The 111,515-nt window shown below is 44.5% G+C and overlaps 11 protein-coding genes and 1 long non-coding RNA gene across 12 annotated transcripts; all 12 read left to right on the top strand.

Annotated features, from left to right (window-relative positions):
* Nucleotides 1–1,432: 1,432 nt before the first annotated feature.
* Nucleotides 1,433–10,214, top strand: LOC114507796 (olfactory receptor 2A14-like). Its single transcript, XM_028525805.2, has 2 exons — nt 1,433–1,644; nt 8,797–10,214. The coding sequence occupies exon 2, from the start codon at nt 8,848–8,850 to the stop codon at nt 9,778–9,780; it is 933 nt and encodes a 310-aa protein (XP_028381606.1). The 5' UTR covers nt 1,433–1,644; nt 8,797–8,847; the 3' UTR covers nt 9,781–10,214.
* Nucleotides 10,215–16,132: 5,918 nt separating this feature from the next.
* LOC118497212 lies at nt 16,133–44,464 on the top strand. The gene is made up of 3 exons (XR_004899744.1): nt 16,133–16,245; nt 30,225–30,232; nt 44,311–44,464. It is a non-coding gene; the product is annotated as an uncharacterized LOC118497212 (long non-coding RNA).
* LOC114507838 (olfactory receptor 2A2-like) lies at nt 20,114–21,242 on the top strand. Its single transcript, XM_028525857.2, has one exon. It carries the CDS (start codon nt 20,222–20,224, stop codon nt 21,149–21,151), a length of 930 nt encoding a protein of 309 aa, XP_028381658.1. The 5' UTR covers nt 20,114–20,221; the 3' UTR covers nt 21,152–21,242.
* Nucleotides 32,526–33,458, top strand: LOC114507795 (olfactory receptor 2A25-like). The gene has a single exon (XM_028525804.1). The coding sequence runs from the start codon at nt 32,526–32,528 to the stop codon at nt 33,456–33,458; it is 933 nt and encodes a 310-aa protein (XP_028381605.1).
* Nucleotides 44,465–48,602: 4,138 nt separating the features above from the next.
* Nucleotides 48,603–49,532, top strand: LOC114507401 (olfactory receptor 2A2-like). Its single transcript, XM_028525236.1, has one exon. The coding sequence runs from the start codon at nt 48,603–48,605 to the stop codon at nt 49,530–49,532; it is 930 nt and encodes a 309-aa protein (XP_028381037.1).
* Nucleotides 49,533–60,797: 11,265 nt separating this feature from the next.
* Nucleotides 60,798–61,881, top strand: LOC114508000 (olfactory receptor 13-like). The gene has a single exon (XM_028526001.2). The coding sequence runs from the start codon at nt 60,875–60,877 to the stop codon at nt 61,805–61,807; it is 933 nt and encodes a 310-aa protein (XP_028381802.1). The 5' UTR covers nt 60,798–60,874; the 3' UTR covers nt 61,808–61,881.
* A 1,293-nt stretch (nt 61,882–63,174) lies between these two features.
* On the top strand, nt 63,175–63,676 carry LOC114507402 (olfactory receptor 2A5-like; the record flags this gene model as incomplete). The annotated part of the gene is given in 2 exon segments (XM_028525237.1): nt 63,175–63,354; nt 63,356–63,676. Coding segments are annotated over 2 exon segments (501 nt in total), but the record flags the coding sequence as incomplete, so codon positions are not given.
* A 10,535-nt stretch (nt 63,677–74,211) lies between these two features.
* LOC114507839 (olfactory receptor 2A2-like) lies at nt 74,212–75,396 on the top strand. Its single transcript, XM_028525858.2, is given in 2 exon segments — nt 74,212–74,417; nt 74,419–75,396. Coding segments are annotated over 2 exon segments (930 nt in total). The 5' UTR covers nt 74,212–74,249; the 3' UTR covers nt 75,181–75,396.
* Nucleotides 75,397–85,895: 10,499 nt separating this feature from the next.
* On the top strand, nt 85,896–86,869 carry LOC114507859 (olfactory receptor 13-like). The gene has a single exon (XM_028525884.2). It carries the CDS (start codon nt 85,896–85,898, stop codon nt 86,826–86,828), a length of 933 nt encoding a protein of 310 aa, XP_028381685.1. The 3' UTR covers nt 86,829–86,869.
* A 1,316-nt stretch (nt 86,870–88,185) lies between these two features.
* On the top strand, nt 88,186–88,686 carry LOC114507404 (olfactory receptor 2A14-like; the record flags this gene model as incomplete). The annotated part of the gene is made up of 1 exon (XM_028525238.1): nt 88,186–88,686. A coding segment is annotated over one exon (501 nt), but the record flags the coding sequence as incomplete, so codon positions are not given.
* Nucleotides 88,687–96,359: 7,673 nt separating this feature from the next.
* LOC114507833 (olfactory receptor 2A2-like) lies at nt 96,360–97,460 on the top strand. Its single transcript, XM_028525851.2, has one exon. It carries the CDS (start codon nt 96,376–96,378, stop codon nt 97,303–97,305), a length of 930 nt encoding a protein of 309 aa, XP_028381652.1. The 5' UTR covers nt 96,360–96,375; the 3' UTR covers nt 97,306–97,460.
* Nucleotides 97,461–108,558: 11,098 nt separating this feature from the next.
* Nucleotides 108,559–109,657, top strand: LOC114507405 (olfactory receptor 13-like). Its single transcript, XM_028525239.2, has one exon. It carries the CDS (start codon nt 108,634–108,636, stop codon nt 109,564–109,566), a length of 933 nt encoding a protein of 310 aa, XP_028381040.1. The 5' UTR covers nt 108,559–108,633; the 3' UTR covers nt 109,567–109,657.
* The last annotated feature ends 1,858 nt before the right edge of the window (nt 109,658–111,515 follow it).

Here is a 111,515-nt window from a genome sequence, read left to right on the forward strand (position 1 = left end):
TGGAGCATTGTCCCCTACACCAAAAGGTTGTGGGTTCAATCCCCAGCCAGTGTTTGTACATGAGGCAACCGATGGATGTTTCTCTCTCTCCCCCTTCCTCTCTCTCAAAAATCAATGAACATATCCTCAGGTGAGGATCTAAAATTTTTTAAAAAGGAGTTAAAACTGGTCATTATGCATATCTGAATGACCATGTACCTAATCATTATCCTTAGCTCTCTCTGTGTATTGATGGGTGACATTTATTTTTCTACAATAATCTTGTTTTGCTTGTAAAATGTAGGAAAGGTGAACAATATAAGAATATTAAAACTAAACAAAAAGTGACTTCAGCACAACCGTGAAGGGCGTTAAAACAGGAGCATTCAGTCTGCCAGCTGAGACGGCTGAAGAGGGCCCCTCCAGCGCTCTGACGGACAAGCATTCTGTCTGAACTCAAGTGGGAGATCACAGGGTGAGACAGACTTGTAACCAGGAGTGAGAATTCCAAGAGTGGCAGCACTGGGGAGGAGGTCTTGACTGGGGTAGAGAGTGTGTCTGGGAGAACAGGGAGATAGGCGGCATGAGACTCCATTGGACACAGATTATTTTAAGGGAAAAAAACCCCAGCTTGTCTCCTCTTACATACTACAATATGTTTTCTGCTCCCGGTAGATTAAACGTATTGCTTTTATTGTGTAGGGCTCCTTCCACCAGTTTCAGAACCAAGATTCTCTAGAGAACTCAACTAAGATACTCTTAGGAAGTTCGAATGGGAAGGACTTTGCAATCCTCAAACATTATCAGTGAGAAAGAATGAGATTCACTTTTCATTTTCGCTGTGGGCTTTTACCCAGGATGAAGGAAGAAACATGTGGCTCAGAAATCTGGAGATGTTTGAAATGCAGGGCAAACTATAGAAAATTAAGGGAGAGGTATACATAAACTGCCAGGGCAAAAATACCTGTGATCCATGCGCAGTGGTTATTTGGCAGTCATGCTTTCTCTTTAGGGAGGTAACAATTTCTCTGAGATAGCATCTTAACAGGATCCCCGGGGCCCCTGCCACAAGAGATCAAGAAATCACAGACTCTCCTCCACAATTAAACAGGGGGAACCAGAATAGAGCAATTTTAAAACTGATAAAATAAGTATTGAGAAAAAGTACTTTATGACTGAATTTTTATTTTCTATGCCAGGGCTTGCATACTTTAGGGACATCCTGGCCTCACCCAATCCCCAACATGCACACATACACACTCGCCACTCCTGGATAAACACACACACATGCCCCTAGGGTGCTGAGAGAGCAAAATGCATGAACATGGGACATGCATTCCCTGGTTGGCCGCCACAGGAGGGTAGCAAAGCCTTTCAATCTCTCTGGCGAGAGTGTGAGTGGATGTAATTCCCCAGGGTCTGCCCCTGAATCACTGCGCCTGTGGGGAGGGAGGTGGGTTCCAAGGAAGACAGAAAAGGCCTTCCCTGGCAAAAGCAAGTCTATCTTAAAGTTCTCTGAGGAGAGCTGCGTCTGGGCTTCACTGCCGACGAGTCAGTCCCCTTCAGAGAGGAGACCAACCTCTTTCTTATTTTTCCCTTCCATGAGGTTTCTTTTCCTCTAAGTCCCAGGCCCTGTTTGGAGAACAGAACATGGATTACACCACTGTAAGTAATGAATGCTCATTAGCCCTGAAGAGGGGTTTGCAGGTGGGACATGGGAAAGGGGGTGATTGAAATGTCCGGCTTTAAGTATCGGTGACAAAAGGCCTTGCATGTGTGGTCCTAAGTCTATCTCCGTAACTAGGGACCTGAGGAGATCACTAGGGCTTCTCCCTCTCTGCCCATGGTGTGGCCCTGATGCCTCTGACCCTCCAGGACCCTCCTTGTCATCCTTATGTGGCTGGCAGCTCTAGACTTGGTTAGGACAGTGTCAGAAAGGTGGAATCAGCCAGCCACCCAGCAGAATGTGACCTGGCCACAGGGCTACTGAGATCTTTGGGGCCACGTGGCCCAGGTGCCACTTCCTGTAATAAAAGAACCCCGCAGTCACAGACAGGTGGTTTGCTGGCCCTGAGCCTGGTCTTCCCTCCCCACCCTGTGTCCTGCGTGTCCCTGCAGATTCACGAGAACACTGTCTCGCCAAACAGGCCCCACTTCTCCCTTGTCCAGAAGCAAGTTCATGTTCTCTTACAGGTCAAAGCCAGCATCTGCTGCCATGAAGATTCCCTCACTGGTCTTTATTTTAGTGCAAGAATATTAAGCAAGTAACCTGTTTCCTTGTGGCTATTGGATCCAGAAGTTTCTCTCCAATGCTGGTTTTTAAAATGCCTAATACATCTCTAGGCACTTATTAAGTGTCTCATGTCAGTTAATTCATTTGATTCTCTCAACTCCCTTATGAGGAATGGTCTGCTGTTCACCCTGTGTTTGCAGGTGGAGAAGCGGAGGAGCAGAGACCCAGAGAGTAGCGTGTAGCAAGGTTGGGATTTGAATCCAGGCTGTGGTGCCCAGATTCCATGTTTGTTTTTAAAACTACGGTACTTGTTAGGGTCAAAGTAACCATTGGAGATGGCAGATAATTTCTCAGTAGGAAGATCTGACCAATCTGTACCGCCCCACAGGACAGCCCAGGGCACTCACTCTAAGTGACAGGCTTGTTGTTTGCCTGGGTGCTCCGTCTCCCAAACCTGCCCCCACCCTTTCCATCCAGTAGTTTCTCTGCCTCTCCTCTCACTGTGTGTCTGCCTCCCGCTGGGATAGGTCATACAGCAGAACCGCCTTTTGAGTTTTAAATCCTTAATTTTCTTCTCCATTCTAGGAGTGAAGTTTCTTTAAAAGATTCCTACATTTCTTTAAATTCCTTTAAAAAGTTACTTTAAAAAAATTGATATACAAAAATTAATAGAAACGAAATTATAACAGTGTGCTTTTTACTTAAACTAAAAATTAGCCAAAAAGAAAAGTAAGATAAATCTGAAAGAAATTACCATGATTTCATTGGCTCTGTAATCCCAGTGACTTGGATCCCCCCTTGAATTTTGTGGTCTCTTTGATACTGTTAATAACACCTAATATTTAACATCTAACATCTACCAGTAGAATGGTCTTCCTTCTTCACATCAGCCCTTTAACTGCCAGTCTGCAGCTTTCATCACCTGTATTCCTCCCACCAGCCCTTCAGATGCCTGCTGTCACTATTTTCCAGGTGCAAACAATGAGGCTTAGACTGAGTGACTCCCACTCTTGGCGTCCACCTTGCGCTGAACACTGGGCTGACGGACGCTGTTAACCAGGCTGCTTTTGCCCTTATTCAAGGACCTTGCTCTTTGCAGCCCCCACTAAGCTTCACGCTATGGAAGAACAGAAACATAGACTCATGAAACTTTCCCCCTTATTCTGTGCACTGTCTGTCTTCCTCAACTTGTAGCTACAGTGGTCACTTGTGTCTTCATTTCAGGTACCTGCCTGTTTATTGTACCTGCTCCAGGCTTCTTCTTAGATAAAAACAAACCAAAACACAAAAACAATAAAACAAACCAACAAACAAAACCCACCTGGTTTCTTGACCAGGGAAATTTAAGACGCAAAATCATGCCAGTGTCTAAAAGGCAAGTGAATTGCTTTCACCTTATTCTGTCTTTTTCTACTTCCCTTGTGCTCACAGATGAGCTGATCCACAACTTGTGTGTCTCAGTACCGTCGTGACGGAGGTGTTCCCTCCTGACCTTCCCACAAACTGTAACACGGTGCACTTGGCTCCCATAGAACGTGTGGTTTGTCCGAGGTTCACCTGGTACAAAACGAGTCATTTCACTAAGAATTCTGTCTGCCTCCTTATTTATTCCTGCCATTTACAAATTGTTTGTCCTAAGTTATTTGTTGCATCTTTCAAAAATATCTTTCCAAAATGTATGCAAAACTCTATGATTCATATTGTTTCAATTATGAACTTTGATGAGTCAATTCTAACCATTTGGGAGGAGGAAGCTAACGACTTGCATATTTGATAGCTGAAGCCCCCTCGCGCTGTCCTAGGTCACCGGCCCCGGTGCAGTGGGAACACAGAGGAGCCCGTGGGCGCAGCCTTTGTGGTGCTCCAAGGGACCATCCCAGGCCCTGCTCTCAGCCAGCCTGCCTGTCCCTTCGAGCTCCTGTCCCCTGGAGGTCTCATGACTCATTCAAGCACCATCCTTGGAAAGAGAGTTAGTCTTTCCAGCTTCCTGGGTCCTCCTAGCTCTAAAGACTTGCAGACAGGACCTTTTCTGAAGGCATTATCTAATTTTTTACCATTACTGTTGTTCCCTACTTGCCATGATGACATGCTTATTTAAGAAGAGACTTAAAAAGGTACAACATGTCCATGCTCCTGGAAGTCTCGGGGAGTCAGAATTCTCTGAGCCCACGATTCAGCTTCATCCATGGGGACCCCGGAGCACAAGGGCCATGTTTGGTGTGTCCACAAAGGGCCATGTTCCCTCCCGTCATTAATTTTATGTTGTCCAGAAAATTAGTCTGTTTCCCATCTGACATGTCTGCTGATTGGAATTTCAATATATATCCATTCACTGTGCTCTGCCTGCATGAATTTAAAAATAAATCAATTTATGAGAAGTCAAAAGTTTATCTGTGAGCTCCGATAGAATCAATTCAGTAGTATTTGAGCAACTTTGTAAGATGATTTACTGACCATAGTTGGCCTCTGTGTCCTGGGAGCTCCAGCGAAGTGTCACCGGAAGTCAGCCTGAGAGGGCCACTTCCTTTGAAGAGAAACACCACATGCACGCAGGCACGGACACAGAAGTTCACACGAGACAGAGCGCACGTCTCTCAAAGTTCCAATTACAAGGCACTCTGAGCAGACATGTCTCCTGGCAAGCACGTGGGTCCACCACAGGCGTGTAAGTGCAGGAATTCACAGAGGCAGAGTCTGGGACGCATCACTCAAGCAGTGTCAAGGGCAAGAGGCAGCTGTCAGGAGCTTGGGATATGCACTATACACTGGTAAGCGTTTTCTAAGAAACCAGTGGAAAGATTCCTGCACTAGATGACCGCTCAGTGTCCTGTCCCTTCTGGTTCTGCATTGACAGGCACTGGTTTTCATCATTTTGTCATGCTTTTGGTTTTTGACTGAAATCCCCAGAAACTGCATTCCCAATGAGAAAATTAAAAGTGCAGTGAAACGTGCTTCTGTGAATGGCACAGCTCACCGTCTGTGGTGTGTGCAACATCGGAAGGTTGCTTTGCCTGGGCTCTCTTTTCCATCTGGGTGGGTGTGGTGGGAATTTTCCACCTGACTTTAGATCCTTTTTCACTTTTTTAAACCAATTTATTCATTTATTTTTAGAAAGAGGGGGAGGGAGGAAGAAATAGAGAAAGAAAAACATCGATCTGAGAGAAAAACATTGAGTGGCTGCCTCTCCTACGTGCCCTGACCAGGGACCAACTGGGGACCAAACCAGCAACCCAGGCCTGTGCCCTGAGCAGGAATCAAACTGCTGGCCTTTTGCTTTGTGAACAATGCCCACAAAGCAAAATTGTCCCTGGGAGCCACACTGGCCAGGGCCATCCTCCTTTACCTATTTTAGTCAACAAAAGAGTTTGATCTTTGTCTCTATCAGTACAGTTCAGGGAAAAAGTCTATAGCAAACAGTGGGACTGGGTTTTGAATGTCCCCTTTCCTGTCAAAGGCTAACCGAGTCTCATGATGCAATGACTTAGTTCTCCCACTGGAAGCTCTGGGAAAACCTGCCCCCATTCTGGCATTCCAGGGCCTGCTCGGTGAGGGACCCTGTCCGAATGAGCAGCGATAAGGTGCAGCTTCAGTTCTAGGTCCACAGTGTGGGCTTTTCCCAGATGGAAATGTCTGGGTTTTCCACTGTGAATGCATAGGATTTATTACACAGTAACAAATAAGCAAATAATTTATATGAAAGGCAAATGTCAACGTGATCCTTCTTTCTAGAGATAATCAGCATAAACAGTTTCATGTTTAATTTATAAAAATTTTCCAGACATATGTAAATAGGCACACAAGGCATTGAGTAAATATCTTCATATTATAAACTATAAACCAGATCATATTGTAAACCCATGCTTTGACTTTCTGTGGAAAAACATTTATGTCACTGAATAAGGAGTCTTATATTATCCTTCTTGTTCCAATATTGTCCTTTTCAGTGGCTGCATGGTAGCCAAATAATTTAATACATCTCCAACTTACAAACTTTTACATCCATTTCAATAAGTGTGTACACCTTGGTCACTGTGGTTCGGGCCCACTGGATTTCTTCCTGTTTCCGGACTCCCCAGGCCCTCCCTGCCTGGGGGCTGCACCTCTGCTGCTCCGTGGGCAGAGCACGGCCCACCTGGGCTGCAGGCAGGTGGGCTCCCCTGGGTCCTTCAGATTCCGCCCACGAGTCTCCTGTTTGGAGAGACCTTTCCTGACAATCCCACCTACAGAAGCCCCCCTTGAACCAAGTCACTTTCTGTCATTTCAGCCTGTTTATTTCCTTCATGGTGCTTTTTACTCTCAACAAGTGTTTTATTGAGTTGTTTACTCCTGGTGTTGTATGGGCGTCATTCACCATGACCTCTCCTTGTTCCAAGTCTGAAGAAATAAAGTCAGAGATAGACACAAGAAATCAAGTCGAAATGCAGATGAGGTCTTAATGAGGCTTACTGGGGAAACCTGGTTTGTGACTTTGACAAAACTTCTCTCCAGATGGCAACCTCCGGCTGGCTCCCACCCTCCAGCAGGACAAAAGGTGTTTTGTAGGCTTTACCCCGAGGGAGCGGAAATGTACGGGACCAAAAACCAGAGCAGAAAAGGTGCATCCCCACTTCCTTTGCGCTGTTTCACAAATCACGTAAATTCGAGGACACACAGGGGCAGGTATTCACCGAGGTGTTTCCGGCCCGGGGCAGGGACGTTTTCCCCCAAACGGGGAGGGACAGATGACAAATACACCTCTTGACTCCTTCGCTGTCCCTCACCCCTTCAGAATATGTCCACTTTACCCACTGCTGTCCCTCCAGAGCTTAAAACGGAGGTTGGAACAGATGAAACACTTGAGGAAAACTGTCAAGGAATTATCAATTTGAAATGTAAATTTAAACTGTGTAAAATTATTCGCATATCAAATTTGCCCAGGTTGTATCTGATAATACTTAGTACTGACAACCAGGTGGGAAGGGGGCAGCGCCACCAGGCGGTCAGAGGGAGAAAGTGGAGCAGCTCTGCTGCAGGGAGGCTGGGGGTAGGTACCGAATGCTCTGGGGCGTCTGCATCTTTAGCATCTGCAGTTTTCCTTTTGGGATACATCCTAAGGAAATAACCATGAGTACAGACAAAGCTTCAGTTTGAAAGAATGTTGATCTCAATGTTACTCAACATTAGAGAAGTAAAAAATTTCCATCAAGAAATTAAATAACTTGTGGTAGTAGAATAATATACTAATGCTTAATGACATCTGTAAGATATTATTTTAATACATAAAAATTGTTCACTATTTTAAGTGAAAATGGTAGTTAAAAATAGTCTGTAGAGGATAATCTCAATTTTGAAATATGAATCTAAGGATCTAAACTTTTTCTTAAAGAAAGCATTGGACTTATTTTTAAATATTCTTCTGGATGTGAAACTTTAGCCTTGACATTTGTGACGATGCCGTCCGGCCCTTTGGTGACCCTTCCTTCCTCGGCTCCCGCGCAGACCCAGGCACCTGCCAGGAGGGGCTCCTGAGGAAGAACCAACCGGCTGATGCTCCAGCTGAGCCCACCCCCTGTCGGTGCTCAGAATCCATCAGAGCAGCTGTGGGTGGTCAGCCGGGGATTCGGTGGCAGTGCGAGTTGCCAACGCTGGGAAGATATGATGACAGACAGAGGATCCTGGCATGCCAGAAAATGGGATAAGCTGTGACATCTGTCCTTATATTAAGTTATAAACAGGAAAAGAGAAACGACGCAAAAATGCAATTGTAATACAGCTGTCCTCTTAAATATATTCACTGCTCATGTTAATCTGTTTTCCCCTTTGGCTTTCATCCTTGAAACAACTGCAGAAATGTCACCAGGTCGAACTGAACTTAAGACGCGTGTCTGGGTTCACTGATGTAACCATACTACCATTCCACTGGTGTCTGCATTCCAGCATCCAGTGCAGATGAAGAAGTAGCTAAAACTCTCAAAACAAAGCTTCTGGGGATGGGAAAGAGGAAAAAGGAAGATGCTTCTAAGGAAATATTAGGCAGCTGCTGAAAGGAGGGGCTTGTAAAGTTTGAAAGACACTAGAAAATTGAGATGTTGTTTTGAAGGGGTTTCAAATCAGAAGTAAGAGGGTAGGAAAGCATGTGGGAAAGTGGGTGGATAAGTAAGCAGCCCAGAAAGAAAAGAGGAGCCTAATCACTTCCTATGATGGACCAAGAAGGCAAGCAGCCTAGGAAATGGCACTACCTCCTGTTGAGCATGTTTGGTCAGGGCCATTTCTCTTCTTCCTGCACAAATAATCCAGGCCCGTGCCCTGGAAGGAAAGCCAGATCCCTGCATTTTCCAAAATAAAATATGCCTACAGGTGTGTGGGTCCTATTAGGTAGAGTATATAATGATGTATTATCTTATATTTTATTATCTATATATAGATAGATATTCTATTATTCCATTGATACAAGGGGAATTTTTCCTGATGTATATGAATACACCAAGTTAGCTTTTTACACTATAACTAAAAACAAATTATAAAGAATCCATTCAAAGGAGGACATTGCTAAATGCCCGCAAGGTAACATTGGGTAAGTATTTTGTGTCCTGATTGCCTTACAGCTGTGACCTTCCTGTTCCGGTCCCGGACGTGTCTGTCCACACCCCAGGAGCATGGGGGGCAACCAGACATGGATCACAGAAGTCACCCTGCTGGGGTTCCAGGTCGAGGCAGCTCTGGAGTTTGTCCTCTTCGGACTCTTCTCTCTGTTCTATGCCCTCACCCTTCTGGGGAATGGCGTCATCCTGGGTCTTGTCTGCTTAGACTGTAGACTGCACAGCCCCATGTACTTCTTCCTCTCCCACCTGGCTGTCATCGACATGTCCTATGCTTCCAACAATGTCCCCAAGATGCTGGCAAACTTAGTGAGCCGGAACAGAACCATCTCCTTCGTCCCTTGCCTTATGCAGACTTATTTGTATCTGGCCTTTGCTCACGCAGAGTGCCTGATTTTGGTGGTGATGTCCTATGATCGGTACGTGGCCATCTGCCACCCCCTCCATTACTCTGTCATCATGAGCTGGAGAGTGTGCACGGTCCTGGCTGCCACGTCCTGGGTGTTCAGCTGCCTCCTGGCTCTGGTCCATTTGGTTCTCATCCTGAGGCTGCCCTTCTGTGGGCCTCATGAAGTCAACCACTTCTTCTGTGAGATCCTGTCTGTCCTCAGGCTGGCCTGTGCTGACACTGGGCTCAACCAGCTTGTCATCTTTGCTGCCTGTGTGTTTATCTTAGTGGGGCCCCTGTGCTTGGTGCTGGTCTCCTACACGCGCATCCTCTTTGCTGTCCTGAGGATCCAGTCTAGGGAGGGCCGCAGGAAGGCCTTCTCCACCTGCTCCTCCCACCTCAGCGTGGTTGGGCTCTTCTTCGGCAGCGCCATCGTCATGTACATGGCCCCCAAGTCCAGCCATCCTGAGGAGCAGCAGAAGGTCCTTTCCCTGTTTTACAGCCTTTTCAACCCCATGCTGAACCCGCTGATCTACAGCCTGAGGAATGCAGAGGTCAAGGGTGCCCTAAGGAGAGTACTGTGCAAGGAGGGACCAACTTGAGGGACATCAGACAGCAACATGGGGCTGAGGGCCTTTGCTCCCTGTGAAATATGGCGGGAAGCATTTCCTGCCTCATGCTATAATAGATGTCACATTAAAATAGACTATTAGAGGCTTAAACCAGTCACCTGAATTCATAGATACTTTTGACAATAAAATAGTTGGATATCTCCATGACCTTGGGTGGGCAAAGATTCTCAGAGATTATCCAGAAATGCAAGGCATAAATTTTGAAAACTTGATAAATTTGGAACCTTTCAAAAATTCATCATTCTGCTCATCTAAGTCACTATTAAGAAAAAAGAAATGCAAGTCACAAACCATGTGTGTTACATACACATTTTAAATGAGATGCTCAGTCAAGTGCAGCCACAAGAGGAGACACAGCAGAGGCTGAGGGAAGAACAAAGTTTATCATTTCCACAGGTCCTAGAGAGAGAGGGCAGGCAGGGCCACACGGCACAGACAGCAGGAGGCACGAGCAGGGGACCCGTGAAGGGGGTGTATCCAAACAGACTGGACTGCTTCTAATAGATGAATCTGCACTGTGGACAGAAGGGGACCGTGTGGGCAGGCAGTGCTGGAGGCTTCCACAGCTGAGGACTGCTGTGATACTCAGAGCCCGAGTTATCTCCCACTTAATAACCTCGCTTGAAATCCATCTGGCCTATCCTACCCATTGAAGTGTAAAGTGCTGTCCCATTGTGTGTGCTGTTGCTTTCTCCTGCTTTTCATAGCCTGAACTGTTGGCTGGTTAGTTTGCAGTCAAGAACTGAGGAAACAAGTAGGGACCCCTTAGGGATCAAAAGGAATCGCAAATACTGATTAACCAACCCTTCATGGATTACTTCAGTAGAGCCCACGTTTGACTTGATCTTTCTCTCCAGCAAGTTATGCCCTGGATCATTGTGGAGAGCAACAGGTTTATCAGCCCACAGTTACTGTGGAGTTTCTCTGCAGAGTATGGTCAGAGACTGGGCACAGCCACTCTGTCCCCAGGGAGAGTGGAGGCAGGCCCAGGGTCACCCTCCATGGCAAACAGCATTCTCTGAAGTTGTCACTTAATTGTCAAGTGCCGTGGAGGAAGAGCAGACTTCACTAAACTAATTTGGACAATTAATAAACTAATAAATAAGGAACCAAGTAGATAAAGTAAAAATCCCCAGAGGAGATGTGAGGAAGGTCCACATACCCAGTTTTATCTAAAACGCCTTGCTTCCAACAAAGAACTAATGAGACATGTAAAGAACAGGAGAGTATGACCCATACTTGTTGTAGGGGGTGGTGAAAAAACAGGCAACAGAAACTATAAGAGGGACCAGACACTGAATTTCATAGATAAGAGCTTCAAAGTGGCCACTCTAAAAATAGGCTTGATGAACTAAAAGATACTGTGACGAGAGGAGAAAGGACCACTAGTTGGGACCACCACGTCACATTCCCTTAGACCAAAGAATGCATTTTCCAGTGCGTGGGTGCAACAGTGGGCAGAGAGAGAGCCCAGCACATGGGCATACTGTGTTGCCCATCCTCCTCTGAGTGGTGGTTAGTTAAGAGACTTGGAATGGCAGTCTACAGGATTGTTATCTAACTGGGGGAGATAAGGCATAAAGGATTTGTTTATAAACCTTCCTGAGGGTGCGCTCACACTCAACACAAGCAGGACCCAGGGAGAGGCCCCACTACTTTAGGGAAGGGGTGTGGGGGATGGTGGTACCACTCTTCAGTTCTCCCTCACATTATCCCAACTTTCTGTTTTCCTGCCCCAGGAGCAGGGGTGATCCCTAAGCAAGACACTGTAGCTCTACCTGAAAAAATTCGTGCCAGAATTTCCGACAGCTGCTGGAGCGCCTGTGTTTTGACCCCATCCAGCAACACTGGGGTGACAGTGACACAACTGTGTTGCCTGGTGGTTGAGGTGGCCCACCAGTCCTGCCCCTGTATGACCCCACCCTCTGCAAATGGGGTTGGACTGAGAGACACATGCTCAGCTGCCAGTGACCTGTAACAGCACAGGCTGAACCTAATTTCCCTTCCAAAGGAGGGAATCTGAGTGGAAATCAGGGATAAGTGGGGAGAAGGAGGAGGTGGAGCTGAGGGAAAACAAAGGGAGGTAAGGAAATCTGACATTACATCAGAGCCCCAACAAAGGCTCAGAGCTCCTGAATGGTACTGTCCCTTAGCACAGTTATGCCAGATGCACAAAGTGGTGACGTCACATGTTTGCTCAAACAACCTCTAGTTTGGAAGCTGGCAGAGTGAAATGGAAGCATGCAGTCCTGAGTGGCCTTTACTGGGACATATTTTGGTCACGTGACAGGATGACACACTGGGTCAGTTGTTGGTGACAGGATGGAATTCCGGTTAGGTAGCAGTAACTTTTCACTCCTAGTTTTCAGGTTGCTTCTACTGCACCGGCTCTCTTTTGGGAAGAGGTTTCCAGGAACCACTGTCCACGAGGCCATCAGACTGTGTGTTGTTCAGTTCTCAGCTGGATGGTCATGGAGTAACTGTACACCTTGATGATCACGTGCTAAGTAACATCCCTGGTTCAAAGGACCAAAGGCCCCCACTGGGGTGCTGGGCATAGGTATATGTGTATTTTTGTGGGTGGAAAACTATTGAACAGAACAGGCGGAGACGATGGGTCACTGTGGGAGCAAAACATAGACTTCACATGGCAGGTATGAATTCCCTGGGAAGGGACCGCACGTGGCAGGAGGAACTTTCTAGGAGGCCTTGTGGTCTCTACCCAGACTAAGTTACATTGAGGGGGGACAACCACTTCTCTAGCATTAATGTGGGGGACCCAATTTTTTATGGGGTAATGAAACATACCTTGCAGCTGCACTCATGCCATTGGTGTACAACAGAAATAACGAGCATGCTGGATTGTCCTCCAAGAGAGAACCAAAGGGCTATGGGAGAGACAGGTGGCTCTCCTGGCATCACCAGAGAAGCTGAGTTTACTTTGATGAGGAAGAACAGTCCGTGGAAAAAGACTTGTTACCAGGAATGAGCGGATTAAGAAGATCCAATGACCCCACATAAGTCAGTCATTCGGAATACCATTGTGGACAGTCAAAAGTATTGGAAGAGCAGGTTAAAGCCTCCTCAGAATGTAGCACCAGTGGTGAATGCAACCCGGGGAAGATGTGGATTTATCTGTCTGCTCATTTCTGTGCCTGAGAGTCCTGCCCAGGTTATTACAAGGCAGAAATAACACAGTTCCAAGGGAGCAGGTACCGATCCAATTAGCACAGAAGTATGAAAATGTATGTCATGACTTTATACAGGATGCAGCTGTCACTCTGAGTTGTCCCTGGGCCGCAGTGGCTCCTCCAGGTGCGGGGCACAGCTGTGCTGCGGCCGTGTTTCTTGTACTAAATAAACCATGAACCTGTCTGTTGTGTACGTGCCCCCTAAACCTATAAGCTCAGGGGGTCTGTGCATTTTGATGTAGAAGGTCCACAGGCCATGGGGGCGGACCGTGCATCCAACTGTTCACTCAGGTAAGTTTACATAAACTGAAAATGAAAAGACACTTTGAAACACTCTAATGCTGTCCCTGAGAGTGAGGCACAGGAATGGAAATTGTGTTCGTCCGAGGTGGGACTCAGGATTGTCGGGACGCTGTGGGGTGGGAGTTCTGAGGGTGGGTGGGCTGATAACAAAGATGGTGGGAGGGGGGCTTTTCCCTAAGGACCAAGGCAGGATGTAGGGGTGGGGACCCAGCACAGCGCATAAGAACAGGACTTGGCAGGCATGTGGGATTCTGAGGAAGGCCTCCCAAGTCACCCGCCCCCTCGTCACCTAATCCAGCCCTGGTCTGGGACTGCTGGGAAGGGATTTGCTGCCCACTGATCCTAAACTGGGGAGCCTTTGGTGGTGGGCTGGACCCAGTCAGGGGAGCCCCCTAAGAGCAGAGGTCCCCCTGCCCCTGGCAGAGAGGAAGTCAGAGGGGGAAGTGAAGAGTGAAGTTTGGGGGGCTGCAGGCAGGGCCCCAGATGGGGTCACACACCTGCCAGAGCCTGGTCTCCACTTGCGAGTCCTGTGCCGAGAATGCAGCCGAGCCCACCAGGCCTCCAGCCCACGGGAACCACAAGACAGTACCACACACGGTGCTGGTGGAAGCCCGTTAGCGCGGTTGTGTTCATCTGCTGCAGCGACAGGAACCTGAAACACAGTTGATGTCCCATGGAACTCACTCGCTTCCAGCTCTGGCCCTTGCCAGACTGGTCGTCTGTCACTCCATGCTGGATGCCCTTGAACTCTGAAAAATCACTAAGGACCCGAAGACACTTTATTTGAGTGTTTATGTGTGTTGGTGTGTGTGTCAAAGAGAAATGAAAACAGAGTTTATTAAATATGTGCTTTTAATTCATTTAACACTATTTCCATTACATGTTAACATCAAGAATGTATTTTGATGGAAACTACCTTGTGTGGAACATGAAAACAGTGACAGGAGCAGCTGCGGTGTGCAGCTCCGGAAACCCTCTAAGTGCGGGGCGAGCAGAGACAGCTGGGCTGACGTCCCCTGCGCTCCCTCTGCTGCCGCATCGAACGTCACGGTGCCCCGGGGAGCCCCCTGTGCACTCCCGAGAGGGGGAGGGTGAAGAAGGCAGAGTGTCTGGGTGTCACTGTGGGAACAGGTCGGACCCCGTAGAGCCTTGGAAAGGTTCTCAGAGACTCCCTGTGGTCCCCGGGCCACACTCAGAGGACTCGTGACAGTGCACTCAGACTTGGAGCTCCACACCTGTGAAGGGAAAACTGTGATCACATTGAACTGTGTGGTGTCACTGTAAGGTATCTGGCACATTTTCTGAAACATAAGAAGGACTCAGTAATTGTTGCTCATGGATGTTATAATCCTTCCTCCTTTGTACCTATGAACCCTGAGTGCAGAGGGTGAAACCTCCTGGCCTGGGGGACCTGTTCTCTCTCAGGGTCACCCTAACAGTTTCCACAGAATCCCACCCTCTACATGATGTAGAGGAGCACAAGTTCATAATGTTCATCATTTCAAGAGTGTGGCTGCTGTCACTTGTGGTGTCTGTCTCAGGGTTACAGCCCCTGAGACCGCTGCAAGGTCACGCAGAAGCTGCACAGTGCTCACAGCTGCCCTGCCTGGTCCCCAGCGCTCTCCCACGAGGGACAGTCAGACTCAGTCCTCACTCTCCTCCAGAGAGGGAATCCAGAGAGTGTTTTCTTTTCCTGTGGGGAGAAGATAACTAGGCAGAATACCTTATGATCCTCGTGGGAATCTGAACGCTCAGTACAAACCCCTGGGGTTCTCTCAAGGACCTAGTGCAAGGCCTGAGGCCCCTCTGGTGTCTGGGTCTCCACCTGCAGAAGCTGCACAGGGGCTGCCCCTGCTCACAGGTGCATCTCTCTCCCCCGTGGGGTTTATCCCAGGTCAGAGTAGGTGCTCATGGGAAAACCCCACGCAGAAGAGACTGATTTGTGCTGGGAGGTCGAGTTCAGTGTGGGTAGTTGGGGCTGCACAGGAGAGCAGTAGGCACCCCTGAGATTGTGTGCACGAGACTGGCATTGCTGCTGCTCTGTCCTCCTGACTCCCACGGGGCACTGCAGGTCAGTGGAACCTGCACCTAGATTTCTTCCTTCCCCACCTTGGGGACTGTCTGCCTCCTGTGCTGAGGGCAGGGCCCTGAGCCCCCTCAGCGTCTCTCACACTTGCCTCTGGATGTGCTTGCGTGGAGGTGGTCAGAGCCAGCACGTGGTCTCAGCCAGGGCTTTATAGCCAGGCAGTGGCTCTGAGTAAGGCTCCAAGGACCCAGATTCCGGATGGTCCGGGTTACCTAGCCTGGACAGAGAGAGTGATGTCCGGAAAAGTTCTCTCCATGGAAGAGAGTCTCCCAGGAAGCATGACAGTAAATCATTTCCTTGCAGAAACCGGGTAAGATATAAGTTTACCATATAGTTACTTCCTTTCCTGACCATCCCAGGTGATCAGGTCGTGGTGATGACTGTCAGACTGGAAATCACAGTGTGTGATGTAGAACTCTCTCTCTCATCATCCAACAGGACAGAATGAGTGCGAGACTCCCAGCCAGAGCTGGGGAAGTGGGTACAGCTCCAGAGCTGAAGGAACTCCGAGTCCCAGGACCACCCAGGGGAAGAGCTGCGGGTGCTGCCCTTGGGGGGAACCTCTGTCTGTGTGCTCCTAGTGTTTTATTCTCGCCGTCGTAGTTTCTTCTCTGCTCCCGTACGTGTCTGCTTACGGGATCTAATGTGTCTTCCCTTTTATTTTCATGTTGCTTATTTCTTTAAAAGGAAAATGATTACAGTGGTAATGAAATAAAAATAAAATGATAAATACATCTAAAATAAAATAATCTATTTACGGAGACACAAAAAATAATAACTAAACAGTTAGTGAACAAGTGTTTCTACTGACTAGTAATAGATTGAGTTACATTCAACAAAATTGTTATTCTTCATGTTCAAACATTACTTATTGTGTCCAGCTGTGTTTAAGTAGAATTTGGCAATACTGATGTGGCTCTCTCGCTTTATATAACATAGGAGTATTCCATAGTTGTAGGAAAAATTAAAGTCACACTTAACGCACACTTACATAGAAACTTCTCAAATGTACTCATATTTTTGAAAGTGAAAACCTAGTATTGTGTCTGTTCCTTCCAGTGATTAAATTCTAACTGTGTGCTTTTTTAATAAATTAGAAACTGTGTCTTGGTCAATAGACCCTGGCAAAGAGAAGATCTTTAACATACACATTTTTTAACTAAAAATGACAATCATCTATTTAACAAACATTCCCTGAGTGCCCATTTCATGTACAAATTGTTATGAGACATAAAGATGTGTAAGACATATAAGGATAAAAAGTAAATTATTTGAGGAGAGGGAATCTCAGCCTAAATAAGTGACATTTGGTCTGAATGTCTTTATCTCTGACATGTCCTCAAGTTTCCCCACACCCTTATAGTGAGGACGTAACTGTTGTAAGTGTTGTTACTGGCCAAGCCTGTAGTCTTATTTGGTTTCTGAAGAGCCCCCACAAGCACCTGGCCTAACTCCCAAGGGTAGAAAGACCCTCTTTTCAGGCTGTCAGCCAGACCTTCAGTGCGGCCCAGAGACGATCAAGAGGGCAGCCACCTCTCTCTGTCATAACTGGCGGCACCCTGTGATGTCGTGGTTCAGGTGAGGAGGGCGTGGTGCCCTGCGACACCCGTTGGGGTAGGACAGTGAGGGCAGTGGTCAGCCCAGTGTGTCAGCACACGGGTGTGTGAACGACCCATTTGCATTTCCCACCTGAGCTCACACCACCCAAGAATGCTCAGTTACTGAGGCCCGACCGCCCCCCGAGGGATGGACAGGAATTCTCAGCAGTTTTAAAATTACGAAGTTCATCCACACTCGTAAGCCTTGCAAAATGTGTGAATTCAAATTATATCCGTGGTGTTAAGAGATGAAACTCACGATTATTTGGGAATGCACCGTCCGCTCCCCTGAAGCCCTACTGTGGGTCTGGGTGGTGCAGTGGCATCATCTGTGTGCAGTGGGGTTAAGTGATGTTCATTGTGTTAAAGTGATAGTTTAACTTGCAATTGCTGCCTAGGTAGGAGGCTTCTCCTCTGGTTCATGTACACTGAAGAGTCATGTGAAAATACAGGTGCCATGCAGCTTGAAAACAGGGGCTCCCCTCAAGCCAGAAACTGCCATTGAGAAGAAAGCACTGGACGAGACACTAATGAGAAATCCGTGTTTCTTGTTGTTAGTAACATAGATGTGAAGGTGCCTGAGAGGAAATCCACATGCCGGTGATAGGGTCATTCCTTTCATGCATACCAGGTAGAAGCGGGAGGGAGGGGTAGGACAGGAAAGCATGTCACATAAAATGTGTCAGTTCCTTCACATAAGAGGGTACATAGCCCAGGTGGCAAGTAGACTGAGAGTAAGAGGGATTTCCAGCCTGGCGACCAAATCGCTGCACACAATGTAAGTCAGGCTGTTCTGAGCTCTGTGGGGCATTTAACATCCACCTGAGATGAGAGTGAACTGAAGGAGGCTGAAGACCAGCTGGCTTTCACCTGAGCTTTAGGAGAGAACCAGCGCCCCCTGGCCGCCAGCGTGGTCAGAGCAGCCACCCAAGCAGGACAACCACACAGCAGAGGTGAATTCAGGGGTACAGGGGTCAGGACTGTGGAGTTAGACAGCCTGCCCCCTCGGTGGTTTCTGACGGAGCTGAGTCTTCCTTCCACTGGGATTTTGTTTGATCTTTAGATGGCTAGAGATAGAGCGATACATGAATACAGATACGTAAATTGTGTGACTGATTTCACTGAGCGCTGTCAAATCTCAGAGTTTACTAGAAGGATTCATATTGCAGAAGCCTAATGGGATAATAAAGAATATATTTATACTCAAGAAAATAGTGTACAGCTGTTCACAGCATGTTGCATAGAAATATTTTGACATGGGAAATGATTTCTGATGTGTTTCTAAATGAAAGAAGTAGGTAAACTGGCAACATTGGTTGATATATATATTTACATTCATGATACATATGAAAATGTACAGTAAAATGGTATAATTGTATATACACATTACTAATAATACTTATTCATTTTTTTTCAGGGTATTACCTCTTTAGTCTTAAATAGAGTTTTGTAATTTTTTTCTAAGAAAGTTTTGAGATTTGGTGTCAACAGCTCATACAAGGTAAGAACCACCCTATTCACACAATGACCGATATTCTTAAACTTTATTCTTTGAAATGTTTGATTCTGTGATTTGCTAAGTAGGAAAAAAACAACAATATAAACTTGGTAATTAACAAGGTGTTACTTACAAATGTATATTTTGCCTAAAAATGAACTACAAAATAATATCAAGACCATTTTCTTACAATGCTAATGTTAATTTAGTGAATAATTTGACTCCATAAGAGGGAAGTCAGTTCAGCTGTTTTCAGTTTTCACAAACATGAGAATGTGTTATCCCAGGAACAATTTGTATTCCTTGCCAAATTTATGCTTGCTGTTTTAAAACAGGACATCAGAAATGTGACAAAAGTCATGATAAAAGTGTAAATTATTGAAATTAACATACTGGTTTATGAATACAATTTTTCCCTAAAGTAATCAGACCCTTTTGGACATTGTCTGTGTCCCTGGCTGAAGTGGGGAATGTATAAGAACAGTGTGAAACAGCCATCAGAAGTAAGGAAGCGCTAAAAAATTATGGAGATGTGTTAAAAAACAAAAGGGCAAAATGGTGGGTTTATATCTAGAATAATTGAGAAGGAATAAATAAAAGAAGAAATAATTATACTCCCTTGCTTACAAAATTCATGAGTCCATACTGACAGAGAGATGTTAGATGCAGACCTATAAAGATATATAGATGATTGATAGATAGATAGGTAGGTAGATGATAGAGCCTTTCCTTATGAGGAAATTGACAACCAATAAAGGGAACAGCAGTGATGGAGTGAGAACACCACGTTTTCCAATAATCACTACTCATCAGGCAAGATCATCAACAGGCTCTGAAATTAGTGGCTGAGAAGCTCTATGAGGAACAGAATATTATACAGTAACATTAATGGATGCTCCAGAAACTTCATTAGGGAAGAAGATAATGATTTTATAATGGAGGCACCATGTTCACCGGGTGATCCGACTGAGTGTCACCAGTGATGGAACAGTGAACCTCATGCACCTACACATGAAGCCAATGGAGGACACTTAATTTCCCTGCAGAAAGTGAATAATCTGAATAAAAAATGAGGAGCTGCATGCAGTCCCATTTGGAGAAGATTGTAGTGAAGAGCTTCTCTATACTCTTCCAAAGTTCAGTGGTCATGATGGCAAAGACAGACAGGGTAGCTATTTCAGATGAAAGGAGACTAAAGATGAATGACATTAAATATCACATGTCATTTTGGATTGGGTCCCAGGTGAGGGGAGTAGAGAGAGAATGTTACAGATGAAAGAATCACGTCAATATTAAGTTGCCTGATTTTGATAACTGTGGTTAGGTTACTGAATATCTTTGCTTTGGGTGGAAAGAAAAGAGGAATTTAGGGGTGAGTGGGTATCATGTTTATTTATACTTTAATCTCAAGTGCCTCAGAAAAAAGTAATATGTAATAATATAGAGAAAAAGAATTATATGGCAAATATGAAATAAATACTCAAATTCGTTAAATCTGCACATATGGGTATACTGGAGTTCTTTGCATAATTCTTGACTGTTTTCTATAAGTTTACATTTATTTCATAGTAAAGTTAAAAACAGGTAACCAGTTTGGGGGAGTCTGGGAAGCTTTCCAACAGTGACAAGGATACAACCTTTCTCTGAGCTCATGTTGAGATTAACTCCACCTTTTGCTGATTATCCAGCCCTGCCCTTTATCACACTTCAGTTCTTGACCAGCTGCCTTTAAGGAATGGGGGGAAACCGCTCATGGGTCACAGAGTTCGTGCTGCTGGGATTCCAGCTCAGCGCACAGACGGAACTGCTCCTCTTCTGGGTCTTCTCCCTGCTCTACACCTGCAGTCTGCTGGCAAACGGCATGGTCTTTGCGCTCATCTGTCTGGACCACAGATTACACACCCCCATGTACTTCTTCCTCTCCCACCTGGCCGTCATTGACATGTCCTACGCTTCCAACAATGTCCCCAAGATGCTGGCAAACTTAGTGACCCAGAATAGAACCATCTCCTTTGGCCCATGCATCATGCAGACATGTTTGTATCTGGCATTTGCTCACACAGAGTGCCTGATTTTGGTGGCGATGTCCTATGATCGGTATGTGGCCATCTGCCACCCCCTCCAGTACACGTTCATCATGAGCTGGAGTGTGTGCAACCTCCTGGCCACCACTTCCTGGTCGTTCGGGTTTGTCCTGGCTCTAATGCATGTGATTCTCCTTCTAAGGCTTCCGTTCTGTGGTCCCCAGGGAGTAAACCACCTGTTCTGTGAGATCCTGTCTGTCCTCAAGCTGGCCTGTGCTGACACCTGGCTCAACAAAGTGGTCATCTTCACTGCTGCTGTCTTTGTCTTAGTTGGGCCCCTGTGCTTAATGCTGGTCTCCTACACACACATCTTCTGGGCCATCCTGAGGATCCAGTCTGGGGAGGGCCGCAGGAAGGCCTTCTCCACCTGCTCCTCCCACCTCTGTGTGGTTGGACTCTTCTTTGGCATAGGCATGCTGCTTTATATGGTCCCTGACTCCAGTCAACGAGAGGAGAAGGAGAAAATCCTGGCCTTGTTTTACTGTCTCTTTAACCCGATGCTGAACCCCCTCATCTACAGCCTGAGGAATGCCCAGGTGAAGGACGCCTTGTGTAGGGCGCTGCAGGTGAGGGCCAGGTGAAGGGAAAACTCAGGGAGTTTTCCCAGTTAGAAGTTCCATATACAAATAGTAATTGTTCAAATTCTAGCTCTGAAAATAGGGTAAACTTCCATGGAAGAGCATAGCTTAAAGTTGAAATTAGACAACTAAATTATTAGAATTTTTAGTCTTTCTTTAAAAAATGTGAATTCTCATTTAAGCCACAAATATTATACAGAGAAGAAATTAAATGTGAGATAATTATATCAGCACTATGCTCTGACTTAGATATTTGACTTCTTATCAGTTTGTGGTAGTGGGAAACAGCTCGGTAAAAGTAACGCCCTATGAGAGAACTTCTGAAGTGGACTGAAATTTTTTTTTTAATTTTATTTAGATAGTTGTTGCAGTACAATTTTCTATCTTTTACTCCTATCCCAACCCACCCACCCAATCCTCCCCTCATCCCTCCCATTTCCACCCGCCCCTAGTTTTTATCCATGTGTCCTTATACTGGTTCCTGTAAACCCTTCCCCTTTTCCCCTGAAATTCCCTCTCCTGTCCCCTCTGAACTCTGTCAGTCTGTTCTTTATTTCAGTGTCTTTGGTTATATTTTGCTTTTTTCTTTGTTTTGTTGTTTAGGTTCCTGTTAAAGGTGACATCATATGGTATTTGTCTTTCACTGTCTGGCTCATTTCGCTTAGCATAATGCTTTCCAGCTCCATCCACGCTGTTGCAAAGGGTAGGAGCTCCTTCTTTCTTTCTGCTGCATAGAATTCCATTGTGTAAATGTGCCCTAGTTTTTTGATCCATTCATTTACTGATGGGTATCTAGGTTGCTTCCAGCACCTAGCTATTGTAAATTGTGCTGCTATGAACATCAGGGTGCAAAGGTTCTTTTGTATTGGTGTTTTAGTGTTCTTAGGATATAGTTCTTAGTCTCAGCAGTGGAATTGCTGGGTCAAAAGGCAGATCCATTTTTAGTTTTCTGAGGAAGTTCCATACTGCTTTCCATAGTGGTTTTACCAGTCTACAGTCCCGTCAACAGTACACTAGGGACCCCTTTTCTCCACAACCTCTCCAACACTTGTTGTTTGTTGCTTTGTTTATGATGGCCATTCTGACCAGTGTGAAGTCATATCTCACTGTGGTTTTAATTTGCATTTCTCTGATAGCTACCGATATTGAACATCGTTTCATGTGTCTTTGGATCTTCTGCATGTCCTCCTTGGAGAAGTGTCTGTTCAAGTCCTTTGCCCATTTTTTAATTGGGTTTCTTATCTTGGAGTGGAGTCGTGTAAATTCTTTATATATTTTGGAGATTAAACCTTTGTCTGAGGTATCATTGGCAAATATGTTGTCCCATACAGTTGGCTCTCTTTTTATTTTGATACTGTTTTCTTTAGCTCTGCAGAAGCTTTTTATTTTGATGAGGTCCATTTCTTTATTCTTTCCTTTATGTCCCTTGCTCTAAGGGACATGTCAGTAAAAAAGTTTCTGCATGAAATATCTGAGATTTTCCTACCTACATTCTCTTCTAGGACTTTAATGGTGTCACGGTTTATATTTAAGTCTTTTATCCACCTTGGAAGTGGACAGAAATTTTAATACAGAAAATAGTGCAGAGTTCTATGAATCTGCCTCACCAGTTGTGAGGCAAATGAAATGAAAGTTTAAAGAAACGCTAAGTTCCTTGTTGAAATAATTTAGTAGCAAAGGAGTAAATTTAGAGAAAGGTGTAGTGCAACAAGAAAGTATGTAAAAAATCCTAAAATGTCTTAAAGGTCTAATGAAGGAAATGTGTCAGTAAATGTTTAAATGGTAAGATTTGAGCACTAGTCAAACTTTACATTTATTCTTGGGTTATGATAATTTCTAACACAGCAAGATTAAATCCCCTGTTGAAGTTCTTGAAATTTTTCGCACCAATATTATCTCAGTGTCTGAACCCCTCAGCTGAAGATGGCTTGAGGTAGCAGCAAGCAGCACCAGACAACTGTGACAGAGCTGAGTAGGCAAGGGGGGAAGGGATGTGGTGGAGAGGATGCTGGGGAAGTTGACCCCTTCACCTTCTTCACCCAGCCCCCCAGCCCCTCCCTCTGACAGCTGTCATTACTTCTCTGTATCTATGAGTCTGTTTCTATTGTGTGTGTTAGTTGATTGTGTTCATTAGATTCCACATGTAGATGAGATCCAGTGGTATTTGTCTTTCTCTGACTGGCTTACTTCCCTTAGCATAATACTCTCCCAGATCCATTCATGCTGTCCCAAAGGGTAAGATTTCCTTTTCTGTGGCAGTGTTGTATTCCATGGTGTAAATGTTCCACAGCTTTTCTATCCTCTCATCTACTGATGGACACTTGGGCTGCTTCCAGTTTTTCCTACTGTGAACAACACTGTAATGAACATAGGGGTGCATGTGCAGGGTCCGGCAGAAGTAACACCTGCTTGAGTGTGGTTGGGAGGGTAATGATATGGGCATAATAATCTCTAGTTTTAATGTGAACATTTCACCTAAATTGTCATGTGGTGTGCTTGAGTGTGATATTGTTATGTTACACAATTACATGCTTATAATTTTGTAATAAGAGCTTTTGTAATAAAAATTTTGTAACACCATTTGTGCCCGACCCTATATTCTTTCAAATTAGTGTTGTAGGCTTCTTTGGATTCATTCCCAGAAGTGAATTGGCTAGGTCATAAGGTAGTTCCATTTTTAATTTTTGAGGAAACTCCATACTGTTTTCACAGTGGCTGCATTCCCAGCCTGCATTCCCACAAACACTGCAGGAGGGTTCCTTTTCTCCACATCCTCGCCAGCACTTGTTGTTTGTGGATTTATGGATGACACCCATTCTGACAGGTGCAGGGTGATTTACCTTGTGGTTTTCATTTGCATCTCTCTAATGCTTAGTGACATTGAGCATCTTTTCTTATGTCTATTGGCCATCTGTCAGTCCTGTTTGGAGAAGTGTCTACTCAGGTCCCTTGCCCATTTTTTAGTTGGATTGCTTGTTTATTGATGTTGAGCTGTCTGAGTTCTTTTTAGATTTTGGACATTGTTAACACCTTACCAGATATATGATTGGTGAATGTCTTCTCCCATTCAGTGGGTGGTATTTTTGTTTTGTTGATGGTTTCTCTTGCTGTGCAAACACTTTTCAGGTTGATGGAGTTCCATGTGTTTACTCTTTCTTTTGTTTCCCTTGCCTGAAGAAATGTACTAGGAAAAATATTTCTAGAATAAATATCCAAGATTTTACTGCCTGTTTTCTTCTAGGATTTTTATGGTTTCAGGTCTTCCATTTAAATGCCCCAGTTCTCTTTTCGAAAATCTGAGAAGCCCTGTCCAGGTGGCTCATTTGGCTGCAGCATCATCCCATGAACCAAAAGGTCATGGATTCGGTTCTCACTCAAGACACACATGGATTGCAGGTTCAGTCACAAGTTGGGGTGCATGTGAGAGGCAACCTATCGATGTTTCTCTCTCCCATTGATGTTTCTCTCCCTCTCTCTCCCTCTTCCCCCTCTCTCTAAAATCAATAAGCATACCCTCGGGAGAGGATAAAAAAATCTGAGAAATGTATAAAAATAAAAATATGATTCAAAGAAGCCAGTGTCAGAGAAAATGGAATTGGATGATTTTGAAGGGTATTTCTCAAAACTGTAGAAATACATTCCCCTCACTGGGTCACAACTCTCATAGTCAGAACCCAGGAAGCTACCAACTGAAGTGTCTGTAGCTCCAGCTGTGCTTGATACACTGCAGTCAACTCTTTATTCTCTCATTTTTCAAAATGCAAAGGAAAACATCCAACTTTTCATTTTTCAACACACAGAACTCCATAATTACAGTTAGTAACAATTTACAATTATTTCCATCAGTTATACACCCATTGTGACTTTCTGCATATCCATTCATTCTTGAGTTGGGTATTTCCCACATCAGTGAAACACCAACAACTTGAAAACAGATTTTCAGGTAATTTAGTTTGGGAGTCGTTTAAATGATCAGTGTGTTGCTTTTTACTCATTCTGCTTTCAAATTGAAAGTATAATCAAATGCTACAGGACCTTGCTAGAACCACAGGAGCTATCAATACAGGTTGAAATGAGAGCTGTGATCACAGGAAGTGCCACATGCTGACAGACAATGTACATACCTAAGAACATGTTTATTGCAGTTAAGAGCTGGCTGTGTTGTGTGTGTCCTTGTCCTTTGTGTATATTTGTGTTTTGTGTATGTGTATTTTTTGCTGTGATCACATTTAGACGTTAGAGGAATGTCACTTTGATAATGCAATAAAAACATGTCATTTTGACATGATGCATTTCCCAAGGTTAAAGTTTGTTTGGTATCATAAACATTAATATTTTATTATGTATAGTCTTCTAATTTTTTATTTTTATAATTGATGGTCAGATGATGACAAACTTGGAAAACTATATCCTAAATTACTGTTTTCACAGAATCAGTTGGCTACTAATTTTGTCACCTATATGTCAGTTTTCTGTTTTTCACATTTTCTGAAGATCACCTGTAATATCAGACAAAAAGGGAAGACGAAAAGTGCCAGTACTTTTGGATTGCCCAATATGTCCTAGGCTTCTCATATGATCAGAAGCCATTTTTGGTGTTTCTTCTCACCATGGAAATGTAGACTTAGAGCACAGCTGGACTTGTTCCTAAACTTGATTTTCCAAGTCAAGTCAGCTTTTCCAAGTTGAAGTTGTGATCCCAGAAAGTCAGGAATCACACTGTAATGAACGAATTAGTTTGTCAACTGCATGCTTTATTGATATGAGATTTCCAAAATAACATTTTGACTCCATCACATTCAGTATGAGAGTGCAACAGAGCACAAGTAAATATGACAAAGTCTTAGGTAGCAGATCCTCTCCTGATCCCAGAAGAGGCATGAAGCTTTGAGGGGAAGCCACCTGAGAGAGGGTCCCTACTCCCGTCCCCAGAGGGGCTGGACTCCCAATCTCCCCACTTCAGGATAGAGATTAGAGGGTACCTCCAAAGCTTTGTGCCCTGGGAAACACTCCATCAGGTAGATTCTAATAAGCCCCATGGGGACACCTCACCAACTTTGGAGTCCCCAGGCCACCCCCTGCTGCCTCCGTAACCTGCTGTCTACAGCATCTCAACACCTTGAGTTACCTCTTGGACTCTGCTGGTCTTTCAGGGTCCTTTCATGCCACCTCTGCTGCAACTCATGGGACCCAGCTTAAACACCAAGATTAATGCCAGGAGCTTACTCCTTGTCACACTGGTTCTGCTTCCTTAGGGGTTCACCTGGACCAGCTTTGGGGACCAGGGCGGTGCTGGGATGAGCAAAGCCCAAATAGCACTGAGTATCCAGGTTGGGCAGTGAGTGCTGTCAGCTCAGAGCAGTGCTCTGTGGCTGTCTGTGGCTGTGCTGTCCTGCGGGCTCGAGAGCAGAAACAGGAGAAGAGAGTTGCTCTGTCCCCTTCCTGGTGGCGGGGGGGGCACACACTGCATGTCAGGGTCCACACTCCAGTGAGACCCAAGGGCTTCCACCTTTGGTGAGCCCATTAAAGACGAAAACCCCGTTTTCTGAGGATTCTGCCCCATTTTCAATCAGGAACAAAGGGGAGGGTCTGCAGTTCCCACAGGAGCTCCCAGAAGGCAGGAACCTGCCCACACTTCAGGTGCTTTCCCTTCTGAGGTCGTTGGGGACAAATGCGGGTGCTAAATAGGTTGACTTCTTTTACTTTACCTGCTTGGTGTGAATGCCTAGCTCACTGTTTACAACCTTGCGGGCAAGCTGCTGAGCCAGTAGCTGGCTAAGGGCAGAGGTGGGCTCTGGGTCTCAGAGAAACAGTTTGGGCTGTGTATGGTCCCCAGGAACTTTTGAGTGTTGAGCTGTGAATGATGTAGATGTACAGACTCTTTGCATGTTCCCCAGTGTCTTTCACCAGCACTTTCACCTGGTTTGTCCAGGTCTGTGTCATTTCCCTCACGAGAAAGCTTATCCTGACAGAAGACATTTTACCAGACCCTGTAGGTGACTAGTAGAGTGTAGCTGGCTCTCCTGCCTTGGTGGCAGATTGACTTTCACTCATTCCTTCCACTTTTCCAACACAGTGGTCAGGGATGTGCCCACAGACTTTAGGTGGCCTCTGAGGGCGTTACCATAAACTGTACCTTCTAACCCACTTTGAGGTGGGGGTGGCCACTTGCTTCCAGAGTCTTTCTCCATCTCACACTGAGAGCGCACAGGGGACTTGATCAGAGGAGTAAGTGTGTGCCCTTCCCTTGGGGAGTAGTGATACTCAGTAGCACTCTTTTTTTCTCTCTGAAATTATCCTTAATATAAAAGTTGTAAACAAAATTTTAACACAATGATAAATTAGTCAAATTATTTCACATTAACTGAATGAGCTATTTATACAGTCTTTAAAAGGATAGAGAGATTTTACAGATATATAGGAAAGAATTATTGTAAGATTTAAAGGGAAAATGGGAACCAATGATTTCAAATGTTAGGTAACTGCACGTATGGTACATATACATGCAGTAAATAGCGAAATCTATGACACAGAGTAGTATAGTATCGGTTGCAGAGTAGTAGGATGATGAATGTTTACAACTTTTAAAAAATAAGTTTCGGGATATAGGAAGGATTGGGGATGTAGGATCGCTGGTTAGAATTAATCTAACCAGTACTATCTTGTACACCATCTACACTTAAGTGAACATATACATGAAAATTTAATAAATGCAAACAAATTTATCTACTGAAGTTTATAACATGTAAAAAAAATCTTCAATTTTATCTCTACCTTGATTTTAACTACTATAACACAAAACATCATTTTAAAAAGCCACCCAACTCTTACCTACCTGCTGTGGGCAGCAGAGCTCACTGAATATGAAGAGCAGATGGGCTCTTATCACAACAGCTAACGTGGTTGTCAGTCCCTCACCCAGTGCTGTGCACTACACATCGATAGCACCTCACACACGACCTCTCTCCAGCCATCATAACCAGTCCGTGAAGAACGTCCCATTATCAGTGTTTTTTATGCGTGCACGTACCAGAGAGTAGCAACTCTCTGACTTTTACTGAGTTGCTGTCACTGCCCAGCCCTCCTTCCCTCTGGTCGTCAACCCTTATGGAGCAGCACAGCTTCTCCTCTGCCCCTGTGCACTGTCAGTGTGACGCAGACTGGACCTTAGAGGCAAGGCCTGGGGCTCACAGGGCTGCCTGTGACTAGCTAGCACGTTCGCTTCAATGTAAGGAATTAGCAAACCTCTCTGTGCTTCACAGCTAAACCTCATATTCCAGTCAGTGTTCTTAAGTAATTTTTGTCTGTCCCTGAATGAACTCTCAGTCTGAGTGATGGGGAGGTGGTTCTATATTGATAAACTTCAGACCCCAGGATCCAGTATCCAGCTTACGATTTTTCTTAACCAAATTGGGACATTTGGACTATTGATTTTTATGTTTAATCCTCACCCAGGGACATGCTTCTGGAAGTTTTAGAGAGAGGGGATGGGAGGGAGAGAGGCAGAGAAACATAAAGGTGAGAAACAGCTATTGGTTGCCTCCCGTATGTGTGCCCACTGGGATCGAACTCTCAACCTAGGTATATATGGGCCCTGAGCAGGAACAGAACCAGGGAACTTTCAGTTTATGGGACAATCCTTCAACCTACTGACCTACCAGCCAGGGCAGATTATTGATTTTCATGGCATCCAATTGCTTGTGTTGTGTAGGTAGGGAGCTCTGAAGCAGACTGGGAGCCTGGGGCAGGGAAAAGGACCTTGCTCCTTCCTGTCTGCCTGCTGCTCTTGTCAGCCTTGTCCCAGTGGCAGCAAAGCCCCTCTGCCCAGCCTTACTCACTCAGGGTCCCATGGGAAGCCTTATCATTCCCTGCTGGGGCCACAGTGCTGCTGGGGAGCCCTACTCCTCACAGGGTTAAGTCTGAATCCCAACTCCTCTGACCTGGATTCTAATCACCCAACCTCTGCTCTGTGCCCTTGAACCCTGGGGATGGCAGCTTCACACAGTTCTGCTTGTTCATCTGAGAGCTCTGTGTTTCGTGTTGTAGTTCCCCAGTATCCTGGTAACCATTGTGTTGTATGCGAGTCTGTGTACTATCAAACCACACCAGCAGAGTTTCTGTTCCCTGTTGGATTCCCATTTGATTCAAAGAGAAAAAACACACAGGACACATGTTCCAGTCAGGTGTGAGAGAAAACTCAGCCAAGACTGAGGATAAGAACAACCTTTGATCCTCAGCTGCTGCATGTACCACCTACTCTGTGTGGAGGGTTAGTAGGTTGAAAAATTGAGTTCTTGAGCCATGGTGAATGCAAGGTGTGGTCATTGTCATGTGTGAAGGAATCCCAGGAATCATTCTAGAGCTTGTAAATAGATGAACACACATCCCACAGTGAGTGAAGAAATCACCAATGCACCATCTTGCCACAAGTGTCCCTGTGGAGAACAGCAGAGATGAGTCCCTGGAGACCCCTTTCCCCTGGACGGCAGCTGATGGCAGTGTGCCTGGCGGGTCCTTCTCCCTCCCTACACCATACACTCAGCAGTATATTGAGGGGTGGTGGGGCTGAGCAGAGAATAAATGATCTCCTTATTTGTGTACCTTTTCTCCTAAGAGATCCTTATGAGATGGCAATTTCCACACTAACTCACAGATACTTTTCTCTTTATTAGGGTGTTTTGGCTCAACCCAAGTCACATTCAGCTGGTTCTCGTTTTTAGCTCTAAGTCTGCGGTAAGTTTTGCGTGTCGTGCAGTCTTTTTTCATTATTCAATTTCAGACAGGCTGTGAAGAAAAATCACAGTGCAGAAGGGAATTGTGGTCTCTCAGTGACAGATGTTTGCTAATTATAGATGTGGCTAATAGGATCATTTAAGTCACCATCTCGTTTAGAGACAGCTAATGTGGATCATTTACTTTGATACATTTAGTGTGAAATTCCTTGTTTAAACGATAAGATACATTAGCCGTTTGAGAGATTTGCTTCAAAGTGTTTCCCTTGTCCCATGAAATTCAGTCGTGTTTTCATAAAATAATGGACCAAACTGACCACAAAATAAGTTTGTTACAGAAAAAGGTCCGGAAGTTTTTATTTTTGAAAGTGAACTTCCACTTGGCGAATTGTTTGAATGTGAGAATTATCATCTTTTGAGTCTTTTAACAGACTGGTCGCTCCAAGCAGGTTCCATACACCAGCAGATAGGAGTTGTCTTGTAGGTCCTCAGCCAAGACGTGTGGACGAATGTTGAACATGTTTGGTAAGTATCTGTGGATTTTTGTTTTGTGTGTTAGCTCTGTGCAGCAGATAGGAGGAAGATGAGATGACAGTCACTGGTCCTTCTGCTTTAGTTTATTGTGTCCTTTGCCATAGGAAAATTTAGTGATAGCACTGCTGTCTTTGTTCACTCCAAAGTGGCAACAAAGCTGAAATGAAAACAGCTAACACTTTTCTGTACATTTAGGGCCCGTGAGTCCTATAGTTAGAAGAGACCTGAGCATTTTTCTTCCTCGACTTCTCCCATATCATGGGCATCCAAATCCCTGAGCTAAAACATCCACTGACATAAAGCTCAGTCCTACTACAACAACCAGTTTTCTTCACCAAGGTGGTTCCAACTGTTATGGCCTTATTTCTTAGACTAAGAGAAAATCACCTCCCAGTGTTTCTGCTGTGAATTCTGATTCTTGCTTTGAAGCAGGGTAAAACCTTCACACTTTTGCTTATTAAACCTTGCAAATATTAACTTATGAGGAAATTGGAATGGAGAATCGATATATGACCACAGCTATGAGTTTTTGTCCGATTCTTATTTTTGTGAAATTCAGATGGGTGCAGGACTGAAGAAGGACATGGAGTCAGAGAGACAAGGAAACAGAAGCAGGGGTTTAATTGTTACAAGTCAAACCTCAGAATTCCCTGCCTGGTGCAAGTTCTTTTCTAAAGATGGGTAAACCCCAGAAAGGAAAGATTTGTGATGAATAATGTTTTCATGTTAGAAGTAATCTCTAAAATATGTTAAAGGTTCTAAGGATATGAGTATATAAGTAGAGCTTTAGCTGTAGCTTTGGATATTGATCAGTAGTTTTAAATCCCAGGCCATGACCCATCAAGAAATATTCCAACCATCATTTTACTAGTGAAGTTGAGTAGAAAATAATATAGGAAATAGCAACTAGTCTTCGACATAATAAGGATTCAAGTGTATGTGTACACATATGTGTGTATGTAACTATACACATAACATATAGATTCTCCACACACACAGGCATAGAATATAAATGTTCATATAGGGATAAAATATAACAAAGATTATATTCACATAATATGCACATATATGCTCAAGATAATCACATGATATACATATATATGCACATAAGGATACCAGTGCATGTGTGTGAATATGTGTGTGTGTGTAACTATATCCATAACATGGACTTTATCCACACATACAGGAATGGAATATAAATATTCGTAAGGGATAAGTTTGTGATGGGTAATATCCGATTATGAAGCAGCATGATCAGAGTAGAATGTCTGTGGGTACAAAAGTCAAAAGACAAAGTTCTCTCCCCTAAATCCAGTTAAAGTTGTGGCAGCCTGCCTGCCATTCTGTCAATTTAATTCAAGATGATGCTGGCAGTAAGAATTACAGGGCTAGCCCTGGCGGGTGTAGCTCAGCGGACTGAGCGGGAGCTGCGAACCAAAGTGTCTCGGGTTCCCTTCCCAGTCAGGGCACAAGCCTGGGTTCCCGGCCATGACCCCCAGCAACTGCACATTGATGTTTCTCTCTTTCCCTCTATCTCCCTCTCTTCCCTCTCTATAAATAAATAAATAAAATATTTTTTTAAACAAAGAATTACCAGGCTAACACATAAGGCATCTAATGAAAGCACAAAACTGTGAGATTCCCTGATAGGAGGATCTCCCACAGGCTCCTGGTGCTCCTTCCCACCCTCCCGTGTGGGTGCAGACTCAGGGCTGCAGCCCCCTCCCCACGGTGGCTGTGTGTGCACTGCGGGTCGGGACTTCTCTCGGAGAAGCCTCCAGAGCAGCTGTGTGAGTGAAACAGTGTCCACTGTTAGGGAGACAGTAGGAGTGTTAACGTGTTAGGAACTGTGGTGGAAGTTTGGAAACAAAGGCAAGATTGACTGAACACTGTAATAGAACACTGGCATTTCATTATGAAGGTGAAACAATTCTTTCCGTGTCATTGAGAGTGCACAGTATTCACTTAGTAAGTGATGAACAGGAGAGCGGTATCACTGATGATGTTCTCTGAGGAAGGAAAGGATGACACACACACACGTCTATCATGTTAAACTCGTCCCTCAGGCACTCAGACCTGGTGAGTTCTCTCCCTTGTTCTTTCCCAGGAAAATGGGGGGCAACCAGACTTCTGTCACTGAGTTCCTCCTAGTGGGTATCCCACTCAGCCCAAGGATACAGGTGCTCCTGTTTGGGCTCTTCTCTGTGTTCTATGTCTTCACCCTGCTGGGCAATGGGGTCATCCTGGGGCTCATCTCACTGGACTCCCGCCTGCACACCCCCATGTACTTCTTCCTCTCCCACCTGGCCATTGTCGACATAGCCTATGCCTGCAACACAGTGCCCCAGATGCTGGTCAACCTCCTGAGCCCAGCCCAGCCCATGTCCTTTGCTGGCTGCTTGACACAGACCTTTCTCTTCTTGACTTTTGCTCGGACTGAATGTTTTCTCCTGCTGGTGATGTCCTATGATCGGTACGTGGCCATCTGCCTGCCCCTTCGGTATTCTACCATCATGAGCTGGAGAGTCTGCATCACCCTGGTAGTGACTTCCTGGATTTCAGCAGTTCTCACGGCCCTAGTAGATATGGTGTTACTCTTACCATTGCCCTTCTGTGGGCCACAGAAGGTGAATCACTTTTTCTGTGAGATTCTAGCTGTTCTCAAACTTGCCTGTGCTGATACCCACCTTAACGAGGTTGTGGTTTTGGCAGGATCAGTGTCAGTGCTGGTGGGACCACTGTCCGCAATTGTGGTCTCCTACGGTCACATTCTACATGCAATCCTGAAGATCCAGTCTGCAGAGGGGCGCTGGAAAGCTTTCTCCACCTGCTCCTCCCACCTCTGTGTGGTGGGGCTCTTTTATGGCACAGCCATGATCATTTATGTTGGACCCCAACATGGGGACCCCCAGAAGCAGAACAAGTACCTCCTCCTGTTTCACAGCCTTTTCAATCCCATGCTGAATCCCCTGATCTACAGTCTGAGGAACAGAGAAGTCAATGCTGCTCTGAGAAGGAGGCTGGGAAAGGAGAGACCTTTGTGAGAGCCTCACTGATAAAAATAGCTGAGCATGAAGAGACCCAATGTGTTACCTCACCTGATATGTGCCCAGGATACAGAGATGTGTTCTACGACTAGGGCATCTTTTTCATGTTCATGAACTTGTCCTGTGACTACCACCCGAGAAAGCCCGTCCTGCTCCCTCCCCTGGAGGATGCTGCACACAGAAATGAACCCTTCTTCCAACTCTCTGCTTGGTGCACGCACTTGTACTATGGTCATGAGGGATATTCTGAAGAAGATGAAATTAATTTATATATTTGATAATCAAAGGCAAAATTTTATTGAGGAAAACAAGGTATTGGCAGAATATTTAAAACAAAGGACTTGAGACTGATTACATAGCAATTATGGAAATATTTTAAATTTAACAACTGTCATCTTCAAAAAATTGGTCTACATTTAAAATATTTGGTTGTTTTCCCACATATTTCTTGGACACTGATGTTTTCTGAGGCATCAACAACTTATGTTAGGAAGAGCATGAGCCAGGACTTCAAGGGGAAGAGCATTAAGGGTGTAACTCTGATGGAACCAACAAGGAGAAGGGAACCCTGAAGGATGTCAGGCTGAAACCCACAGACACATTGCAGCTTTCTCTGCCTCTGTGTTTCTCTGCCTTTGCAGCGTAGGTGGGGATCCTGGATGGTGGAGACAAGAGGAAGAAATCAGAATGGATGTAGCTGAGAGTCCTAGGAAGAATTACACATTTTCTGTCATTGTTTGAGTCACTTGACTCCTATGGGGAAATGACCAAAACTTAGAACATTCTTACAAAGAAGAACAGACTGTGTAATTGCTGTGATGACTGTTTAACCATTGATATGTGGCTATAAATTATCAGTAATAATGTGCTTTTTCAAGTAAGAGATATGAGGTGGGTTAAATAACCACTTTGGTCAAACATGAAATCCAACACAATTAGGAAATGATAGAACACAGTTAAGAAGTAGTGAGAAGGGTTGTGTAAAGGCTTTTTCAAAACTTTCCTTAAATTCTGTTCTGATATAAACCTGAATACTTAAACTGCATCAAAGGGAAATATCTACTTTTAAAATTATGTTTTATGTGTATGTGAAGTGTTTTTGAAGAAGAAAATGTATGGATTTCCTTCTTGGAAAGCATGCTTAAATTCTTTGAGTAATTCTTACAAAGCTTACTTAAATTCTCAGGGTTTGTTGAGAGGAAATACTATGTGCAAAATGCTTAGCAGAATCCACGGATTATAATAAGAGCTCAACACTGTAATTATTAATAGTGTACTCTACATACTCTTATCATTTTGAAAGAACAGGACTATGACTTAATGAGACAAATAAAATGAGATTTGCTCCTAAACATCCTGGGCGTTCAGCTTCCTCCTGGCCCTTGTCCTGGTGTTTGCTGTCCTGAGGCTGCCCTTCTGTTGGCCCTGTGAGGTCTACCACCTCTTCTGTGAGATCCCGTCTGTCCTCGTGCTGGCCTGTGCTGCCACTGGGTTCAACCAGCTTGTCACCTTTGTGGCTTCTGTGTTTGATCTTAGTGCGGCCCCCGTGCTGGGTGCTGGCCTCCTACACATGCCTCCTCTTTGCCATCCTGAAGATCCAGTGTTAAACTTCTTAGTTCGTTCATGTCATGTCTCCCTCTTTTTTGGTTTGCTCCCTTGTTTTGGTGGAGTACATCCTACAATGGCATTGTACAGTTAAAAAGGTGTACCATGAGCCCTGGCTGGCATAGCTCAGTGGATTGAGCATGGGCTGCAAACCAAAGTGTCGCAGGTTCGAGTCCCAGTCAGGGCACATGCCTGGGTTGCAGGCCATGGCCCCCAGCAACCACACATTGCTGTTTCTCTCTCTCTCTCTCTTTCTCCCTCCCTTCCCTCTCCAAAAATAAATAAATAAAATCCTTTAAAAAATAATTAACCCTTTAAAAAAAAGGTGTGCCATGGCAAGTTAGGGTGGGAACAGTCATGAACACTTCTAATTTCTCATCATTGCTTATATTATTTTATTTTTCTCACCTAGCCCATTGAAATGCTCTGTGGCAAGTGGTCTTGGAAAAACTAAGACAAGACTGAAGCCCTGTGAAGAAGGAATTTTTGTCTCGGCTGAAATAATATTAAAAAGATATTAGGTATTGCTATGGATTTGCATCTAATTCTGATTTGCAAACATTTTTATTCCTAAATTCACCTTCATTTAATAGAGGTCCATCACTAATGATGATGCCATTTATGCTTTGTAATATTTATTCTTACTGAAATACAAAATTGTAATCCACATAAGTATTAATAATACACAAGAAATCTAAGATTTTTGAGAGTAAATATTTTTGCTCTATTGTTTCAAAGATTAGCAGCAAAAATTTTTAAAAAAAAGATGATGAACCATGTCACCTCTTGGTACTCACTGTGAGCTGTGTTCAATGCCATCATACTGTCCTCACCAAAACTAATAAACACAGTGCCCTGACTGGGTGGCTCAGCTGGGTGGAGCATCGTCCCCTACACCAAAAGATTGTGGGTTCAGTCCCCAGTCAGTGTGGGTACATGAGACAACCGATGGATGTTTCTCTCTCTCCCCCTTCCTCTCTCTCAAAAATCAATGAACATATCCTCAGGTGAGGATCTAAACATTTTTTTAAAAAGAATTTAAAAGTGTTCATTATGCATATCTGAATGACCATGCACCCAATCATTATCCTTAGCTCTCTCTGGGTATTGATGGGTGAAATTTTTTTTCTATAATAATCTTGTTTTGCTTGTAAAGTATAGGAAAGGTGAGCAATATAAGAATATTAAAACTAAAAAAAGTGACTTCAGCACAACCGTGAAGGGCGTTACAACAAGGGCATTCAGTCTGCTGGTGCAGGGAGTCCAGCTCCAGCTGAGACGGCTGAAGAGGGCTCCTCCAGCACTCTGATGGACAGGGATTCTGTCAGAACTCAAGTGGGTGATACAAAGATGAGACAGACTTGTAATCACGAATGAGAATTTTAAGAGTGGCAGTATTGTGATGCTCAGTCAAGTTCAGCCACAAGAGGAGACACAGCAGAGGTTGAGGAAAGAACAAAGTTTATTGTCTCCACAGATCCTAGAGAGAGAAGGCCTGCAGGGCCACACGGCACAGACAGCAGGAAGCATGAGCAGGGGACCCGTGAAGGGGGTGTACCCGAACAGATTGGACTGCTTCTAATAGATGAATGTGCACTGTGGACAGAAGGGGGCCGTGTGGGCAGGTGGTGCGGGAGGTTCCCACAGCTGAGGACTGCTGTGATACTCAGAGCCCGAGTTATCTCACACTTAATAACTTCTTTTAAAATCCATCTGGCCTATCCTACCCCTTGAAATGTAAAATGCTGTCCCATAGTGTGTGCTGTTGCTTTCTCCTGCTTTTCTTGATTCTCCTCAGTTTGGAAATCCGCCTGCCCATTTCTGATTTCCGTGCAGCAGCACATGCATCTCCTCTCTGTTTCTGCCAGTCCCCTGGTGTTACAACATTCCCCTGACACACTGCTCTGTGACCTGATTAGAAATACCTCTTACCCATGTCCAACAAAGGATTTGGACATTTCCAGCTTCCTTAAGCCTCACTCCAAATATTTATTGAAAAGGAACTATAATGAACTAATTTGTAAAAGAACAGTTGGCAAGTGCAAACTTCAAGCCCACAAAACAATGAACCCTTGTCCTCTAAAAGCAAAATAAAATGAAAATAAATAATTTTTATAACTTTTACTTATCAAACTCTGACAAACTAGACAATATCCTAAAATCCCAAAGCAAATTTCTAAAATATACAGCTTCCAATTGTGAGAATAAAGTAAAACAAATTCTTTTCTGCCCCCCAGTTGCAATCAGTAGAGGGTCTAACACGAATGGGTGTTTTCAGTGCACGAGGCCCCACCAGCCACACAGGCAGGGGCGGGGGCTACAGGCTGTGCTGGCAGGCCCTGCAGGTGCAGTGAAGCCCAGGAGCTTTGAAGACCCATGAAGGACATCCAGACCGATATTCCCAAAAAGCTTGACATAGAGGATGGCTAAGAAATAACTACTAAGATGACAAGTGCATGTCACAGGAGATTCCAAAGTTGGCATCCTGTAGGCAACTACGGGTGAATATGCCAGTATCTAGCCATGGCATTTAAGAATCCTTCCCTTCCTCTGGTGTGGCATACAATGGTTTGTGGAGGAAAAATGAAGAATTGGTTAAGAAGACAAATGAATAGAAGCAAGTGATGAAAATGTTTTATTTGACGTTGATAACCATATCTCACAATAAAGTACATGGAGAAAACCCTAATGGGGAATTCTCTCTCTGGCATGACAGTGTGACAAGCTCTGTGGAACTGGGGAAAATTGTTTTGAACAACCAGTTCAAGTCTCTGGAAATAGCTGTGAGAATATGTAGCAAATGAAGAAACATTTGTTCAAGAAAATCTACAAGAGTTTGGCAAGAAGAGTAAGAGTTTGTGGCATGTGAACCAAGATCAGCCTCCTCCCTCCCCTGCTCAGCTCATGGACAAGAAGGTTCCAGATGCAGGCATCCATGACCAACCACAGGGTGGCCTCTCTCCCCAGGGCCCCACCACAGGGCGATCTGGAGGGGCAGGTTATCAGCATTCCTCACCCTGCTCCCCAGCTACCTGGTGCTGAGCCTAAATTATGGGTGAATGACTCAGCCAAGTGGGGGATCCCTTCGTCTTCCCAGCCCCCACTCATGGGACAGAGACTCTTCATGGGCACAAAACCAACCTAGTGTGGGATTCTCACACCAGAAAAGGCTGGTCAGGGAGACCTGAGACCGTGCCCCTCCCCACACTTGCTGAGAGCTCAGCTCCTACCATGGAGATCCCACTCAGGGGGGAGTATGCCCTGATCCCCACACAAGACCAAAAACAGAGTCTCAGAGAATTTGACTGGGGGTACCAGTAGGCCAGTCCTCCAGTAGCTGGTAATCTCTCCTGCAGGAGCTGACTTCCTGTGTAAAGACGGTGGAGAGAATCAAGTCTATGGTCTCCCAAAAATGGACAGAAAGTGTAGTGAAGGGCAGGTGGGAAGACACTGGTAGGTTCATTGGAGACATAGCCTGAACTGTTGGCTGGTAGTTTGCAGTCAAGAACTGAGGAAACAAGTAGGGACCCCCTAGGGATCAAAAGGAATCACAAATACTGATTAACCAACCCTTCATGGATTACTTCAGTAGAGCCCACGTTTGACTTGATCTTTCTCTTCAGCAAGATATGCCCTGGATCACTGTGGAGAGCAACAGGCTTGTCAGCCCACAGTTACTGTGGAGTTTCACTGCGGAGTATGGTCAGAGACTGGGCACAGCCACTCTGTCCCCAGGGAGAGTGGAGACATGCCCAGGGTCGCCCTCCATGACAAACAATGTTCTGTGATGTCGTCAATTAACACTGAAGTGTGGTGGAGGAAGAGCAGACTTCATTAAATTAATTCGGACAATTAGTAAACAAATAAATAAGAAGCCAAGCAGATAAGCAGATAACAGTAAAAATCCCCAGAGGAGATGTGAGGAAGGTCCACATACCCAGTTTTATCTAAAACAGCCTGCTTCCAACAAAGAATTAATAAGACATGTAAAGAAACAGGAAAGTATGACCAATACTTGGTGGAGGTGAAAAAACAGGCAACAGAAACTATAAGAGGGACTAGACACTGGATTTCAGGACAAGGTCTTCAAAGTGGCCACTCTAAAAATAGGCTTGATGAACTAATGGAAACTGTGATGAGAGGAGTAAGGGCCTCCCCAGTGGGGACCACCATGTCACGTTCTCTTAGACCAAAGAATACATCTTCCAGCTTGTGGGTGCAACAGCGGGCAGAGACAGAGCCCAGCACATGGGCATGCGGTGTTGCCCATCCTCCTCTGAGCGGTGGTTAGTTAAGAGACTTGGAATGGCAGTCTACAGGATTGTTATTTCAGTGGGGGAGATAAGGCATGAAGGACTTGCTTATAAACCATCCTGAGGGTGCGCTCACACTCAACACAAGCAGGGCCCGGGGAGAGGCCCCAGTACTTGAGGGAAGTGGTGTGGGGGATGCCAGTACCACTATTCAGTTCTCCCTCACATTATCCCAACTTTCTGTTTTCCTGCCCCAGGAGCAGGGGTGATCCCTAAGCAAGACACTGTAGTTCTACCTGACAATATTTGTCCCAGAATTCCTGACAGCAGCTGGAGCACCCGTGTTTTGACCCCATCTGGAACACTGGGGTGACAGTGACGCAACTGTGTTGCCTGGTGGTTGAGGTGCCCCACCAGTCCTCCCCTGTGTGACCCCACACTCTGCAAATGGGGTTGACTGAGAGACACGTGCTCACCTGCCAGTGACCTGTAACAGCACAGGCTGACCCTAATTTCCCATCCAAAGGAGGGAATCTGAGTGAAAATCAGGGATAAGTGGGGATAAGGAGGAGGTGGGGCTGAGGAAAAACAAAGGGAGGTAAGGAAATCTGACATTACATCAGAGCCCCAACAAAGGCTCAGAGCTCCTGAGTGGTACTGTCCCTTAGCACAGTTATGCCAGATGCACAAAGTGGTGGTGTCACATGTTTGCTCAAACAACCTCGAGTTTGGAGGCTGACAGAGTGAAATGGGTGCATGCAGTCCTGAGTGGCCTTGAACTGGGACATATTTTGCTCATGTGACAGGATGACAAACTGGATCAGTTGTTGGTGATGAGATGAAATTCTGGTTAGGTAGCAGTAACTTTTGACTCCTAGTTTTCAGGTTGCTTCTACTGCACCGGCTCTCTTTTGGGAAGAGGTTTCCAGGAACCACTCTCCACGAGGCCATCAGACTGTGTGTTGTTCAGTTCTCAGCTGGATGGTCATGGAGTAACTGTACACCTTGATGATCTCATGCTAAGAAATGTCCCTGGTTTAAAGGACCAAAGGCCCCCGCTGGGGTGCTGGGCACAGGTACGTAGTTATTTCTGTGGGTGGAAAGCTATTGAACAGGATAGAAGAAGACGATGGGTCACTGTGGGAACAAAACATAGACTTCACATGGCAGGAATGAATTTCCTGGGAAGGGGCCCCACGTGGCAGAAGGAAGTTTCTAGGAGGCCTTGTGGTCTCTACCCAGACTTAGTTACACTGAGGGGGGACTACCACTTCTCTAGCAACAATATGGGGGACCTAGTGTTTTGTGGGGTAACCAAACATACCTTGCAACTGCACTCATGCCATTGGTGTACAAGGGAAATAACCAGCGTGGTGGATTGTCCACCAAGAGAGAACTGAAGGGCTATGGGAGAGACGGTGGCTCACCATAGCATGTCCTGGCATCACCAGAGAAGCTGCGTTTACTTTTCATGAGGAGGAAAAAGACTTGTTACCAGGAATGAGCAGTCTAGGAAGATCCAATGACCTCACATAAGTCAGTCACTTGGAATACCATTGTGGATCGTGAAAAGTATTGGAAGACCAGGTTAAAGCCTCCTCAGAATGTAACACCAGTGGCGAATACAGCAGGGGGAAGACCTGGATTTATCTGTCTGCTCATTTCTGTGCCTGAGAGTTCTGCATAGGTTATTACAAGGCAGGAATAACACAGGTCAAAGGGAAGCAGGTACCAATCAAATTAGCACAAAGGTATGAAAATGTATGTCATGACTTTACACAGGATACAGCCATCACTCCGAGTTGTCCCTGAGCCACAGAGGCTCCTCCAGGTGTGGGGCACAGCCACGCTGGGGCCGTGTTTCTTATGCTAAATAAACTGTGACTGGGTCTGTTGTGTACGTGCCCCTAAACCTAGAAGCTCAGGAGGCCCGCCCATTTTGCTGTAGAAGGTCCACGGGCCAGGTGGGAGGACTGTGCAAACAACTGTTCACTTGGGTAAGTTTACATAAACTGAAAATGAAAAGATACTTTGAAACATTCTAATCCTGTCCCTGAGAGTGAGGCACAGGAGTGGAAATTGTGTTCTTTCAAGGTGGACTCAGGATTGTCGGGACGGTGTGGGGTGGGAGTCTGGAAGCAGGTGCAATGATAACAAAGACAGTGGGGAGGGGGGCGTCTCCCTAAGGACCAACCCAGGATGTAAGGGGTGGGGACCCGGCACAGTGGGTCAGAAAAGGACTCGGGGGGCATGTGGGATTCTGAGGAAGGCCTCCCAAGTCACCTGTCCCCTCGTCACCTAATCCAGCCCTGGTCTGGGGACTGCTGGGAAGGGATTTGCTGACCAAGTGATTCTAAACTAGGGGAGGCCGTGGTGGTGGGCTGGACCCAGTCAGGGGAGTCCCCTAAGAGTAGAGGTCCCCCTGCCCCTGGCAGAGAGGAAGTCAGAGGAGGAAGTGAAGGCGGAGGGGCTGCAGGCAGGGCCCCTTCTATATGGGGTCCCAGACTGGGCCAGAGCCTGGTCTGCACCTGTGAGTCCTGCCCTGAGAATGCAGCGGAGCCCGCCAGGCCTGCAGCCCACGGGAACCACGAGACACTACCACACACGGTGCTGGTGGAAGCCCGTTCTCACGTTTGTGTTCATCTGCTGCAGTGACAGGAACCTGAAACACAGTTGATGTCCCATGGAACTCACTCGCTTCCAGCTCTGGCCCTTGCCAGCCTGGTCATCTGTCACTCCATGCTGGACGCCCTTGAACTCTGAAAAATCACTAAGGACCTGAAGACACTTTATTTGAGTGTTTATGTGTGTTGGTGTGTGTGTCACAGAGAAATGAAAACAGAGAGTTTATTAAATATGTGCTTTTAATTCATTTAAAAGTATTACCATTACACGTTAACATAAAGAATGTATTTTGACGACAACTACCTTGTGTGGAACATGAAAACAGTGACAGGAGGAGCTGTGGTGTGCAGCTCCGGAAACCCTCTAAGTGCGGGGCGAGCAGAGACAGCTGGGCTGACGTCCCCTGCGCTCCCTCTGCTGCCGCATCGAACGTCATGGTGCCCCGGGGAGCCCCCTGTGCACTCCCGAGAGGGGGAGGGTGAAGAAGGCAGAGCGTCTGGGTGTCATTGTGGGAACAGGTCCGACCCCACAGAGCCTTGGAAAGGTTCTCAGAGACTCCCTGTGGTCCCCGGGCCGCACTCAGAGGACTCGTGACAGAGCACTCAGACTTGGAGCTCCACACCTGTGAAGGGAAAACTGTGATCACATTGAACTGTGTGGTCCATATGGGTATTTGACACAGTTTCTGAAACATAAGAAGGACTCAGTAATTGTTGCTCATGGATGTTATAAATCCGTCCTCCTTTGTACCTATGAACCCCGAGTGCAGGCGGTGAAACGCCCTGTCTTGGGAGGGCTGTTCTCTCTCAGGGTCACCCTATCAGGTTCCACGGAATCCCACTCTCTACAAGAAGAAGGGAGCAACAGGTTCATAATGCTCATCATGTCTGAGTGTGGTGTCTGTCTCACGGTTACAGCCCCTGAGATGGCTGCAAGGTCACGCAGAAGCTGCACAGTGCTCACAGCTGCCCTGCCTGGTCCCCAGTGCTCTTCCTGCGGGGACAGTCAGACCCGGTTACTCTCCTCCAGAGAGGGAATCCAGAGAGTGTTTTCTTTTCCTGTGGGGAGAAGATAACTAGGAAGAATACCTTATGATACTTCTGGGAATCGGAACTCTCAGTAGAAACTAAAAAAAATTTTAGTTCGTCTGATTCTCAAATGGAAGCTATACCCATGGGGTTCTCTGAAGGACCTATCGCAAGACCTGGGGCTCCCCTGGTGTCTGGGTCTCCACCTGGGTCTGCAGAAGCTGCAGAGGGGCTGCCACTGCTCACAGGGGCATCTCTCTCCCCCGTGGGGTTTATTCCAGGTCAGAGTAAATGCTCCTGAGAAAATCCCACACAGAAGAGACTGATTTGTGCTGGGAGGTCGAGTTCAGTGTGGGTAGTTGGGGCTGCACAGGAGAGCAGCAGACACCCCCGTGGCTGTGTGCACGAGACTGGCATTGCTGGTGCTCTGTCCTCCTGACTCCCACGGGGCACTGCAGGTCAGTGGAACCTGCACCTAGATTTCTTCCTTCCCCACCTTGGGCACTGTCTGCCTCCTGTACTGAGGGCAGGGCCCTGAGCCCCCTCAGCGTCTCTCACACTTGCCTCTGGATGTGCTTGCGTGGAGGTGGTCAGAGCCAGCACTCAGCCTCAGCCAGGGCTTTATAACCAGGCAGTGGCTCTGAGCAAGGCTCTGAGGACCCAGATTCCAGACTGTCCATGTTACCTAGCCTGGACAGTGAGAGTGATGTCCAGAAAAGTTCTCTCCATGGAAGAGAGTCTCCCAGGAAGCGTGACAGTAAATCATTTCATTGTGGAAACCAGGTAAGATATAAGTTTACCATATAGTTACTTCCTTTCCTGACCATCCCAGGTGATCAGCTCATGGTGATGACTGTCAGACTGGAAATCACAGTGTGTGATGGAGAATTCTCTCTCCCATCATCCAACAGGACAGAATGAGTGCGAGACTCCTGGCCAGAGCTGGGGAAGTGGGGTACAGCTCCAGAGCTGAAGGCACTCTGAGTCCCAGGACCGGCCAGGGGAAGAGCTGCGGGTGCCGCCCTTTAGGGGAAGCTCTGTCTGTGTGCTCCTAGTGTTTTATTCTCGCCGTCGTAGTTTCTTCTCTGCTCCAGTGTGTGTCTGCTTAAGGGATCTAATGTGTCTTCCCTTTTACTTTCGTGTTGCTTATTTCTTTATTAGCAAAATGATAACAGTGGTAATGAAATAAAAATAAAATGATAAATACATCTAAAATAAAATAATCTATTTATGGAGACACAAAAAATAATAAATTAAAAAGTTAGTAAACAAATGTTCCTACTGACTACTGATAGATTGAGTTACATTGAACAAAACTATTCTTCTTCATGTTCAGAGATTATATGTGTTTCAAACATTACTTTTGTGTCCAGCTGTGTTTAAGGAGAATTTGGCAATACTTTTGTGGCTCTCTTACTTTATATAAGAAAGGAGTATTCTTTAATTGTAGGAAAAATTAATATCACACAGTTAACTCACATTTACATAGAACCTTCCCAAGTGTACTCATATTCTTGAGAGTGAAAAGCTAGGATTTCATCTGTGTCTTCCAGGGATCAAGTTCTAACTGTGTGCTTTTCTAATAAAATAGAAACCGTGTCTTACTTAATAGACCCTGGCAAACAGAAGATGTTTAACATATATATTTTTTTAACTAAAAATAACAATAATCTATTTAACAAACATTTCCTGAGTGCCTATTTCATGTACAACTATACTAATTGTTATGACACATAAAGATGTGTAAGACATATAAGGATAAACAGTTAAGTATTTGGTGAGAGGGCATCTCAGCCTAAATAAGTGACACTTGATCTGAATGTCTTTATCTCTGACATGTCCTCAAGTTTCCCCACACCCTTATAGTGAGGACATAACTGTTGTAACTGTTGTTACTGGCCAAGCCTGTAGTCTTATTTGGTTTTGAAGAGCCCCCACAAGCACCTGGCCTAACTCCCAAGGGTAGAAAGACCCTCTTTTCAGGCTGACAGCCAGCCCTTCAGTGGGGCCCAGAGACGATCAAGAGGGCAGCCACCTCTCTCTGTCATAACTGGCGGCACCCTGTGATGTCGTGGTTCAGGTGAGGAGGGCGTGGTGCCCTGCTACACCCCTTGGGGTAGGACAGTGAGGGCAGTGGTCAGCCCAGTGTGTCAGCACACGGGTGTGTCTGAACGACCCATTTGCATTTCCCACCTGAGCTCACACCACCCTGAGAATGCTCAGTTACTGAGGCCTAACCGCCCGCCGAGGGATGGACAGGAATTCTCAGCAGTTTTAAAATTACCAAGTTCATCCACACTCATAAGCCTTGCAAAATGTGTGAATTCAAATTATATCTGTGGTCTTAAGAGATGAAACTCACGATTATTTGGGAACACACCGTCCACTCCCCTGAAGCCCTACTGTGGGCCTGGGTGGTGCAGTGGCGTCATCTGTGTGCAGTGGGGTTAAGTGATGTTCATTGTGTTAAAGTGATAGTTTAACTTGCAATTGCTGCCTGGGTAGGAGCCTTCTCTTGTTCATATACAGTGAAGAGTCATGTAAAAATACAGGTGCCATGCAGCTTGAAAACAGGGGCTCCCCTCCAGCCAGAAACTGCCATTGAGAAGAAAGCACTGGACGAGACACTAATGAGAAATCCGTGTTTCTTGTTGTTAGAAATGTAGATGTGAAGGCGCCTGAGAGGAAATCCACATGCTGGTGATAGGGTCGTTCCTCTCACGCATACCAGGTAGAACTGGGAGGGAGGGGTAGGACAGGAAAGCATGTCACATAAAATGTGTCAGTTCCTTCACATAAGAGGGTACATAGCTCAGGTGGCAGGTAGACTGAGAGTAAGAGGGATTTCCAGCCTGGCGACCAAACAGCTGCACACAATGTAAGTCAGGCTGTTCTGAGCTCTGTGGGGCATTTAACATCCACCTGAGATGAGAGTGAAGACCAGCTGGCTTTCACCTGAGCTTTAGGAGAGAACCAGCGCCCCCTGGCCGCCAGCGTGGTCAGAGCAGCCACCTAAGCAATACAACCACACAGCAGAGGTGAATTCAGGGATACAGGGGTCAGGACTGTGGAGTTAGACAGCCTGCCCCCTCGGTGGTTTCTGACGGCGCTGAGTCTTCCTTCCGCTGGGATTTCCTTGTCTGATCTTTAGATGACTAGAGATAGAGCGATACATGAACACAGATACATAAACTGTGTGACTGATTTCACTGAGCGCTGTCACATCTCAGAGTTTACTAGGATTCACGAGTTTAAAATTTCCTCACTGAAGCATTATATTGCAGAAGCCTAATGAGGTAATAAAGAAAATATTTATACTCAAGGAAATAGTGTGCAGCTGTTCACAGCATGTTGCATAGAAATATTTTGACATGGGAAAGAGTTTCTGATATGTTTCTAAATGAAAGAAATAGGCAAACTAGCAATATTGGCTGATATATATATATATTTAAATTCATGATACATATGAAAATGTTATAATTGGTACATACACATTATACATGATTCATATAAATGTTATAATTGTATATATACAATATTAATAATGCTTATTTATGTTTTTTAGGGTATTACCTTTTTAGTCTTAAATAGAGTTTCATCATGTTTTTCTAAGAAGGTTTTGACACTTGATATCAAATGCTCATACAAGGTAAGAACCACCCTATTCACACAATCACCCATTTCTTAAACTTTATTCTTTAAAATGTTTGATTCTGTGATTTTCTTTTTTTAAAGTATGTATGATTTTCTTTTTAAAAAAGATTTTATTTATTTATTTTTAGGGAGAGAAGGGAGGGAGGGAGATACAGAGAAAGAGACATCAATGTGTGGTTGCTGGGAGTTCTGGCCTGCAACCCAGGAATGTACCCTGGCTGGGTATCGAACCTGTGACACTTTGGTTCGCAGCCCACGCTCAATCCACTGAGCTACACCAGCCAGGGCTTGATTCTGTGATTTTCTAAGTAGGAATAAAATGATAATGTAAACTTGGTAATTAACAAGATGCTAGTTACAAATACATACTTTGCCTAACACTAAACTACTAAATAATATCAAGACCATTTCCTTCAATGCTCATGTTAATTTAGTGAATAATCCGACTCCATAAGAGGAAGTCAGTTAAGCTGTTTTCAGTTTTCAGAAACATGAGAATGTGTTATCCCAGGAACAATTTGCACTCCTTGCCAATTTATGCTTGCTGTTTTAAAACAGGACATCAGAAATGTGACAAAAGTCATGATAAAAGTGTAAATTATTGAGATGAAGATTCTGGTTTATGAATATGATTCTTCCCTCAAGTAATCAGACCCTTTTGGAGAAGAGTCTGTGTCCCTGGCTGAAGTGGGGAATGTACAAGAAAAGTGTGAAACAGCCATCAGAAGTAAGGAAGTGCTCAAAAGTTATGGAGATGTGTTAAAAAACAATAGGGCAAGCTTGGTGGGTTTATATCTAGAATAATTGAGAATGAATGAATAAAAGAAGAAATAATTATAATCCTTGATTTAAAAATTCATGAGTCCATACAGACAGAGAGATGTTAGATGTAGACCTATAAAGATATGTAGATGATTGATAGATAGGTAGGTAGATGATAGAGCCTTTCCTTATGAGGAAATTGACAACTAATAAAGGGAACAGCAGTGATGGAGTGAGAACACCACGTTTTGCAATAATCACTACTCATCAGGCAAGATCATCAACAGACGCTGGAATTAGTGGCTGAGAAGCTCTATGAGGAACAGAATATTAGATAGTAACTTGAATGGATGCTCCAGAAATTACATTAGGGAAAAAGGTGATGATTTTATAGTGGAGATACTCAGGGGCACCATCTTCACCAGGCAATCTCAGCCTGACCAATGATGAAACACTGAACCTCATGCACCTACCCATGATGCACAACAGAGGATACCTAATTTCCCTGCAGAAAGGGAATAATCTGAACAAAAAATGAGGAGCTGCATGCAGTCCCATTTGGAGAACATTGTAGTGAAGAGCTTCTCTATAATCTTCCAAAATTCAGTGTTCGTGATGGCAAAGGCAGACGGGGTAGATACTTCAGATGAAAGGAGACTAAAGATGAATGACATTAAATATCACGTGTCATTTTGGATTGGGTCCCAGGTGGGGGGAGTAGAGAGAGAATGTTATACATGTAAGAATCGTTTCAATATTAAGTTGCCTGATTTTGATAACTGTGGTTAGATTACTGAATATCTTTGTTTTGGGAGGAAAAAATGAGAAATTTAGGCATAAATGTGTACCCTTTATGTACATTTATACTCCAATCTCAAGTGCTTCATAAAAAAGTAACACTCATATATAATAATATAGAGAAAAAGAATTATAAGGCAAATATGAAATAAATATTAAACTTTGTTAAATCTGGGCATATGGTTGGTTATGCTGGAGTTCTTGGCATAATTCTTGACAGTTTTCTATAAGTTTACATTTATTTCATAGTAAAGTTAAAAACAGGTAACCAGTTTGGGGGAGTAGGGCAAGCTTTCCAACAGTGACAAGGATACAACCTTTCTCTGAGCTCATGTTGAGATTAACTCCACTTTTTATTGCTTGTCCAGCCCTGCCCTTTATCACACTTCAGTTCTTGACCAGACTCCCTTTAAGGAATGGGGGGAAACCGCTCATGGGTCACAGAGTTCGTGCTGCTGGGATTCCAGCTCAGCGCTCAGACGGAACTGCTCCTCTTCTGGGTCTTCTCCCTGCTCTACACCTGCAGTCTGCTGGCAAACAGCATGATCTTTGCACTCATCTGTCTGGACCACAGATTACACACCCCCATGTACTTCTTCCTCTCCCACCTGGCCATCATTGACATGTCCTTTGCTTCCAACAATGTCCCCAAGATGCTGGCAAACTTAGTGACCCAGAATAGAACCATCTCCTTTGGCCCATGCATCATACAGACATTTTTGTGTTTGGCATTTGCTCACACAGAGTGCCTGATTTTGTTGGCGATGTCCTATGATCGGTATGTGGCCATCTGCCACCCCCTCCAGTACACAGTCATCATGAGCTGGACTGTATGCAAGGTCTTAGCCACCACTTCCTGGTCATTCGGGTTTGTCCTGGCTCTGATGCATGCGATTCTCCTTCTAAGGCTCCCATTCTGCGGATCTCGGGAAGTCAACCACTTCTTCTGTGAGATCCTGTCTGTCCTCAAGCTGGCCTGTGCTGACACGTGGCTCAACAAAGTGGTCATCTTCACTGCTGCTGTCTTTGTCTTAGTCGGGCCCCTGTGCTTAATGCTGGTCTCCTACATACACATCTTCTGGGCCATCCTGAAAATCCAGTCTGGGGAGGGCCGCAGAAAGGCCTTCTCCACCTGCTCCTCCCACCTCTGTGTGGTTGGACTCTTCTTTGGCATAGGCATGCTGCTTTATATGGTCCCTGACTCCAGTCAACGAGAGGAGAAGGAGAAAATACTGTCCTTGTTTTACTGTCTCTTTAACCCGATGCTGAACCCCCTCATCTACAGCCTGAGGAACGCCCAGGTGAAGGACGCCTTGTGTAGGGCCCTGCAGGTGAGGTCCAGTTAGAAGTTTCATATACAAATAGTAATTGTTCAATTTCTAGCTCTGAAAATAGAGTAAACTTCCATGGAAGAACATAGCTTTAAAGTTGAAATTAGACAACTAAATTATTAGAATTTTTAGTCTTTCTTTAAAAAACGTGAATTCTCATTTTTAAGCCACAAATATTATACAGAGAAGAAATTAAATGTGAGAAAATTATATCAGCACAATTCTCTGACTTAGATATTTGACTTCTTATCAGTTTGTGGTAGTTGGAAACAGCTCAGTAAAAGTAATGCCCTATGAGAGAACTTCTGAAGTGGACTGAAAATTTTTTTAAGTTTTATTTAAATAGTTGTTGCAGTACAATTTTCTATCGTTTACTCCCATCCCAACCCACCCACCCAATCCTCCCCTCCTCTCTCCCATATCCACGCGCCCCTAGTTTTTATCCATGTGTCCTTATACTCGTTCCTGTAAACCCTTCCCCTTTTCCCCTGAAATTCCCTCTCCTGTCCCCTCTGAACTCTGTCAGTCTGTTCTTTATTTCAGTGTCTTTGGTTATATTTTGCTTTTTTCTTTGTTTTGTTGTTTAGATTCCTGTTAAAGGTGACATCATATGGTATTTGTCTTTCACTGCCTGGCTCGTTTTGCTTAGCATAATGCTTTCCAGCTCCATCCATGCTGTTGCAAAGGGTAGGAGCTCCTTCTTTCTTTCTGCTGCATAGAATTCCATTGTGTAAATAAATGTACCATAGCTTTTTGATCCATTCATTTACTGATGGGCATCTAGGTTGCTTCCAGCACCTAGCTATTGTAAATTGTGCTGCTATGAACATCAGGGTGCAAAGGCTCTTTTGTGTTGGTGTTTTAGTGTTCTTAGGATATAATCCCAGCAGTGGAATCGCAGGGTCAAAAGGCAGATCCATTTTTAGTTTTCTGAGGAAGTTCCATACTGCTTTCCATAGTGGTTGTAACAGTCTGCAGTCCCACCAACAGTGCACTAGGGTCCCCTTTTCTCCACAACCTCTCCAACACTTGTTGTTTGTTGCTTTGTTTATGATGGCCATTCTGACCGGTGTGAAGTGGTATCTCACTGTGGTTTTAATTTGCATTTCTCTGATAGCTAGCGATATTGAACATCGTTTCATGTGTCTTTGGATCTTCTGCATGTCCTCCTTGGAGAAGTGTCTGTTCAAGTCCTTTGCCTATTTTTTAAATTGGGTTGCTTGTCTTGGAGTGGAGTCGTGTAAATTCTTTATATATTTTTGAGATTAAACCTTTGTCTGAGGTATCATTGGCAAATACGTTGTCCCATACAGTTGGCTCTCTTTTTATTTTGATACTGTTTTCTTTAGCTGTGAAGAAGCATTTTATTTTGGTGAGGTCCACTTCTTTATTCTTTCCTTTATGTCCCTTGCTCTAGGGGACATGTCAGTAAAAAAGTTTCTGCATGAAATATCTGAGATTTTCCTACCTATATTCTCCTCTAGAACTTTAATGGTGTCATGGTTTATATTTAAGTCTTTTATCCACCTTGGAAGTGGACAGAAATTTCAATACAGAAAATAGTGCAGAGTTCTATGAATCTGCCTCACCAGTTGTGAGGAAAATGAAATGAAAGTTTAAAGAAACTCTAAGTTCCTTGTTGAAATAATTTAATAGCAAAGGAGAAAATTTAGAGAAAGGTGTAGTGCAACAAGAAAGTATGCAAAAAACCCTAAAATGTCTTAAAGGTCAAATGAAGGAAATGTATTAGTAAATGTTTAAATGGTAAGATTTGAGCACTAGTCAAACTTACATTTATTCTTGGGTTATGATAATTTCTAACAGAGCAAGATTAAATCCCCTGTTGAAGTTCTTGAAATTTTTCCCACCAATATTTTCTCGGTGTCTGAACCCCTCAGCTGAAGATGGCTTGAGGTAGCAGCAAGCATCACCAGACAACTGTGACAGAGCTGAGTAGGCAAGGGGGGAAGGGATGTGGTGGGAGAGGATGCTGGGGAAGTTGACCCCTTCACCCAGCCCCCACCCCCTCCCTCTGACAGCTGTCATCTGTTCTCTCTATCTATGAGTCTGTTTCTATTTTGTGTGTTAGCTGATTGTGTTCATTAGATTCCACATGTAGATGAGATCCAGTGGTACTTGTCTTTCTCTGACTGGCTTACTTCCCTTAGCATAATACTCTCCCAGATCCATTCATGCTGTCCCAAAGGGTAAGATTTTCTTCTTTTCTGTGGCAGTATAGTATTCCATGGTGTAAATATTCCACAGCTTTTTTATCCCCTCATCTACTGATGGACACTTGGGCTGCTTTCAGTTTTTCCTACTGTGAACAACCCTGTAATAAACATAGGGGTGCATGTGCAGGGTGCGGGAGAAGTAACACCTGCTTGAGTGTGTTTGGGAGGATAATGATATGGGTGTAATAATCTATAGTGTTAATGTGACCATTTCACCTAAATTGTCAGGTGGTGTGCTTGAGTGTGATATTGTTATGTTATAGAAATACATGCTTATAATTTTGTAATAAGAGCTTTTGTAATAAAAATTTTGTAACACCATTTGTGCCCGACCCTATATTCTTTCAAATTAGTGTTGTAGACTTCCTTGGATTCATTCCCAGAAGTGAGTTGGCTAGGTCATAAGGCAGTTCCACTTTTAATTTTTGAGGAAACTCCATACTGTTTCCCACAGTGGCTGCATTCCCAGTCTGCATTCCCACCAACAGTGCAGGAGGGTTCCTTTTCTCCACATCCTCGCCAGCACTTGTTGTTTTTTGATTTATTGATGACAGCCACTCTGACAGGTGCAGGGTGATTTACCTTGTGGTTTTCATTTGTATCTCTCTAGTGGTTAGTGACATCGAGCATCTTTTCTTATGTCTATTGGCCATCTGTCAGTCCTGTTTGGAGAAGTGTCTACTCAGGTCCTTTTCCCACTTTTTAGTTGGATTGCTTGTTTATTGGTGCTGAGCTGTCTGAGTTCTTTATAGATTTTGGACATTGTTAACACCTTACCAGATATATGATTGGTGGATGTCTTCTCCCATTCAGTGGGTGGTCTTTTTGTTTTGTTGATGGTTTCTCTTGCTGTGCAAACACTTTTCAGGTTGATGGAGTTCCATGTGTTTACTCTTTCTTTTGTTTCCCTTGCCTGAAGAAATGTACTAGGAAAAATATTTCTAGAATAAATATTCAAGATTTTACTGCCTGTTTTCTTCTAGGATTTTTATGGTTTCAGGTCTTCCATTTAAATGCCCCAGTTCTCTTTTCGAAAATCTGAGAAGCCCTGTCCAGGTGGCTCAGTTGGCTGGAGCATCATCCCATGAATCAAAAGGTCATGGATTCACTTGTCACCCAATGCACACACAAAAACTGCAGGTTCAGTCACAAGTTTGGGTGCATGTGACAGGCAACCTATCGATGTTTCTCTCTCCCATTGATGTTTCTCTCCCTCTTTCCCCTCCCTCTAAAATCAATAAGCATGTCCTTAGGAGAGGATAAAAAATGTGAGAAATGTATAAAAATAAAACTATGATTCAAAGAAGCCAGTGTCAGAGAAAATGGAATTCAACAACTTTGAAGGGTATTTCTCAAAACTATACAAATACATCCCCCTCACTCAGTCACAACTCTCATAGTCAGAACCCAGGTGGCTACCAACTTTAGTGTATGTAGCTTGGGCTGTGCTCAATAAGGTGTAGTCAATTCTTTATTCTCTCATTTTTCCAAATGCAAAGGAAAACATCCAACTCTTCACTTTTCAACACACAGTACTCCATAATTACAGTTAGTAACAATTTACAATTATTTCCATCAGTTATACACCTAGTGTGACTTTCTGAATATCCATTCATTCTTGAGTTGGATATTTCCCACATCAGTGAAACACCAACAACTTGAAAACGGATTTTCAGGTAATTTAGTTTGGGAGTCATTTAAATGATCAGTGTGTTGCTTTTTACTCATTTACTCTGCTTTCAAATTGAAAGTATAATCAAATGCTACAGGACCTTGCTAGACCCACAGGAGCTGTCAATGCAGGTTGAAATGAGAGCTGTGATCACAGGAAGTGCCACATGATGACAGATAACGTACATACCTAAGAACATGTTTATTGGCTCAGCAGCTTGCCCCCAAGGCTGTAAACAGTGAGCTAGGCTCCACACCACGGAGGTAAAGTAAAAGAAGTCAACCTATTTAGCACCTGCATTTGTCCCCAACGACCTCAGAAGGGAAAGCACCTGAAGTGTGGGCAGGTTCCTGCCTTCTGGGAGCTCCTGTGGGAACTGCAGACCCTCTCCTTTGTTCCTGATTGAAAATGGGGCAGAATCGTCAGAAAAGGGGGTTTTCGTCTTTAATGGGCTCGAACTAGGTGGCAGCCCTTGGGCCTCACTGGAGGGTGGGCCCTGATATGCACTACCTGCCCCCGCCACCGGGAAGGAGACAGAGCAACTCTTTTCTCCTGTTTCTGCTCTCGAGCCAGAAGGACACACAGCCACACACAGCCACAGAGCACTGCTCTGAGATGACAGCACTCATTACCCAACCTGGATACTCAGTGCTATTTGGGCTTTGCTCATCCCAGCACCATCCTGGTCCCCAAACCTGGTCCAGGTGAACCTCTAAGGAAGCAGAAGCAGTGTGACAAGGAGTAAGCTCCTGACATTAACCTTGGTATTTAAGCTGGGTCTCATGAGTTACAGCAGAGGTGGCATGAAAGGACCCAGAAAGACCAGCAGAGTCCAAGGTGCAACTCACGGTGTGGAGATGCTGTAGACAGCAGGTTATGGAGGCAGTAGGGGGTGGTATGGGGACTCCAGAGTATGATCACGGTGTCCCCATGGGGCTTATCATAATCTACCTGAGGGAGGGTTTCCCAGGGCACAAAGCATTGGAGGTACTCTCTAATCTCTATCCTGAAGTGGGGAGATTGGGAGTCCAGCCCTTCCAGGGAGGGGAGGAAAGGACCCTCTCCAAGGTGGCTTCCCCTCAGACCTTCATGCCTCTTCTGGGGCCTGGAGAGGATCTGCTACCTAAGACTTTGTCATATTTACTTGTGCTCTGCTGCACTCTCATACTGAATGTGATGGAGTCAAAACATTATTTTGGAAACCTCATTTCAATAAAGCATGCAGTTGACAAACTAATTCATTCATTACAGTGTGATTCCTGACTTTCTGGGATTACAAACTCAACTTGGGAAAACTGAGCAGTTAATCAAGTTTGGGAAGAAGTCCACCTGTGCTCTAACTCTACATTTCCACGCTGAGAAGAACACCAAAAATGGCTTCCGATCATATGAAAAGCCTAGGGTGTACGGGGCAGTCCACAAGCACTGGCACTTTTCTTCTTCCCTTTTTGTCTGATGTTACAGGTGATCTTCAGAAAATTTGAAAAACAGAAAACTGACATATAGGTGACAAAATTAATAGCCATGTGATGCTGTGAAAACAGTAGTTTAGAACATAGATTTCCCAAATTATCATCATCTCACCATCAATTATAACAAGAAAAAATTAGAAGGCAATAACTAATAAAATATTAGCGATTATGACACCAAACAAACTTTAACCTTGGGAAATGCATCATGTCAAAATGACATGTTTTTATTGCATTAGCAAGGTGACATTCCTCTAATGTCTAAATGTGATCACAGCAAAAAATACACATGCACAAAACACAAATATACACAAAGGATAAGGACACACACAACACAGCCAGCTCTTAGCCAGTATCTGGCTAAGGGCAGAGCTGGGCATTGGGTCTCAGAGAAACAATTTGGGCTGTGTATGGTCCCCAGGAACTTTTGAGTGTTGAGCTGTGAGTGATGTAGATGTACAGACTGTTTACATGTTCTCCAGTGTCTTTCACCAGCACTTTCACCTTGGTTCGTCCAGGTCTGTGTCATTTCCCTCATGAGAATGCCTATCCTGACACAGGACATTTTACCAGATTCTGTAGGTGACTAGTAGAGTGTAGCTGGCTCCCCTCCCTAGGAGGCAGATTGACTTTCACTCATTCCTTCTACTTTTCAAACACAGTGGTCGGGGATGTGCCCATAGACTTTAGGTGGCCTCTGAGGGTGTTACCATAAACTTGACCTTTTAACCCACTTTGAGGTGAAGGTGGCCACTTGCTTCCAGAGTCTTTCTCCATGTCACACTGAGAGTGAACAGGAGACTTGATCAGAGGAGTAAGTGTGTGCCCTTCCCTTGGGGAGTAGTGATTACTCAGTAGCACTCTTTTTTTCTCTCTGAAATTACCTTTAATATGAAAGTTGTAAACAAAATTTTTTAACACAAAGATGAACTGGTCAAAGTATTCCACATTAACTCAATCAGCTGTTTATACAGTCTTAAAAGGAGAGATTTTACAGATATATAGGAAAGAATTATTATAAGATTTAAAGGGAAAATGGGAACCAATAATTGCAAATGTTATGTAACTGCACGTATGGTACATATACATGCAGTAAACAGCAAAATCTATGACATATAGTAGTGTAGTATCGGTTGCAGAGTAGCAGGATGATGAATGTTTACAACTTTTAAAAAATAAGTTTCTGGATATAGGAAGGTTTGGAGATGTCAGATCGCTGGTTAGAAATAATCTATCCAGTGATCTAGCAGAACTATTTTGTACACCATCTAAACTAAATTTAGGATATACATGAAAATTTAATAAATGGAAACAAATTTAGCTACTGAAGTTCATAACATGTAAAAAATCTCTTAAATTTTATCTCTGCCTTGAATTTAAATACTATAGCGGAAGAGATCATTTTAAAAAGACACCCAACCCTTACTTACCTGCTGTGGGCAGCAGAGCTCACTGAATATGAAGATCAGATGGGCTCTTATCACAACAGCTAACGTGTTTGTCAGTCCTCACCCAGTGCTGTGCACTACACATCGATAGCACCTAACACACAACCTCTCCTCCAGCCATCTTAACCAGTCCGTGCAGAACGTCCCATTATCAGTCTGTTTTATGCATGCACTTACCAGAAAGTAGCAAATGACCAACTTTTACTGAGTCACTGTCACTGTCAAGCCCTCCTTCCCTCTGGTCATCAACCCTTATGGAGCAGCACACATTCTCCTCTGCCCCTGTGCACTGTCAGTGTGACACAGACAGGACCTTAGAGGGAGGGCCTGTGGCTCACAGGGCTGCCTGTGACTAGCTAGCACGTTCGCTTCAAGGTAAGGAGTCAGCAAACCTCTCTGTGCATCACAGCTAAACCCCACCTGCCAGTTAGTGTTCTTAAGTAATTCTTGTGTGTGTCCCTTAAGAACTCTTAGTCTAAGTGATGTGGAGGTTGTTCTTTATAGATAAACTTGAGATCCCAGCATCTGGTGTCCAACTAACAATTTTTCTTAACCTAATTGGGATATTTGGACTATTGATTTTTATGTTTAATCCTCAAGCACGGACATGCTTCTGGAAGTTTTAGAGAGAGGGGATGGGAGAGAGGGAGGCAGAGAAACATAGATGTGAGAAACATCCATTGCTTGCCTCCTGTATGTGTGCCCACTGGGACCGAACTCTCAGCCTAGGTATATATGGGCCCTGAGCAGGAATGGAACCAGGGAACCTTCTGTTTATGGGACAATCCTTGAACCTACTGACCAACCAGCCAGGGCATATTATTGATTTTCATGGCTTCCAATTGCTTATGTTGTGTAGGTAGGGAGCTCTAAAGCAGACGGGGAGCCTGGAGCAGGGAAAAGGACCTTGCTCCTTCCTGTCAGCCCCTTGCTCTTGTCAGCCTTCTCCCAACAGCTCTTGGCAGTGGCAGCAAAGCCCCTCTGCCCAGCCTTAGTCATTCAGGTTCCCATAGAAAGCCTTATCATTCCCTGCTGGTGCCACAGTGCTGCTGGGGAGCCCTACTCCTCACAGGGTTAACTCTAAACCCCGACTCCTCTGACCTGGATTCTCATCTCCCAGCTTTGCTCTGTGCCCTTGAACCCTGGGGATGGCAGCTTCACACAATGCTGCTTGTTCATCTGAGAGCTCTGTGTTTGCTCTTGTAGTTCCCCAGTGTCCTTGTAACCATTGTGCGGTATGAAAGTCTGTGTACTTTCGAACCACACCAGCACAATTTCTGTTCCCTGTTGGGTTCCCATCTGATTCAAAGACAAAAATACAGAGGATACATGTTCCAGTCAGGTGTGAGAGAAAACTCAGCCAAGACTGAGGATGGGAACAACCTTTGATCTTCAGCTGCCCCATGTACCACCTACTGTGTGTGGAGGGTTAGTAGGTGGGGAAATTGAGTTCTTGAGCCATGGTGAATGCAAGTTGTGGTCATTGTCAAATGTGTGAAGGAGTCCCAGAAGTCATTCTGGAGCTTCTATGTGGATGAACACAGACCCCACATTGAGTGAAAGTATCATCAATGCACCATCTTGCCACAAGTGTCCCTGTGGAGAACAGCAGAGACGAGTCCCTGTGGAGCCCCTTTCCCCTGGACGGGAGCTGATGGCAGTGTGCCTGGCGGGTCCTTCTCCCTCCCTACACCAAACACTCAGCAGTATATTGAGAGGTGGTGGAGATGAGCAGAGAATAACCATCTCTTCTTGTGTGGGTACCTTTTCTCCTGAGATGCTTATGCGATGGCAATTTCCACACTAACTCACAGATACTTTTCTCTTTCTTAGTGTGTTTTTGCTCAACCCAAGTCACATTCAGCTGGGTCTTGTATTTGGCTGTAAGTCTGTGGTAAGTTTCTTATGTTGTCCAGTCTTTTTTCATTATTCAAATTCAGACAGGGAGTGATGAAAAATCACAGTAAACAACGGAATTGTTATTGTCTGTCAGTGCCAGGTGTTTTGTAATTACAGACTTAGCTAAGAGGATCTTTTAAGTCACCAGGTCATTTAGAAACACCTAGTGTGGATCATTTACTTTGGTACATTTAGTGTAAAATTCCTTGTTTAAATGACAAGATACATTAGCTGTTTGAGACACACGCTTTAAAGTGCTTCCATTGTCCCGTGAAATTCAGTCATGTTTTCATGAAATAATGGACCAAATTGACCACAAAAGGAGTTTGTTACAGTGGAGTGTCCTGAATGTTTTATTTTTGAAAGTGACCTTCCACTTGGTGAGTTATTTGAATATGAGAATTATCATTTTTTTAGTTTTTTTAACAAACTTGTCACTGCAAGCAGGTTCCATACACCAGCAGATAGGAGTTGTCTTGTGTGTCCTCAGCCAAGACATGTGAATGAACATGGAATATGTTTAATAAGTATCTGTGGATTTTTGGTTTGCATTTTAGCCATGTGCAGCCGATAGGAGGAAGATGAGATGAGTCACTGGTCCTTCTGCTTTAGTTTATTGTGTCCTTCTTCATAGGACATTTTAGAGATAGCACTGCTGTCTTCATTCACCCCAAGTGTGGCAACAAAGCTGAAATGAAAATGGCTAAAACTTTTCTATACATTTAGTGCCATAGAGTCCTAGAGTTGGAAGAGACCTGGACATTTTTCTTGCTCGAGTTCTCCTATAACATGGGCATCCATATTTCTGAGTTAAAGCATTCACCGACATAAAGTTCAGTCCTACTAAAACAACCAGTTTCTTCACCATGGTTGTTCCAACTGTTATGGCATTATTTCTTAGACTAAAATCACCTCCCAGTGTTTCTGCTGTGAATTTGATTCTTCCTTTGAAGCAGGGTAAAACCTTCACACTTTTGCTGACCAAACCTTGCAAATATTCACTTATGAGGAAATTTGAATGGAGAATGAAAATTTGATATGACCACAATTATGAGTTTTTTGTCAGATTCTTATTTTCGTGACATTCAGATGGATGCTGGACTGAAGAAGGACATGGAGTCAGACAGACAAGGAAACAGAAGCAGGGGTTTGATTGTTACAAGACAAACCTCAAAATTCCCACCCTGATGCAAATTCTTTTCTAAAGATGGGTAAACCCCAGAAAGGAAAGATTTGTGATGAATAATGTTTTCATGTTAGAATTAATCTGTAAAATATGTTAAAGGTTCTAAGGATATGAGTATATAAGTAGAGCTTTAGCTGTAGCTTTGGACATTGATCAGTAGTTTTAAATCCCAGGCCACAACCCATTAAAAAATATTCCAACCACCTGGCTGGCATAGCTCAGTGGATTGAGTGCGGGCTGGGAACCAAAGTGTCCCAGGTTCGATTCCCAGCCAGGGTACATTCCTGGGTTGCAGGCCAGAACCCCCAGCAACCGCACATTGATGTCTCTCTCTCTCTCTCTCTCTGTCTCTCTCTCTCTCTCCCCCCTTCCTTTCCCTCTGTAAAAATAAAAAAAAATAAAAAAAAAAATATTCCAACCAGAATTTTACTAGTGAAGTAGAGTAGAAAATAGCATAGAAAATAGCAACTAGTCTTCCATATAATAAGGATTCAAGTGCATGTATACACAAATGTGTGTATGTAACTGTATACATAACATATAGATTCTCCACACACACAGGCATAGAATATAAATGTTCATATAGGGATAAAAATATAACAAGGATTCTATTCACATAATATGCACATATATGGAGAAGATAATCACATGATATACATATATATGCACATAAGGATACAAGTACATGTGTACTTATACGTGTGTATGTAGCTATATACATAACATGGACTTTATCCACACATACATGAATGGAATATAAATATTCATAAGGGATAAGTGTGTGGTGGGTAATATCCGATTATTAAGCAGCATGATCAGAGTAGAATATCTGTGGGCACAAAAGTGAAAAGACAAAGTTCTCTCCCTTATATCCAGCTAAAGCTGTGGCAGTCTGCCTGCCATGCTGTCAACTTAATTCAAGATTGCACAGCCAGTAAAAATTACCAGGCTAACACATAAGGCATCTAATGAAAGCACAAACCTGTGAGATTCCCTCATAGGAGGATCTCCCTCAGGCTTCTCGTCCTCCTTCCCACCCTCCCCTGTGGGTGTAGACTCAGGCCCACAGCCCCCTCCCCACGGTGACTGTGTGTGCACTGCGGGTCGGGACTTCTCTCGGAGAAGCCTCCAGAGCAGTTGTGTGACTGAAACAGTGTCCACTGTTAGGGAGGCAGTAGGCGTGTTAACGTGTTAGGAACTGTGGTAGAAGTTTGGAAAGAAAGGTAAGATTGACTGAACACTGTAATAGAACACTGGCATTTCACTATCAAGGTGAAACAATTCTTTCCGTGTCATTTGCAGTGCACAGTATTCACTTAGTAAGTGATGAACAGGAGAGAGGTATCACGGATGATGTTCTCTGAGGGACACACACATGTCTACCATGTTAAACTCATCCCTCAGGCACTCAGACCTGGTGAGCTCTCTCCCTTGTTCTTTCCCAGGAAAATGGGGGGCAACCAGACTTCTATCACAGAGTTCCTCCTAGTGGGATTCCCACTCAGCCCAAGGATGCAGCTGCTCCTGTTTGGGCTTTTCTCCATGTCCTATGCCTTCACCCTGCTGGGCAACGGGGTCATCCTGGGGCTCATCTCACTGGACTCCAAACTGCACACCCCCATGTACTTCTTCCTCTCCCACCTGGCCACTGTTGACATAGCCTATGCCTGCAACACAGTGCCCCAGATGCTGGTCAACCTTCTGAGCCCAGCCCAGCCCATGTCCTTTGCTGGCTGCTTGACACAGACCTTTCTCTTCTTGACTTTTGCTCGGACTGAATGTTTTCTCCTGGTGGTGATGTCCTATGATCGGTATGTGGCCATCTGCCTGCCCCTTCGGTATTCTACCATCATGAGTTGGAAAGTCTGTGACACCCTGGTAATGGCTTCCTGGACTTCAGGAGTCCTCATGACTCTAGTAGATATGGTGTTACTCTTACCATTGCCCTTCTGTGGGCCACAGAAAGTGAACCACTTTTTCTGTGAAATTCTAGCCATTCTCAAACTCGCCTGTGCAGATACACACCTTAACGAGGCTGTGATTGTGACTGGGGGAGTATGTATGCTGTTGGGACCAGTGTCCACAATTGTGGTTTCCTATGCTCACATTGCACATGCAATCCTGAAGATCCAGTCAGCAGAGGGGCGCTGGAAAGCTTTCTCCACCTGCTCCTCCCACCTCTGTGTGGTGGGGCTCTTTTATGGCACAGCCATTATCATGTATGTTGGACCCCAACATGGGGACTCCCAGGAGCAGAAGAAATACCTCCTCCTGTTTCACAGCCTCTTCAATCCCATGCTGAATCCCCTGATCTACAGTCTGAGGAACAGAGAAGTCAAAGCTGCTCTAAGAAGGAGGCTGGGAAAGGGGAGACCTTCATGAGAGCCTCACTGATAAAAGATAACTGAGCATGAAGAGACCCAATGGGTTACCTCACCTGATATGTGCCCAGGATACAGAGATGTGCTCTATGACTAGGACATCTTTTTCGTGTTCATGAACTTGTCCTGTGACTACTACCCAAGAAAGCCCATCCTGCTCCATTTCTCGGGATGCTGCTGCACAAGAAAATGAACCCCTCTTCCAGCTCTCTGCTTGGTGCGTGCACTTGTAATATGGGCATGAGTGATGTTCTAAATAAGATGAAATAAATTTATAGATTCCATAATCAGGACTTATAGACAAAATTTTATTGAGATAAACAAGGTGTTGGCAGAATATTTAAAACAAAGGAGTTGAGACTGATTACATAGCAATTATTGAAATATTTTAAATTTAACAACTGTCATCTTCAAAAAATTGGCCTACATTAAAAATATGTGGTTGTTTTCCTGCATATTTCTTGGACAGTGATGTTTTCTGAGGCATCAACAACTTACATTAGGAAGAACATGAGTGAGGACCTCAAGGGGAAGAGCATTAAGGGTGTAACTCCAATGCAACTAACAAGGAGAAGGGAACCCTGAAGGATGTCAGGCTGAAACACACAGACACACTGGAACATTGCCTGCTGCTGTGTTTCTCTGCCTTTGCAGTGTAGGTGGAGATCCGGGATGGTGACAAGAGGAAGAAGGCAGAATGGATGTAGCTGAGAGTCCTGGGAAGAATTACACATTTTCTGTCATTGTTTGAGTCCCTTGTCTCCTATGGGAGATGACCAAAACTTAGAACATTCTTGCAAATAAGAGCAGACTGTATAATTGTTGTGATGACTGTTTGACCAATGATAGGCAGCTATAAAATGTCAGTAATAATGTGCTTTTTAATGTAAGAGATATGAGGTGAGTTAAATAACCACTTTAGTCAAACATGAAATCCAACACAATTATGAAGTGATAGAACACACTTAGAAAGTAGTGAGAAGGGTTCTATAGAGGCTTTTTCAAACCTTTCTTAAATTATATTCTAAATGAAACCTGAATACTTAAACTGCATCAAAGGGAAATATCTACTTTTAAAATTATGTTTTATGTGTATGTGAAGTGTTTTTTAAAAAGAAAATGTATGGATTTCTTTCACACAAAGCATGCTTAAGTTCTTTGAAGTTAAGAATTTTTATGTGTAAAATAAATTCACTAACTATGGTTCATTGAGAGGAAATACTATGTGCAAAATGCTTAGCAAAACCCATGAATTATAGTAAGAGCTCAAAATTGTAATTAATAACAATGTATTCTACATACTTTTATCATTTTGAAAGAACAAGGACTGTGACTTAATGAGACGAATAAAATGAGATTTGCTCCTAAAAAACGTCCTGGGCGTTCGGCTTCCTCCTGGCCCTTGTCCTGGTGTTTGCTGTCCTGAGGCTGCCCTTCCGTGGGCCCCATGAGGTCGACCACCTCTTCTGTGAGATCCCGCCTGTCCTCATGCTGGCTTGTGCTGCCACTGGGGTCAACCAGCTTGTCACCTTTCTTGCTTCTGTGTTTGATCTTAGTGGGGTCCCTGGGCTTGGTGCTGGTGTCCTACACACACATCCTCTTTGCTGTCCTGAGGATCCAGTCTGGGGAGGGCCGCGGGAAGGCCTTCTCCACCTGCTCCTCCCACCTTGGCATGGTCGGGCTCTTCTTCGGCAGCGCCATCGTCATGTACATGGCCCCCAAATCCAGCCATCCTGAGGAGCAGCAGAAGGTCCTTTCCCTGTTTTACAGCCTTTTCAACCCCATGCTGAACCCACTGATCTACAGCCTGAGGAATGCAGAGGTCAAGCGTGCCCTAAGGGGAGTACTGTGCAAGGTGCGACCAACCTGAGGGATATCAGACAGCAACATGGGGCTGAGGGTCTTTGCTCCCTGTGAAATATGGTGGGGAGCATTTCCTGCCTCATGCTATAATAGATGTCACGTTAAAATAGACTATTAGAGGCTTAAACCAATCACCTGAATTCATAGATACTTTTGACAATAAAATAGTTGGATATCTCCATGACCTTGGGTGGGCAAAGATTCTCACAGATTATCCAGAAATGCAAGGCATAAATTTTGAAAACTTGGTAAATTTGGAACCTTTTAAAAATTCATCATTCTGCTTATCTAAGTCACTATTAAGTAAAAAGAAATGCAAGTCACAGACCATGTGTGTTACATACACATTTTAAATGAGATGCTCAGTCAAGTGCAGCCACAAGAGGAGATACAGCAGAGGCTGAGGAAAGAACAAAGTTTATCATTTCCACAGGTCCTAGAGACAGAGGGCATGCAGGGCCACACGGGACAGACAGCAGGAGGCAGGAGCAGGGGACCCATGAAGGGGGTGTATCCGAACAGATTGGACTGCTTCTAATAGATGAATCTGCACTGTGGACAGAAGGGGGCCGTGTGTGCAGGCAGTGCCGGAGGATTCCACAGCTGAGGACTGCTCTGATACTCGGAGCCGAGTTACCTCACACTTAATAACCTCACTTGAAATCCATCTGGCCTCCCTTCTCCCTTGAAATGTAAAATGCTGTCCCATAGTGTGTGCTGTTGCTTTCTCCTGCTTTTCCTGGTCCTCCTCAGTTTGGAAATCCTCGTGCCCACTTCTGATTTCCGTGCAGCAGCACATGCATCTCCTCTCCGTTTCTGCCGGTCCCCTGGTGTTACAACATTCCCCTGACACACTGCTCTGTGATCTGATTAGAAATACCTCTTGCCCATGTCCAGCAAGGGATTTAGACATTTCCAGCTTCCATCAGCGTCACTCCAAATATTTATTTAAAAGGAACTATAATCAACTAATTTGTAAAAGAACAGTTGGCAAGTGCAAACTTCAAGCCCACAAAGATGAACCCTTGTCCTTTACAAGCACAATAAAATGAAAATAAATAACTTTTATAATTTTCACTTATCAAACCCTAACAAACTAGACAGTATCTCAAAGTCCCAAAGCAAATTCTAAAATATACAGCTTCCAATCATGAGAATAAAGTAAAACAAATTCTTTTCTGCCCCCCAGTTGCAATCAGTAGAGGGTCCAACATGAATGGGGGTTTTCAGTGCATGAGGCCCCACCAGCCTCACAGGCAGGGGCGGGGGCTACAGCCCGAGCTGGCAGGCCCTGCAGGTGCAGTGAAGCCCAGGAGCTTTGAAGACCCAAGAAGGCCATCCAGATCGATGTTCCCAAAACACTTGTCATAGAGGATGGCTGTGAAATAACTACTAAGGCCACAAGTGCATGTCACAGGAGATTCCCAAGTTGACATCCTGTAGGCAGCTGCAGGTGAATATGCCAGTCTCTAGCCATGGCATTTAAAAATCCTTCCCTTCCTCCAGTGTGGCATACAACGGTTTGTGGAGGAAAAATGAAGAGTTATTTCAGAAGACAGATGAATAGAAGCAAGTGATGAAAATATTTACTTGACCTTGATAAGCGTATCTCACAATAAATTACGTGGAGAAGACACTAGTAGAAAATTCTCTTTCCGGTGTGACAGTGTGAGAAACTCTGTGGACGTGCTTCTCAGTGAAACAGGAGAAAATTGTCTTAAACAATCAGTTAAAGTCCCTGGAAGTGGCCCTGAGATTATGTAGCAAATGAAGAAACATTTGTTCAAGAATATCTACAAGAATTTGGTAAGAAGAGTAAGAGTTTGTGGCATGTGAACAAAGATCAGTCACCTCCCTCCCCTGCTCAGCTCATGGACAAGAAGATTCCAGATGCAGGCAGCCATGACAAACCACAGGGTGGCCTCTCTCCCGAAGGTCCTGTCAGAGAGCCATCGGGAGGGGTGAAATATGAGCATTCTTCATCCTGCTCCCCAGCTACCTGGTGCTGAGGCTAAATTCTGGGTGATTGACTCAGCCAAGTGGGGGATCCCTTCTTCTTCCCAGCCCCCACTCATGGGACAGAGACTCTTCTTGGGCACAAAACCAACCTAGTGTGGGATTCTCACACCAGAAAAGGCTGGTCAGGAAGACCTGAGACTAGTGCCCCCTCCCCACACTTGCTGAGAGCTCAGCTCCTACCTTGGAGATCCCACTCAGGGGGGAGTATCCCCTGATCCCCACACAAGGCCAAAATCAGAGTCTCAGAGAATTTGACTGGGGGTACCAGTAGGCCAGTCCTCCAGTAGCTGGTAATCTCTCCTACAGGAGTTGACTTCCTGTGTAAAGACGGTAGAGAAAATCAAGTCTCTGGTCTCTCAAAAATGGACAGAAACTGTAGTGAAGGGCAGGTGGGAAGAGATTGGTAGGTTCATTGGAGACATAGCCTGAACTGTTGGCTGGTTAGTTTGTAGTCAAGAACTAAGGTAACGAGTAGGGACATGCTAGAGATTAAAAGGAACTGCAAATACTCAGTAACCCTTCATGGATCCCTTCAGTGGAGCCCACATCTGATTTGAAGTTTCTCTCCAGCAAGTTATGCCCTCGATCACTGTGGAGAGAAACAGACTCGTCAGCCCACAGTTAGTGTGGAGTTTCACCGTGGAGTATGATCGGAGACTGGGCACAGCCACTCTGTCCCCAGGGAGAGTGGAGGCAGGCCCAGGGTCACCCTCCATGACAAACAGCATCCCCTGATGTTGTCACTTAACAGTAAGTGGGGTGGAGGAAGAGCAGACTTCACTAAACCTATTTGGACAATTAATAAACAAATAAATAAGGAACCAAGCAGATAACAGTAAAAAGCCCCAGAGGACATGTGGGGAAGGTCCAAATACCCAGATTTATCTAAAAAGCCTTGCTTCCAACAAAGAACTAATGAGACATGTAAAGAAAGAAGAAAGTATGACCAATACTTGGTGGAGGTGAAAAAACAGGCAACAGAAACTATAAGAGGGACCAAACGCTGGATTTCACGACAAGGTCTTCAAAGTGCAAACTCTAAAAATAGGCTTGATGAACTAATGGAAACTGTGATGAGAGGAGTAAGGGCCTCCCCAGTGGGGACCACCAGGTCACATTCCCTTAGACCAAAGAATGCATCTTCCAGCTCGTGGGTGCAACAGCGGGCAGAGAGAGAGCCCAGCACATGGGCATGCGGTGTTGCCCATCCTCCTCTGAGTGGTGGTTTGTTAAGAGACTTGGAAGGGCAGTCTACAGGATTGTTATTTAAGTGGAGGAGATAAGGCATGAAGGATTTGCTTATAAACCTTCCTGAGGGTATGCTCACACTCAACACAAGCAGAGCCCGGGGAGAGGCCCCACTACTTGAGGGAAGTGGTGTGGGGGATGCCAGTACCACTATTCAGTTCTCCCTCACATTATCCCAACTTTCTGTTTTCCTGCCCCAGGAGCAGGGGTGATCCCTAAGCAAGACACTGTAGTTCTACCTGACAATATTTGTCCCAGAATTCATGATGGCTGCTAGAGTGCCTGTGTTTTCACCCCATCTGGTAACACTGGGGTGCCAGTAATACAACTGTTGCCTGGTGGTTGAGGTGCCCCACCAGTCCTCCCCTGTGTGACCCCACCCTCTGCAGATGGGGTTGGACTGAGAGACACGTGCTCAGCTGCCAGTGACCTGTAACAGCACAGGCTGAACCTAATACCCCTTCCAAAGGAGGGAATCTGAGTGAAAATCAGGGATAAGTGGGGAGAAGGAGGAGGTGGAGCTGAGGAAAAACAAAGGGAGGTAAGGAAATCTGACATTACATCAGAGCCCCAAGAAAGGCTCAGAACTCCTGAAAGGCTCAGAACTGTCCCTTAGCACAGTTATGCCAGATGCACAAAGTGGTGATGTCACATGTTTGCTCAAACAACCTCTAGTTTGGAAGCTGGCAGAGTGAAATGGAAGCATGCAGTCCTGAGTGGCCTTGACGTGGGACCCATTTTGGTCACGTGACAGGATGACAAACTGGGTCGGTTGTTGGTGACGGGATGGAATTCCGGTTAGGTAGCAGTAACTTTTGACTCCTAGTTTTCAGGTTGCTTCTACTGCACCGGCTCTCTTTTGGGAAGAGGTTTCCAGGAACCGCTCTCCACGAGCCCATCAGACTGTGTGTTGTTCAGTTCTCAGCTGGATGGTCATGGAGTAACTGTACACCTTGATGATCTCATGCTAAGAAATGTCCCTGGTTTAAAGGACCAAAGGCACCAGCTGGGGTGCTGGGCACAGGTACGTAGTTATTTCTGTGGGTGGAAAGCTATTGAACAGAACAGAAGAACACACTGGGTCACTGTGGGAACAAAACATAGACCTCACCTGGTAGGTATGAATTCCCTGGGAAGGGACCCCACGAGGCAGGAGGAAGTTTCTAGGAGGCCTTGTGGCCTCTACTCAGACTAAGTTACATTGAGGGGGGACTACCATTTCTCTAGCAATAATGTGAGGGACTCAGTTTTTTATGGGGTAAGCAAACATGCCTTGCAAGTGCACTCATGCTACTGGTATACAATGGAAATAACGAGCGTGGTGGATTGGCCACCAAGAGAGAATCAAAGGGCTATGAGAGAGACAGGTGGCTCTTGTGGCATCACCAGAGAAGCTGAGTTTACTTTATGAGGAGGAACAGTCCGTGGAAAAAGACTTGTTACCTGGAATGAGTGGATGAAGAAGATCCAATGACCTCACATAAGTTAGTCATTTGGAATACCATTGTGGACAGTCAAAAGTATCAGAAGATCGGGTTAAAGGCATCTTGGAATGTAACACCAGTGGCGAATGCAGCCCGGGGAAGATGTGGACTTATCTGTCTGCTCATTTGTGTGCCTGAGAGTTCTGCACAGGTTATTACAAGGTAGGAATAACACAGCTCAATGGGAGCAGGTACCAATCCAATTAGCACAAAAGTATGAAAATGTATGTCATGACTTTATACAGGATGCAGCCATCACTCCGAGTTGTCCCTGGGTTGCAGTGGCTCCTCCAAGTGTGGGGCATAGCTATGCTGGGGCCGTGTTTCTTGTACTAAATAAACCATGAACCTGTCTGTTGTGTACATGCCCCCTAAACCTAGAAGCTCAGGAGGTCTGTGCATTTTGCTGTAGAAGGTCCACGGGCCAGGGGGGCAGACTGTGCATCCAACTGTTCACTTGGGTAAGTTTACATAAACTGAAAATGAAAAGACATTTGAAACACTGTAATCCTGTTCCTGAGAGTGAGGCACAGGAATTGTGTTCCTCCGAGGTGGGACTCAAAATTGCCCGGACGGTGTGGGGTGGGAGGTCTGGAGGTGGGTGTGCTGATAGCAAAGAGGGTGGGACGTGGTGGTCTCCCTAAGGATGAACACAGGGGGCAGGGTGGGGACATGGCACAGTGGGTGAGAAAAGGACTCGGGGGGCATGTGGGATTCTGAGGAAGGCCTCCTAAGTCACCTGCCCCTCGACACTTAATCCAGCCCTGGTCTGGGGGGCTGCTGGGAAGGGATTTGGGGACGAACTGATCCTGAAAGGGGGAAGCCGAGGTGGTAGGCTGCACCCAGTCAGGGGAGCCCCCTAAGAGCAGAGGTCCCCCCGCCCCTGGCAGAGAGGAAGTCAGAGGGGGAAGTCAAGAGTGAAGGTGGAGGGACCACAGGCAGGGCCACAGACGGGGTCGCACACTCGGCCAGAGCCTGGTCTGCACCTGTGAGTCCTGCCCTGAGAATGCAGCGGAGCCCGCCAGGCCTGCAGCCCACGGGAACCACGAGACACTACCACACACGGTGCTGGTGGAAGCCCGTTCTCACGTTTGTGTTCATCTGCTGCAGCGACAGGAACCTGAAACACTGATGATGTCCCATGGAACTCACTGACTTCCAGCTCTGGCCCTTGCCAGACTGGTGGTCTGTCACTCCATGCTGGACGCCCTTGAACTCTGAAAAATCACTAAGGACCCGAAGACACTTTATTTGAGTGTTTATGTGTGTTGGTGTGTGTGTCACAGAGAAATGAAAAATGAGAGCTTATTAAATATGTGCTTTTAATTCATTTAACATCATTTCCATTACATGTTAACATAAAGAATGTATTTTGATGGAAACTACCTTGTGTGGAACATGAAAACAGTGAGAGGAGCAGCTGCGGTGTGCAGCTCCGGAAACCCTCTAAGTGCGGGGCGAGCAGAGACAGCTGGGCTGACGTCCCCTGCGCTCCCTCTGCTGCCGCATCGAACGTCACGGTGCCCCGGGGAGCCCCCCCCCCGTGCACTCCCGAGAGGGGGAGGGTGAAGAAGGCACAGTGTCTGGGTGTCATTGTGGGAACAGGTCGGACCCCGCAGAGCCTTGGAAAGGTTCTCAGAGACTCCCTGTGGTCCCCGGGCCACACTCAGAGGACTCGTGACAGAGCACTCAGACTTGGAGCTCCACACCTGTGAAGGGAAAACTGTGATCACATTGAACTGTGTGGTGTCACTATAATGTTCTGGCACCTTTTCTGAAACATAAGGAGGACTCAGTAATTGTTGCTCATGGATGTTATAATCCTTCCTCTTTGTACCTATGAACCCTGAGTGCAGGCAGTGAAACGCCCTGTCTTGGGAGGGCTGTTCTCTCTCAGGGTCACCCTATCAGGTTCCACAGAATCCCACTCTCTACAAGAAGAGAAGCACAGGTTCATAATGCTCATCATGTCTGAGTGTGCTGTCTGTCTCAGGGTTAAAGCCCCTGAGATCGCTGCAAGGTCATGCAGAAGCAGCACAGTGATGACATCAACCCTACTTGGTCCCCAGCGCTCTCCCACCAGGGACAGTCAGACCCGATCCTCACTCTCACCCAGAGAGGGAACTCAGAGAGTGTTTTCTTTTCCTATGGGTAGAAGATAACTAGGAAGAATACCTTATGGTCCTTCTGGGAATTGGAACTCTCAGTAGAAACTAAAAAAAATTTCAGTTCGTCTGATTCTCAAATGGACGCTATGCCCCTGGGGTTCTCTGAAGGACCTACTGCAAGGCCTGGGCCCCTCTGCTGTCTGGGTCTCCACCTGCAGAAGCTGCACAGGGGCTGCCCCTACTCACAGGGGCATCTCTCTCCCCCGTGGGGTTTATCCCAGGTCAGAGTTGGTGTTCATGGGAAAATCCCAGGCAGAAGAGACTGATTTGTACTGGGAGGTCAAGTTCAGTGTGGGTAGTTGGGGCTGGACAGGAGAGCAGCAGACACCCCCGTGGCTGTGTGCACGAGACTGGCATTGCGGCTGCTCTGTCCTCCTGACTCCCACGGGGCACTGCAGGTCAGTGGAACCAGCACCCAGATTTCTTCCTTCCCCACCTTGGGGACTGTCTGCCTCCTGCACTGTGAGCAGGGCCCTGAGCCCCCTCAGCATCTCTCACACTTGCCTCTGGATGTGCTTCCGTGGAGGTGGTCAGAGCCAGCACGTGGTCTCAGCCAGGGCTTTATAGCCAGGCAGTGGCTCTGAGCAAGGCTCTGAGGACCCAGATTCCGGTCGGTCCGTGTTACCTAGCCTGGACAGTGAGACTGATGTCCAGAAAAGTTCTCTCCATGGAAGAGAGCCTCCCAGGAAGCGTGACAGTAAATCATTTCCTTGCGGAAACCAGGTAAGATGTAAGTTTACCATATAGTTACTTCCTTTCCTGACCATCCCAGGTGATCAGCTCATGGTGATGACTGTCAGACTGGAAATCACAGTGTGTGATGTAGAACTCTCTCTCCCATCATCCAACAGGACAGAATGAGTGCGAGACTCCCGGCCAGACTGGGGAAGTGGGGTACAGCTCCATAGCTGAAGGAACTCCGTGTCCCAGGACCGCCCAGGGGAGGAGCTGCGGGTGCTGCCCTTGGGGGAACCTCTGTCTGTGTGCTCCTAGTGTTTTATTCTCGCTGTCATAGTTTCTTCTCTGCTCCAGTGTGTGTCTGCTTACGGGATCTAATGTGTCTTCCCTTTTCTTTTCATGTTGCTTATTTTTTAACAGCAAAATGATTACAGTAGTAATGACAATAAAAATAAAATGATAAATACATCTAAAATAAAATAATCTATTTATGGAGATACAAAAATAATAACCTAAAAGGTTAGTAAACAAGTGTTCCTACTGACTACTAATAGATTGAGTTACATTCAACAAAATTGTTATTCTTCATGTTCAGAGATTAAATGTGTTTCAAACATTACTGATTGTGTCCAGCTGTGTTTAAGGAGAATTTGGCAATACTGATCTGTCTCACTTTATACAACAGGAATACTCTTTAATTATAGGAAAAGTTAATGTCACACACTTAACTCACACTTACATATAACCTTCCCAAATGTACTCATATTTCTGAGAGTGAAAAGCTAGGACTTCGTCTGTGTCTTCCAGGGATCAAGTTCTAACTGTGTGCTTTTCTAATAAAATAGAAACCGTGTCTTGGTCGATAAACCTTGGCAAAGAGAAGATGTTTAACATATGCATTTTTTAACTACAAATGACAATCATCAATTTAACAAGCATTTCCTCAGTGCCTATTTCATCTAGAAGTATACTAATGGTTATGAGACATAAAGATGTGTAGGACATATGATGATAAAAAGTAAATTATTTGAGGAGAGGGAATCTCAGCCTAGATAAGTGACATTTGATCTGAATGTCTTTATCTCTGACATGTCCTGAACTTTCCCCACACCCTTATAGTGAGGATTTAACTGCTGTAACTGTTCAACAGAAGTGAACCGGGTGAACTCAGGAGGAAGGGCGTCAGGGCTGTGGAGTTAGACAGCCTTCGCCCTTGGCTGTTTCTGACAGAGCTGTCTCCCTGCCACCAGCATTTTGTTGTTTGGTCTTTAGATGCCTAGACATAGAACAATGCATGAACACAGATACATAAATTGTGTGACTGATTTCACTGAGCACTGTCACATCTCAGAATTTCCTAGAAGGATTCATGAGTCAAAAATTTACTCACTGAAGCTTTATATCACACAAATCTAATGAGATAACAAAGAAAATGTTTATACTCAAGGAAATAGTGTGCAGCTGTTCAGAGCATGTTGCATAGAAATATTTTGACATGGGAAATAGTTTCTGATATGTTTCTAAATGAAAGAAACAGGGAAACTAGCAACATTCGCCGATATATATATTTAATTTCATGATACGTGTGAAAATGTACAGTAAAATGGTATAATTGTATATACACATTATTAATAATGCTCATTTGTTTTTTTTTTTTCAGGGTATGACCTCTTTAGTCTTAAATAGAGTTTCATCATGTTTTTCTAAGGGAGTTTTGAGACTTGGTGTCAGATGCTCATACAAGGTAAGAACCATCGTATTCACACAATGACCCATACTCTTAACCTTTATTCTTTAAAATGTTTGATTCTGTGGTTTTCTAAGTAGGAATAAAACAATAATGTAAACTTGGTAATTAACAAGGTGTTACTTAAAAATATATATATTTTGCCTAACACTAAACTACTAAATAATATCAAGACCATTTCCTTCAATGCTAATGTTAATTTAATGAATAATCTGACTCCATAAGAGGGAAGTCAATTAAGCTTTTTTCAGTTTTTAGAAAGATGAGAATGTGTTATCCCAGGAGCAATTTGTATTCCTTGCTACATTTTATGCTTGCTGTTTTAAAAGAGGACTTCAGAAATGTGACAAAGGTCATGATAAAAGTGTAAATTATTGAGATTAAGATACTGGTTTATGAATATGATTCTCCCTTAAAGTAATCAGGCCCTTTTGGAGAAGTGTCTATGTCCCTGTCTGAAGTAGGGAATGTACAAGAAAAGTGTGAAAAGCCATCAGAAGTAAGGAAGTGCTCAAAAGTTATGGAGATGTGTTAAAAAACAAAAGGGTAAGCTTGGTGTGTTTCTATCTAGAATGATTAGAAATGAATAACTAATAAAGAAAGAATTATACTCCCTTGATTACGAAATTCATGAGTCCATACTGACAGACAGATGATAGGTGCAGACCTATAAAGATATATAGATGATTGATAGATAGGTAGGTAGATGATAGAGCCTTTCCTTGTGAGGAAATTGACAACCATTGATGTAACAGCAGTGATGGAGTAAGAACACCATGTTTTACAATAATCACCACTCATCAGGCAAGATCATCGACGGGCTCTGAAATTAGTACTGAGAAGCTCTATGAGGAACAGAATATTAGATAGTAACTTGAATGGATGCTCCAGAAATTACACTAGGGAAAATGTAATGAAAAAAGGAATACTCATATGTAATAATATAGAGAAAAAGAATTTTAAGGCAAATATGAAATAAATACTCAAATTTGTTAAATCTGTGTATATGGGTATATTGGAGTTCTTTGCATAATTCTTGACTGTTTTCTATAAGTTTACATTTATTTCATAGTAAAGTTAAAAACAGGTAGCCATTTTGGGGGAGTAGGGGAAGCTTTCAAAGAGTGACAAGGATACAACCTTTCTCTGAGCTCACGTTGAGAAACTCCACCTTTTGCTGAGTATCCAGCCCTGCCCTTGATCACACTTCAGTTCTTGACCAGCTCCCTTTAAGGAATGGGGGGAAACCGGTCATGGGTCACAGAGTTCGTGCTGCTGGGATTCCAGCTCAGCGCACAGACGGAACTGCTCCTCTTCTGGGTCTTCTCCCTGCTCTACACCTGCAGTCTGCTGGCAAATGGCATGATCTTTGCCCTCATCTGTCTGGACCAGAGATTACACACCCCCCATGTACTTCTTCCTCTCCCACCTGGCCATTATTGACGTGTCCTATGCTTCCAACAATGTCCCCAAGATGCTGGCAAACTTCGTGACCCAGAATAGAGCCATCTCCTTCGTCCCATGCATCATGCAGACATTTTTTTATTTGGGTCTTGCTGCTACAGAGTGCCTGATTTTGGCGGTGATGTCCTATGATCGGTATGTGGCCATCTGCCACCCCCTCCATTACTCTGTCATCATGAGCTGGAGCGTGTGCATGGTCCTCACTGCCACTTCCTGATCCTGTGGATTTGTCCTGGCTCTGATACAGGCAATTCTCCTTCTAAGGCTGCCATTCTGCGGGTCTCAGGAACTCAACCACCTGTTCTGTGAGATCCTGTCTGTCCTCAAGCTGGCCTGTGCTGACACCTGGCTCAACAAAGTGGTCATCTTCGCTGCTGCTGTCTTTGTTTTAGTCGGGCCCCTGTCCTTGGTGCTGGTCTCCTACATACACATCCTCTGGGCCATCCTGAGGATCCAGTCTGGGGAGGGCCGCAGGAAGGCCTTCTCCACCTGCTCCTCCCACCTCTGCGTGGTTGGGCTCTTCTTTGGCATAGCCATGGTGGTTTATATGGTCCCTGACTCCAGTCAACGGGAGGAGAAGGAGAAAATACTGTCCTTGTTTCACAGTCTCTTTAACCCGATGCTGAACCCCCTCATCTACAGCCTGAGGAACGCCCAGGTGAAGGACGCTTTGTGTAGGGCCCTGCAGGTGAGGGCCAGGTGAAGGGAAAACTCAGGGAGTTTTCCCAATTGGAAGTTTCATATACAAATAGTAATTTTTCAAATTCTAGCTCTGAAAATAGGGTAAACTTCCATGGAAGAATATAGCTTTAAAGTTGAAATTGGACAAGTAAATTATTAGAATTTTTAGTCTTTCTTTTAAAAAATTGGTGAATTCTCATTTCCTCAAGACAGGAATATGACACAGAGAAGAAATGGAATGTGAGAAGATTGTATCAACACACCTCTATGGCTTAGATATTTGACTTCTTATTGCCTTCTGGTAGTTGGCAACAGCACAATAAACATACTGCCCTATGAGAGAACCTCCAAAGTGGACTGAAATTTTACTACAGAAAATACTGCAGGGCCATATGAATCTGCCTCACCAGTTGTGTGGAAAATGAAATGAAAGTTTAAAGAAATTCTAAATTACTTGGTGAAATAATTTAGTAGCAAAGGGGAAAAGCTAGGGAAATGTGTAGTGAAACAAGAAACTATGTGAAAAATCCTAAACTGTCTTAAAGGTCAAATGAAGGAAATGTATCAGTAAATGTTTCAGTGGTTCCAGAGGTAAATGTTTTGAGCACTAGTCAAACTTTGCATTTATTCTTGGGTTATGATAATTTCTAACACAGCAAGATTAAATCCCCTGTTGAAGTTCTTGAAATTTTTCGTACCAAAATTTTCTCAGTGTCTGAACCCCTCAGCTGAAGGTGGCTTGAGGTGGCAGCAAGCAGCACAAGACAACTGTGACAGAGCTGAGTAGGCAAGGGGGAAGGGATGTGGTGGAGAGGATGCTGGGGAAGTTAACCCCTTCACCTTTTTCACCCAGCCCCCAGCCCCTCCCTCTGACAGCTGTCATCTGTTCTCTCTATCTATGAGTCTGTTTCTATTGTGTATGTTAGCTGATTGTGTTCATTAGATTCCACATGTAGATGAGATCCAGTGGTACTTGTCTTTCTCTGACTGGCTTACTTCCCTTAGCATAATGCTCTCCAGGTGCATTCATGCTGTCCCAAAAAGTAAGATTTTCTTTTTTGTGTGTGGCAGTATAGTATTCCATGGTGTAAATGTTCCACAGCTTTTCTATCCCCTCATCTACTGATGGACACTTGGGCTGCTTCCAGTTTTTCCTACTGTGAACAACACTGTAATGAACATAGGGGTGCATGTGCAGGGTCCGGCAGAAGTAACACCTGCTTGAGTGTGGTTGGGAGGGTAATGATATGGGTGTAGTAATCTATAGTGTTAATTTTACCATTTCACCTAAAATGTCATGTGGTGTGCTTGAGTGAGATATTGTTATGTTACAGAATTACATGCTTATGATTTTGTAATAAGAGGTTTTGTAATAAAAATTTTGTAACACCATTTGTGCCCGACCCTATATTCTTTCAAATTAGTGTTGTAGGCTTCCTTGGATTCATTCCCAGAAGTGAATTGGCTAGGTCATAAGGCAGTTCCACTTTTAATTTTTGAGGAAACTCCATACTGTTTCCCACAGTGGCTGCATTCCCAGTCTGCTTTCCCCCAAACAGTGCAGGAGGGTCGCTTTTCTCCACATCCTCGCCAGCACTTGTTGCTTGTGGATTTATGGATGACAGCCACTCTGACAGGTGCAGGGTGATCTACCTTGTGGTTTCCATTTGCATCTCTCTAATGGTTAGTGACATCAAGCATCTTTTCTTATGTCTGTTAGCCATCTGTCAGTCCTGTTTGGAGAAGTGTCTACTCAGATCCTTTGCCCATTTTTTAGTTGGATTGCTTGTTTATTGGTGCTAAGCTATCTGAGTTCTTTATAGATTTTGGATATAGTTAACACCTTATCAGATATATCATTGCTGAATGTCTTCTCCCATTCAGTGGGTGGTCTTTTTGTTTTGATGATAGTTTCTCTTGCTGTGCAAACACTTTTCAGCTTGATGGAGTTCCATTTGTTTACTCTTTCTTTTGTTTCCCTTGCCTGAAGAAATGTACTAGGAAAAATATTTCTAGAATAAATATCCAAGATTTTACTGCCTGTTTTCTTCTAGGATGTTTATGGTTTTGGGTCTTACCTTTCAATGCCCCAGTTCTCTTTTCAAAATTCTGAGAAGCCCTGTCCATGTGGCTCAGTTGGCTGGAGCATCACCCATGAACCAAAAGGTCATGGATTCGGTTCTCACCGAAGGCATACACATGGATTGCAGGTTTAGTCACAAGTTGGGGTGCATGTGAGAGGCAACCTATCGATGTTTCTCTCTCCCATTGATGTTTCTCTCCCTCTCTCTCTCCCTCTTCCCCCTCTCTCTAAAATCAATAAGCATGTCCTCAGGAGAGGATATAAAATCTGAGAAATGTATAAAAATAAAAATATGATTCAAGGAAGCCAGTGTCAGAGAAAATGGAATTGAACGATTTTGAACGGTATTTCTCAATACTGTAGAAATACATTCCCCTCACTCGGTCACAACTCTCATAGTCAGAGCCCAGGTGGCTACCAACTCAAGTGTCTGTAGCTCCGGCTGTGCTCAATAAGCTGTAGTCAATTCTTTATTCTCTCATTTTTCAAAATGCAAAGGAAAACATCCAACTTTTCATGTTTTAAAACAAAGTACTCCATAAATACACTTACTAACGATTTATAATTATTTCCATCAGTTATACACCTATCATGACTTTCTGAATATCCATTCATTCATGAGTTGGGTATTTATCACATCAGTGAAACACCAACAACTTGAAAACGGACTTTCAGGTAATTTAGTTTGGGAGTCATTTAAATGATCAGTGTGTTGCTTTTTACTCATTCTGCTTTCAAATAGAAAGTATAATCACATGCTACAGGACCTCGCTAGAACCACAGGAGCTATCAGTGCAGGTTGAAATGAGAGCTGTGATCACAGGAAGTGCCACATGCCGACAGATAATGTACATACCTAAGAACATGTTTATTGCAGTTAAGAGCTGGTTGTGTTGTGTGTGTCCTTGTGCTTTGTGTATATTTGTGTTTTGTGCATGTGTATTTTTTGCTGTGATCACATTTAGACATTAGAGGAATGTCACCTTGCTAATGCAATAAAAACATGTCATTTTGACATGATTCATTTCCCAAAGTTAAAGTTTGTTTGGTATCATAATCATTAATATTTGATTATTTATTGTCTTCTAATTTTTTATTGTTATAATTGATGGTGAGGTGATGACAAACTTGGAAAACTATGTCCTAAACTACTGTTTTCACAGGACCACATGGCTACTAATTTTGTCACCTATATGCTATTTTTCTGTTTTTCAAATTTTCTGAAGATCACCTGTAACATCAGACAAAAAGGGAAGAAGAAAAGTGCCAGTACTTATGGATTGCCCTGTACACCCTAGGCTTTTCATATGATCGGAAGCCATTTTTGGTGTTCCTTGTCACCGTGGAAATGTAGAGTTAGAGCACAGGTGGACTTTTTCCCAAACTTAATTAACTGCTCGGTTTTCCCAAGTTCAGGTCGTGATCCCAGAAAGTCAGGAATCACACTGTAATGAATGAATTAGTTTGTCAACTGCATGCTTTATTGATATGAGGTTTCCAAAATAATGTTTTGACTCCATTACATTCAGTATGAGAGTGCAGCAGAGCACAAGTAAATATGACAAAGTCTTAGGTAGCAGATCCTCTCCTGGTCCCAGAAGAGGCATGAAGGTTTGAGGGGAAGCCACCTCAGAAAGGGTCCTTGCTCCCTTCCCCAGAGGGGCGGGAATCCCAATCTCCCCACTTCAGGATAGAGGTTAGAGGGTACCTCCAATGCTTTGTGCCCTGGGAAACCCTCCATCAGGTAGATTCTAGTAAGCCCCATGGGGACACCATGACCATACTTTGGAGTCCCCAGTCCACCCTCTACTGCCTCCATAACCCACTGTCTACAGCATCTCCACACCTTGAGTTGTCACTTGGACCCTGCTGGTCTTTCAGGGTCCTTTCATGCCACCTCTGCTGCAACTCATGGGACCCAGCTTAAACACCAAGGTTAATGCCAGGAGCTTACTCCTTGTCACACTGGTTCTGCTTCTTTAGGGTTTCTTCTGGACTAGGTTTGCAGACCAGGAAAGTACTGGGATGAGCAAAATCCAAATAGCACTGAGTATCCAAGTTGGGTAATGAGTGCTGTCATCTCAGCGCAGTGCTCTGTGGCTGTCTGTGGGTCTAACTGTGCATCCTGCGGGGGTTAGAGCAGAAGCAGGAGACTAGCAGGAGAAGAGAGTTGCTCTGTCTCCTTCCCAGTGGCGGGGGGCAGGCACTGCGTGTCAGGGCCCGCCCTCCAGTGAGACCCAAGTACTGCCACCTAGGTCAGGCCCATTAAAGACTAAAACTCCCTTTTCTGACAATTCTGCCCCATTTTCAATCAGGAACAAAGGAGAGGGTCTGCAGTTCCCACAGGAGCTCCCAGAAGGCAGGAACCTGCCCACACTTCAGGTGCTTTCCCTTCTGAGGTCGTTGGGGACAAATGCGGGTGCTAAATAGTGTTGGGACCGCCCTGCCTGGTATCAGAAGCTATAACCCCCGCCTAGGCTAAGCCTGAGGGAACGCCCTTGGAACCATAAGCCAGCAAGGAGAGAAAAGCTTATCTCCCTGGCAGGAGTGCTGCTTCTGCTGCTTCATTCATAAATGAACCCCAAAGCTTGGTCGGTTAGCCAAAGACGGGTAAGATTCCCCAAGGGGGGAATGAACTAAGACAGGCATGATCACATGGGAGGCCCCCAAGAAAGGACTTTGGGGGCTACAATAAAACGGGGTGATGGACCCTCTCTCCTTGGCTTTGATATAGCCTGAGTCCTCATCTTCTGGGAGAAAATCTTATGTCTTGGTTGCCTTGCTTCCCTCACTCCACCTAAGCCTGAAACAATGACAGGGTGGTGCAGCTCTGTGCTGAAAAGGGCAGGTTCCCCGGGTGATCAGGCCTAAGAAAGAACATGTAAATTCCTGTGAAACCTTCTTTGTTTAGAATGCTCTCAGTTGAATGAGAAGGGTCCAAGGAGGAAGTTAGTTTGTTCCTTAAAAGTCTTACAGCTCTTTGACCCTGACTCAAAATAGACCTGCTCCCCACTCGAGGGGGTAGCCATCCCATCCCTACTTCTCCACAGAAACTAGTCTGTCTCTGTGCATATTTTTTCTGGTATTTCAACGAGCCGTCGCAGCGTTCCATGATCACTGCTGGCTGGTGACCCACGCATCAAAATAGGTTGACTTCTTTTACTTTACCTCCTTGGTGTGAGAGCGTACGTCACTGTTTACAACCTTGGGGGCAAGCTGCTGAGCCAGTAGCTGACAGGGCACAGCTGGGCATTAGGTCTCAGACAAACAATTTGAGGCTGCATATAGTTCCCAGGAACTTTTGAGTGTTGAGCTGTGAATGATGTGGATGTACAGACGGTTTACATGCTCTTCAGTGTCTTTCAGCAGCACTTTCACCCTGGTTCATCCAGGTCTGTGTCATTTCCCTCATGAGAATGCTTATCCTGACACAGGACATTTTACCAGACCCTGGAGGTGACTAGTAGAGTGTGGCTGGATCTCCTGCCTTGGTGGCAGATTGACTTTCACTGATTCCTTCTACTTCTCAAACACAGTGGTTGGGGATGGGTCCCACAGACTTTAAGTGGCCTCTGAGGTTGTTACCATAAACTGTACCTTCTAACCCGCTTTGAGGTGGGGGTGACCACTTGCTTCCAGAGTCTTTCTCCATCTCACACTGAGAGTGAACAGGAGACTTGATCAGAGGAGTAAGTGTGTGGCCTTCACTTGGGGAGTAGTGATTACTCAGTGCAACTCTCTTTTTTTCCCACTAAAATTATCTTTGATATGAAAGTTGTAAACAATATTTTAACACAATGATAAATTGGTCAAATTATTTCACATTAACTGAATGAGCTGTGTATACAGTCATTAAAAGGATAGAGAAATTTTACAGATATATAGGAAAGAATTATTATACGATTTAAAGAAAAAATGTGAACCAATAACTTCAAGTGTTACGTAACTGCACGTATGGTACATATATGTGCAGTAAATAGCGAAAGCTATGACATAGAGTAGTATAGTATCCGATGCAGAGTAGTAGGATGATGACTGTTTACAACTTTTATAAAATAAGTTTCGGGATATAGGAAGGTTTGGAGATGTCAGATCACTGGTTAGAAATAATCTAACCAGTCCTATCTTGTACAACATCTAAACTTAATTTAGGATATACATGAAAATTTAATAAATGGAAACAAATTTAGCTACTGAAGTTCATAACATGTAAAAAATCTCTTAAATTTTATCTCTGCCTTCATTTTAAATACTATAGCATAAAAGATCATTTTAAAAAGATACCCAACTCTTACCTCCTGTGGGCAGCAGAGCACAGTAAACATGAAGATCACATGTGCTCTTATCATAACAGTTAACATGTTTGTCAGTCCCTCACCCAGTGCTGTGCACTACACATCGATAGCACCTAAAACATCTCCTCCAGCCATCGTAACCAGTCCATGCAGAACTTCCCATTAGCAGTCTGTTTTATGCATCATGTACCAAAAATTGAGAAATGTCCGATTTTTATTGACTTGCTGTCACTGCCCAGCCCTCCTTCCCTCTGATCCTCAACCCTTATGGAGCAGCACAGGTTCTCCTCTGCCCCTATGCACTGTCAGTGTGACGCAGACTGGACCTTAGAGGGAGGGCCTGTGGCTCGCAGGGCTGCCTGTGACTAGCTAGCACGTTCGCTTCAAGGTAAGGAGTCAGCAAACCTCTCTGTGCATCACAGCTAAACCTCACCTGCCAGTTAGTGTTTTTAAGTAATTCATGTGTGTGTCCCTTATGAACTTTCAGTGTGAGTGATGTGGAGGCTGTTCTTTATTGATAAACTTTTACTGATAAACTTGAGCCCCCAGAATCTGGTATCCAGCTTACAATTTTTCTTAACCAAATTGGGACATTTGGACTATTGATTTTTATGTTTAATCCTCACCCAGGGACATGCTTTTGGAATTTTTAGAGAGAGGGATGGGAGAGAGGGAGGCAGAGAAACATAAATGTGAGAATCATCTTTGGTTTCCTCTTATATGTGTGCCCACTTGGACCAAATCCCCAAACTAGGTATATATGGGCCCTGAGCAGGAACGGAACCAGGAAGATTTCTGTTTATGGGACAATCCTTCAACCTACTGAGCCAACCAGCCAGGGCAGATTATTGATTTTCATGGCTTCCAATTGCTTATGTTGTGTACTTAGGGAGCTCTAAAGCAGACTGGGAGCCTGGAGCAGGGAAAAGGAGCTTGCTCCTTCCTGTCAGCCCCTTGCTCTTGTCAGCTTTCTCCCAACAGCTCTTGGCAGTGGCAGCAAAGCCCCTCTGCCCAGCCTTAGTCACTCAGGGTCCCATGGGAAGCCTTATCATTCCCTGCTGGGGCCACAGTGCTGCTGGGGAGCCCTACTCCTCACAGGGTTAAGTCTGAACCCCAACTCCTCTGACCTGGATTCTAATCACCCAACCTCTGCTGTGTGCCCTTGAACCCTAGGGACGGCAGCTTCACACAGTTCTGCTTGTTCATCTGAGAGCTCTGTGTTTCCTGTTGTAGTTCCCCAGTGTCCTTGTGACCATTGTGTTGTATGCAAGTCTGTGTACTATTGAACCACACCAGCAGAGTTTCTGTTCCCTGTTGGATTGCCATCTGATTCAAAGAGAAAAAATACACAGGATACATGTTCCAGTCAGGTGTGAGATAAAACTCAGCCAAGGCTGAGGATGGGAACAACCTTTGATCTTCAGCTGCCCCATGTACCACCTACTCTGTGTGGAGGGTTAGTAGGTAGGAAAATTGAGTTCTTGAGCCATGGTGAATGCAAGGTGTGGTCATTGTAATGTGTGAAGGAGTCCCAGAAATGATTCTAGAGCTTTAAGTGGATGAACATACATCCCACAGTGAGTGAAGAAATCATAAACGCACCATCTTGCCACAAGTGTCCCTGTGGAGAAGAGCAGAGATGAGTCCCTGTGGAGCCCCTTTCCCCTGGACAGGAGCTGATGGCAGTGTGCCTGGCGGGTCCTTCTCCCTCCCTACACCAAACACTCAGCAGTATATTGAGAGGTGGTGGAGCTGAGCAGAGAGTAAATCATCTCTGTTTGTGTGGGTACCTTTTCTCCTAAGAGATCCTTATGCGATGGCAATTTCCACACTAACTCACAGATACTTTTCTCTTTCTTAGTGTGTTTTTGCTCAACCCAAGTCACATTCAGCTGGGTCTTGTATTTGGCTGTAAATCTGTGGTAAGTTTCTTATATTTTCCAGTCTTTTTTCATTATTCAATTTCAGATAGGCAGTGATGAAAAATCACAGTGGATGTAGGAATTGTTATTGTCTGTCAGTGCCAGGTGTTTTCTAATTACAGACTTAGCTAAGAGGATCTTTTAAGTCACCGGGTCATTTAGAAACACCTAGTGTGGATCATTTACTTTGGTACATTTAGTGTAAAATTCCTTGTTTAAATGACAAGATACATTAGCTGTTTGAGACACATGCTTTAAAGTGCTTCCAATGTCCCATGAAATTCAGTCATGTTTTCATGAAATAACGGCCCAAATTGGCCACAAAAGGAGTTTGTTACAGTGGAGTGTCCTGAATGTTTTATTTTTGAAAGTGACCTTCCACTTGGGGAGTTATTTGAATATGAGAATTATCACTTTTTAGTCTCTTTAACAGACTTGTCACTGCAAGCAGGTTCCATACACCAGCAGATAGGAGTTGTCTTGTGTGTCCTCAGCCAAGACATGTGAATGAACATGGAATATGTTTAATAAGTATCTGTGGATTTTTGGTTTGCATTTTAGCTATGTGCAGCCGATAGGAGGAAGATGAGATGAGTCACTGGTCCTTCTGCTTTAGTTTATTGTGTCCTTCTTCATAGGACATTTTAGAGATAGCAGTGCTGTCTTCATTCACCCCAAGTGTGGCAACAAAGCTGAAATGAAAATGGCTAAAACTTTTCTATACATTTAGTGCCATAGAGTCCTAGAGTTGGAAGAGACCTGAGCATTTTTCTTGCTCGACTTCTCCCATAACATGGGCATCCAAATTTCTGAGTTAAAGTATTCACTGACATAAAGTTCAGTCCTACTAAAACAACCAGTTTCTTCACCATGGTTGTTCCAACTGTTATGGCCTTATTTCTTAGACTGAGAGAAAATCACCTCCCAGTGTTTCTGCTGTGAATTTGATTCTTCCTTTGAAGCAAGGTGAAACCTTCACACTTTTGCTTGCCAAACCTTGCAAATATTAACTTATGAGGAAATTTGAATGGAGAATGGAAATTTGATATGACCACAATTATGAGTTTTTTGTCAGATTCTTATTTTCGTGACATTCAGGTGGATGCTGGACTGAAGAAGGACATGGAGTCAGAGAGACAAGGAAACAGAAGCAGGGGTTTAATTGTTACAGGTCAGACCTCAGAATTCCCTCCCTGGGAAAAGTCCTTCTGTAAAGATTGATAAACCCCAGAAAGTACAGATTCAGGATGAATAATGTTTTCGTGTTAGAGTTAAGCTGTAAATTATGTTAAAGGTGCTAAGGATATGAGTATGTAAGTAGAGCTTACCTATAGCTTTGGATATTGATCAGTAGTTTTAAATCCCAGGCCACGACCCATCAAGAAATATTCCAACCATCATTTTACTAGTGAAGGAGAGTAGAAAATAACATAGAAAATAGCAACTAGTCTTCCACATGATAAGGATTCAAGTGCATGTATAGACGCATGAGTGTCTGTAACTGTATACATAACATATAGATTCTCCACACACACAGGCATAGAATATAAATGTTCATATAGGGATAAAAATATAACAAGGATTCTATTCACATAATATGCACATATATGCAGAAGATAATCACATGATATACGTATATATGCACATAAGGATACAAGTACATGTGTGTGCTTATACGTGTGTATGTAGCTATATACATAACATGGATTTTATCCACACATACAGGAATGGAATGTAAATATTCATAAGGGATAAGTGTGCGGTGGGTAATATCCCATTATGAAGCAGCATGATCAGAGTAGAATATCTGTGGGCACAAAAGTCAAAAGACAAAGTTCTCTCCCTTATATCCAGCTAAAGCTGTGGCAGTCTGCCTGCCATGCTGTCAACTTAATTCAAGATTGCACAGCCAGTAAAAATTACCAGGCTAACACATAAGGCATCTAATGAAAGCACAAATCTGTGAGATCCCCTCATAGGAGAATCTCCCACAGGCTTCTCGTCCTCCTTCCCACCCTCCCATGTGGGTGCAGACTCAGGCCCACAGCCCCCTCCCCACGGTGACAGTGTGGGCACTGTGGGCCGGGACTTCGCTCGGAGAAGCCTCCAGAGCAGCTGTGTGAGTGAAACAGTGTCCACTGTTAGGGAGGCAGTAGGCGTGTTAACGTGTTAGGAACTGTGGTGGAAGTTTACAAAGAAAGGTAAGATTGACTGAACACTGTAATAGAACACTGGCATTTCATTATCAAGGTGAAAAATTCTTTCTGTGTCATTTGCAGTGCACAGTATTCACTTAGTAAGTGATGAACAGGAGAGAGGTATCACTGATGATGTTCTCTGAGGGAAGAAAGGATGACACACACACGTCTATTATGTTAAACTCGTTCCTCAGGCACTCAGACCTGGTGAGCTCTCTCCCTTGTTCTTTCCCGAGAAAATGGGGGGCAACCAGACTTCTGTCACAGAGTTCTTCCTAGTGGGTATCCCACTCAGCCCAAGGATGCAGCTGCTCCTGTTTGGGCTCTTCTCCGTGTTCTTTGCCTTCACCCTGCTGGGCAATGGGGTCATCCTGGGGCTCATCTCACTGGACTCCAAACTGCACACCCCCATGTACTTCTTCCTCTCCCACCTGGCCACTGTCGACATAGCCTATGCCTGCAACACAGTGCCCCAGATGCTGGTCAACCTCCTGAGCCCAGCCCAGCCCATGTCCTTTGCTGGCTGCTTGACACAGACCTTTCTCTTCTTGACTTGTGGCCGAACTGAATGTTTTCTCCTGGTGGTGATGTCCTATGATCGGTATGTGGCCATCTGCCTGCCCCTTCAGTATTCCACAATCATGAGCTGGAGAGTCTGTGACACCCTGGTAATGGCTTCCTGGACTTCAGGAATACTCATGACCCTAGTAGATATGGTGTTACTCTTACCATTGCCCTTCTGTGGGCCACAGAAAGTGAATCACTTTTTCTGTGAAATTCTAGCCATTCTCAAACTGGCCTGTGCAGATACACACCTTAACGAGGCTGTGATTGTGACTGGGGGAGTGTTTATGCTGCTGGGACCAGTGTCTGCAATTTTGGTCTCCTATGGTCACATTCTACGTGCCGTCCTGAAGATCCAGTCAGCAGAGGGGCGCTGGAAAGCTTTCTCCACCTGCTCCTCCCACCTCTGTGTGGTGGGGCTCTTTTATGGCACAGCCATTATCATGTATGTTGGACCCCAACATGGGGACTCCCAGGAGCAGAAGAAATACCTCCTCCTGTTTCACAGCCTCTTCAATCCCATGCTGAATCCCCTGATCTACAGTCTGAGGAACAGAGAAGTCAAAGCTGCTCTGAGAAGGAGGCTGGGAAAGGGGAGACCTTTGTGAGAGCCTCACTGATAAAAGATAACTGAGCATGAAGAGACCCAATGTGTTACTTCACCTGATATGTGCACTAGATACAAAGATGTGCTCTATTCCTAGGGCATCTTTTTCATGTTCATGAACTTGTCCTCTGACTACTACCCAAGAAAGCCCATTCTGGCCCTTTTTCCCGGGATGCTGCACACGGAAATGAACCCCTCTTCCAGCTCTCTGCTTGGTGCACGCACTTGTCATATGGTCATGAGGGATATTCTAAATAAGATGAAATAAATTTATAGATTTCATATTCAGGACTTATAGACAAAATTTTATTGAGAAAAACAAGGTGTTGGCAGAATATTTAAAACAAAGGAGTTGAGACTGATTACATAGCAATTATTGAAATATTTTAAATTTAACAACTGTCATCTTCAAAAAATTGGTCTACATTCAAGATATATGGTTGTATTCCTGCATATTTCTTGGACACTGATGCTTTCTGAGGCATCAACAACTTACATTAGGAAGAACATGAGCCAGGACTTCAAGGGGAAGAGCATTAAGGGTGTATCTCTGATGGAGCTAACTAGGAGAAAAGAACCCTGAAGGATGTCAGGCTGAAACACACAGACACACTGGAACATTGCCTGCTGGTGTGTTTCTCTGCCTTTGCAGTGTAGGTGGGGATCTGGGATGGTGACAAGAGGAAGAAGGCACAATGGACTTAGCTGGGAGTCCTGGGAATACTTACATATTTTCTGTCATTGGTTGATTCCCTTGTCTCCTATGGGAGATGACCAAAACTTAGAACATTCTTGCAAATAAGAGCAGACTGTATAATTGTTGTGATGACTGTTTGACCAATGCTTTGCAGCCTATAAAATATCAGTATAATGTGCTTTTTAACGTAAGAGATATGAGGTGAGTTAAATAACCACTTTAGTCAAACATGAAATCCAACACAATTAGGAAATGATAGAACACAGTTAAGAAGTAGTGAGAAGGGTTGTATAAAGACTTTTTCAAAACTTTCCTTAAATTCTGTTTGGATTTAAACGTGAATACTTAAGCTGCATCAAAGAGAAATATCTGCTTTTAAAATTATGTTTTATGTGTATGTGAAGTGTTTTTGAAGAAGAAAATATATGGATTTCTTTCTTGGAAAGCATGCTTAAATTCTTTGAGTAATTCTTACAAAGCTTACTTAAATTCTCAAGGTTTGTTGAGAGGAAATACTATGTGCAAAATGCTTAGCAGAATCCATGAATTATAGTAAGAGCTCAACATTGTGATTATTAATAGTGTACTCTACATACTCTTATCATTTTGAAAGAACAGGACTATGACTTAATGAGACAAATAAAATGAGATTTGCTCCTAAAAAACGTCCTGGGTGTTCAGCTACCTCCTGGCTCTGGTCCATTTGGTTCTCATCCTGAGGCTGCCCTTCTGCCGGCCTCATGAAGTCAACCACTTCTTCTGTGAGATCCTGTCTGTCCTCAGGCTGGCCTGTGCTGACACTGGGCTCAACCAGCTTGTCATCTTTGCTGCCTGTGTGTTGATCTTAGTGGGGCCCCTGTGCTTGGAGCTGGTCTCCTACACATGCATCCTCTTTGCTGTGCTGAGGATCCAATCTGGGGAGGGCCGCAGGAAGGCCTTCTCCACCTGCTCCTCCCACCTCGGCGTGGTCGGGCTTTTCTTCAGCAGCACCATCGTCATGTACATGGCCCCCAAGTCCAGCCATCCTAAAGAGCAGCAGAAGGTCCTTTCCCTGTTTTACAGCCTTTTCAACCCCATGCTGAACCCACTGATCTACAGCCTGAGGAATGCAGAGGTCAAGGGTGCCCTAAGGAGAGTACTGTGCAAGGAGGGACCAACTTGAGGACATCAGACAGCAACACGGGGCTGAGGGCCTTTTCTCCCTGTGAAATATGGTGGGGAGCATTTTCTGCCTCATACTATAATAGATGTCACATTAAAATAGACTATTAGAGGCTTAAACCAATCACCTGAATTCATATAGACTTTTGACAATAAAATAGTTGGATATCTCCATGACCTTGGGTGGGCAAAGATTCTCAGAGATTATCCAGAAATGCAAGGCATGAATTTTGAAAACTTGATAAATTTGGAACCTTTTGAAAATTCATCATTCTGGTCATTTAAGTCACTATTAAGAAAAAAGAAATGCAAGTCACAGACCATGTGTGTTCCATACACATTTTAAATGAGATGCTCAGTCAAGTGCAGCCACAAGAGGAGACACAGGAGAGGCTGAGGAAAGAACAAAGTTTATCATCTCCACAGGTCCTAGGGAGAAGGCATGCAGGGCCACACGGGACAGACAGCAGGAGGCAAGAGCAGGGGACCCGTGAAGGGGGTGTATCCGAACAGATTGGACTGCTTCTAGTAGATGAATCTTCACTGTGGACAGAGGGGACTGTGTGGGCAGGCAGTGCCGGAGGTTTCCACAGCTGAGGACTGCTCTGATACTCGGAGCCCGAGTTATCTCCCACTTAATAACCTCACTTGAAATCCATCTGGCCTCTCTTCCCCCTTGAAATGCAATTTTTCAGGTTGCTTCTACTGCACCGGCTCTCTTTTGGGAAGAGGTTTCCAGGAACCACTCTCCACGAGCCCATCAGACAGTGTGTTGTTCAGTTCTCAGCTGGATGGTCATGGAGTAACTGTACACCTTGATGATCGCATGCTAAGAAATGTCCCTGGTTTAAAGGACCAAAGGCACCAGCTGGGGTGCTGGGCACAGGTACGTAGTTATTTCTGTGGGTGGAAAGCTATTGAACAGAACAGGAGGAGACGATGGGTCACTGTGGGAACAAAACATAGACTTCACATGGCAGGTATGAATTCCCTGGCAAGGGGCTCTATGTGTCCAAAGGAAGTTTTTAGGAAGTCTTATGGTCTCTACCCACAGTAAGTTACATTGAGAGGGGACCACCATTTCTCTAGGAATAATGTGGGGGACCCAGTTTTTTATGTGGTAACAAAACATACCTTGCAACTGCACTCATGCCATTGGTGTACAAGGGAAATAACCAGCGTGCTGGATTGTTCACCAAGAGAGAACCAAAGGGCTATGGGAGAGACAGGTGGCTCTAGTGGCATCACCAGAGAAGCTGAGTTTACTTTGATGAGGAGGAAAAAGCTTTGTTACCAGGAATGAGCAGACTAGGAAGATCCAATGACCTCACGTAAGTAAGTCATTTGGAATACCCATCTGGTCAATCAAAAGTATTGGAAGACCAGGTTAAAGCCTCCTCAGAATGTAACACCAGTGGCGAATATAGCCCAAGGAAGATGTACACTTATCTGTCTGCTCATTTCTGTGCCTGAGAGTTCTGCACAGGTTATTACAAGGCAGGAATAACACAGCTCAGTGATGAACAGGTACCAATCAAATTAGCACAGAAGTATAAAGAGGTATGTCATGGCTTTATACAGGATGCAACTGTCACTCCGAGTTGTCCCTGGGCCCCAGTGGCTCCTCCAGGTGTGGGGCACAGCTGTGCTGGGGCCGTGTTTCTTGTGCTAAATAAACCGTGAACATGTCTCTTGTGTACATGCCCCCTAAACCTAGAAGCTCAGGGGGTCTGTGCATTTGGCTGTAGAAGATCCTCGGGCCAGGTGGGAGGACTGTGCACCCAGCTGTTCACTCAGGTAAGTTTACATAAACTGAAAATGAAAAGACACTTGAAACACTCTAGTCCTGTCCCTGGCAGTGAGGCACAGGAATGGAAATTGTGTTTCTCCCAGGTGGGACTGGGAATTGCCCGGACGGTGTGGGGTGGGAGTTCTGGAGGTGGGTGAGCTGATAACAAATGGTGGGGATGTGGGTGTCTCCCTAAGGACCAAGGCAGGATGTAAGGGTGGGGACCTGGCACAGTGGGTGAGAAAAGGACTCGGCAGGCAGGTGGGATTCTGAGGAAGGCCTCCCAAGTCACCTACCGCCTTGTCACCTAGTCCAGCCCTGGTCTGGGGACTGCTGGGATTTGCTGACCAACTGATCCTAAACTGGGGGAGGCCGTGGTGGAGGGCTGGACCCAGTCAGGGGAGCCCCCTAAGAGCAGAGGTCACCCTGCCCCTGGCAGAGAGGAAGTCAGAGAGGGAAGTGAAGAATGAAGGTTGGGGGGCTGCAGGCAGGGCCCCAGATGGGGTCACACACCTGCCAGAGCCTGGTCCCCACCTGTGAGTCCTGTACCGAGAATGCAGCTAAGCCCACCAGGCCTGCAGCCCATGGTAACCCGGAGACACTACCACACACGGTGCTGGTGGAAGTCCGTTCTCACGTTTGTGTTCATCTGCTTCAGCGACAGGAACCTGAAACACAGTTGATGTCCCATGGAACTCACTCCCTTCCAGCTCTGGCCCTTGCCAGACTGTTTGTCTGTCACTCCATGCTGGACGCCCTTGAACTCTGAAAAATCACTAAGGACCCGAAGACACATTATTTGAGTGTTTATGTGTATAGGTGTGTGTGTCACAGAGAAATGAAAACTAAGAGTTTATTAAATATGTGCTTTTAATTCATTTAGAACTATTTCCATTACATGTTAACATAAAGAATGTATTTTGATGACAACTACCTTGTGTGGAACATGAAAACAGTGACAGGAGCAGCTGCGGTGTGCAGCTCCGGAAACCCTCTAAGTGCGGGGCGAGCAGAGACAGCTGGGCCGACGTCCCCTGCGCTCCCTCTGCTGCCACATCGAACGAACGTCACGGCGCCCCGGGAACCCCCCTGTGCACTCCCGAGAGGGGGAGGGTGAAGAAGGTAGAGCGTCTGGGTGTCATTGTGGGAACAGGTCGGACCCCGTAGAGCCTTGGAAAGGCTCTCAGAGACTCCCTGTGGTCCCCGGGCCACACTCAGAGGACTCGTGACAGAGCACTCAGACTTGGAGCTCCACACCTGTGAAGGGAAAACTGTGATCACATTGAACTGTGTGGTGTCACTGTAAGGTATCTGGCACATTTTCTGAAACATAAGAAGGACTCTCTAATTGTTGCTCATGGTTGTTATAATCCTTCCTCCTTTGTACCTATGAACCCTGAGTGCAGAGGGTGACACCTCCTGGCCTGGGGACCTGTTCTCTCTCAGGGTCACCCTAACAGTTTCCACAGAATCCCACTCTCTACATGATTTAGAGAAGCACAAGTTCATAATGTTCATCATTTCAAGAGTGTGGCTGCCATCACTTGTGGTGTCTGTCTCAGGGTTAAAGCCCCTGAGATCGCTGCAAGGTCACGCAGAAGCAGCACAGTGCTGACAGCCACCCTGCCTGGTCCCCAGGGCTCTTCCTCCGGGGACTTTCAGACCCGATCCTTACTCTCCTCCAGAGAGGGAATCCAGAGAGTGTTTTCTTTTCCTGTGGGGAGAACATAACTAGGCAGAATACCTTATGATCCTCGTGGGAATCTGAACTCTCAGTAGAAACTAAAAAAAAATTTAGTTTGTCTGATTCTCACATGGAAGTTATGCCCCTGGGGTTCTCTGAAGGAGTCCCAACAAGACCTGGGGCCCTCTGGTGTCTGAGTCTCCACCTGCAGAAGCTGCACAGGGGCTGCCCTGTTCACAGGTGCGTCTCTCTCCGCCATGGGGTTTATCCCAGGTCAGAGTAGGTGCTCATGGGAAAATCCCACACAGAAGAGACTGATTTGGGCTGGGAGGTCGAGTTCAGTGTGTGTAGTTGGGGCTGCACAGGAGAGCAGCAGACACCCCCGTGGCTGTGTGCACGAGACTGGCATTGCTGCTGCTCTGTCCTCCTGACTCCCACGGGGCACTGCAGGTCAGTGGAACCTGCACCTAGATTTCCTCCTTCCCCACCTTGGGGACTGTCTGCCTCCTGTGCTTTGAGCAGGGCCCCGAGCCCCCTCAGCGTCTCTCACACTTGCCTCTGGATGTGCTTGTGTGGAGGTGGTCAGAGCCAGCAATCAGTCTCAGCCAGGGTTTTATAGCCAGGCAGTGGCTCTGAGCAAGGCTCTGAGGACCCAGATTCCGGACGGTCCGTGTTACCTAGCCTGGACAGTGAGAGTGATGTCCAGAAAAGTTCTCTCCATGGAAGAGAGTCTCCCAGGAAGCGTGACAGTAAATCATTTCCTTGTGGAAACCAGGTAAGATGTAAGTTTACCATATAGTTACTTCCTTTCCTGACCATCCCAGGTGATCAGCTCATGGTGATGACTGTCAGACTGGAAATCACAGTGTGTGATGTAGAACTCTCTCTCCCAACATCCAACAGGACAGAATGAGTGCGAGACTCCCGGCCAGAGCTGGGGAAGTGGCGTACAGCTCCAGAGCTGAAGGAACTCCAAGTCCCAGGACCGCCCAGGGGAAGAGCTGCGGGTGCTGCCCTTGGGGGAACCCCTGTCTGTGTGCTCCTAGTGTTTTATTCTCGCCGTCGTAGTTTCTTCTCTGCTCCAGTGTGTGTCTGCTTACGGGATCTAATGTGTCTTCCCTTTGATTTTCATGTTGCTTATTTCTTTAATAGCAAAATGATTACAGTGGTAATGACAATAAAAATAAAATGATAAAAATACATCTAAAATAAAATTATCTATTTACGGAGATACAAAAATAATAACCTAAAAAGTTAGTGAACAAGTGTTCCTACTGACTACTAATAGATTGAGTTACAGTCAACAAAATTGTTATTCTTCATGTTCAGAGATTAAATGTGTTTCAAGCATTACTGATTGTGTCCAGCTGTATTTAAGTAGAATTTGGCAATACTGATGTGGCTCTCTTACTTTATATAACATAGGAGTATTCTTTAATTGTAGGAAAAATTAATATCACACAGTTAACTCACATTTACATAGAACCTTCCCAAATGTCCTCATATTTCTGAGAGTGAAAAGCTAGGATTTTGTTTGTGTCTTCCAGGGATCTAATTCTAACTGTGTGCTTTTCTAATAAAATAGAAACCGTGTCTTGGTCAATAGACCTTGGCAAAGAGAAGATGTTGAACATATGCATTTTTTAACTGCAAATGACAATCATCAACTTAACAAACATTTCCTCAGTGCCTATTTCATCTAGAAGTGTACTAATGGTTATGAGACATAAAGATGTGTAGGACACATGATGATAAAAAGTAAATTATTTGAGGAGAGGGAATCTCAGCCTAACTAAGTGACATTTGATCTGAATCTCTTTATCTCTGACATGTCCTGAAGTTTCCCCACACCCTTATAGTGAGGATGTAACTGCTGTAACTGTTCAACAGAGTGAACCGGGTGAACTCAGGAGGAAGGGTGTCAGGGCTGTGCGGTTAGACAGCCTTCGCCCTCGGCTGTTTCTGACAGAGCTGAGCCTCCCTGCCACCAGCACTTTGTTGTTTGGTCTTCAGATGACTAGAGATAGAACAATGCATGCACACAGATACATAAACTGTGTGACTGAGTTCACTGAGCACTGTCACATCTCAGAATTTCCTAGAAGGATTCATGAGTCAAAAAATTTACTCACTGAAGCATTATATTGCACAAACCTAATGAGATAACAAAGAAAATATTTATATTCAAGGAAATAGTGTGCAGCTGTTCACAGCATGTTGCATAGACATATTTTGACATGGGAAAGAGTTTCTGATATGTTTCTAAATACAAGAAATAGGTAAACTGGCAACATTCACTGATATATGTATATATTTAAATTCATGATACTTGTAAAAATGTAGAGTAAAATGGTATAATTGTATATACACATTATTAATAATGCTCATTTGTTCTTTTTTCAGGGTATGACCTCTTTAGTCTTAAATAGAGTTTCATCATATTTTTCTAAGAGAGTTTTGAGACTTGGTGTCAGATGCTCATACAAGGTAAGAACCATCATATTCACACAATGACCCATACTCTTAATCTTTATTCTTTAAAATGTTTGATTCTGTGGTTTTCTAAGTAGGAATAAAACAATAATGTAAACTTGGTAATTAACAAGGTGTTACTTACAAGTATATATATTTTGCCTAAAACTAAACTGCTAAATAATATCAAGACCATTTCCTTCAATGCTAATGTTAATTCAGTGAATAATTTGACTCCATGAGAGGGAAGTCAATTAAGCTTTTTTCAGTTTTTAGAAACATGAGAATGTGTTATCCCAGGAACAATTTGTACTCCTTGATAAATTTTATGCTTGCTGTTTTAAAAGAGGACTTCAGAAATGTGACAAAAGTCATGGTGAAAGTGTAAATTATTGAGATTAAGATTCTGGTTTATGAATATGATTCTTCCCTAAAGTAATCAGACCCTTTTGGAGAAGAGTCTGTGTCTCTGGCTGAAGTGGGGAATGTATAAGAAAAGTGTGAAACAGCCGTCAGAAGTGCTCAAAAGTTACAGAGATGTGTTAAAAAACAAAAGGGCAAGCTTGGTGTGTTTCTATCTAGAATAATTAGAAATGAATAACTAAAAAAAAGAATTATACTCCCTTGATTACAAAATTCAAGAGTCCATACTGACAGACAGAAGATAGATGCAGATGTATGAAGATATATAGATGATTGATTGATAGATAGGTGGGTAGACGATAGAGCCTTTCCTTGTGAGGAAATTGACGACCATTGATGTAACAGCAGTGATGGAGTGAGAACACCACGTTTTGCAATAATCACTACTAATCAGGCAAGATCATCAACAGGCTCTGAAATTAGTGCTGAGAAGCTCTATGAGGAACAGAATATTAGATAGTAACTTGAATGGATGCTCCAGAAACTACACTAGGGAAAAAAGGTAATTATTTCATAATGCAGGCACCGTGTTCACCCGGTGATCTGAGTGAGTGTCACCAGTGACAGAACAGTGAACTCATGCGCCTGCCAGTGAAGCCAATGGAGGACACTTAATTTCCCTGCAGAAAGGGAAGAACCTGAACAAAAATATGAGGAGCTGCATGCAGTCCCATTTGGAGAACATGGTAGCGAACAACTTCTCTATACTCTTCCAAAAATCAGTGTTCATGATGGCACAGGCAGACGGGATAGCTATTTCAGATGAAAGGACACTAAAGATAAATGACGTTAAATATCACGTGTCATTTTGGATTGGGTCCCAGCTGAGGGGAATAGAGAGAGAATATTATAGGTGAAAGAATCACATCAATATTAAATTGCCTGATTTTGATAATTGTGGTTAGATTACTGAATATCTTTGTTTCATGCAGGAAAAAAGGAGGAATTTAGGGGCAAATGGGTATCATGTTTATTTATACTTTAATCTCAAGTGCTTCAGTAAAAAGGAATACTCATATATAATAATATAGAGAAAAAGAATTTTAAGGCAAATATGAAATAAATACTCAAATTTGTTAAATATGCACATATGGGTATATTGGAGTTCTTTGCAAAATTCTTGACTGTTTTCTATAAGTTTAAATTTATTTCATAATAAAGTTAAAAACAGGTAGCCATTTTGGGGGAGTAGGGGAAGCTTTAAAAGAATGACAAGGATACAACCTTTCTCTGAGTTCTTGTTGAGATTAACTCCACCTTTTGCTGAGTATCCAGCCCTGCCCTTTATCACACTTCAGTTCTTCACCATCTCCCTTTAAGGAATGGGGGGAAACCGGTCATGGGTCACAGAGTTCGTGCTGCTGGGATTCCAGCTCAGCGCACAGACGGAACTGCTCCTCTTCTGGGTCTTCTCCCTGCTCTACAGCTGCAGTCTGCTGGCAAACGGCATGATCTTTGCACTCATCTGTCTGGACCAGAGATTACACACCCCCATGTACTTCTTCCTCTCCCACCTGGCCATTATTGACGTGTCCTATGCTTCCAACAATGTCCCCAAGATGCTGGCAAACTTAGTGACCCAGAATAGAGCCATCTCCTTTGTCCCATGCGTCATGCAGACATTTTTGTATTTGGGTCTTGCTGCTACAGAATGCCTGATTTTGGTGGCAATGTCCTATGATCGGTACGTGGCCATCTGCCACCCCCTCCAGTACACGGTCATCATGAGCTGGACTGTGTGCATGGTCCTGGCCGCCACTTCCTGGTCCTGTGGATTTGTCCAGGCTCTGGTGCACACGGTTCTCCTTGTAAGGCTGCCGTTCTGTGGGCCCCAGGAAGTCAACCACTTCTTCTGTGAGATCCTGTCTGTCCTCAAGCTGGCCTGTGCTGACACCTCGCTCAACAAAGTGGTCACCTTTGCTACTTCTTTCTTGGTCTTAGTCGGGCCCCTGTGCTTGGTGCTGGTCTCCTACATACACATCGCCTGGGCCATCCTGAGGATCCAGTCTGGGGAGGGCCGCAGGAAGGCCTTCTCTACCTGCTCCTCCCACCTCTGCGTGGTGGGGCTCTTCTTTGGCATAGCCATGGTGGTTTACATGGTCCCTGATTCCAGTCAACAAGAGGAGATGGAGAAAATACTGTCCTTGTTTTACTGTCTCTTTAACCCGATGCTAAACCCCCTCATCTACAGCCTGAGGAACGCCCAGGTGAAGGACGCCTTGTGTAGGGCCCTGCAGGTGAGGGCCAGGTGATGGGAAAACTCAGAGAGTTTTCCCAATTGGAAGTTTCATATACAAATGGTAATTGTTCAAATTCTAGCTCTGAAAATAGGGTAAACTTCCCTGGAAGAGCATAGCTTTTAAAGTTGAAATAGGGCAACTAAATTATTAGAAATTTTAGTCTTTCTTTAAAATATTAGTGAATCCCAGCCCTGGCTGGTGTGGCTCAGTGGTTCGAGCATGGGCTGTGAACCAAAGGGTTGCCAGTTTGATTCCCAGGCAGGGCACATGCTTGGGTTGCAAGACATGTCCCCAGTGGGGGCCACGTGAGAGTCAACCGCACATTGATGTTTGTCTCCCTGTCTTTCTCCCTTCCTCCCCCTTCACTAAAAATAAATAAATAAGTTTATTTTAAAAATAGTGAATTCTCAATTTCTTAGGCCACAGATATTATATGGACAACAAATTAAACTTGAGAAAATTGTGTCAACACACTTCTCTAGCTTATGTACTTACATATTTGACTTCCTATCACCTTGTGGTAGCTGGAAACAGCACAGTAAAAGTAATGCCCTATGAGAGAACCTCCAAAGTGGACTGAAATTTTACTACAGAAAATACTGCAGAGTTATATGAATCTGCCTCCCCAGTTGTGTGGTGAATGAAATGAAAGTTTAAAGAAACTCTAAATTCCTTAGTGAAATAATTTAGTAGCAAAGGAGAAAAGTTTGGGAAAGGTGTAGTACAACAAGAAACTATGTAAAAAATTCTAAACTGTCTTAAAGGCCAAATGAAGGAAATGTATCAGTAATATTTAAGTGATTCTATAGGTAAACATTTTGAGCACTAGTCAAACTTTACATTTATTCTGCTGTTATGATAATTTCGAACAGAGCAAGATTAAATCCCCTGTTGAAGTTCTTGAAATTTGTCCCACCAATATTTTCTCAGTGTCTGAACCCCTCAGCTGAAGATGGCTTGAGGTGGCAGCAAGCAGCACAAGACAACTGTGACAGAGCTGAGTAGGCAAGGGGGGAAGGGATGTGGTGGGAGAGGATGCTGGGGAAGTTGACCCCTTCACCTTTTCACCCAGCCCCCCCACCCCTCCCTCTGACAGCTGTCATCTGTTCTCTCTATCTATGAGTGTGTTTCTATTGTGTGTGTTAGTTTATTGTGTTCATTAGATTCCACATGTAGATGAGATCCAGTGGTACTTGTCTTTCTCTGACTGGCTTACTTCACTTAGCATAATGCTCTCCAGTTCCATTCATGCTGTCGAAAAAGGTAAGAATTTCTTTTTTGTGTGTGACAGTGTAGTATTCCATGGTGTAAATGTTCCACAGCTTTTTTATCCCCTCATCTACTGATGGACACTTGGGCTGCTTCCAGTTTTTCCTACTGTGAACAACACTGTAATGAACATAGGGGTGCATGTGCAGGGTCCGGCAGAAGTAACACCTGCTTGAGTGTGGTTGGGAGGGTAATGATATGGGTGTAATAATCTATAGTTTTAATGTGACCATTTCACCTAAAATGTCATGTGGTGTGCTTGAGTGTGATATTGTTATGTTACAGAAATACATGCTTATGATTTTGTAATAAGAGCTTTTGTAATAAAAATTTTGTAATACTATTTGTGCCCGACCCTATATTCTTTCAAATTAGTGTTTTTGGCTTCTTTCCAGAAGTGAGTTGGCTAGGTCATAAGGCAGTTCCACTTTTAATTTTTTGAGGAAACTCCATGCTGTTGTCCACAGTGGCTGCATTCCCAGTCTGCTTTCCCTCAAGCAGTGCAGGAGGGTCCCTTTTCTCCACATCCTCGCCAGCGCTTGTTGCTTGTTGATTTGTTGATGACAGCCATTCTGACAGGTGTGAGGTGATCTACCTTGTGGTTTTCATTTGTATCTCTTTAATGGTTAGTGACATTGAGCATCTTTTCTTATGTTTGTTGACCATCTGTCGGTCCTCTTTGTAGAAGTGTCTACTCAGGTCCTTTGCCCATTTTTTAGTTGAATTGATTGTTTATTAGTGTTGAGGTGTCTGAGTTCTTTATAGATTTTGGACATTGTTAACACCTTACCAAATATATCATTGCTGAATGTCTTCTCCCATTCAGTGGGTGGTCTTTTTGTTTTGTTGATGGTTCCTCTTGCTGTGCAAACACTTTTCAGCTTGATGGAGTTCCATTTATTTACTCTTTCTTTTGTTTCCCTTGCCTAAAGAGATGTACCAGCAAAACTACTTCTAGAATAAATATCCAAGATTTTACAGCTTGTTTTCTTCTAGGATTTTTATTTTGGGGGGTCTTACATTTAAATGGCCCAGGTCTCTTTCCAAAAATCTGAGAAGCCCTGTCCAGGTGGCTCAGTTGGCTAGAGCATCATCCCATGAACAAAAAGGTCATAGATTCAGTTCTCACTCAAAGCACACACAAAGATTGCAGGTTCAGTCACAAGTTGGGGCGCATGTGAGAGGCAACCTATCGATATTTTCTCTCCCATTGATGTTTCTTTCCCTCTCTCTTTGCTCGTCTATTCCCCTCTCTCTAAAATCAATAAGCATGTCCTCAGGAGAGGATAAAAAAATCTGAGAAATGTATAAAAATAAAAATATTATTCAAGGAAGCCAGTGTCAGAGAAAATGGAATTGAACAATTTTGAAGGGTATTTCTCAAAACTGTGGAAATACATTCCCCTCACTCAGTCACAACTCTCATAGTCAGAGCCCAGGTGGCTACCAACTGAAGTGTCTGTAGCCCAGACTGTGCTCAATAAGCTGCAGTCAATTCTTTATTTTCTCATTTTTCAAAATGCAAAGGAAAACATCCAACTCTTCACTTTTCAACACACAGTACTCCATAATTACAGTTAGTAACAATTTACAATTATTTCCATCAGTTATACACCTATGGTGACTTTCTGAATATCCATTCATTCTTGAGTTGGGTATTTCCCACATCAGTGAAACACCAACAACTTGAAAACGGACTTTTAGGTAATTTAGTTTGGGAGTCGTTTAAATGATCAGTGTGTTGCTTTTTACTCATTCTGCTTTCAAATTGAAAGTATAATCAAATGCTACAGTGTTACAGAACACAACAAGGGGGGCCTGGGATGATATACTATTATTGAAAGAAGGCCCCCGGGTCCGTTATGTCCGCCGCCAGAGGAAAAACGTCTCTCAATGCCAGAGATTTGTGAAAAGGAAAGGAAATGTTTATTTAATGCTATACTAACTTAAAGTAGTGACCTAATGTCTTTACCAAAATCCCAAAGTCCCTTAAAACACCCACAAATAGACACAGTCCTTCCTTCCTTCCCCCTTTGCCCAGTCCAGAGTACCGTATCTCAGGAAAGGAAATAGAAGTCCATGGCTTAGGCAGTACTCTGGTTCTTCCCAGTTAGTACTCCATCTCGACTGGGAGACCTCCCTGGGTTCCCGGCACCCTCAGCTGAGTCGCCAGGATCTCTGCTAACACCAGGTGGTGGTTCCCCCTTCTAAAGCTGTGGGGGTCCCCACTCTGCCAGGCCCCGTGGTTCTCCAGGGCTGCCGCGTGGTTCCCTCTCTCTGGGATGCAGGAGTCTCTACTCCCTCAAGTCCGCGTGCTTCTCCCTCTCTCAGGGCTGCGCATGGCTCTCCTTCCTAAAGCAGCATGGTTCTCCTTCTAAAGCAGCATGGTTCTCCGCCTCAATGGCCGCCAAATCTGGGTTTTAAATCCCCGCGGCCAATCTTCCCCTGCAGCCTTATTTCCGACTCCTCCCACACTCAGCTTCACATGCCAGAACTCGTATCCTTCCAGCTTTACTGGGTTGCCATCATGAGTCTGGGCAGGTGTGGCCCCATGTCCTGGAGCCAGTCCTCTCTGAGCTCCCACGCAGGCGCTGTAACTCAGGGGATCTGCCCCGCCCAGTTACATCTGGGTGGGGAAGTTACTTCCATTCCCCTGGCTTAGAGCTGATCACAGCTATTTAACATATCTAAGTGACCAGCCAAAGGCTATAGATATGTTAAATGCCCAAGCCAGAGGTTAGCCCCAAGGCTGTTGCTGTGCAAAACAGCTCTAAATGGCCCTGCTCCATTTGTCCCTTCCCCCAACCCACACCCTGGGGTGGGGGATGGAGACATCCCAAAATCTCCTGGACACCTTAAGTTCTGGACCCCATTTCAAATGCCCATTTGGGGTCCTCCCTCTTGGCTGCACCCTGTAACAACAGGACCTTGCTAGACCCACAGGAGCTATCAGTGCAGGTTGAAATGAGAGCTGTGATCACAGGAAGTGCCACATGCTGACAGATAATGTACATACCTAAGAACATGTTTATTTCAGTTGAGAGCTGGCTGTGTTGTGTGTGTCCTTGTCCTTTGTGTATATTTGTGTTTTGTGCATGTGTATTTTTTGCTGTGATCACATTTAGGCATTAGAGAATATCACCTTGCTAATGCAATAAAAACATGTCATTTTGACATGATGCATTTCCCAAGGTTAAAGTTTTTTGGTATCATAATTGCTAATATTTTATTATTTATTGTCTTCTAATTTTTTATTGTTATAATTGATGGTCAGATGATGACAATCTGGGAAAACTATGTCCTACACTACTGTTTTCACAGGATAACATGGCTATTAATTTTGTCACCTACATGTCAGTTTTCTGTTTTTCAAATTTTCTGAAGATCACCTGTAACATCAGACAAAAAGGGAAGAAGAAAAGTGCCAGTGCTTGTGGACTGCCCCGTACACCCTAGGCTTTTCAAATGATCGGAAGCCATTTTTGGTGTTCCTTGTCACCGTGGAAATGTAGAGTTAGAGCACAGGTGGACTTCTTCCCAAACTTAATTAACTGCTCGGTTTTCCCAAGTTGAGGCTGTAATCCCAGAAAGTCAGGAATCACACTGTAATGAATGAATTAGTTTGTCAACTGCATGCTTTATTGAAATGAAGTTTCCAAAATAATGTTTTGACTCCATCACATTCAGTATGAGAGTGCAGCAGAGCACAGGTAAATATGACAAAGTCTTAGGTAGCAGATCTTCTCCAGGCCCCAGAAGAGGCATGAAGGTCTGAGGGGAAGCCACCTTGGAGAGGGTCCTTTCCTCCCCTCCCTGGAAGGGCTAGACTCCCAATCTCCCCACTTCAGGATAGAGATTAGAGGGTACCTCCAATGCTTTGTGCCCTGGGAAACCCTCCCTCAGGTAGATTCTGATAAGCCCCATGGGGACACCGTGATCATACTCTGGAGTCCCCATACCACCCCCCTACTGCCTCCATAACCCGCTGTCTACAGCATCTCCACACCTTGAGTTGCCCCTTGGACTCTGCTGGTCTTTCTGGGTCCTTTCATGCCACCTCTGCTGTAATTCATGAGACCCAGCTTAAATACCAAGGATAATGTCAGGAGCTTACTCCTTCTCACACTGGTTCTGCTTCCTTAGAGGTTCACCTGGACCAGGTTTGGGGACCAGGGTGGTGCTGGGATGAGCAAAGCCCAAATAGCACTGAGTATCCAGGTTGGGTAATGAGTGCTGTCATCTCAGAGCAGTGCTCTGTGGCTGTGTGTGGCTGTGTGTCCTTCTGGCTCGAGAGCAGAAACAGGAGAAGAGAGTTGCTCTGTCTCCTTCCTGGTGGCGGGGGCAGGCACTGCATATCAGGGCCCGCCCTCCAGTGAGGCCCAAGGGCTGCCACCTAGGTCAAGCCCATTAAGGACGAAAACCCCCTTTTCTGAGGATTCTGCCCCATTTTCAATCAGGAACAAAGGGGAGGGTCTGCAGTTCCCACAGGAGCTCCCAGAAGGCAGGAACCTGTCCGACCTTCAGGTTCTTCCTCTTCTGAGGTCGTTGGGGACAAATGCGGGTGCTAAATAGGTTGACTTCTTTTCCTTTACCTCCTTGGTGTGAGAGCCTACCTCACTGTTTACAACCTTGGGGGCAAGCTGCTGAGCCAGTAGCTGGCTAAGGGCGGAGCTGGGCATTGGGTCTCAGAGAAACAATTTGGGCTGTGTATGGTCCCCAGGAACTTTTGAGTGTTGAGCTGTGAATGATGTAGATGTACAGACTCTTTGCATGTTCTCCAGTGTCTTTCACCAGCACTTTTACCCTGGTTCGTCCAGGTCTGTGTCATTTCCCTCATGAGAATGCCTATCCTGACACAGGACATTTTACCAGATTCTGTAGGTGACTAGTAGAGTGTAGCTGGCTCCCCTCCCTTGGAGGCAGATTGACTTTCACTGATTCCTTCTACTTTTCAAACACAGTGGTCAGGGATGTGCCCACAGACTTTAGGTGGCCTCTGAGGGTGTTACCATAAACTGTATCTTCTAACCCGCTTTGAGGTGAGGGTGGGCACTTGCTTCCAGAGTCTTTCTCCATCTCACACTGAGAGTGAACAGGGGACTTGATCAAAAGAGTAAGTGTGTGCCCTTCACTTGGGGAGTAGTGATTACTCAGTAGCACTCTTTTTTTCCCTCTAAAATTATCTTTAATATGAAAGTTGTAAACAAAATTTTAACACAAAGATGAAGTGGTCAAAGTATTCCACATTAACTCAATCAGCTGTTTATACAGTCTTAAAAGGAGAGATTTTACAGATATATAGGACAGAATTATTATAAGATTTAAAGGGAAAATGGGAACCAATGATTTCAAATGTTACGTAACTGCACGTATGGTACATATACATGCAGTAAACAGCGAAATCTATGACATAGAGTAGTATAGTATCGGTTGCAGAGTAGCAGGATGATGAATGTTTACAACTTTTAAAAAATAATTTTCAGGATATAGGAAGGTTTGGAGATGTCAGATCGCTGGATAGAAATAATCTATCCAGTGATCTAGCAGAACTATTTTGTACACCATCTAAACTTAATTTAGGATATACATGAAAATTTAATAAATGGAAACAAATTTAGCTTCTGAAGTTCATAACATGTAAAAAAAATCTCTTAAATTTTATCTCTGCCTTGAATTTAACTACTACAGCGGAAGAGATCATTTTGAAAAGCCACCCAACTCTTACTTACCTGCTGTGGGCAGCAGAGCTCACTGAATATGAAGAGCAGATGGGCTCTTATCACAACAGCTAACGTGTTTGTCAGTCCCTCACCCAGTGCTGTGCACTACACATCGATAGCACCTAACACACAACGTCTCCTCCAGCCATCTTAACTAGTCCATGCAGAATGTTCATTATCAGTCTGTGTTATGCGTGCACGTACCAGAGAGTAGCAAATGTCCAACTTTCACTGAGTCGCTGTCACTGCCCAGCCCTCCTTCCCTCTGGTCGTCAACCCTTATGGAGCAGCACAGGTTCTCCTCTGTGTCTATGCACTGTCAGTGTGACACAGACTGGACCTTAGAGGGGCGGCCTGGGGCTCACAGTGCTGCCTGTGACTAGCTAGCACGTTCGCTTCAAGGTAAGGAGTCAGCAAACCTCTCTGTGCATCACAGCTAAACCTCACCTCCAGTTACTGTTCTTAAGTAATTCTTGTGTGTGTCCCTGAATGAACTCTCAGTCTGAGTGATGGGAGGCTGTTCTTTATGGATAAACTTGAGACCCCAGCATCTGGTATCCAGCTTACAATTTTTCTTAACTAAATTGGGGCATTTGGACTATTGATTTTTACGTTTAATCCTCAAGCACGGACATGCTTCTGGAAGTTTTAGAGAGAGGGCATGGGAGAGAGGTAGGCAGAGAAACATAAATGTGAGAAACATCTTTGGTTTCCTCCTGTATGTGTGCCCAATGGGACCAAACTCTCAACCTTGGTATATATGGGCCCTGAGCAGGAACGGAACCAGGAAACTTTCTGTTTATGGGACAATCCTTCAACCTACTGAGCCAACCAGCCAGGGCAGATTATTGATTTTAGTGGCTTCCAATTGCTTATGTTGTGTATGTAGGGAGCTCACAAGCAGACGGGGAGCCTGGAGCAGGGGAAAGGACCTTGCTCCTTCCTGTCTGCCCACTGCTCTTGTCAGCCTTGCCCCAACAGCTCTTGCCAATGGCAGCAAAGCCCCTCTGCCCAGCCTTCGTCACTCAGGGTCCCATGGGAAGCCTTATCATTCCCTGCTGGGGCCACAGTGCTGCTGGGGAGCCCTTCTCCTCACAGGGTTAAGTCTGAACCCCGACTCCTCTGACCTGGATTCTAATCACCCAACCTCTGCTGAGTGCCCTTGAACCCTGGGGATGGCAGCTTTACTCAGTTCTGCTTGTTCATCTGAGAGCTCTGTGTTTCCTGTTGTAGTTCCCCAGTGTCCTTGTGACCATTGTGTGGTGTGAAAGTCTGTGTACTATGGAACCACACCAGCAGAGTTTCTGTTCCCTGTTGGATTCCCATCTGATTCAAAGAGAAAATATACACAGGATACATGTTCCAGTCAGGTGTGAGAGAAAACTCAGCCAAGACTGAGGATAGGAACAACCTTTGATCCCCAGCTGCCCCATGTACCACCTACTCCGTTTGGAGGGTTAGTAGGTTGGAAAATTGAGTTCTTGAGCCATGGTGAATGCAAGCTGTGGTCATTCTGATGTGGAAAGGAGTCCATGAAATCATTCTAGAGCTTCTAAATGAATGGACATGGACCCCACAGTGAGTGAAGGAATCATCAGCGCACCATCTTGCCACAAGTGTCCCTGTGGAGAACAGCACAGATGAGTCCCTGTGGAGCCCCTTTCCCCTGGAGGGGAGCTGATGGCAGTGTGCCTGGCGGGTCCTTCTCCCTCCCTACACCTAACACTCAGCAGTATATTGAGAGGTGGTGAAGCTGAGCAGAGAACAACCATCCCTTCTTGTGTGGGCACCTTTTCTCCTGAGAGTTCATTATGAGATGGCAATTTCCACACTAACTCACAGATACTTTTCTCTTTATTAGGGTGTTTTTGCTCAACCCAAGTCACATTCAGCTGGTTCTCCTTTTTAGCTGTAAGTCTGCGGTAAGTTTCGGATGTCGTCCAGTCTTTGTGCACTACTCAGTTTCAGACAGGGAGTGATGAGAAGTCACAGTGCAGAAGGGAGTTGTCTCTCAGTGCCAGATGTTTGCTACTTATAGACGTGGCTAATAGGATCATTTAAGTCACATCTCGTTTATAGATACCTGAGGTGGATCATTTACTTTGATACATTTAGTGTAAAATTCCTTGTTTAAATGATAAGATACGTTAGCTGTTTGATAGACATGCTTTAAAGTGTTTCCATTGTCCCATGAAATTCAGTCATGTTTTCATAAAATAATGGACCAAACTGACCACAAAATAAGTTTGTTACAGAAAAAGGTCCTGAAGATTTTATTTTTGAAAGTGAACTTACACTTGGCGAATTGTTTGAATGTGAGCATTATCATCTTTTGAGTCTTTTTAAGAAACTTGTCACTCCAGGTAGGTTCCATACACCAGCAGATAGCAGTTGTCTTGTAGGTCCTCAGCCAAGACGTGTGGACGAACATGGAATATGTTTAGCAAATATTTGTGGATTTTTGTTTTGTGTGTTAGCTCCGTGCAGCAGATAGGAGGAAGATGAGATGACAGTCACTGGTCCTTCTGCTTTAGTTTATTGTGTCCTTCACCATAGGTCATTTTAGAGATAGCACTGCTGTCTTCTTTCACTCAAAAGTGGCAATAAACCTGAAACGAAAATAGCTGACACTTTTCTATACATTTAGGGCCCGTGAGTCCTATAGTTAGAAGAGACCTGAGCATTTTTCTTGCTCTACTTCTCTCATAACATGGGCATCCAAATCACTGAGCTAAAACATTCACCGACATAAAGTTCAGTCCTACTACAACAACCACTTTTCTTCACCAAGGTGGTTCCAACTGTTATGGCCTTATTTCTTAAACTGAGGTAAAATCACCTCCCAGTGTTTCTGCTGTGAATTCTGATTCTTCCTTTGAAGCAAGGTGAAACCTTCACACTTTTGCTTATTAAACCTTGCAAATACTAACTTATGAGGAAATTGGAATGGAGAATAGATATATGACCGCAATTATGAGTTTTTGTCAGATTCTTATTTTTGTGACATTCAGATTGGTGCTGGACTGAAGAAGGACATGGATTCAGAGAGACAAGGAAACAGAAGCAGGGGTTTAATTGTTACAAGTCAACCTCAGAATTCCCACCCCAATGCAAGTTCTTTTCTAAAGATGGGTAAACCACAGAAAAAAAATTTTTGTGATGAATAATGTTTTCATGTTAGAATTAATCTGTAAAATATGTTAGAGGTTCTAAGGATATGAGTATATAAGTAGAGCTTTAGCTGTAGCTTTGGATATTGTTCAGTAGTTTTAAATCCCAGGCCACGACCCATCAAGAAATATTCCAACCATCATTTTACTAGTGAAGGAGAGTAGAAAATAGCATAGAAAATAGCAACTAGTCTTCCACATAATAAGGATTCAAGTGCATGTGTACACATATTTGTGTATGTAACTATACACATAACATACATTCTCCACACACACAGGCATAGAATATAAATGTTCATATAGGAATAAAATATAACAAGGATTATATTCACATAATACGTGCATATATGCACAACATAATAACATAATATGCATGTATATGCACATAAGGATACAAGTGCATGTGTGTGAATATGTGTGGGTGTGTAACTATATACACAACATGGACTTTATCCACACATACAGGAATGGAATATAAATATTCATAAGGGATAAGTGTGCGGTGGGTAATATCCCATTATGAAGCAGCATGATCAGAGTAGAATGTCTGTGGGTACAAAAGTCAAAAGACAAAGTTCTCTCCCCTAAATCCAGCTAAAGTTGTGGCAGTCTGCCTGCCATTCATTCCCTCAACTTAATTCAAGATTGCACAGCTAGTAAAAATTACAAGGCTTACAAATAAGGCATCTAATGAAAGCACAAATCTGTGAGATCCCCTCATAGGAGAATCTCCCACAGGCTTCTCGTCCACCTTCCCACCCTCCCATGTGGGTGCAGACTCAGGCCCACAGCCCCCTCCCCACGGTGACTGTGTGGACATTGTGGGTCGGGACTTCTCTTGGAGAAGCCTCCAGAGCAGTTGTGTGACTGAAACAGTGTCCACTGTTAGAGAGGCAGTAGGCGTGTTAACGTGTTAGGAACTGTGGTGGAAGTTTGAAAAGAAAGGTAAGATTGACTGAACACTGTAATACAACACTGGCATTTCATTATCAAGGTGAAAAAATTCTTTCTGTGTCATTTGCAGTGCATAGTATTCACTTAGTAAGTGATGAACAGGAGAGAGGTATCACTGATGATGTTCTCTGAGGGAAGAAGGATGACACACACACGTCTACCATGTTAAACTCGTCCCTCAGGCACTCAGACCTGGTGAGCTCTCTCCCTTGTTCTTTCCCAAGAAAATGGGGGGCAACCAGACTTCTGTCACAGAGTTCTTCCTAGTGGGTATCCCAGTCAGCCCAAGGATACAGGTGCTCCTGTTTGGGCTCTTCTCCGTGTTCTATGCCTTCACCCTACTGGGCAACGGGGTCATCCTGGGGCTCATCTCACTGGACTCGCGACTGCACACCCCCATGTACTTCTTCCTCTCCCAGCTGGCCACTGTCGACATAGCCTATGCCTGCAACACAGTGCCCCAGATGCTGGTCAACCTCCTGAGCCCAGCCCAGCCCATGTCCTTTGCTGGCTGCATGACACAAACCTTTCTCTTCTTGACTTGTGGTCGGACTGAATGTCTTCTCCTGATGGTGATGTCCTATGACCGGTACCTGGCCATCTGCCTACCCCTTCGATATTCTACCATCATGAACTGGAAAGTATGTGACACCCTGGCAGTGGCTTCTTGGGCTTCAGGAGTCCTCATGACCCTAGTAGATATGGTGTTACTCTTACCATTGCCCTTCTGTGGGCCACAGAAAGTGAACCACTTTTTCTGTGAAATTATAGCCATTCTCAAACTGACCTGTGCAGATACACACCTTAACGAGGTTGTGATTGTGACAGGGGGAGTGTTTATGCTGTTGGGACCCGTGTCTGCAATTGTGGTCTCCTATGCTCACATTGTACATGCAATCCTGAAGATCCAGTCAGCAGAGGGGCGCTGGAAAGCATTCTCCACCTGCTCCTCCCACCTCTGTGTGGTGGGGCTCTTTTATGGCACAGCCATTATCATGTATGTTGGACCCCAACATGGGGACTCCCAGGAGAAGAAGAAATACCTCCTCCTGTTTCACAGCCTTTTCAATCCCATGCTGAATCCCCTGATCTACAGTCTGAGGAACAGAGAAGTCAGCGCTGCTCTGAGAAGGAGGCTGGAAAAGGGGAGACCTTTTTGAGAGCCACACTGATAACACATAACTGAGCATGAAGAGACCCAATGTGTTACCTCACCTGATATGTGCACAGGATACAGAGATGTGCTCCATGCCTAGGACATCTTTTTCATGTTCATGAACTTGTCCTGTGACTACCACCCAAGAAAGCCCATTCTGCTCCCTTCGCCCGAGGATGCTGCACACAGAAATGAGTCCCTATTCCAGCTCCCTGCTTGGTGCACACACTTGTAATATGGTCATGAGGGATATTCTGGATAAGATGAAATAAATTTATATATTTCATAATCAAAGGCAAAATTTTATTGAGGGAAACAAGGTACTGGGAGAATATTTAAAACAAAGGAATTGAGACTGATTACATAGCAATTACTGAAATATTTTAAATTTAACAGCAGTTATCTTCAAAAAATTGGTCTACATTCAAGATATTTGGTTGTTTTCCTGCATATTTCTTGGACACTGATGTTTTCTGAGGCATCAACAACTTACGTTAGGAAGAGCATGAGCCAGGACTTCAAGGGGAAGAGCATTAAGGGTGTAACTCTGATGGAACCAACAAGGAGAAGAGAACCCTGAAGGATGTCAGGCTGAAACACAGACACATGGGAACTTTGTCTGCTGTTGTGCTTCTCTGCCTTTGCAGTGTAGGTGGGGATCCTGGATGGTGGAGACAAGAGGAAGAAATCAGAATGGATGTAGCTGAGAGTCCTGGGAAGAATTACACATTTTCTGTCATTGTTTGAGTCACTTGACTCCTATGGGGAAATGACCAAAACTTAGAACATTCTTACAAAGAAAAACAGACTGTGTAATTGCTGTGATGACTGTTTGACCAATGATATGCAGCTATAAATTATCAGTAATAATGTGCTTTTTCAAGTAAGAGATATGAGTTGAGTTAAATAACCACTTTAGTCAAACATGAAATCCAACACAATTAGGAAATGATAGAACACAGTTAAGAAGTAGTGAGAAGGGTTGTGTAAAGGCTTTTTCAAAACTTTCCTTAAATTCTGTTCTGATTTAAATGTGAATACTTAAACTGCATCAAAGAGAAATATCTACTTTTAAAATTATGTTTTCCGTGTATGTGAAGTGTCTTTGAAGAAGAAAATATATGGAGTTCTTCCTTGGAAAGCATGCTTAAATTCTTTGAGTAATTCTTACAAAGCTTACTTAAATTCTCAAGGTTTCTTGAGAGGAAGTACTATGTGCAAAATGCTTAGCAGAATCCACGGATTATAATAAGAGCTCAACACTGTAATTATTAATAGTGTACTCTACATACTCTTATCATTTTGAAAGAACAAGTAATATGACTAAATGAGACAAATAAAATGAGATTTGCTCCTAAACGTCCTGGGTGTTCAGCTTCCTCCTGGCCCTTGTCCTGGTGTTTGCTGTCCTGAGGCTGTGCTTCCGTTGGCCCCGTGAGGTCGACCACCTCTTCTGTGAGATCCTGTCTGTCCTCATGCTGGCTTGTGCTGCCACTGGGTTCAACCAGCTTGTCACCTTTGTTGCTTCTGTGTTTGATCTTAGTGGGGCCCCTGGGCTTGGTGCTCGTCTCCTACACATGCATCCTCTTTGCCATCCTGAAGATCCAGTGTTAAACTTCTTAGTTTGTTCATGTCATGTCTTCCTCTTTTTTGGTTTACTCCCTTGTTTTGGTGGAGTACATCCTACAATAGCATTGTACAGTTAAAAAGGTGTACCATGAGCCCTGGCTGGCATAGTTCAGTGGATTGAGCACGGGCTGCAAACCAAAGTGTCGCAGGTTCGAGTCCCGGTCAGGGCATATGCCTGGGTTGCAGACCATGGGCCCCAGCAACCGCACATTGCTGTTTTTCTCTCTCTCTCTTTCTCCCTCCCTTCCCTCTCTAAAAACAAATAAATAAAATCCTTTAAAAAAATAATTAACCCTTTAAAAAAAAGGTGTGCCATGGCAAGTT

Source organism: Phyllostomus discolor, chromosome 10 (genome assembly GCF_004126475.2).
Source record: "Phyllostomus discolor isolate MPI-MPIP mPhyDis1 chromosome 10, mPhyDis1.pri.v3, whole genome shotgun sequence".
NCBI classification, from domain to species: Eukaryota; Metazoa; Chordata; class Mammalia; order Chiroptera; family Phyllostomidae; genus Phyllostomus; species Phyllostomus discolor.

Bases quoted from the DNA above. Each gene is read 5' to 3' on its own strand.
- LOC114507796 (XM_028525805.2), top strand. From the start codon at position 8,848: ATGGGGGGCAACCAGACATGGATCACAGAAGTCACCCTGCTGGGGTTC.
- LOC114507838 (XM_028525857.2), top strand. From the start codon at position 20,222: ATGGGGGGAAACCGCTCATGGGTCACAGAGTTCGTGCTGCTGGGATTC.
- LOC114507795 (XM_028525804.1), top strand. From the start codon at position 32,526: ATGGGGGGCAACCAGACTTCTGTCACTGAGTTCCTCCTAGTGGGTATC.
- LOC114507401 (XM_028525236.1), top strand. From the start codon at position 48,603: ATGGGGGGAAACCGCTCATGGGTCACAGAGTTCGTGCTGCTGGGATTC.
- LOC114508000 (XM_028526001.2), top strand. From the start codon at position 60,875: ATGGGGGGCAACCAGACTTCTATCACAGAGTTCCTCCTAGTGGGATTC.
- LOC114507859 (XM_028525884.2), top strand. From the start codon at position 85,896: ATGGGGGGCAACCAGACTTCTGTCACAGAGTTCTTCCTAGTGGGTATC.
- LOC114507833 (XM_028525851.2), top strand. From the start codon at position 96,376: ATGGGGGGAAACCGGTCATGGGTCACAGAGTTCGTGCTGCTGGGATTC.
- LOC114507405 (XM_028525239.2), top strand. From the start codon at position 108,634: ATGGGGGGCAACCAGACTTCTGTCACAGAGTTCTTCCTAGTGGGTATC.